Consider the following 144,179-nt stretch of genomic DNA (forward strand, 5'->3'; position numbering starts at 1 on the left):
TGTGTGGAAGGAATTTGTCTGTTATGTTTAGTATGCTGTTTGCCGTGTTTAATAAGCATTATACGATCAGCTGTAAATGCCGCTTTGCATCGTACCCTTGTACGAGTTGTAGAATATGTTGCTCTAAAAACTATGTGTGTATCCATGAGAACCCGACCTTCACAGAAGAAGATAACAAGAAGGGATTACAACAATGTAGTCACGTATCAGACAGCTGCTGTTAGCAAAGCTGGATCATGAGTTTGGTGAGGATCGCTGCATACGCTGGCCACGTGTGCAGCAACTCTAGCCTGTACTTTTCTACTCGATCCAGTGCAGGAGAGTCTGGTGGGACTCACTGCGTGCACTGGCCATGCATGCAGTGACTCTAGCCTGTACTTCTCCACTCAATCCAGTGCAGGATATAAGGAGGCTGTCTCGGGGGTCAGAGAGGGGGAGAGAGACATGAGCACACTTTGAAGGTACAGAGGCTTTAATTAAAGAAGTATTGCGCTGGCTTGGCATTTTGATAGCGATAATTATTGTAGTGAAAATTGCATATCATTGTATTTTACGCAACCTACTACATGTTAACAATACTGTGTTGATTGTACAATCAGTACAAAAAGAAAAAGGGGGAATTGTTGAGGAATGGCTATATGAGAACGGGCACGGCGCCATGCAGGACTGTCAGAAGTAAGCTATGCCTGCCTGCATGGGAAATTCCGAGTTACGCTGATAAGGAAGATGCTGAAGGCTGTGCTGACCTTGCTTAAGTCAGATAAACAACTTTGAGAAAGTAGACTGTGAGAGAACAGGAACAAACCTGGACCCAAGAAACTGCATGTAGGAGGAGTATGAATAATGTAATCTTTAGCGCACAGCCAATAGTTGAAAGACAAATAGGCATATTTAAGTATAAGAGTATAAAAGTCTGATGAAGCTGCAATAAAGCTGAAGCTTGCTTTATCACTCATATTGAGTCGACTGCTTGTTTCCCTCGCTCGTCGCACTGAATCATTCAGAAGAATCACCCTTTAGAGGTGATTACTTTACAGGGAGCTTAGCTAAGTTTTGTGAGTCTACTACCCAGATGGCTGATTTTAGAACAGATTAATTTCACTATTAATTTGTGGAGAAAAATTTCCCCCTAACTCAGCAAACCATAAGGCTGTAAAGATCGAGAAGCTGCAAAGGGTAGATATTCATTCCCTCCTCCTTTCCATTTCTTTATCTCCCACATTTTACCTCTAATATACCTCATTTTGGTGTGCTAGACCACGTCTCCTTCTAAAAAGAAAAAAAAAAAAGAGAAAAAACCCTGCTGTTTTCTTTAAAGTACTGTTCCTTAGATCAAATAGAAAGGACATTGGTGCTGAATTCCCCACATGAAATTCCAGCTTATCTTTGTGATGAAACACACACACTTATCAGAGATCATGTTCCTTTTCTCTTACAATTACATCTGGCTTGTATTACAGCTTCTTCAGTACACATTGTACTTATCCAGTGTCTCTTTCTTGATGCAGAACTTCAAGCTCTTCTTTTCTGCCTAGAGGTGGTTGCTTAATAGTGAAATCACCCTCTCCGAGATGAGATTCAGACTACTACTTTTAAAAAATGAATTAATATTAAAAAATCCTTCTCTATATATTTTCCATTAAAAGTAATTTTAAATACTTGGATAAAAAAAATTCAAGTAGGATATGTTACAGGTTAGCATCTTCCCCTTCCCCACCCCCCAAAATAATATCCACTTTGATGGCTTGTCTTTTTAAAAAAAAAAAATATCTTTGGAGAAATGTAGGAATTTGATTTTGTAATGTACAATGTCAGCTTCTAATTTTACCTTTTATGTCTTCATTATATCTTTAACCTCTTTACATTGTTCAACACTTTCTCTGTCTTCATGGTATATCATACTATAACATGTCTCAATTTAACATGGAAGGTGTTAATTTTATTTTTAAAATCATTAAAGGCAATTACTGCTTACTGTTGGTTGAAGCATCCGATTAGAGCTACCTGGGAATTCTCTGATGAAATAAGATTTGGATGTAGAACCCCAATTCCTCAAAGCTGAAATGTTTCATTTAAATGTCAGTTTCCACTAGCCAACATCAAAACACAAGTTTCTCTTGGATGTTTTCTTAACATTTTTTCCAAAGATTTTTTAACAACCTACTTTCTTTTGTTTTGGCAACCCAAAGTCTGTGTTTCTAAGGAATTTGTGTCATGTACTGACCATTGAGTTAGCAAGGATTTCAGGTTTCCAGGATCCCTATCTTCAGATATATTAGATTACATAAATTGAACAGGCACACAAGATACCCTGGCTTTCAAAGACCACTGATCCAATGCATCCTTGCTATATAGCCTGCCCAGTTGTGGTATAGAAGCTTTCAAGTTTCAAAGTTCATTTCTGCTATTGAATTAGGAGCTGATCCAAAGCTCTTCAAGCTAACACACAGCTGCAGGTGCTAAACACCCTAGGCAGGGCTGGAGGGATCTTGAGGTCCTTGATATACTTGTTTTGAACAGACTTCACAAAGCTTCCAAATTTCATACTGTGAGTCTTGGAAGTTTCAGACACTCAGAAATACACTGAGAAATTTAGACATCAACTTTCATAAATAAATAACAAAAAAGAAACTCATTCTTTATAAGATTTCAAAAAATAATGATTACCATTTCAAATTAGCATATGGTAAACTAAATCAAGTTATTCAGTAACAAGGACAAAAGTATGTATATTGAATTTCCCATAAGGGAAACATCTAGTTGCCACCCATTGATAAAATCTGCCCTGGAAACAACAAAGAGCTTTAAGAAGGAGACTGTATGATATATGTAACACAAAGACCCCATTCCATCACAGAACCTTAGGCTGGACTAATGGGAAATGTACTTTTATTTTATTATACAAATATTTTTTTCATAGCCATATAATGTAAATAAAGAATGAGAATGCTGCAGACAATTAGAAACAACCTACAGTTTTCTCAATTTTATAAATGATGCTACATTCATGCTCCCTAACAGTCATCTTCAGATGGCAGCCAAATTTCTTGGTAATCACTCAGTCAACTTCTGGTTGTATTTTTATGAGATCACATTGTTCTGGTTTTGGCTAGGATAGAGTTAATTTTCTTTATAGTAGCTAGTAACAGTCTATGGTTTGGATTTGTGCTGAAAAAAAGTATTGATAATAGAGAGATGTTTTTGTTATTGCTGAGCAGTGCTTACACAGAGTCAAGGCCTTCTCACACGACCCCACCAGCAAGTAGGCTGGGGGTGCACAAATGTTGGGAGGGAACAGAGCTGGGACAGCTGACCCCAACTCACCAAAGGGATATTCCATACTATATAACAGATGGTATAAAATCAGCATATAAAGCTGGGGGGGGAGGGAGGGAGGAGATGTTCAGAGTTAAGGCATTTTGTCTTCCCAAGTAACTGTTACATATGATGGACCCCTGCTTTCCTGGAGGTAGTTTTAAACACCTGCCTGCCAATGGGAATTAGTGTCACAGTTAAGCCAAGTTGGCCAATGACAAGACAACAGATGCTCTCCCCCACCTCTCGCTCCAAGGAGAGGAAGAAAAGAGATAAAGAGAGTTATGAGTTCAGAAAAAAACTAAACTACTTCAATGAAAATATTAATAATAAAATAAAAAAGGAAATAATGAAATAGATACAATATATACAAAGCCATATCGAGCTCCCAGGGAGATGTCACCAGCAGGCACTGTGGAAGTTCCAGACTAGATTCAGTAACAAATGGGAACTAGATTTCAGAACACAGTGACAGGGATCCAAGGTAGACAAACTGACAGGGTCCCCCTCAGACATCAATCACCAAAGAAAAAGAACCATTGAAGAAGAAACTCACTCTTTCATCCCTCAGCTTTTATATTGAGCATGGCAGATGGGATGGAATACCCTATTGGTCAGTTTTGGGTCACCTGACCTGTCCACTCCTCCCCACAGGTGTGACCCCTCCACAGAGTAAAGAACCAAGTCAGCTGACCCACAGCAACAAGTAAGAGCCAGAGTCTCTCTCACTGAACAGGCAGTTGGTTTTGTTTCACTCTAAACTGGGGTAATTTCTTGCTGCGCTTTTGCTTTGCCTGCACGTGTGGCTTTTGTTTTACCTATTAAACTGTCTTTATTTCAACTCCTGAGTTTTTTCACTTTTACTCTTTCAGTTCTCTTTGCCATCCCACTGGGGGGGGGGAATGAGCAAGCGGCTGTGTGGTGCTTAGTTGCCAGCTGGGGTTACACCATGACACATATATACTTGGATGTTCTGTATTTCAATTCAAAAAGACTTTAACTGGTTCCTTGTGAGATAAAAATATTCAGAGAATCATCTAGTTTATTTGTCTCCAATAATGAAAATTACCTGTCCCCATCACCCAGTAACTCGGTCATTTCTCAGATGTTGTAAAGAGGAATTTAATCATTATTATAGCACTCCTACATGGTGACATCCCATCTTGTTTCAGAAGGAATTAGGTTGAATCTCACAAAGTCCTGTATAAAAACAGTGGTTATATTTAGGCACGTACCATTTTCAGAAACATATATGTTGCAGCGTGGAGCTCCCTTTGCTAATTTACAGTCTAACAGAAATCCAGGATATAGGACCTATCTTTGATATTTGGAAGGGTGAGTCCCCACTGTCTCTTAAATCAAGGCTTATTTTTCCTTCTTCAGTTTTCTCTTTGCCAAGCTATTCAGTGAGAATATCTTGAGACCTCCTGAAGAAGAAATGACTTATCTGGTATGTGTTTTCTCCCTTGAATGCTCCTGCTGATATTCTACTTTGCATAAAATATTGAGTCAGCAAATGGAGACAGGAACCGAATGATTTTATTGGGTGGTGGTATGGATGTGTGTGAAGTGAGAAAGTTTGTTTCAAATAATTACAGTGCTTCTGAAAATAAAAAGAAGAATCAGTTCTTTCAGATAGTAAGACTAATCCCCCAAAGATCCACATTTATCACAACATACCAAGGCACTTCTTTCCATTTTCATTAATTACTACCTCTTTAGGCTAAAATCTTTAGGTTTCTTCTTCCATTGTGTTCACTTGCCAGAGGTGGAAAAAAATCACCTGTGTGTCTCTTGTGATTAAACCCTCACTTAAGGAATGAGGCTTCAGAAACTATTGAGGTTTTCAGGTGTTTTTACATTCTGCAGTCTGTCTCCATGGAGTTCCTTGAAAAGTAGCAGCAGTTAGGAAAGAAAAGAATAAAAAGAAAAAAAAAGAAAAAAAGATGAAGGGGAGAGAGAGAAAAAAGCAATAATAAGATAACTAAGGAAGATTTTATTTTACACAGCTATCTTCTCAGAATACATAATATAGTGTATAATGCTCCTAACTTAGAGAGAAGTTAAAGTATTCTTTTAAAAACACCAAAACACCTCACATCAAAATATGTTCCCTGTGGGCCCCCACCAATTTTTTCCCCACTAACTCAACTTCTTAAGGTCTTTGGTTAGGTCAGCTTTTAAACAATCTGGTTCATTATGTTTTGCAAATGGTCCCTTGTTTAGACAGCTGTCTTTCTTTTGCACTTTCATGAGTATAAATACTTCTTATCCATGTTCTTTTGCTATGAATTATAAAGTAACAGACACTATGAACTTAGACCTAAATTTAGTGAACAATCTCTGATGTAACTTACCAGTTAAGCCCTGATGAGCCTATTGAAATCAATGGGAAGATTCACATTCAGTGAGTCTCTTCAGTGAGAATTGTATCAAGACCTTAGCGACGTTTAAAGCATTCACTGAGTTTAAGTTACAGATGCAATATTGTATCTGCAATATTGATGGCAGTAAACCAGACAGGCAGAGCTGAGTTAGGACCAAAATGATCTATTGGTGCATTCATCTGTTAAGACCATAGAAGTAATAAAAGAATGGAATAAAATAAGCAGCACAGAGAAAGATTCTGTCATTGTATGCAGTTTCTTATATCAGCTAGTCAAACCTGACCACACGGGGTTTTGGTTTGTTTATTTGTTTGCTTATTTTTTGTGGGCTTTTTTTTTGGTTTTGTGGGGGTTTTATCCTTAAAATCAAACAAAACAAAACATTTAAACAGTAGCACAAAGACATATTCTGATAAAGGCTACAATAATAATTTACTTTAAAAAATTAAGTCAATATTTCTACCTCACTTAGGGTAGACTTCATCACACCTAATGCTATTTTCAAAAAGTAATGTGTTCAGTCAAAACTGGTTGTTTCCTGTAGCCCATGGTTAGGGGTAGGCAATTCTAGATATGTCTAACTCATTGTGCCCTGAAGGTATTTTCTCTGCTGTCTGACTAGGGTAGCTAGATGCTAACCTTTCAGATAGCCAGTTATTTACACTGATGGAAAAGCATCTGGTCAATTTGCTTTATTAGGTATTTATTTGTCCAATTTACTGATAAAGTGTATTTCAGTATTTTTCTCACACTTAAATAGCCTAGGTAAATACATCACTACAGGAGATAGACAGCAGCTAAAATGAGATATGTTATTACCTGAATTTTCAAAACAATTGAAATTAGCCAGAGATGCTGTTATAGAAGTAGTGTCTTGAAGGAAGAAACTTCCCTTACTAGTAAGAAAAAAAAAGTGTGAAAGGGCTAAAAGGAAGTCAGTGTAAGAAGAGAAGAAAGTAAAAGAAACAGAAAAAAGACAGTTCTTTCCCCAGTGGGTTTGAATTATAAAGCAGGAAACTTTGAATTAGTGCTATGAAGTAATAACATTGTTTTGTTAAACAATGTGGAGGAGATGCTTGTGTTGGTGAAATGCAAGTGATTCTGAAATACATTCTAGTTTGAGTCCAGAATCATGGTATTTGAAGAAAGTGATTTTTATTGGAGTTGGAAAGAAATTTCTGACAAAACTTTAGGAAAAGAAAACAACAACAGTTTGCTGAGAACATATGAATGAAGATGGATTTGGGGGCAGGGGCCAAAAGGAAACAAGAGTAGCTATTGCTTTTGTAATTATCCTGGAATATAGGGACTCAGAATTATTTTATGTGAGAAATTTTTTGTTATTTGCAATAGAGGTTTGAAAGAAGGTTCTTGAAAATCTTAAAAGCAAAGACTTTTTGCCATTTTCCCCATTCTGTCCCATCCCATCGTCTCTGAATTTTTTGCATGATGAATGGCTTTTACTTTTGATAGAATAATGTTCAAACCAAAGTGACTCTAAAGAAAGGAACTGGTCATACATATTGGTAACTTGGGAGGAAGAAATCCAAATTACTCAGACTATGCAGAGGTACTCCAGCACGTACTCAGAATTTAGTAGAGTGCATGCTGGCATACCTCTGCATAGTCTTCACCACACATTACAGGCTGCTGTTTAATGAGACATGGAAAAATCACAAGAGCAGAAGAAGAACAGCTAAAGGGAAGGATGAAGCTGGGTTTTGGCCATTGCACTGGAAGGAAGCAAACATTGGATCAAAATTACAGACAATATGTATCCAAAAAGTCACATTAATCTCAGTTTCAACTTTCAACAAGGTCCAGCATTGATTTCTTCCCATTCCTACCTGAGTTCCCTAAGAAGTAAGCTTCAGTGTCACAGTCTAGCTTCCATAGATAAAATAAAGAAGTTTTCAGCTTAGGGAGCACCCATTTCAGAAATCAAACTAAAAAGGATATTAAACACAGCTTTTTCACTTCCTGTATAATGATTCATAATAAATAAATAAATCAACAGAGTCTTCTCTTTGTTCTCAAATGATTGACTAAGGTGCCTGATGCTTAAGGATTCATTTGAAACTCCGTTTCAACATGGTGGCCTAACTAAACCTTTGATACAAGTGCCCAAACCTCAAAAAGAAATAAAGCTTCGAATGTATCCCTCTCTCTACTTATTGCCTCACAAAGATTTTTCCATGCTCAATGTATCAGCTGTTGCAGACTCTTTACTTCAGTTGCTTATATTTTTTTTGGTTGGTATGTAGGGAGTATAGGCCCCAACCCATTCAGTTAGTTAACAGTTAAAATGTCTTCCAGGAACTGTCCGGCTCATTCCAAGTTATGAGATACTTAAATACCTTTTTTGGATCTAATCTTCAACATCAAATCAGATAGTAAAGTATAAAGTTTTGGTGCCTTACAAGCACACTTGATTTGGTAATCAAAACAGGATTATAAAACTTACACTGTAAATGAATAACTAAAAAACCCCTGTTCTTGCAGACACTGAAGATTTGAGTAGGCACATGTAACTCAACAGGATCAATTGATAAATACCAGGAGCCTGTGATATCAGACTAGATAATCTAATGATTTTACTGTTCTTAAAATCTTTAAATATATGAAATCCAGGAGATGGCTTCTGATCTATTTAGGTTAGACTCATTATGAGTTAGAAAGGCCAGGGATGTCATGGTTCAGGTAGTCTCACTGCCTCCATTGGAAATATTAATGAGATAAGAGTGATGAAGGAAAAAAATAGGGTTCTAAGTGTAACATCTATCAATACATTTAGGCTTTCAGATTCTGCTTAGGACTCTCCTAACCTCAGATTGATTTCTTGAAATCAATTAAATCAATAGGCAGCTTGAAACCTACATGGGAGTCAGAACTCTAAATCCATCTTTGTGACTGGGCCCGAATTGCTCCATTATGGACATTTGAATATATTCTATGTCGACAAAGCTATAGTGAATTCCAGTCTCTGACTCATAAGCATATTAAGTCCAATTCTGATTTTCTTTATGGCATTTGATTTCTGACTGTGAACATTACCTCCTGTTCAACAAGTTCCAGTGTAATTTTCCATTTTGTTTCATTGAATTAAAGGAAGAAAGGAAACTGTCTTGTATTTCATTTTATAGACAGCTGGTCATTTCATTAACGCTTTTCATATTCTTGTTTGTCATGATGGCTGAATATAGTAAAAAGATTTTCTTCCCATTAACATATGATAGAGCAGCACTTTTTTCCCAGGGATGTATTGATCGGGTGAGGAGTACATTTATTAAAATGTAACCAGCATATACTTGCTGGCTTGTGTGAATGGTGCATACTTTAACCAATTCAATAGTCATGAAGAAGAAAAAAAACAATATTTCTTGGATCTTTACTCCAGACTTTACCAGCAAAGTGGCCTATATATTTAAAAAATGAATAAATAAATGAACATAAATCTTATTATTTTGCTTTTTACTTATGTATTGGGTCAGAAGAGAACCTTCACAATTATCTGGAGCAAGATTAACATTGGTTGGATAAATCTAATTCCATGACTCATAAATTATTACACTAAGGAAGCTTAATTTATAAGAATCAAAACCAATTTATTTCCTTCTGTTTTAACATGATCTTACAGTACTCCTATTTCTTGTTCAAAAGTGAATTTTTATATTAGTTGAAACAATATTTGGAAGGCCAAATTCAGAATGTAATGAGGAAAAGAAGCAGTGGGAAGTAATGAGCAATGATGCGAATGAAGACAGGCCACATTATCATGTTTAAGGGTGGCATCTTAAAAAGTCCTTCTGTTCTCTATTCTTCCTTGTGTTCTTAAATTCTTTCTATCTCACTGCATTTTTTTATAGTACTTGACATGTTATTAAAGCACCAACTCAGAATCACAGAATCACAGAATGGTTCAGGTTGGAAGGGACCTTAAAGATCATCTAGTTCCAACCCCCCTGCCATGGGCAGGGACACCTCCCACTAGACCAGGCTGCTCAAAGCCCCATCCAGCCTGGCCTTGAACACTTCCAGGGATGGGGCATCCACAGCTTCCCTGGGCAACCTGTGCCAGTGCCTCTCCAGCCTCACAGTAAAGAATTTCTTCCTAATTTCCAATCTAAATCTACCCTCTTTCAGTTTGAAGCCTTTACCCCGTGTCCTATCATAACACTCCCTGATAAAGAGTCCCTCCCCATCCTTCCTGTAGGCCCCCTTTAGATACTGGAAGGCTGCTATAAGGTCTCCTTGGAGCCTTCTCTTCTCCAGGCTGAACAGCCCCAACTCTCTCAGCCTGTCCTCATAGGAGAGGTGCTCCAGCCCTCTGATCATCTTTGTGGCCCTCCTCTGGACCTGTTCCAACAGGTCCATGTCCTTCTTGTGGTGAGGACTCCAAAGATGGACGCAGTACTCCAGGTGAGGTCTCACCAGAGCAGAGTAGAGGGGCAGAATCACCTCCTTCGACCTGCTGGCCGTGCTTCTTTTGATGCAGCCCAGGATGCGGTTGGCTTTCTGGGCTGCGAGTGTGCATTGCCAGGTCATGTTGAGCTTCTCATCCACCAGCACCCCCAAGCCCTTCCTTCAGGGCTGCTCTCAATCCATTCTCCACCCAACCTGTATTTGTGCTTGGGATTGCCCTGACCCAGGTGCAGGACCTTGCGCTTGGCCTGGTTGAACTTCATGAGGTTCACACAGGCCCACCTCTCAAGCCTGTCCAGGTCCCTCTGGATGGCATCCCTTCCCTCCAGCGTGTCGACCGTGCCACACAGCTTGGTGTCATTGGCAAACTTGCTGAGGGTGCACTCAGTCAGTGCGTCCATGTCACCGACAAAGATGTCAAACAGCACTGGTCCCGGTACTCACCCCTGAGGAATGCCACTCGTCACCGGTTTCCATGTGGACATTGAGCCATTGACTGCAACCCTCTGAGTGTGGCCATCTAGCCAGTTCCATATTCACCGACTGGTCCATCCATCAAATCCATGCTTTTCCAATTTGGAGACCAGGATGTCATGCAGGACAGTGTCAAACGCTTTGCATAAGTCCAGGTAGATGACATCGGTTGCTCTCCCCTTATCTACCAATGCTGTGGCAACATCATAGAGGGCCACCAGATTTGTCAGGCATGGCTTGCCTTTGGTGAAGCCATGTTGTCTGTCTCCAATCACCTCCTTATTTTCCATGTGCCTTAGCAGAGATTCCAGGAGGATCTGCTCCATGATCTTGCCAGGCACAGAGGTGAGACTGACCGGCCTGTAGTTCCCTGGGTCTTCCTTTTTTCCCTTTTTGAAAATGGGGGTTATGTTTCCCCTTTTCCAGTCAGTGGGACCTTCATCAGACTGCCATAACTTTTCAAATATAACAGAAAGTGGCTTGGCGACTTCATCTGCCAGCTCCCTCGGGACCTGTGGATGGATTTCATCCGGTCCCATGGATTTATGCACCTTCAGGTTCCTCAGATGGTCTTGAACCTGATCTTCTCCTACAGTGGGTAGTTCTTCATTCTCATAGACCCTGCCTTTGCATCCTGCAACTTGGGTGGTGTGGCTGGAGCCCTTGCCAGTGAAGACCCAGGTGAAAAAGTCATTCAGCACCTCAGCCTTCTCCATATCCTGGGTGACCAGGTCTCCTGTCTCCTTCCAGAGAGGGCCCACATCTTCCCTAGTCTTGCCTTTACCCCTGACGTACTTTTAGAAGTTTTTCTTGTTGCCCTTGATGCCCCTAGCCAGACTTAATTCTGTCTGGGCTTTAGCTTGCCTAACCTGGTTCCTGGCCACTCAGACAGTTTCTCTGTAGTCCTCCCAGTTAACCTGTCCTTGCTTCCACCCTCTGTAGGCCTCCTTTTTGCTTTTGAGCTTGTCCAGGAGCTCCTTGTTCATCCACGCAGGCCTCCTGGCATTTTTGCCTGACTACTTCTTTGTTGGGATACACCGCTCCTGAGCTTGGAGGAGGTGATCCTTGAATACTAACCAGCTTCCTTGGGCCCCTCTTCCCTCCAGTGCTTTTTCCCATGTTACCCTGCCAAGCAGGTCCCTCAAGAGGCCAAAGTCTGCTCTCGTGGAGTCCGGGGTAATGAGCTTGCTGCATGCTCTCCTCGCTGCCCTAAGGATCTTGAATTCTTCCATTTCATGATCACTGCAGCCAAGGCTACCCTTGACCTTGACACTCATCACCAGCCCCTCTGTGTTGCTAAGGATGAGGTCCAGCATAGTTCCTCTCCTCATTGGCTCCTCTACCATTTGAAGGAGAAAGTTGTCATCGACACATTCCAAGAACTTCATGGATTCCTTGTGCCCCACTGTGTTGTCCTTCCAACAGATATCGGGGTGTTTCAAGTCCCCCATGAGGACCAGGGTCTGTGAACATGAGGCTGCTCCTATCTGTCTATGGAGGGCCTCATCCGCTCTGTCGTCCTGGTCAGGTGGGCTGTAGCAGACCCCTAGCGTAATGTCCCCTTCCCCTGTGGTCCCTTTAATCTTGACCCATAAGCTCTCCATTGGCTCTTCATCCATCCCCAGGTGGAGCTCCATGCACTCCAGCTGATCATTACATAGAGGGCAACACCCCCTCCTCATCTTCCCAGCCTGTCCTTCCTGAAGAGTCTGTATCCCTCCATTGCAACGCTCCAATCATAAGAGCCATCCCACCGCATCTTTGTGATGCCAATGAGATCATAGCCCTGGAGGCATGTGCACATCTCTAACTAACTCCTCTTGCTTGTTTCCCATGCTGTGTGTGTTTGCGTAAAGGCACTTCAGCTGGGCTCCCAATGAAGCTGACTGACTGGCTGGAGTGGCTGCATTTCCTTCATGCTGCTCTTCAGGTGGTCAAAATATTCCCCACTTGGTTATATCGTAGCCCTGGAGGCGTGCGTACTTCTCCCACTCCTCTTGCTTATTTCCCGTGCTGCATGCATTTGCGTAAAGTTTTTTGTTTTGGTACTGTTGCTACTTATTCTGTTATTAGTATTGTTAAAAACATAAAACTTGAAAAATGGTGACCATAACAATAATAATTTGAGAGTCTGTCTCTGTGAGTCTTAGAATTAATCATCTGGCTTTCCAAGGGATAAACAGTCCCAAAGATCCAGTAACTAAGAAAGATACTGAGAATGAAATCAAAGCTGAAAATAAAGTCATTAAAATGAAAGAAAAAATGAGGCACACAAGGAGTCTTCAGATAAAGAGAAATTACGTACACAATGAGTATCTTATCTGACTTAAACAGATGATAAATAGAAATCTGCTGCTTTCATTGTGTGCAAACACATTTTTCAGTCTTGCATTAGGGACAAATACATAGTGAGAATAAGGGCACAGGAAGAATACCAGGAAGAATTAAGAATGAAGTAGGCTTTTCAGTTGTGTTTTTACACTAAAACTGTTGAAAGATGTTGCTGAGCATAAATCTGTGCATAGCTATATTAATATCTACTGGCTATATTAATATATACTGCACTCTCTTTTGTAACATGAAATTACATTAGGATTAACCCCATTTAAGTCAGTAGAACCACTCTGAGTTTATATGAAAATTAGAAACCAGACATAGAAATTTAAGTGCCGTGTGTAAGAAAGTCAGCCTTAGAAGCAGAAATAGAGATATGCAGAGCTACCAACGAATGGAAGACAGACAGGAGAGAAAGTCTTGTGGCTTCTTTCCTCCCTTAAACAGTGAGACAGGAAGAAAACAGGGCACTTGATCACTGCACAGATCACAGGTGCAAATAATCCCTCTGTGTTTTTTTGTTTATTATTTTTCTACATGCCACTCCAACATTTTAAAGTAAGCAATATTGGTGATTCTTACAAAAAGAGTGCTGAACTAGTCACTAGATTCATGTGCGTGGAAAGAGTCTGATTTTCTAAGGTCTTAATTTGGGAGTGCTCCATATTGACTGTAGAGGATCCTGCAGTGCTGGAAGGAGCTTGCATGAAGTCCCCAGTTTCTTTCAAAGTAGCTGAGTATTAGCCTGAATTTGATTCCAAGATCTGCAAACAGGGGAAACCAAGGTTTCACATCCTGAAAAGTGCCTGGGAATTTCACGCTCCAGGGCAGATTCAAGCAATGTAGCCTGAGACCAGTTCCAGCCAGAGGGAGACACAGTTATCTTAATTTCTCCATGTGTCAAAAAAAAAAAAAGTGGAATACTGTTTTGTAACAATGCAGTTCTGTTGGTTTTGGTTGTATGACCAGGGAGAACCAGGGAGATGGGGGCAGAAACTGGCTTTGCCGTATTTTAGTTTCTCTGTTAAAGAAAAAGATCAGTTGGGCAGACATGGGGAATTTGCTTGTTATCTTATTATAATATGAGTAAGCTATTCAATGTTAGATTGTTAGAGACCTCTTTGAGCCCGAGTCCTTCATTTTCCTCATAGATTTGTAGGAATCCATTTACCTTAAGTCTAAAGCAGCAGATATATTTTCCAGAGCAGAAGCAATTTTCTGTGCTCTGCGAGGCCTCCAAAACAGCACAGAGAACTTTGTTCTTACTGTCTCTGTTAGACACTGCTTACTCCCTTTCAAAAAATGCCCTGTAATCTGTAAATAAGAAATGCAGCAAACATGCTAAATATGTTAATTAACTGGTTTTGTGTTATGTGTTAATATTACCAAGTATTTATCCTTCCTCGTGATTGGGGTTGGCAAATCCGATCTTCCCTGTTTCTATAAAGTATTAAATCATTAGAGTTATGTCGAGTTTCAGGAAGGAAAAAAAAAGACAGGGATGTGATGAAAATTATAACTTATACCCATTTAAACTTAATGAGTCACTTGCCATCAATATATAAAGTGGCTCTGATATTTTGGAGGTGAGCGGGCTGTTATTAATCTTGCCCATTGCTTTTAATGCATGATAGAGCACTAATCGGTATGCAGTAAACAGAAACAATTAAGTAAATTTGCTGGAAAATGCTTTGGAAGGTAACACCCTCTTCCACTTGACTATAACAGCCTTTCCACCATGATCAATTAAGCACCATTAATAAAACAGGATACTCAGCCAGAAATATATTTTTAACCTTGTTCTCTGAATGAAACAATTCAGGAGTCACCATCTCCCTCTTTCAGATTCAGGCATTATCAGATGTAAAGAGTGTAATTTGTTTAGCCTGAGTAAGCAAGGACCTAGGAATGGGAGAACAAGAAACATAACCAAGGGCATTTGAAAGGTGGAGCAAAAAGAGACAGAACAGGGTGGTTCAAGGGAGTACAATTAAAAATAATGGGATGAAATTAAACAAGGGAAGAAGTGAAAGCCCTGGTGCTTGAGTAATTTAAAATAAGATTTGACAAAGTTTTTTTGTGTTTTTTTTTGGTGTGTGTATGGTTGGACTCGATGATCTCAAAGGTCCTTTCCAACCATGAAGATTCTATGATTCTATGATTAGTGATTGATCAGTAGACACGAAACCAATCCTGTATGTCCTGGTTTGGGGTAAAGCAGAGCCAACTTTCTGTTCAGTGAGAGAGGCTCTTGCTTATACTTGCTGCTGGTGACATCTCCCTGGGAGCTTGATACAGTTTTGTATATATTGTATCTATTTCATTATTTCCTTTTTTATTTTATTATTAATTTTTCATTAGTTTAGTTTTTTTTCTAAATTCATAACTCTCTTTATCTGTCTTCTTCCTCTCCTTGGAGTGAGAGGTGGGGGAGAGCATCTGTTGTCTTGTCATTGGCCAACCTGGCCCAAACCACAACACTCTGGAAGATGTTAAAAAGGTGAAATGAAGTACTTGTTAACTCTCTACTTTTCTTGTCCTTCCTTCTCTAATGTATTTTCTCTACTTTCCCTTCTTTCATTTTTTCACTACTTATTCCTCTTGTTTTATGCACTGTTCTTTTTTTTCTCAACATCCTCTTTTTAAAAATTCAGAAGATGTTGGAAAGGGTCCAGTTGACTTCATTGGATTTGGAACAATGTTCTTAGAATCATAGAATGGTTTAAGTTGGAAGGGACCTTAAAGATCATCTTGTTCCACCCCCCCCGCCATGGTCAGGGACACCTTCCACTAGACCAGGCTGCTCAAAGCCCCATCCAAACTGGCCTTGAATGTTTCCAGGGATGGGGCCTCCACAACTTCCCTGGGCAACCTGTTCCAGTGCCTCACCACCCTCATAGTGAAAAACTTCTTCCTAATATCTAATCTAAATCTACCCTCTTCCAGTTTGAGAACATTATCCCTTGTCCTATCACTACATGCTCCTGTAAAAAGTCCCTTTCCAGCTTTCTTGTACGCCCCCTTCAGGTACTGGAAAGCTGCTATAAGGTCTCCCTGGAGCCTTCTCTTCTCCAGGCTGAACAACCCCAACTCTCTCACCCTGTCCTCATAGGAGAGGTGCTCCAGCCTTCTGATCATCTTTGTGGCCCTCCGCTGGACCCGTTCCAACAGGTCCATGTCCTTCTTGTGCTGAGGGCTCCAGAGCTGGACGCAGTACTCCAGGTGAGGTCTCACCAGAGCAGAGGAGTAGAGGGGAAGAATCACCTCCTTCGACCTGCTGGCCATGCTTCTTTTGATGCAGCCCAGGATGTGGTTGGCTTTCTGGGCTACAAGCGCACATTGCCAGGTCATGTTGATCTTCTCATCCACCAACACCCCCAAGTCCTTCTCCTCAGGGCTGCTCTCAATCCATTCTCCACTTCAGCCTATCTCTGGGTTAAAGGAACAAATTTGAGGGGGGAGGTTTGAAGAAGGAAATCTGAGATAAATGTCCCTGATAGAAGGACATGCCAGACCATGGACCTTTTCAGTTCAAGTAATGAAATAAAATAAAAAGTTTAGCTGAATACCAGAGAAACCTTTCTGGCAGTGATATGTTCTGCCTTGTTTAACAGCCATCTCAAGGGCAAAGATGGAATCTCTATCCGTTTAAAAATGGTTAGAACAATACACTGGTGAATATTCATTGCCAGAAGGAAAGTTTAGTACTGAAGTCCTTCCTTCTGTCCAACTGTCAGTCAATATAGAAATTACCACATCCAGAGTGAGTTTTTCCCCATTTTATTTATTAATGAATGAATGAGAAGGAAAGAAAAACAAAGAGGAAGCAGAAGAGGGAAAGACAGAGAGGGAGAGAAAGCGAGAACAAGAGAAAGAAAGAGAGAAGGGGGAAAGAGAGAGAGAAAGGGAGAAAGAAAGCATTTCAATACACTACCTTTGATAGGAGTGAAGTCATAATTTGTGATACCCATCTGCATAACCTATTGAATACTGCCTGTGGCTATGAGTTCTCGTATGGATCTTAAAATGACAGCACCATTTGGATGCAGAGCCTTCTACTTCTGTCATTTCCCCACCCCCTCTGCTTTTTCATGTTGGACTGAGATTAGGAGAGGAGGAAGCATGGGCTTAATATCTAAGGATCATTAAGTGGAGATGGTCCTCCATTCAAACAAAACCATCTAATAAAACAAGCTTTCTCCTAATGAGAACAACTGGATCGTCAGGGAAGTGGTTGCTCTGGCAACAGCATCACCTGGTAGGCATCTCTGGTCACCTGGAAGAAGACAAATTGGTCAGGTAACTATGGCAAAGGCTACAATAGGGCAGGGGCCTAGCCATTGTCTCCTTGCAAGTCAGGCTGAGAGGGAGGGAGATATGGAAGGGGCTTTGCTTATTACAGAGGAAATCTTGGACTTCTAAATTCATATTAACAACTGAGCTGTCTTGATGGAGGTTGAGGTAGTGCTGGGCAATGTGTGGGGAAAGCTCTGTCTATGGCAAAGAAGGGTTTAGGATCTCTGTGCAAAACCAGCTTTCCTCCCTATTACTCTCAAGAGCCATACCAGCACTAGAAGTTGCTCAGTGTCAGTTGTGTTAAGTGCAAAATGCAGTGAGACTCTGAAAGCACTAAGCTGTGGATGCCTCCCCTCTGTGGGGATGGGAGGTGAGGTCTTTGGAGACCAGAAACTCCAGAAGGCTTTATTAAATATTGCTCCTAAACATAACAAGGGAACATGATATCAGCCCGTTGAGAGACTGTTCAGTTGAATTTAACTTTTCTCCCATATATTTAGTTATGAAGTAAAACATTTTTATTTCTTTATTTATAAGCATATTTACCCTTTGAAAGGATATATGTTTTCCCTAACTTCAGCCATCTGAAATGTGTCTGTCTACTTTAAAACAGTCGTAGGACGGGGTGAATTGGTTTCCAGAGGTGTTTGATTTTCTTTATTATCTGTAGAGACAGCATAGTCAATTGTCTCTTTATTGGGCAGCAAAAGCTGCATGTGACGAACCCCAGTCCTTTGAGATTCACCTCTTGAAAATGCATTCCTAGATATTGTGACTTGAATAATGTTAAAGTAAGTGTTAAGGATATCCTACATCAAGCTTTTGCAATAACCTCTAATTCTATTGATAAAATCATCTTTCCCATGAAGTGCAAATAGTTAAAGCTCTCCTCTGAGCCTTTTATTTTTCTGAACATTTAGATGCTGTTCAATATTTATAGCAAAGTTTCCAGTTGCATTTCTAAACAAGGTGGGAAGGTTTGAAGCCTAAATATAGGTTGCCGAGCCTAGTCAGATGTTATATTTCAGATGCCAATAAGGACATTTGCATATAAACTGTGCTATCAATATTTCATTTCAGTAGGCTAAAAAGCTTGCTGTAGTGGGTTTTTTATTGTTTCTTGCCCATTTTATAGAGTACATTTGCACTTTAAGATCTCAAGCGGGACAGAATGGGAAACTCCCAAATCCTGTGAGAAACAGAATGTTGAACATTAGAACTGCTACTAAAAATCATAGTAATAAAAATGGGTGATGTGTTTTCCCCCCCTCTTCCCATTCCCACAGGAAATCTTCTTGAAAGGATTAAAAACTATTTTCTTTTCTTTTCCTTTTTTTTTTTAACATCCAAATGTTACCTGAAAATGCTTTAAGAAAAGTTGTTGTGGTAACTGTTGTAAATATTCTACTTCTTTCTAGATCAAAATTTTAGGTCAGCTGACAATTTCCAGTACACAAGATAGCATCCCATTCTTTCAGTGTTATTTGTACTATGGCAATTGCTCTTTGTAAAGCCATAGTACAGCTCTAAGTTTTGAACTATAACACAAACTGAGACATGAGCTCCCCAAATGTAATGAGGTGGGATATGTGAAAAAAACTATTTAATCAAAATGTTTCAAGCTTAAGTTGGAATATTTTAAGAGTCAAACTAATGTAAAATAAAGAATCTACAGGAAGTGGTTGCTTTGCACAGTAGGGCAGGGGTGATGGGATGGGACATGGAGGAGCAATTTTCTGCCAAAGAGAAATGTGAGTGACTTTCTTTCATTAGTCTTACAGTAATACCTCTTGATGAAAGTACTGACCACAGGAAAAGGGAGAGGGGAAAGAAGATATTGCCCTCATAAGCTTTTCAATCCCAAGAACCATCATCAAACAAATATCTATCATATTGCATCCTTTCCTTCATGTCATTGGAACAAACACAACTTCTGGAGTGTTTGAAATCACAGTTTGCCTCCATGCTTTGTTGCTCCATCCCAATTCAAATGTTATCAAAATCCTACAGGGCACAGAGATTACTTTAGCCATTATGCAATTAATGAATGCTACAGTACCTTTTCAGTGGTTTCTTTTGTCTAACTTCAACAACACCTGTGATGGTGTTCCTGTCTCTTCCTCTAAGAGAATAGTCCTATGATCTTATTTTCTTCCCCTGATATGTAGACAAACCCTTTTGTGTCCAAATCTAGTCTGATCCAAAATATTTTCAAGTGATAAGTAAAACTTCTTTGAACTTCAGTAAATTTTGAATCAGACTGCAAGAGTTGGGCTGATTCTTGCTACAGCTCCTATACTTATTGAGCAATAACAAAAAGAAATTATTTTGCTTTGAACTGTTCCTTTTTCCACCATATTTCACAATCAAAAAGGATCTCTGCTTCCCTGAGACAGAGGTATTTCAGATAACATTTAGAAAAAAAATATTTTATAAGATGATTAAAAATTCTTTTTTTTTCCCCACCCTGATATCAAGTGTTTTTATGATCCTTTCAGACTGTCCAAAATCAAACTTGCCAGTTTTTGATTGTTCTGTTTGGAGCAGGGAAGGGACAAATCCAGCACAGCTTACAAACTATCTGAGCCCTCCAGCGATTGTCAGCATTATCCAAGATAAACTCACACCGGAACAGACACCTCGATTTACAACTAGGTTTTATATTCCACAAATAATTTATTAAGATACAGAACATTCATCCATCGGGATTTAAAAATAAGCTCATATCCTGTACAGATTGCACATTTCAGCTTCAAATTGGAAACAAAGGAGTCACCAAATATTATTAACACAGCTGCAGTGTTGTAATAGATGCTGAGGGTGGCTTCTAGCTGAGACAGTCTCAGCGTGGTGCTTACTGGCATGACCACAAGAAACGTCCTATTTGGCATGGCTTGAAGAGCCCTTTGAAAAGACGGGGATCTGGGTTGAATGTTTGTCTGTAGCAATGTGCAGAAGCCTGACTATAGATGCATGCATGTATGCCTGTGTTTTGGTTAAAGCTCCTATTGCATTGACATTTACCTGTCCCATTGACTGAATTGGACCAGAAAGCCATCGGACAGAGGATTCTCCTAATTCAGTGGATTTGCTCCAGTGATTACGTGCCAAATTACCAGATGAAACCTAATATGGAATATTAAATTACAACAATCAAAATCCATTATAACGCTAACTTATGTGCAGTGTTTCTACCATGGCATTTGTGCTGCTTCCTTCCTGTGCAGGAATAGAGTTTGTTTTTATGTGACACAGGCCATGCTTAGGGAGAATTGCTCCTTTTGAAAAATTGACACTAGTATTTCTCATAAAACAGCTATAGCAAAGATAGTCTACAAAATCTGCAGGTAAGATCTTATATCCCAATCTTACCTGCAGATTTCTAGCAGGCATTTGTGGAGTACTTACTGGTCAACTGGAGTCTAAGACTGCTGCTGGGCTCCTCTTGGAGGTGAAACATATATATCAGTAAATCTGAGGAATTCAGCTGATGGTTGGCTAAAAAACTTCCAAACTGATAGACTTAGACTCACTTCAAATAACTGCTGCCTCCAGTATGGTTTATAAAAATAAATACCTCTGATCTAGACATGAACTTGTTTGCTTACAAGAAAGTCTGACTAGCACAAAAAACTGCACAGTACTTACTCAGCACTAGGTCCACTAGCTACTATGAAAACATCAGAATTGTCCTTTCTTTCCTACTTTGTCTTCCTTAGGAAACAGGTTTAGGACCTTTAAAGGTCTTCTGTATCTGACTCAATGAGCTCAATATAATCTGAATGAGTAGCCAAAGAGCATAACGATGAAGACTGTGTTGGTTGTCTTGTCTCTTAGGATAATGTGCTTAAAGGTTGGTTGTGTCAGAGACAGATTTTTACGAGTCTGGACTCAGATGATTCAAAAAATAATCAATCAAGCAAAAAAAAAAATAAATTAAGAGCATCAACTTGTTTGGCACCCAAATGCAATACAGTTTCTAGCATAAACCTGGAACAGTTAGCATACTTATGCATATAATTAATAAAACAGACACCCCCAACCCCCAAATCAAAACAGAACCCTCTACCGTAATTAAAAAAAAAATAAAAATGAAGGGGGGGTTTTTGTGCACACTTTTCCACGAACCAGATGAAAGCATGAATCATAAATGAGAGATGTTAATAACATTGCTTGGAATTATGCAAAGTTTTCAGATAATATATTGCTGAGACCAGTGCATGGATGTCTGAACAGGTTAACAGAGAACTTATAGTTCCCTTCTATATTGGCAAGAGTCTGAAGAGCAGGTTTTGAAGTTTGAAAGTAGGTTTTGCTGTTTATTCTTTATTTGTTTTGCAGCAGAAATAACTGTCCAAGGAACACCATAGTCCCAAATTCTTAAGCATCATATAAACATTTATTGAGACAGTCACTGTCGGAAAAAATTTTCCATGTAATGACAGAAAGGAAAAGGAAAGAATACTCTAATTTATTTGCAAGTAGGAAACTAAAGGTCAGACAGTAAAAGGCTTCTGTTGTGAAGTCGCATGGGAGGCTTCTAAGGGCAGGGAATGAGGGAAGTTCTGTTTCTCATTTCATCAACTTCACTGTATGACAGTCCTTCCTCAAAAGTCTGCATTCTTCACACAAATGTTACAGAAACCAATATTTTGTATCTACCAAATATTTCATCCAAACTCTCCACTGAGTTTATGCAGTACAAAGATTTGCAAGCACTTTTGCTTTGTGGACACTTAACTAATACGATACCTTTTGGTAAGCGGGGAGAACAATAAGATTCAAACTGTGACTTCTTTAATAGGACATTTTCTACACATAGTTGAGCAAAGATCTCCAGCATTAAGCATTGCTTACATTGTTCCTTTGTTCCATACTTATTTGCTCATGATTCATTTAAGATTGTGTTAATAAAGAATAAAAAAAGACATGAAATAATTGAATTGTAAATTAAAGTACACAGATGTGCTGCTTTCTCATCTCTTGTCTGAACTTTGAACTACAATGTTCCTCAAATGGAAACAAGTAAATAACAGCACAGAATAATAATTCCCTACAAGGCTCATGCATTTATTAACAATCAAATCCTGTAACAAAACCTGAGCGCTCTATCATCCGAAAAGAAAAAAATAAATCTACATTCAGTCAACTGCTAACAACAACCTTACCTTATGCTTGAATTCAAAGGGCTTGAGACGTTCTGTATCTTATTTTTTCATACCTCGTAACTACCAAGAAGACAGTTCTCCACTATTTTCCAGGAGAGAACAGTGCATTCCATGTACTAAGAGAATCTAAATCTCCATGTTATTAAAGGGGAAGAAAAAAAAAAAAGCGACTCTACACACTTTGAAATTAATAATAAGGCATATTACCTGAACTTTAAAAATGTCTATAAAAAGGATTTTATTTTTTTTAACCCAAGATTTCATTTGATGTGCCAAACTATTTAGAGGCAATTGGAATAAACAGTGACCCATTCTATCCAGTGGTTCATGAATATCAGAGATAGAACAGTACTCAGGCAGGGTCTGTACGTAGGGATAATTGCGGACCAAATACGGCTTTATATTACCTTGTACAAAACATAATTTTAAAAGGTTCCAGATTCCATAGAGACATATGCTGGAGAAGTAGTTAAGAATACCTTTGTGTGGGGAAATATAATTATTTCCAAAATAACGACAATTATAAATGTTTAAGCACATATGTAGTTGTACACTATACTTTTAATAGAGTATAAATAGGTGATATGAATGTCAAATAATGAGATGGTTTCTTTATCATATTACTGAATCTTATCAGTTTGCAGGAATGCAATGCTAAACATAATGTATCAGAAATTCAATTATATACCGAGGCTTTATCTATACATCAGAAAGAGGAAATAATAATTCTCTTCAGCAAAAAATATATAAATTTTCTTGAGATTGCATGGATACTGGATGGGTAGATAATTGGTTTTATAATAATGGGTTGATTTTCCTGTTAGAGAGGGGACATAATTAATATTTATACTTTGATGAAGGCTAGATCCACATTACCACTGCAGTTTTTGCCACTGGAACTGTGCAAGCATTCACACAAGATTTAGGAAGAAAGGAGTTGATATTTTACATCTTTAGCTGTTCAGCTTTTATTACACATTCCATCTGTGCATGAACAAGGAAACATATGGGTCTCCTACCACTACCACCTGTGGGACTTGCACTGTATTTAGCTTAAACTGCAGCAGTTCATAACCTCGGTTTTGAAAGTCCCTCTGCAGATCCCAAAGATCATAGTCCTGCATTTATGAGCATTTCCATAGACTAGATGATATCCAGACCAAGTTCTTGGAAAGGAGAAATTGTCTTCTGAAACAATAAGGTTGTATCCTTCCATTAGTCCAAAACTGGACACTTGTGAAGACTTGTTCTACTTTGCATTTGTTAAGCCTTCTCAGCTGAAGATCCAGACCGTCATGTACAACTGTAATTCCACTGTATAGGATTCTTCCAAAAGTAATCTATTTGCTATTATCAAACCTTTACCAAAAACATTGCTGGAAGACAATTTCTTTTTCTCTATAGGAACATACAGTTCATTAGTTATTCCTCTTAGTTTTCTTCCCCTAATAAATCAGCTGCTCCAATAATGAGAAACTCCACTAAACTATGGAGATGAATATTAAAATACGAGTGACAAGGATTTCCAAATATCTCAAAGGCAAACAAAGTAGGGAAAGACAGTGAAGGGTATGGGGTCGGAAGGAGATTAGGAAGATGCAGTGCTGCAAGTGCCTATTGATGTTATGAGACTTACTAGGCGCTTTGTTTCTCATGAATGTGAAATGATGCCCTCTGTTACAAGCACAGGCATGTCCTTACTAAGTAGATCCATCGGTGAGTTGTAAATTATTAGATATGACCTAGAAAATGTAGAGAGTTCAAAACAAAGAAGAAATACAGTTAATAGCATTATAGGAAATTCAGATTCAGTTCCTTACTTAGACCTCAGGCTATGTTTGGAGGGGCTAACATAGGCACCTGTTTTGGTCTTTGTAATGTCTGAAAAAGCAAGCACTAATGCTGGTAGCACACCCAGACCACACCTTGATGGTTTACTTCAGAAGCCTAATTTAGATTTGTCAGTATCTGAAATGTAGATGCCTGGCACCAACAGAGTACTTCTGGGGGTGCAATTTAGATGCACAGGCTCTTTGTATGATGAATAGAGGAGTGTTTAGTGCCTCTGAAGAGTGATTCATAGTGTACTAGTGAAATGTCTTCCTTTTAATTATCTGGGTAGGAGCCTAAGCACTCCTGTTGGTTGACTGAGTTTTCCAAAGCTGAGCTACCAAAAAAATTGCTAGGTGGAGCATAGGCACAGGGACAGGGAAAAAGATTGTTTGGAGTTCACAGCAATACTTTCAGGATTCAGATCAGATGCAATTGTTCAGGCGAATGGCAGAGTGGTTACGACTTACACTGCAACAGCCTAGTGGTTATGGTTTATGCTAAAATATGAAATACCTCAATCCCTGATGGGGGGCAGGGAAAATCACAGATGATCCGCTCCCATTTTCCAGGAAAATACCTTCACCGTAGGGAAGAAGCACCGCTCTTAACTTCTTAAAGAGCTGGATAGGACTTTGTATGTCTAAAGCACAATGCAGCATAATTACACTTAGTGCTGTAAATGTGTGGAATTAAACAGGAGGGTTTTATGTTTGGCTTGTAACAGGAAGTGTCAGCCATCCCTTCCCTAACATTTTCTTTCACACACATTAAATTCCCTTTCTAGAAGACTCAAAACCAGGAGACAGGAAATGGGTTGGGTGAGAAAATAAACAATGCTTCCAGAAGCAATTCCTCTGCTAAGTAATGGAGAGTCTCCTTTTCCCTCGCTCATACTGTAGGGGCTAAGTTATAAGGGATCTTCTAGGCTATCAATCCAGTGCCAGTTAGCACTGGTTATCTCATTTTGTGTGCATGCTCATTATGTATCTACCATTCCATAAGAATATTAAGTATATTATCACACATATGCAAAACTGAAAATATTTCACTCTAAAGTTTCCTTGGGAAGCTGTCTTTCAGAAAAAGAGTGTTTTCTGCTGGTTTGTGGATCTGACTACATTTTTAATTTGCAGAAAAGTAACATATTCTAATTCAACCTCTGAATATCCAGAGTTCAAAACCAGCCTGCTGATTAAGATGCTCCCTCTTCTACTTATAGAATAAAAAACATGAAAGAAAAAAGTGGTGGTGGTTGTTGGAAGGGGTGTGTATGAAGGGAAAATATCCCAATGCAGAGAGTCTGGTTTTGCAAAGATTTTTTTTTTCTTTTCTCTGTGTTTTTTTGGGGTTTTTTTGTTTTGTTTTTTTTTTTAAGGAAAACTGCTGTCATCTTTGTGGAATGTGATTAGCAGCTCTGTTTAGTTCAAAAGTAATCATTTATTGATTCAAACTGCTTCACCAGTAAATAGAATATCTTAGGACATTAATTATATGGGAGAGAAATCTGTGTGAAGGAGCTGTTACAATTCATTACTGTACAAGAACTATCCAGAGAAGAGAGAAAAATGTAAGGATAGAGATAATTGTTATTGCTTCAGCTTCTTATGGTATTGGGATAGATGGATTGGAAATGGGTTATCTTTCTCCCTTGTAATAAAGTGAGTATATACACACAGCACAAAGAGGAAAGTTAAAGTGTAGCCAAATAGCATTACATCAGCAGAGCTGCAGACAGTCTGCTGGGAACTCAGAAGACCAAGGCAATTGCAGGTGTGATACTGTGCTCAGGGATTAACCTGTTAGCATCTGGTTTTCTCTAAAAGTATGAAAATAAATCTCACAATTTAATAACCGGAGAATAAAATTGAAGGAACTATTCCAAATGTCAAATGACTATTAAACATTTCTGCTGCTTTTTTAATTTATTATGCAATTCTTTACCTCTCTGTTCATTCACATGCCCAAGTGTAAGGAATGGGTTATTACTTCCCCCTTCATAAGTAGGTGTGCATGGTTGAACTAATATGTGCTTGCAACTTCATTTTTTCAGAGTTCCACACTGAAAAAACAGTATTTATCATCCTATGTAAAGCCTTTAAACTAAAGGGTTTCAACTATCAGCAAATCTCTGTTATTTAGACCACTACTTCTAGAGAGGTTGAACAGTAAAATAAAAGTACTGTTCATATAAAATTTACTCATATTATGCTTGTGGTTTGTATCAACGTGTGTGTAAAAGAGTAACTATGAAAGAAAGAGGAGAAGAGAGATCATGTTTGATATAGTTTTTAATAGATTTGTATCAATGTTTTTGGTAGAAAATACTGAGAGTTAAGAGAAAAAATTAAATAACTTCTTCATCCTCCACTCCTCCAATCCCTAGCAAAACTCAGTTGAAAACTGCTAGAGGGGAAGGGAAACTGCAGCTTAAAAGAAGTTTTTCAATTGTAAAATGGAAAATTTCACCTTTTCTCTTTCCTTGAAAAAAGAAGCATACACTAAACCAACATTTTTTTCATCACAGAAAAGATGTTGTTATCTAAAATACTGATAGCTATTCCTGTATATTCTGTAGCTGTGGATGCACATCCACGTATCCTGTCTTAGGTCTCTGGACTCTGTCAGATATTGAGTTCATTCCAGTGTCATTTGTTGTGACTCAGCAGGCACTTTGGGGACTCTTTACAGCCAGCATTCAGGTGTAGAACATTACACCAATGAAGTGAGGACAGTTTTGAGATGATTGCAGCTGCAACAGTGACAGTCATTGACCCTGGTTGTAGAGAGTTATTTGCTTTGCATTAATCAGTAAAGCACTTCAGCTATTTATTTTTCTCCACTTTGCAATCCAAAGACGTTAACACCAGCTTTGGAATGATTGCCAGAATAGGCCATTTCACTTGTCTTTTCCACCTTCTCGCTGGGATATTATTCTAAGTTAAATATATCTTTTGCTACAAGCTGCATGGAAGGGGTGGTGATGGAGGAGTGGGCTAGCAACCAGCTACAATTTGAAAGCTGCCAATGACACAGCCTTCTGCCAGCACAGCTCTGTCGGTGAAGGAGTGTCAGAGAGACCATTTTACTGGGAAAGGGGGAAAGGAAGGGAAATACACTTTTACCAGTATAAAGTGTTTCACCCCAGGGCTTCATCCTCTTACATTGCAGTTTCAATGAGCTGTATTTGAACTTGGCCAGTCAAACATTATGCAAGGAAAACACCCCAGCTGAGGCATAGTTAGAAAGTCACAAATTGAAACAGGGGCTTTTGATTCCTCTCAAAGTTTGCTCCAATCCTGTGATGAAGCTGGTAGTGGTTAATTCCTTGCTAGGAAAGGTCAATATGGTACATAAGTCTCTGGTGCATTCCTGTTACAGGTATCTCTGAGTTGGTCTGCAGGGCCCTGAATGTATTGGACCTTCACCAAACCTTCATTTATTTCTGTTCTTAAGAGCTCCAGTTTAACTTCAGGTGTCTAAGCAAGATTATGGTAAAAACCACTAAAACAAACAAAACAAAAACAAACAAAAACCCCCCAAACAAACACACACCCCCAAACCCCAGCCTCCCCCCAAAACCCCAAACTGTCTAAATTTTCTCTTTTACTAATACAACATTTAAGATACAATTTTTTTTTCAGGAGCTTCAAAATGAAGTTAAACTTGGCTGCTAGTACATTTTCTTTAAGAAAGGAGACAACTAATAAACAGCAGAACTTATATATACATACGCAGAGTTACTTTCCTCATAGAATTCAAGGTATTCTGCATAGTGTGGTAAACATTTTATCAGCATGAAAAATGAAAGAAAAAAACAGAAATGTGAAATAGTTTGAATGAGTTTACACAGCTAGTGTGGAATTCGGATAATGAGGTGAAGTCTCTGTGCTCAAAAAGCAATTAAGACTGGCTTTGCTATCTCTTGTGCAACCCAGGGGAGTGAAGACTTGTCTATGGATAACAGAGCTGTCTTGTGGATCCTGAATAGGCCAGATTCTATGAAATCAAGAGAAATGTTAAAATAGTTTACTTTTAAAACATAGTAAATTCAATAAGCAAAGCAAAAGATTACAACCCACTCTTTATTTAATAATTTTTTAAGCAAGAACTAGAAATACCTCTGGAGTTAGAGAAATATGTACATGAAACAGAACTACTAATTCTCTACCCTGATCCCTGTTTGTTTTCCAGTTATACCTGCCAACTTTACTCATAAAAAAAAAAAAGAAAAAAGAAAAAGCTTTTTTTTAAAAAAAACTTCCTGTTGCAGAATCAGTACAAGTCTGGACAAGAGTGCTGGATTCTTCTCTGCCTCATGCATCATCAACAAAATTGTCAGCAGCTAAGCTCTCTTTGCAAGATCCTCATTCCTGGTGATGGCACAGTGACAGAAGAACACGACTTGATTTTCATATCCCAACTTGCAGCTGTACTACTGGCAGTCAATGGGAAAAAAAAATTGTGTTTTGACATGAATCAGGCACATTTGTTCTGAAAGTCATTGTGAGAGTCTAAAAATGGCATTTTCTAGACACTTTTCAGATACTTTTTTTTTTTACTTTAAAACTACAGTTTAAGAGAATTCATGCTTAAACTTTCTATGATGTCTGATAAAATTACCAGTGATGGGTTATTTATTATTATGTTTTTACTATTAAGGGAACACTGCTCTCTCTTCTCTGACATTAATTTCATTGCTTAATATGATTATTCCAAGAAATCAAATAGGAAGCTTATCTCTTTGAAAGTAGTTAGCTGTATATACATATATAAATACACTGTAAGCACAGAAGTTATTAATTTGCTACAGTAAATAAAAAATTGATATGTTAGGATAAAAGTCAAGAAAAATCCTCTGCCAGCATATTCATAATCTTATTATTAAACATTTGTCATATGTGATGGGGAATTATCTGTTAATCCAAAATATTCATGGAGTGCCTGAAATACCTGCTCTCCCCCAGATCAGATATATCCTTTAAAAGCAGGTCTTTGTTCTGAATGTAATTCATCATACTTATCACATGTCACAAAGTGTTACACTGTGTCCTTTTACATTGCAATGTGACATGACATGGTGTAATTAAGGGAACACAATGCAATAGCTTCTATTACCAAAACAAAAAGAAAGAGGGGGGGGAAGGGAACTTATTTTCTGTATCAGTTAATGAGTTTCAGTTCCAAAAGTCTTTGTGGAGAAGAAAATCACGCTGATCGATTAAAACCTAATAAGGGCCTGAGCCAATTCCCACTGAAAACAATAGGTATCTGCACATCAGGGAAGCATTCATGATTATATTTTTATTAAAGCACAACTGTAAGATCAAAATTTTAAATCTGGATTCACAGGGCTAAAGAGAGGAATTACCAGCAGGGTCTCTTGATTCTAATGTCAAAAACTGATGTACCACTGGTATTTATTATTAATATGGTTCTACAAGGACACAGCACTATACGGTGCATTGGTTTGGTCCAGAAGAGAAGGATAAAATAAACAAGCTTCATCGGTCCCCACAGTAAAAAAGCTTATAGGCTAAAGATACAACTATGAATTGCAATTCATAGGAATTACAGTTCCTTTGTCTTTAACGTTTATTAATCTTTGAAGGGGTGGATTTCCACACGGTGTCTAATGTATTTCCAGCTTAACAGATATTTTAACAGTTCAATATACATCAGGGAGAGAGAATAGCTTTTTAAACTAAAGGACAATATTGGCACAAGAACAAACGTGTATAAATGAATAAATTTAGCCTTGAAATTAGAAGGAGGTTTTTACCATCTGGAACAGTCCTTCAATGGGAGTAGCAAGATAAAACGATATAACTATTTTAAAAATGGAGCTTGATAAATTTATAAATGAGATTATACACCATGGTTGCCTACAGGAGGTGGCGGCTTGATTTTAATGGTCCAGGAAGAACCTTCCAGTCTTACAAACACATGTAGGAGAAGGAGTGGCTAAATTTGAAATGGAGAACTCCCATTCATAAAGAGTTCAGTTCATAAAGAGTCATGCAGAGATGCAAATTTTCTGGATTTCAAATTTAGAGATGTTGCTCCAATTACCTTCAGTGACATGTCAGTTTAAGGAGCACTTTTTTTATCCTAACAAGGATATATGAATTTGCACCTTCATTTGGAGTACCCTAATACATGTAGGGTTGAGAATAACAAATTTTAGCAGATGCTAGGGTTGGGTTTTGGGATTTTGTTTGGTTTCATTTCTTTTTTTTGTAAAAAATAACATATTTTTCGTTTGACATAACAGGGATTATTTAAATCCATTGCAGGGATATCAGGGTTTAAATATAATAATTTAGGTAAGATATCTTGAAGCCTTTGAAGTTTTTACAGAAAAGGCATAGTGTTAACTTCAAGCTAACGTAACATTTATGATTTCTTTGCTTCTCTCATCCTTTCACTTCAGATCTTTGGTCTCAGAAATGACTTTTTTTTCAGATGGAAAACCTGAATAGAAATTATTTTTGTAGGAAATATCCTGTGGGAATGATATTGATCGGGGAGTTGGAGGATCTGGATTTTGTTTCCAACTCTGTTGCACAGTTGTTCTATTTTGAATAATAACTTCATCCCAGTTTTCATACCCAAGAGTTGAGCTGTTTTGATAAAGATTTCTTTTCACTATCTATTTCATAGGTACCTTGTATTGTACCTGTTACAGTTGGAAGTAGGAGAAAGCAATGTCTGAGTATCTGACAATGTGATAGAAGTCATGAAATCAAATATTATAAAAAAGTTACAATCTTTCAGCAGAGACACAACAATTGCACGTGTGTGAAGCTAGTACACTACAACTGCAAAACAGAAGAAATTTACTCCATTTTTTCTTATGAAGACTTAACTAGATCCTTAAACTAATCCACTTTTAATATATATTTCTAATGGACACTAATCAATTCTTGCATCTCATGTGATAAGAAGTAACTCCTAAGTGACATTTAATCTGTCCCTTGGGATCATTAGAAATGCAATGGATCTCAAATAACCAACACAAGAAAAACGTGAAATTTGTAGTTAGCTCAAGCCGAACGGAGTTGAATTGTTACAAATTTTGAGCTATAACATGGGATTATTTTTTATTCGGATCTTGGCTCATCTTCCATTTTTATTGTTCACATTTTCATTGCATGCCAGCTCCTAAGACCTTAAAAATTAGTATAATTAATCTAAAATATTATTCATAGTATAATTAATCTAAAATATTATTCAATAGAAACAAAATCAGAACATCTGTGGGGTATTTACGGCACTCTCTTCTCATAATGTTTGAACTTGACTAGAGTTTTTTCAAGTCTTTTATTTTCTCCACCACTTTCTTCATCATGACCTCAGTCAACAACCACCCAGTGGCACTAATTTCATCTGACTGCAAAAGATCACTCTGCAACTGAGAGGCACTCTAAGAGATGAAAGTATCCCAACACTGGTTTGATAGCACAGTTTTTTCACTGCTCCTATGTATAACAAGAAGGAAGGATGATCTGATGGCTAACCAGGAGATTGGTAAAACTGGATCCCTTATGTTCATCAGTTATGTCTAAGTTCAAAAGAAAGGTAAGTGATGCAGAATTAGACTTAACCATCAGGTTAATCAGATTTAACCGTTCCTTGTAATAATGGCTAAGCCCTCAAATTAAAAAGAATTTAAAAAACACAGAATCATATACTTTTGTAGGGAGGTCCTCTAGTCCAAACTCCTGCTCAAATCTGAACCAGTCAGAGCATGTTTTTCAGGCATGATCCAGCTGAATTCTGAAAGTCTCTCAAGGATGGAGTTCTCGCATGTTCTTTGAGCCCTCCTGCTCCACTATTTGACCACCTTCAGGTAAGGGGAAAAAAAAAATATTAAAAAAGCCCTTGTACCTAATTGGTATTTCCTGTATTGTAACTTATGTTGCTTTTTTCCTTGTGTTGTGCACCTTCTAGAAGAGGCTTGCTCTGATCTCTGTCTTTCCCTCCTGTTAGGTCTCCCCAGAGCCATTCTCTACTGAATAGCGAATAAACCCAGCTCTCTCTCTCTCATCCTTTCATTGTCCAGTGTGCTCCAGACCCCTGCCCACCTTGATGGTCTCCCCTGGACTTGCTCCAGTCTCTCAGTGTCTTTCTCGTCTGGAGACCCCAAAGCTGGACATAGTAAGGCTCTTGATGCAGTCTCAGGTGGGTCAAATAGAGGGGACTGAACATTTCCCAGGAGCTGCTGGCTATGTTGTCGCTCGTGTAGCTCAGGATGTGTCTGACCCCTTCGCTGGAAGGACACATTACTGACTCACGTTCAACTTGTTATCCACCAAGAACCAATAATCTTTGCTGCCAATTGCCTCAACCTGTGCTGTTACATGGTGCCTATCAGTCTGAAGTAAACCTGGTGAAATCTAATGTAAAAGCTTTCAGCAATGGCTGATACAGTATTTCTTATCTTATTTTCTCTGGCATTTACAATTTGAGAAATTAAAACAGGTACATCAATTGCCCTATCACAGTAGCTTATCTTTTCAGATATTTTTTTCCCAGCTTCACTATAAAAAGTCCAAACCTATTCATTGTTGTGTGAGCCAATGCAGGCAGGACACAGGAACAACCACAAAACCACGGATGAAAGGCAAAGAACAAATGTAATCTCAATACCTTGCGGATTGGGGAATCTCTGAAGCAACACCTGGGCAGAGGCATGCAAGCAGGGGATGCAGGCACTGCGGAGCGAGAGAGTCTCTTTATTAGCAAGAGAGTCCTTGTTAGCAAGAGAGTGAGAGAGCGAGAGCTCAGACTTGCTGTTCTCGCCTGTATTTCAAGGATTCAGGCAGGCATAGTTTTTCACTGTGCTTTGATCTTCTTCAACAGCAGGGCAGGAATCTCGAGCATGTTTGATAAGGTGCCCCTGAGTCCATCACAGGCCTACTTTATCTAAGTGCAGATGTTCTACTTGTTGAGCACATAAGACTAAACAACAACTAGTGTGATATATGTGTTTCCCAGCACCCCATGTGTGAGTCTCTTGAGCGTGTTTACAGTCCTCCTCACTGATCTTCCGTTACTTTCCCACAATTGTTTATTCTTCTTGAAATCATAACATCTGCATTCCAAAAAAATAAAAAGAAATGATGGAGTTTTGCCTACGAAATAAAAAAGACCCCGAAAAAAACAAGAAGCATCCTTTTCTAGGGGCAAAAGAATTTCACACTGCTCACAGACATAGAGTTTATTTTTCTCTCCTTCACAAAGAAGTATAGATTGGTTTATTTAAGTGTGAAAGATCACTTGCTATGTTTTTTTTTCTACATTTTAAGAGGGAAAAAAATACCATCTGGGGAAAAGAACCCTGAAGAAATAAATAAAATTAATATTGCCTCATATTCCATGAACTTTTTCTGTCTAGTAAAAAATACACGAGAGAGTTTCAAGGTTAAAAAAATATCAACCAGACAGCACCAGTGCCAGAGCTACTGTACTGTAGGGTTAGGGTTAGTTAGCTGCTCAGTATCTAAAGCCAACTGAAAGGTATCATAGAATCATAGAATCATAGAATTGATGAGGTTGGAAGGGACCTTTAAGATCATCGAGTCCAATCTTTAACCTACCCTGACAAAAGCCACTTCTAAACCACGTCCCTAAGTGCCCCATCTACCCTTTTTTTAAACACCTCCAGGGATGGTGAATCCACCACCTCCCTGGGCAGCCTATTCCAATGTTTAATAACCCTTTCAGTGAAAAAATGTTTCCTAATATCCAATCTAAACCTCCCCTGACGCAACTTGAACCCGTTTCCTCTCGTCCTATCACTTGTCACCAGGGAGAAGAGGTCAGCCCCCATCTCTCTACAACCTCCTTTCAGGTAGTTGTAGAGGGTGATGAGGTCTCCCCTCAGCCTCCTCTTCTCCAGGCTAAACAACCCCAGCTCCCTCAGTCGTTCTTCATAAGGTTTGTCCTCCAGACCCCTCACCAGCTTTGTAGCCCTTCTCTGGACACGCTCCAAACACCTCAATGTCCCTCTTGTAGCGAGGGGCCCAAAACTGAACGCAGTACTCGAGGTGGGGCCTCACCACTGCCGAGTACAGGGGGATGATCACTTCCCTAGTCCGGCTCACCACACTATTCCTGATACAGGCTAGGATGCTGTTGGCCTTCTTGGCCACCTGGGCACACTGCTGGCTCATATTCAGCCGGCTGTCCACCAACACCCCCAGGTCCTTTTCTGCCGGGCTGCTTTCGAGCCACTCTGCCCCAATCCTGTAGCGCTGCATGGGGTTGTTGTGACCCAAGTGCAGGACCAGGCACTTGGCCTTGTTGAACCTCATACCCTTGGCCTCAGCCCATCGGTCCAGCCTGTCCAGATCCCTCTGCAGAGCCAACCTACCCTCAAGCAGATCAACACGCCCGCCCAGCTTAGTGTCATCTGCGAACTTACTGAGGGTGCATTCGATCCCTTCATCCAGATTATTGATAAAGATATTAAAGAGAACCGGCCCCAGCACCGAGCCCTGGGGGACACCACTTGTGACTAGACACCAACTGGATTTAACTCTATTTACCACCACTCTCTGGGCACGGCCATCCAGCCAGTTTTTTACCCAGCGAAGAGTACACCTGTCCAGGCCATGAGCAGCCAGTTTCTCGGTATCTGAGCTGTGAAGGTAATTGAAGGTCATTACTGCAAGTACACAAAAGGAACTTAGCAAATGTGGAAGAATTGCACTATATAAATAATAGTAAGTCCTGTTAGCTGCATTTCTGAAACTTTATTTTGGTCCTTACTAGATTCAAAATGAAGACTATAATCTTACAAATAAAAAAAAAAAAGTCACTTCTATGTTTTCTGGGCACCTTTCAGAGCATGTTGGCCCACTGCCTGTCATTCCTTGCCACAATATTATTATCCTATCATATGATTTTGCCATTGAGCAAAAATATGGGCTGGTATTATTCAGCCATTCAAGTTCTCCAAACTTAAGCGTTTTTCCTTCAGCACATTTATTAATTGCATCAGTAGTTAATATTGGTAATTACACTTTGTTTGTCTGTTTGTTTTAGACAAACAGCAGTTTTGGCAGTCTGATTAGTGTGTAATATTTCTCTAAACTGCTACAGGGTTAATGGAAAGTTGTTGTCCTATGTATGTTTTTAAAAATATGGGGAGATTCTGGAGATATTGTAGTTTTGAGACATACTTTAGGGTAATTTCAGTACTTGGTCCTTTAAGAAACATTAAAGAGTTGAATAATGCAAGAGAGATTATGGTTATTAAATACGCAGAGGATACCAAGCAGGGAGGATCTGCAAGTACTTTAGAGGACAGGATTAGAATGTGAAATGATCTTGACAAATTGGAGAAAAGGTATGGAAAACTATGATGCAGTTTAAAAAGGACATCTGCATTTAAAAATAACTAACTGCACAAATACAAGGTGAGGAACCAGTGATCAGGCAAAATTTCCAAATAAAGTATATCTGATGCTTTTCATGAGTCACATTCCTAACATGACTCAACAGTTTCAGACTTGAATAAAAAACAAGCAAAAAACCCCACCAAAATACTGGCATGTATATGAAAAAGTATCACATGCAAGATACACACGTAATCTTTTTGGTTTTCTTGCTATTGGCCATTTTTCAACTAAAGTACTACAGCTGGTTTGAGTTCTCACATTTGAAGGAATACATGGATCAGCTTGTAAAAGCCCAGAGGAGGGTAAGTTGAAGTGTCAGATGTCTAGAAAACATGAGTTAAGAAAAAAAATTGTTGTTTATTATAGCAAGAAAATGAAGAAACACACTTTGGATATGTAAAGGAAAGGTCAATGCAAAGGTAAGGGAAAATCAGCTTTCCATGTTTGGCACAAGAAACATATTACAGAATCACAGAATGATAGGGGTTGGAAGGGACCTTTGGAGATCATCTAGTACAACCCCCCTGCAGGTTCACCTAGAGCAGGTTGCACAGGAACGCATCCAGGTGGGTTTTGAATGTCTCCAGAGATGGAGACTCCACCACCTCTCTGGGCAACCTGTTACAGTACTCTGTAACCTTCAAAGTAAAGAAGTGCCTCCTCATGTTGAGATGGAACTTCCTATGTTCGAGTTTGTGCCTGTTACCTCTTGTCCTGTCACTGGGCACCACTGAAAAAAGACTGGCCCCATCCTCCTGACACCCACCCTTTAAGTATTTATAAGCGTTGATAAGATCCCCACTCCGTCGTCTTTTATCCAGACTGAAGAGACCCAAATCCTTCAGCCTTTCCTCATAAGAGAGATATTCTAGTCCCCTAATCATCTTCATAGCCCTATTTGTATGGAGAGATTTTACTCAGATGCTAGAAAAAGCTTCATGCAAGTTAGTAAGTGCAAAGCTAAACATACATCTGTCAGGAACATTGCAGTTGTTGATCTTATTTTAGGTAGAGGGGAGAACTAAATGCCCTCTGAGGATCCTTTTAAGCCCTATCATCAACGATCCTATGAATTAGGTCATTATCTAGTAAAAGAATATAAAAGATCAGAAAATGGTACCAAAATTATTTTCTCAGAGTGGAAAGTATAGGCTTTTCAACTGCTGTTAGAATTTACTACAATTTATGAGCAGCAACAAGAAAATCAGAGCTTATCTTCTGAAAGTTTGCTAGTAAGAAAGTGCTCTGTTCCCTTTGGCTGGAGACAATTAAAGGAGCTCTCGATTTTCTTTTCATGCTCCATTTCTACAAAACGTCTTTCAGGTGCAAAGAAGGACAATCTCAGAACCAAACAGACTTTCTTTCCTTTCCTGAAGCAGCATCACCGCAGAAAATACATAGCCATTTTTGCAAATCAATCTAATGAAGACCTGTGTAAGAATTTTATTGTGGTTCTTGGTTTTGTCTATTTATTTATTTGGTTTTGCCAAGAGATGGGAGGGATGTGAAACAAGTAAATGGGTTTGTGATGTACATTAAGGGAGCAAGGACACAAACTGATCTTCTCCATGCTCCACTTTATACTGCACTTAGGTTGCATCCTTACCATGTTTTTATCACACACTTGATTTTGGTTGGCATGTCTCACTCAAACTGATCGAGAATTATTGACTTTTGGTGTGTGATTAAACAGATTATCAATACTCTATCAAATTTTCCTCACTTGATCAGTAGTCCAGTTTCTCTAGCAATTCACTAGGTTGATGATCTCATTTTTCAGGTCTTACATTGTTTGATTTAGAATGTGAATTGATGCCTCCATTGTCATAATTCACTATTTTAATCTCTAGAATACTTGTTATTCTGGAATTAAGTTCTGAGTCTTTTCAGCTGTATCTACTTTTCTTCCTACAAATATTCAGGAAGTCTCAGAGGAATAAAGAGGACAATTCTTTGTGCTGATAGTCAAAGAATAGCATTTACCTGCTATGTTAAAATGTAACCGAAGTTCTTATTCCAGATCTGGTAGGTGATTTTGAATGTTTGCCTCATGACTGGCATAAAAGAAGCAGTGTTACTAAGCCATTGGAGGGACTTTTGAGTTTTTAGCGTAAAGTTTGAAAAATCTCAGTCACTGACGCTCAGAACTAAGACCATGTATATGTTGGCATTTTTCACAAAACAAAATCTTATCTTTCAGCCACCCTAATTTTAACTCCTTGGACTTGAAAACAATGGTTATTTTTCTGACTAGCCATGCAAACCATTGTAGCAGATTGATCACTTTTATCTCATGCAGAAGTCAGTAACCAGAATTCCATCATATTCCTTTCTCATCATATCTGGCCAAAATAACAGAAATGCTGTCCGATCAGAGCTGAGCCTTCAGAGGAAGCAACAGAGAAAATCCATATGGAAATCACAGCGGCCAGTTACATGTCCCACATTCTGCTTTCTAAAACTAAAGACAAAAATAAAACCCTAACCTTTTTCCTCAGGGTGTTGGAAAAAAAGTTTAAATTTCACTATTATCATAGCTGATGTGATATTTTTTGATACCCTAGCTGAATATAAAAATGAGATGAGAAGGAACAGAAACCAATTGAAATATCAAAAATAACATCGGAAACTAGAGGCAGAGGTGGAAAATCCAATCTCCAAATTTCTGGCTGAAATTGCACCTTGCATAATATGCTGGTTTTAGCTGGGGTAGAGTTAATTTTCTTCATAGTAGTTAGTATAGGGCTACAATTTGCATTTGTGCTGGAAACAATGTTGATAATACAGGGAAGTTTTAGTTATTGCTGAGCAGTGCTTACACAGCATCAAGGCCTTTTCTGCTCCTCACACATCCCCACCAGTGAGTAGGCTGAGGGTGCACAAAAAGCTGGGAGGAGACACAGCTGAGACAGCTGACTCCAAATGACCAAAGGGATATTTCATACCATATGAGGTCATGCTCAGCATATAAAGCTATGTGAAGAAGAAGGAAGGGGGGGACGTTTGGAGTTAAGGCGTTTTTGTCTTCCCAAGTAACTATTATGTGTGATGGAGCCCTGCTTTCCTGGGGATGGCTGACCACCTGCCTGCTGATGGGAATTAGTGAATGAATTAATTGTTTTGCTTTGCTTGCGTGCGCAGCTCTTGCTTTACCTATTAAACTGTCTTTATCTCAACCTATGAGTTTTCTCATTTTTACTCTTCTGATTCTCTCCCCCATCCCACCAGGGGGAAGTGAGCAAGTGGCTGTGTGGTGCTTAGTTGACAGCTGGGGTTAAACCACAACACATAGTTACAGAACAATCTAAGAAGTGCTGTACAAAAGAATTACTTAACTGATACTGGACTTGATAGTCACCAATGCGAGTGAGCTCATCAGGGATGTCAAGATTGGAGGCAGCCTGGGCTGCAGTGACCACGCACTTGGCGGAGTTCACCATCCTGAGGGAAATGTGTCAGACGAGGAGCGTAGTCAGGACCCTGAATTTTAGGAAAGCAAACCTCCAGCTCTTCAAGGATTTAGTCAATAGGACTCCCTGGGAAACGGTCCTCAGGGACAAGGGGGCAGAACAGAGCTGGCAGATCTTCAAGGATGCTTTCCATAGAGCACAAGAGCTCTCGATCCCCAGGTGTAAGAAATCAAGCAAGAAAGGGAAGAGACCAGCATGGCTGAGCTGGCACCTGCTGGTCAAAATAAAAGGCAAGAAGGAACTGCACAGGCAGTTCAAGCAGCATCAGGTATCCTGGGAAGAGTATAGGGACGCTGCCCGGTTATGTAGGGATGAGGTCAGGAAGGCCAAGGCGCGGCTGGAGCTGAACTTGGCAAGGGATGCTAAGAATAACAAGAAGGGCTTCTACAGGCATGTCAACCAGAAAAGGAAGGTCAAAGAAAGCATGCCCTCCCTGATGACCAAGAATGGCACACTGGTAACAACAGACGAGGAGAAGGCTGAGGTTCTCAACAACTTTTTTGCCTCGGTCTTCACTGCCAGCCTCTCTCCTCACACCTCCCGCGGCGAAGGACTGCAAGATGGGGACCTGTGGGACAAAGTCCCTCCCACTGTAAGTGAAGACAAGGTTCGTGACCACCTGAGGAACCTGAACATACACAAGTCCATGGGACCTGATGAGATGCACCCCAGAGTCCTGAGGGAATTGGCTGATGTAGTTGCCAAGCCACTCTCCATGATATTTGAAAAGTCATGGCAGTCAGGTGAAGTCCCTGGCGACTGGAAAAAGGGGCACATCACACCCATTTTTAAAAAGTGTTGGAAGGAGGACCCCGGGAACTACCACCCTATCGGCCTCACCTCTGTGCCTTGGGAAGATCATGGAACAGATCCTCCTGGAAGCTATGCTAAGGCACATGGAGGACAGGGAGGGGATTCAAGACAGCCAGCATGGCTTCACTACCTAGTGGCTTTCTACAATGGAGTGACTGCATCAGTGGTCAAGGGAAGAGCAATGGATATCATCTATCTGGACTTCTGCAAGGCCTTTGACACAGTCCCCCACAACATCCTTCTCTCTAAGTTGGAGAGATATGGATTTGATGGGTGGACTGTTCGGTGGATAAGGAACTGGCTGGATGGTCGCATCCAGAGGGTAGTGGTCAATGGCTCGATGTCCAGATGGAGAGGGGTGACAAGTGGTGTCCCTCGGGGATTCATACTGGGACCGGTGCTGTTCAATATCTTCATCAATGATATAGACAGTGGGATCAAGTGCACCCTCAGCAAGTTTGCCGATGACACCAAGCTGAGTGGCGTGGTTGACAGGCCAGAGGGACGGGATGTCATTCAGAGGGACCTGGATGAGCTAGAGAGGTGGGCCCGAGCAAACCTTATGAAGTTCAACCAGGCCAAGTGCAAGTGCTCATTATCAATACAGGCTGGGGGATGAAGGGAAAGAGAGCAGCCCTGCAGAAAAGGACTTGGGGGTACTGGTGGATGAAAAGCTGGACATGAGCCAACAATGTGCACTCACGGCCCAGAAAGCCAATCGCATCCTTGGCTGCATCAAAAGAACCGTGGCATTCTACTCTGCTCACGTGAGACCCCACCTGGAGTACTGTGTCCAGCTCTGGAGCCCTCAGCACAAGAAGGACATGGATCTGTTGGAGGGGGTCCAGAGGAAGATAACGAAGAGAATCCGAGGGCTGGAGCACCTATCCTACAAAGACAGACTGAGAGAGCTGGGGCTGTTCAGCCTGAAGAAGAGAAGGCTATGGGGAGACCTTATAGCAGCCTTCCAGTACCTGAAGGGGGCCTACAAGAAAGCTGGGGAGGGGCTGTTTGCAAGGGCATGTAGTGATAGGATGAGGGGCAATGGTTTTAAACTAGAGCAAGGTAGGTTTAGATGAGACATTAGGAAGAAGTTCTCTACAATGAGGGTGGTGAGGCACTGGAAAAGGTTGCCCAGAGAGGTGGTGGAGGCCCCATCCCTGGAGACATTCAAGGCCAGGCTTGATGAGGCTCTGAGCAATCTGATCTAGTGAAAGATGTCCCTGCTTACTGCAGGGGGGTTGGACTAGATGACCTTTAAAGGTCCCTTCCAACCCAACACATTCTATGATTCTATGATATTCCAGAAATGAGAGATGTATACAAGTGTACTAGGAACACAGTGTCCTCTCCTTTTTAAAAGTTAATACACTGAGATATAGATAAAAAAGAGTCACCATCTAAATGGACACCAATTAGAAGTCTTATTGTCAGTCTTACCAGAGAGGCCAAGAACTAAATTTAGAACTGTCCTGAAAATAGAGTGCCTGTCTACTAAAAACCTTTTCTATATATGTTTTTGTTCTGAAGCACAAAGAAAAGTGAAACTAATGAACATTTTACAGAAGAAAAAGTTCTGAAATTTATCTGTTTGGAAAGGTCACAATGCAAAATTCACTATTTTCAATCCAAATGCAACACCTCATTGATCATTTTGACTTCATAATATTGTCAGTTCAAGCAGTATGTTGCATTATCTTTCACCATCTTCCTTTCCTCCTCCACCAAATCGAGAGGTCAAAAGGAGAAGGAAGAGGGAATGACACTGATGACATCTCTGTTAAAAAGAAAAAAAATAAAAGCATTGTAAAAGAAGGTGTTGTGGTTTTTTGTTTTTTTTTTTTTTTAAGGAGTTAAAGGAAAATCAGACAGCTCTACTAGCAATGTTATATTTGTTGCAGAAATGTACACAAGAATTCTGTTTACAGAAGCTTCAGTCTGTCCCTTTACTATTTGTACCCGAGATTACATCTAATATGTTTAAAAAACTTCCCTTTTTTCACATGAAGACAAAACCAGACCATAATTTCCTTAAACATTATACGATGTATGCTCAACTGGTGTTGCTGCAAAAGTGTAGTGAAGTGGAGCTACACTGATTTACACCTGCTGAAGGATTAGATTCAGTAAAAAGTCAAATGAGTTAAGCATTTGTCACGATCCTCCATTGTCTCATCTCTTTGAAACAGAAAATGTATCACACTGTAGTTTGCTATTGCAAGGGAAGTTGGGAAAGAGTGAGTGAAGGTAGATAAAACTTGTTAGCTAATACATTCATGTCTTTATAGAAATGGAACACAGAAGGGGAAGAAACAAAAGGACCTGTCCATGCTGAAATCTGCCATACAGTACAAGAAATATTAGAGATCCCAATGTACCATATGGAAAGCTCTCTGCAAGACAATGTCTCTGTTCTACTAGAGATCACTGTAGAGAAGAGATGGATTTTACATTTTTCGTTAGTGTACAGCTTAGACAGTTGAACTCTATTATAATGTCTTCAGGAAGTATCTGATCCATTCTATTATCACTATGACAAAGAGAAAGAATTGCTTATGATTTCAGAAAGGTCACACTAAACCGATGTTCTGCCTGTATGTGCTCTAGCTATTATGATGATAATAATAATAAAAAAAAGTTTAAAGATGAAGTTTACAGTCAGACATACTGGGGGCAGGGGGGGAATAAAAATTAACATTTAAAAAGAAAGTCTTATCTGCAAGACATTTTCTAACCCTCTTATTTTTCTTCATCCCACCTGCTGGCAGTTAGTATATTTATACACGTACATATAAACGGGACAAGATTCTGATATCAGTTAAATATATCAGGTAAATATAATGTTGTAATAAAAGCACTGAAAAAGGTGATTATTATTAAGTAAGTTATGTATGTGTTAGTATCGATCTTACTGTCTGATTTGGGGCAGATTTGAGATAGTTCTGACCATGATGTGAGACGCAAGCCACCTCCATTTTAAAAGCTGTGTGGTGAAGTTACTGTGTTGTTCAGGCCAAGATAATTCAGTCTCCCTCCCACCAGAGCTTATTATTTTTGGCTTGGAGCTCAACAGCAACTGCATGGCTTGGAGCAAGGGCAAGCCAAATTCTTGCACGTATTGTGGATAGATAATATCACTTTCAATATACCCCCTGTAGTTCCTGGAAGACTCTAGACAAAGGTGGGATCTTCTTGAGTTAGGTGCTTTGCACACACGTTGCAGATGACGGTTTCACCCCACAAAGCTTGGCAATAAGCATCTAATCATTATTAATTCCTTTGGTCATCTTTGTAATAGCATTAATCATGATGAAACTCCTAGGCTGCTAAGGTGTTTGTGTTAAAGCAAGAGGAAAAGAACAATTCCACTTAAGCAGGTAGCTCCGCAAACCCCAGCACCAGTGAAACCAAGGAGGCAAACAGCTCAAGTTTAAAATGCATAGAGACACAGTTGCTTTGAAATGTATTCCCATGGAGTATAAAGGAATGGACTAACATCATTGAGCTGGGGAAAAATATGGATAAATGCATTGGATGAGGCTGTTCCTACAGGGCCTGAGACATTTCTCGGTTTCCTGGTTAAGTGCTGAACATCTATCTGGAAATGGGAGTGGGAAAGGAACCACAACATGAATGAAAGGGACACAGAAGACAATGGAAAAGTTTTCTTTGTTATTTAGAGGAATTAACAAAACAAAAAAATGGAAAATGTAACTTTGACAAGTGACATTTCAGAAGTTTTGGAGCTTGACAATTTTGCAAAGTGACTTCTTTCACAGAAAAAACCACCTAGACAGTCATTGACCTGTAATAACCATCACTATAAAGCCAAAAACAGAAAAAATGAATCACATATAAAGTAGAAAGCACTGATTCAGAACTCAGAAGATTCTTTAGCATAGTTCTTACATTTCATTTTGCTGCTTTATTTTCTTGTTGCAAATATAGCTCTATAAACCATAGAAATAATCTGCCTGTGATTAAAATGGCATAACAGCTGAAAGGAAAACATTGATAATTATGTTAAAATCTATAACATTAGAAGAGTCTAACACTGCTCAGAGTCCGCGCTTTGTCTTCTGTCGGTATTTGCAGCTCTATTTTAACCTAGATCTAAAGCTTTTTCTTCATGAGCTAACTTCTCTTACAACTTGTGGGTTAGTGGTGATTTTTTTTTTCTTTCACTCAGTTCAGTATAGTCCTCAAATCTTTTAACAGTTTTGGGGTTTTGAAAACAGACAAAATGAAATAACATTCAGCTTTAATGAAATATTTTGTGACACATTTTTGTGAGCTTAGAAAGGCCATAGATCTGCCACGATCCATCCTGTACTCTTTTCTGCAGTAAAACAGTTGGGAAAGTAACTTTCATCTGTACACACATCAGAGAGTTTGTGAAAATATTGTCCCCATTCACTATTTTAATTACTGCAATAAAAGAGAATCATAGAAACATAGAATCATAGAATAGTTTGGGTTGGAAGAGACTTTTAAAGGTCATCTATTCCAACTCCCCTGCAATGAGCAGGGATATCTTCAACTAGATCAGGTTGCTCAGAGCCCTGCCAACCTGACCTTGAATGTTTCCAAGGATGGGGCATCTACCACCTCTCTGGGCAACCTGTGCCAGTGTCTCACCACCCTCAGTGTAAAAATTTCTTCCTTATATCTAGTCTAAATCTACCCTCTTTTAGTTTAAAACCATTACCCCTTGTCCTATCAAAGGGGTAGGGTATTCATCTTTGCGACTCCTCAATCCTCACGTAGCATGCAGCTACTTTTTTAAGTGCTTTGTGACTTACTTGCCCATCTATAAGATAGCTCTCAGGGTAATAGTACTGAAGGGTATGATGTCATTTCTTTTTTGTGAAGAAAAATGAAAGTGCATAGCTATATGAAAGTAAACAGTTCTCTTAAAAAGCAGCAATAAAACATGGATGCAGAAAGAAAAGAGCATGCAAAGGTCTTCATTGTGCTGCTGTGAAACCTGAGGTTTAGTATGTACTTTCATTTCCCAAAAGCTAAGTTTTGCTGTCTTTCCTCCTTCTGTGAAGCCAATGTGCATACATGTCACTACGAAGCCTTCCCCCTTCTCTGAATTTCTGTGCAACCTTGGACAACTGCCATAATTTTTTCTGCCTCAATATTCATGTTCACAAAAGGAAAAAGTGGTGTCACTGGTATCTTTATAAAAGAGTTTGAGCTCTTTAGTCAAATGTTCCTTTAGTATGGAAGCATTAACTATTATTAGTGAATAACAATTGTTTTCAATAATTTAAAAAACAAAACCCAACAGCAACAAAAAAACCCACCACATTCTATTGGAAGACCTTACTGCACTATGACAACTTTTCTTGATGTTGAAATTGGAGGGCTAATTTAATCACATCTTTGCCATCTTCCATAAACCACAGGCATTGCATCTCCCTGTGGACATAGACTTAAAGAAACACAACAAAGCAGCAAAGTTTAAAAAGAATTTAGTATAGATTTTTTCTTTTCTAAACATAAAAGTTCCTCTGTAACCAGCTCCTTAAAAAAGAAAATAAAAAGGAAAAGCTGTTGCTATTATTTTTGGCAGTCTGCCAGCACACAGCACCATGCTGGCAGCACTGTCTTTCAGTCACATGCGCTTCTCTCCCCTTTCCAAACTCTGCCTGGGGAACTTATTTTTATCTGGGAACAAGATCCTGTTTTGCCTGGATTACCTGCTGAAAGCTGAATAACAAAAGTCTGGGACAACAGAGCTATTATTTACTTCATATGGTAAAGAGAGACACATCTAACAAATAGTTCTCATAATTATTCTGAAATTCATTAAGATACAATGAAAAGAAATATTGCACTTTCAGTTCAGCTTAAATTTAGCTTAGAACAGGAGCTAGTACTTGCCAAAAAGACCACAAACGATGTTGACCACTTAAAAATCAATTTAATAAAGATTAAAGTTAAATATCTAAAATAAGCATTATTTTATACTACCTGTAACACATAAAACTTGCTATTTGATTTTTCTCTTAGTACTTCTCAGCTGAATATTACACCAATATTGATGACAGAAAATTCTCCTTCATAATTCTGGATATTTGTAACAGATGTCCTACCTCTCTCTGCTGAAATCAAACCTTTATTCTTTTTTTATAGGTGACATTAACCTGAAATCAAAGTTTTGGGAGTTTACCTTTGAGGATTACAGCAGTGGGGATAATTTCCCCTAATTTACACTGTCTAAAAGCTGAACTCTGGGCAAGGATCGTTTTCTAGCTTGTCTCTGTAGTTAATGGAAAGAGGTAGAAATGGGTCACCTCTCTTAGGCACCATTTTAGGATAAATCACTCTCTGGAGGTATCTAATTCCCTTCATTGATTCCAGAAAGTCTTGACATCTAGCTTAGACAGGAGGCTACAATTTTAGGCAACCAGTGTTAGGCGAGATGACTCCTACATTTAGCTCTAAGTGAATCAGGTTTTAATGCCTAGATTTTTAAAGATATTTCAGCCTAAGCATCATAAGATCCAATTCATTTTAATAGCCAAGATCCATTTTCAGAAGTAGCTTAAACACTTATATAGCTATTAACATGCATAAAGAGGCAAATAGACATCAAATGAGTATTCCATCTGTTCACATATGCCTAATTCCCATCAAAATCAATGCATAGATGCTTTTGAAAAGCTCACTAGGCACATATATATCGAGATACCCGAATACTCTGAAGGATCTAATCCTTGATCCTTCACCAGGTAAAGAGGAACTAAAGTGAGGCTTACTAAGACCTTTTCACCTGGGCAGAAATATATCTCTTACTTGCACAGATCAAAACCTTTTATCTTTACAGTGCAACAGAAAGGTAATTTGTGACATCCTTGTCCCTGAAATAATATCTCTGTGTATGCAAACAGAAGCATATCTATTATTTTTCTGTCTGCTTTAAGTATTATATCACATTGCAAAGTAGCATCCATTTTGCTGAACAATGTTATTTCTATTATTTTTTTTTCCTTTTGCAGCACTACTTTCCAAGTGTTTCTTTCTCCTCCAGTACATAGCCATTCTGCAAAATCCAGCTGTAGGATGCCACAGAACCAACAGAATCAGTTGTGATTCACAAGCACTGTATTGTATGATGCCGGTAAGCATCCTCCAGCCTACGGATATGGAGATTTACAGCCAGAAGCAGTGAGTTTTTATCCATGCTAATATATATGATTCAATATGCAGGACCCTGCCAAGTCTATGAAGACCAAGTTCTACATATGACATGAGACATCAGTTAATGCTTTATGCACAATTCCTCTGTTGATGTTAGACTGGCTACTCCCTCCCACTTTCTATTCATAAAGGCTTCATTTTTCTGGTTCTTATTGCCTTTCTCTGATAAAAGAACAGAAAGAAATACTGAGATGCTGATCAGTAATGTCAAATTTTTCACCCAAAACTGCAATATTTTTTATATTATCACATGTTATTGCCAGTGTAGCCTTTTGGTGCTGCTTCCTCTATATGTTTCAGAGTGCAAACAAAATGCTGTATGCTCTTTTATTGCTCATCACCCCAGGAAAGTCCTTTCTCCTTTGTACCAAATTTCCTTATGAGAAAAATTATGGGTATTAAAATGTTCCCCCAATAAAGGCATCTAATAATCATGAAAAAATAAGAGTGGATTGAAAGCTAGCCCCTCTTTGTCACATGCGAACCTGGGAAAGACACATCTGTTTCATGGATTCAGTTGAGATCATGAAAGCATACCATAAGTCTGATGAAAATCTTTTTTTTCCTTTATACTCGTCTTCCTTATCTTATCCTTTTGTCTGAATTCCATTACCAGAGAATCTGAACTTATAAAAAAAAAGGAAAACAGAATACTTACTTATACTTCCAGCATTATTTTGAGATATGAGTAAGATTATCCCCATTTTACAGTTGGAATACTGAAGAACTGAGATGAAATAACTCGGAAAATGTTGAAGAAGTTAGTGGTATCAGTTAAACAAGGAAACTGGATTTTTTGAGTTTTAACTTAGTTTCTCAACAGCTGGTTCAGTTTTCCTTTTATAGTCGATGGGTGATTATTAAAGCTGTTGAATATGTTTGGCTTTGAAACTTAATTCCCTTAAGCTTCTGGTGAGAACTGAGTTTTCATATCTCAATAGACAACCTCGGTAATCCCTCCCTCTGTATTCTTGGGTGTAACTTGAGACTTGTTTCAGTATTACCTGTAGCATAGTACCAGATAAATTACTCTTTCACTTTATACTGTAGTCAGGTGATAGAGTTTTCTTTTGATACTGTGAAAACCATAACAGTCACATTTATCTTTCCTTCTTTCTGAAATAAGAGCGGAAAAATGGTAGTAAAACTCATCCATCACTCAGTAGATGAGAGTAGATGAGTATAGTATTCTGCTAAATCATTTGCTTACTAGACTCCTGCTTCCTAAAGGCATTAGTGCAAGATATCTCAACTGAATTAGCATTAAGTTCCTACCTACTTCCCACACAGTATTACAACACCAAGCAGAGGGGAAGAAGTGAGAATAAATTATGCAGGCATGGCTTGAGTGTTTTCAAACTGAAAAGCAAGACAGTTCACACAAAGGAAACCAGCTGCTGGCAACATGTGCCACAGAAGAGATTAATCTGTTAAACTCTATTAACCTGATTGCTTAGTTCTTTAGAAAAACTTATAGTGTTTTATTTTGTTTTGTTTTTTCCATATGGAAGACCAGAACACTGACAAATCTAACAATGCCCCTGTTCTTTCCAGCAACAAGAAGGATTCTCCTTTAAAACAGACCTTTTTTTCCTTTGCACAACATTCTTTATGGATAGTAATAATAAAGTAATAAATAAATAAGTGGAAAAATAATGCAAAAATAATTGGTCTGTGGCTAAATTCTGTACCAGTATTTTGATTTATACATCTTAAAATACAGGTTAAATATGCTTGTTCAGATGGTAACGCAACACCTCAGAGATATTTTAGCTGGTGACTCATATTGCCATTCCTCATCAGAACTGTGGCTCCATGAACGGATTACAGCTCCCACAATGTAAAAAGTAATATACCCATTTAACTGACGAAGTGAAGAGACACAAAAAGCTGTATGTTGTTTCAGTCCCATTCATGATGAAAAGGGAAGATGACCCCCTAAGCCTCCAGGATCGTTCCCATGATGGCAACTGATAAGAAGGACTCCTACCACTTCCTGTCACTCTTGAAATTCAGCTCACAACAAAGTTTGCCCCTCTTCCTGCTGAAGAACTACTTCATCCTGACAGATGCCAACCACGTGGGAGGTTTCAACTAAAATTCAGGTATCGGTGTCAATGAATGACAAATGAGGGAATCCAACCCTCAGTCAAACAATATATACACTTATAAACCTCACCCTCCTTCATAAAGATTACATATTGAGTGGTGAAATGGTTAGACCTATAGACCCTATTTTACTTGGCAAACCTTAATTATTCTGTTCTTTTACAAAGGTACTGATATTTAAGGCATATTATTTTAGAATAAAGGTTTCACTTTCCCTAAGTGTTATGACTCTTGTAAAAAAAAAAAAAGCAAAGAAAAGAAGAAAAACATTTAACTTTGACATTTCATTTATAGGCATTTTAATTATTTGGATGGTTTCCTTTAAATACTAGATATTGGCAGTGAAAATTTGTACTTAGAGAAGGAGAAACTGCTTCCAGGAGTTCCTAATTTTCATGTGTTATGAATTTTAATACCTTATATGGGTCAGGTTTTCACAGGTTTAGAAAAGGAATACATTGACCTTAAACTATTGTACAGTTGTAATAGCATTTTTAGTCTCTATTGCTTGGAGCTCTAGTTTGTTTATGCTTCTTTTTCCCTCTACTTCCTTTCCACAGTAGCAGAAAAGCCCCAAGGCTTCAGAGAACAGGCTATTCCTTCCTTCTCTTTTTCTTTTCCCCCACCTCCTAACTTTTTAAAAGACAAAGAGCTATGAAATCCACTAGTCTGTGGGGACAGGAAGTTTTCACCTACTCCTGTCAGATTGAACTGCTATCTTTGACATAATGAATCCCTGAATTCCCCTCTTGCAATATCTCCCATTAATGAAGTTGAATTTTTATAGAGCCTTCTTTTTTCCCATCTTGCATCCCTTCCCCCCCCAATTTCTTTCTGCTTCTTATGTTGTTAGGGATGTAGAATACTACTGACCCTGAGGGGAGGATTTGGAAATAATTTTATTTACTCTTAATTTGGTGTTCTTTTTATTTCTTTCTCACCCTTGCCACCATTTTCTACCTTTACGTTTGGTTGACAAGCATAAACAGCAGGAGCAGCTCTAGGAAATATAACCAGAACACTGCAGTATCTGAAGTCTCATCACCCCAAAACGTGACCATTCTGTAAGTTATAACAATGTCCTTCCTTGAGGCTCAGACAGAAAAAAAAGTGTTCTGAGCCTAATCCTGGTTTGGGTTACATCAGTGTCAATATGTCAATATTTCTCTTGAAGAAGGAGCTATAATCACTCTGGCAAACTGTTGTACCTAAAATTATAGAATCATAGAATTGCCCAGGTTGGAAGGGACCTTTCAGATCATCTAGTCCAACCATCAACCTAACTCTTGACAAAAACCATCACTAAACCATATCTCTAAGCACTATGTCTACCTGTCTTTTAAATACCTCCAGGGATGGTGCCTCAACTACTTCCCTGGGCAGCCTGTTCCAATGCTTAATAACCCTTTCAGTGTAAAAAATTTTTCCTAATATACAATCAAGTAGGCTTTATTCTTATCTTTTTACACCATTAAGTCAAAAGGGAATGGGACCCAATGCATTTACTTTTGGAAAAGGCTGGGCAGAAAAGGTTAGTTTTGTAACAAAAGCATGAGAATAAGATTTAGGATTTGGTGAGTGGTTGCTCTGTCTGAAATTCTGCATGCAAGTTTCCATCCCAGAACTCTGAAATGGAGGCTCCAAACGGGAGCCTGCTGAGATAGGGAAAATCATCCTTCCTATGATTTGCCTACCTGACTTTTTTAATTTCAGCCCTTCAGAGCAGTAAGCCCTTTAACAAATCTGGCATGGTGGGACATTGATTTCATCTGCTACTTGGAAACTCATTAAATATAAATAATAATACATTACAGTCTATCTGACTGGTGAAGATCCACAAGCACAATTTAGCTTTCCAGGCCACAAGTTGCCACAAGTTTATGACATTTTTGGTGCTTGTGATCCTAGTTCAACAAATTAAGTTAGCATTTTTTGGACAGCTTGTGATTTTCCTTTCAATTTTAGTTTTTATGCAGCATACTCTGCTTCCCTTTTGGCACATGAGTAATACTTCTGACTGCAGTGACTATACTCACGTTTTTAACGTTATAAGCAAGAGATGAAGTTCTTTTACAAATGAGAAGCACGCATCCCTGAACTGAATAAACATCAGTCCTTTACACACTAGCCATTTTGCAGTTTTAAAGATTACAGGAAAATATGGTTTCAAGTTTGATGAAGAAAAACACAAAGATTAAATTTTGAAACAAATCTGTTCTGCCTTATTATTTTTTCCAAGTACGCTAAAGGTTGACGACTGCTTTATTTGCTTGCTTTTATTTTATTGTTCTCGTGATATAAATTCTATACAATACAGATGCAAAAAAAAATTGGGGGCAAGGGCAAGTTTTATAGTTAAACCTCAATGAGTTTCACTGAAATGAACTGCTTTATACTGACTCTGAGTCAGATATGGTGCACGGAGCAAATAATAAGTGAGAGTTGAACAGAAAGATGAGCAACAAACTAAATGAAGCTAAGTACTTAATGAGCAGAGAGCTAATGAGATTGTGAGTTAGCAATCTAATGAACTGAGGTTCTCTGCTGCAAGCAGGTAATATGTAGTTTCCAGGTTGTGGCTTATCTTTAGCTACCTATTTTTAACTTTAGCTCTACTTTTCCCAAACCATGCTACTTCAAAATAATTTCTTGTCACCCATGTGAAAACTAGCATAAGAATCCTTCCCATATCCATTCACCATAACTGAGAACATGGAGAACTACTTGGGTAGAGAACAGTTTAGCCAAAAAAATAAGTAAAATTTGTTTAACCTGGACTATTTTTCTTATCCTGCAATTCTCATTACATAGTATCAGTACAATAAGTAGTGCTAGAACTTAAACAGCATCCTTATCCAAATTGCAACGAGCCCTCAAAAAATCAGTAGACCCACTTGTGAAGTAAATTATTTGTCATGCTGTGCAGAGTTTCATAACAACCTTTTACTTTCCTCATCCTCATAAAACCTCATGCTATGAAACGGAAGATGACCACACAGTTGAAAAGGTTTTAAAGCAATTTGTCCATTTGGTTACTTTTATGACAGTGTTTAACATGTTTGCAATTAGGTCTGACCAAAAAAAAAAATTAATGGACAAATAGGTTCCTAAATTTTCTAAACTCTCTTTTGCAGTGTCAGGTCATATGCCTTTCAAATGTTCTTTATCCTCATATTCATGAAATTGTCCTTTCAGGTAAGCTAGGATCCTTCATATTTTATTTTATTTTGTTTTATTTTATTATTTTATTATTTATTTATGCTTTGAGAGAGGTTTTCAACATTACAGAAGTGCATCATAAGAATGGGTGCAAAATACCGTATGAACATATGTTTGTTCCTGTGTTTCTCCAGTTCAGCTGATATCCCTTCCCTTAATATCTCCTGGGCTATTACTGTTCTGGTGGGGCAGAGAGCTAGGAGATCTCCAAGGCTCTGTGAAAAGTATGTATATAAAATAAACCCAACATATTAACGATAATCATTGTATGAGCTCTATTTTTATCACAAGGGTAATGAATGCCTTAGCAGAGGGGAATAAAAAATGTGGACTTCTCGTCTTACGAGAAATAAAAAAATTAAATGTGACATGCAGAGCTGTAAGAAAAAAATACATTATTGATTTCCTCTGATAATAGAGGAATTGATCTTGATAGTCCTGTTGGGCCTCTGGTCATAGCTTGTCCCCACTGTAGTCCACAAAGAAAGTCTGTTATCTCAAAAGGCATCTCAAACCTTCTGAAGATAAATCTCTAAATTAGGTGAGATGATTAGCATTCTGGAGCTATCCATCTCTACCATTTGAAGGATGTCTAGGCTCCTAGAAAGAACCAAAGTGATAAGTTTAAAGTGAAGGCTTAACTTTCAGATGGCTGAAGCTGGATGAAATGTTAAAAGACAATAGGGCTCCAACTCAGGAAGCTGAGAGGCCTCCCTAACATGAGAGGTGCATCTGGGGTACAAGCATGTCTGTATGTCATTTAACAGTCAACAAAGTGAACCGAGCATGAAAGCAGCATTGGAGATGAGCAGAGCTCTAGAAAACATGACTTATGAGGAAAGAGTAAAAGAAGTGGAGATGTTTGTGGTCAAGAAGTGAGGGATGTGTGAGACACTGCTGCATGCAGGATAATCAACTCGTTTCTGTGTTCAGAGTGGAAACTGCAAGTTGTGGAGGACTTGAGATAACAGGAAAAACCTTTGAAGAGAGGATTTTAAAACACTAAAGAGGTGGTCTGGGGATGCTACAAAGATGACTGAAGCCTGACAATTCTGGAGATGTAACTAATACTACTTTGTGGCAGGGAAATTTGCTAGATGCTTTCTCAGGATCATTTATTGCCTTGTTTTCCGTGATTCTGAGAGGACAACATCAGCACACATACTTTAAGTGTGAACAGTGTCAAACTGCTGTTGATTTTTAAGGCAGAATCAGACCTTTTGTTTCCTAGTTTCTTAAACATGACACAAGGGAACCCAAATACTTTTTAAACTGCCATGTTTTTTATCATAATTTTAAAAAGTGGAACAACACTGGTCTTGTTAGCAAAAAAAAAAAAAGAAAAGAAAAAAGAGAAAAAAATTATATGATATCCAGGATATGAGAGATTCACTGAGATGTCCCTGTCCTTAATGAGAAATCACAAGGAAGATTACTGCAACCTCTTGCCTATATGCTCTGACTTATCGGTTGGTCTGGGAATTTAAGCTTCTGCGATATTGAATGAAGATTATAAGCCAGATGGGCCACTAATTCTGTCAAGCCTTCTTGACTTCTTGTGAAGCAAATTGGGCTTATAGACCCTTATAATGCAATTGCACGCAGAGATGGGGACCTGAGCAAGCAGGCAGAAATATGGCTACTGAAAACAGGGAATAAGAAGTTATTAAGCCAAGTCAGAGATACATATCGATAGCTAATATAGCCTTTATTGGTTTACAGGCTCCAGGAAAGAGGGTTCAGAGTTTTGACCCTTTGCTTCGCTTTTCATTTCACTGGAGATGCAGGTTTATGAATAAAACATATCTTCACTCATGATTTTGATATTAGTCACTACTTCTTGTGTCCCTCATTCTCTAAGAGCAAGCAACATGCACTAACTACATAAACTTTGAAAGCTCTGTTTTACAGAGATGGGAATGGATGCACACTGACAAAGAGGGAGTGGTTTGAGAGGAAAGAAAGAAGAGGAAAGATAAGAGAAAAAGCAAGAAAATGAATGATAGACTAGAAATGAGAAATAGGATGAAAAAGAGAGGAATACAAAGGAAGTTCTGGGAGACACAACAAGATAAGAATGGATGAAAGAAAATGGCTGGAAAAATTCACATTGCCTTCCTCTTCTGACAAGGTGTGATGGCAGAGTTGTTCTGCTCCTACTTTCGATCTGGTATTCTCCATCTGGATGTACAGAAAACACAAGATTCCCTGCAAGAAGTATGGGGGATTCCTAAAGCCATGTCATGCATAACTTGACTCTACATCCTATTTACCTCGGTGTATCTGTAAGCATCTATACAATTATGAATAATAATGGTTAAAGGGGTTTTGACCCTTTCATAGGTCCTTCCACTGTCCTGAAAAATATGCAAAATGTCCCTAGAGTGAAGAATGTTTCAGAATGCTAGCAAGGATTGGGAGAGAAGATATGTGCAAGAGAGCTAATAAAAATAATTTATTACAACCTTTTCAAATCATTAACAGCCCAGGTCAGTGGGTATGTCTCAACTGGCCTGGGGCATGCAGCAGAACACATCCCAAGATCCTGCACTCCACAGTAGACTAGCACAAGATTTAATTGCAACATACTGTCAGTGATGCTAGATTTGTTCATACAGTTTTTTGTTGTTTTTTTTTCTTTGGAAACAAATACACAGGATAAGAGCTTAATTTCTGCTGATGAAGCTTTAGACCATGACTGGATTTATACCTTGGACTCAAAAATTCAAAATGCTCCAAGGTCCCCCAATTTAGATACAGACAGAGTGTGGCAATTAGGCACGGACTCCATTTCGGTGCACAAACGAAATCACTTTATTTTAGGCAACAGCTTCCTTAAATACCTTCTGCTACAGAGCTAGCAATTTCCCACTGCTACATCCTTATCATGTGATTACACAGCACATACCACACATACCACATACCATACATGGTGTAAACCAAAACAAGCTATTCATCTTTAGCAACCCGGCTGGCCGTCAGCACTCTCTCCTTTTCTTCCTCTTATCATGGCCCAGGTGCTGTGCAGCTAGGGCTTGTTTACTTATCCCGCGGTTTGCCGCCAGTGAGAGTGATGAGATCTCCAGGGCTCGTTCTGCGTGCCGCATCCGCAGGTTCTTCGGCATCCACAATTCCCCCTTCTTTATTTACTACAAAAACAGTGGCTAAGGTTTTATCTATAAGACACTGCGCACACTGTAGCATACAGGGAATACAAAGCATAATGCACAAGAATATGCTTATACAAAAAAGCAAGAATATTAGAGCTGATTGCAACCATCCAGTTAAGCTCCAACTGTTAAAAAGGTTATCCATCCATCCCCAACTTCCCCCCATTTGTAATTTCTGCACATTTTGCTCTAACTGTTGTATACTTTTATGGATTGATTCAGAGTGGTCTGATAAATTCATACAGTACATGCCATCAAAATCTTCACATCCATGGCCATAAGCTAATAACAGGAAATCGATGGCTGCCCTATTTTGCAAAGTTGCATGGGGTACTGAATCTACATCTAATAAAAGGCCAGAAAGAGCTAATGAAGTAGCATTACTTTGTTTCGCAAGCCAACAACCTAGCTTTTTTAAGAGCATTAGCGCTTTCGCAGAAGCCACACCGGGAGCAAAGAAAGAAGAAATGGCAACCACGGGCGGTTGCCAAAAGTGTACCTGGTTGTCACATTTTGACTTGAAAGCATGAGTTACCGATCTTTTATTTCTATGGTAGTCGTTCACATGAGTGTGATTTAATATCATTGTGGTATTAGGTGTCAGCGTGGTTAATTTTTCTATAGTACAAGGCCCTCCCATAATCCAAGAGGGAATCCCTGACCATGCACAATCTCCACAAAAAAACCCCACACCCTAGGGCAGTTTCCGGGGCACCGGATCCACAGGGGCAACGTGAGCGGATGTCCAATTGCACCATTTTGATTGATTCCGATATGTATAATCAAGAGGGGTGACCTTTTGGAGATATGTTGTGTTTCAAGGATATTTGGTAAAGTTAAAATACTTACAAGCATCCATCTGAATTGAGTCTAGAATATCAATCTCCTGTGGCTCTAAAGGCAGGGGAAATAATAATTTATTTGCCCAATATAATGTACTAAGGCAATTTGTAGGTTAAGACTTTGTGATAACCAAGGGTCAAGGTCATCCTTTTTGATGGGGACATGTATGTGGCTTGGATCCATTCCAGAAAGCTGCTGACAGCACAAACGACCCTGGGAAAACAATCGTGGTAACATTTCAATCATCATAGTCACTGGTTTTGAAAAGGTATGTGTCAAAAATACCCACTCTAATGCAGTCAGGCTCTTTGCGAGTGCATCATCCCACTGTCCTATCAGGGCATAAAGTTGAAATTCTTGTAGGAAGGTGTTCAATGCATCTTGCAGCAGTAGTAGACTATATCTTATCTTGCAACATGCTGTAATGCCTTCTGAGCTGTTGGGGTTAACGAATGTGGAACTTACGGGGGGGTGGGCGGGGGCAGACACAGTGCTTCAGAGCGTCCCCTGTACCTTCAAAGTGTGCTCGTGTCTCTCTCCCCCTCTCTGACCCGAGACAGCCTCCTTATATCCTGCACCGGATTGAGTGGAGAAGTACAGGCTAGAGTTGCTGCATGCGTGGCCAGCGCATGCAGCGAGCCTCACCAGACTCATGATCCAGCTTTGCTAACAGCGGCTGTCTGATACGTGACTATATTGTTGTAATCCCTTCTTGTTATCTTCTTTGAAGGTCAGGTTCTCATGGCTATGCACATAGTTTTTGCAGCAACAGTACTGAGTCCCTTTTTCCCAAGATGTATACTGGGTTTGGTTCAACTAGTAATTTTCCATCGTGTCTCACTCGGACCATCCTCTATTATCCCTTATACATGCCACCCCATGGTCTGTAGTTTGGACACGATGATAATCTACAACTCGTACAAGAGTATGATGCAAAGCAGCATCTACAACTGATCGTATAATGCTTATTAGACACAGCAAACAGCATACTAAACATAACAGACAAATTCCTTCCACACAGGCAATGAGTATAATTTGCTTCAACCAACCCCACCCCCAAGTCCATCCAGCAAAGACATTTCACCCAGTGGTCTCCACAAGTTGCTGGTTCGGTTGGTGCAGTTCCCGAAACTGGGCATGGATGGATTTGGAGTGGTCACTTAGATTCATACAATACAGTCCTTTAAAATCTTGACAACCATGTCTGTGAGCTGAAAGCAAAAAATCAGTAGCAGCTCTGTTTTGCAACATCGCATATCGAATACTATCTACATCTAGCAATAACTCAGAAATAGCGGTACTAGTAGCATTGTTAAACTTATCCTTGGCAGCAAGAGAGTCCTTGTTAGCAAGAGCGCATGCGGACTCCCTGTTCTTGCTGGTGCTGTGCTTTGATCTTCTTCCACAACAGGCCAAGATTCTCAAGCAGCTAGATAAGGTGTTCGTGAGTCCATTACAGGCTTATGTCATCCAAATGTTTTTCTTGCCAGCACCCAAGGCTGAATAACAATTGGTGTGATATATATGTGTTTTCCAGCACCCAGGTGCGAGTCCCTTGAGTGTATTTACAATCCTCCTCGCCGATCTTCCGTTGCTTTCCCATATTCCATGCCCCCAATGTGTTGATTCACATTGGATCGTCTGGAGTCCAGTTATTTCTCCTCAGATGGTGACCCCGACGTGATACCGATCGGCGCTTGGCTTGAGCAACGGAATGCGAGGGGCGGAAGACCCAGAAGGAGATCCACCAGCTGGAGGACGGCTCAGCTGGGCTGAGACCAGGCGGATTGGGCGGCAATCCGGAATAGAGGAAACAGACGATGTGGCCATGGACACCCAGAGAGAAGTGAGCAGCCGGGGCAGGAGATGGGGCAACAAGTAACAAAAGAAGAAGGGGCTATGTTAAAACTTCTCCTGCATATCCTCTCTAAGAGAGGGGTGAAATACGATGAGCGTATGCTCCGAAGGTTGTTAACCTGGTGCAGAGAGAACGGATTCGCACCAGAGCCCCAGACAGCTTTTAAACCAGAAATATGGGAGGCTGTTGGGGAAAAACTGTGGGAAGTGATAAGTAAAGGAGACAAAGAGGCATCACCGTTAGCGACGACATGGTGGTTGGTGTTATCGACCTTACAAGATATGAAGGCGGAGCGAGCCATGGCAGCCGGGGCTTTTGCAGCATTACAACCCACGGGAGGGGGATCGAAGAGACCAGGTCCGAAGGTCTGGGACGATCCCCTGCTGATCCCCTCTGCTCCACCTGAGGCCGATGGAGGAGGCAGAATGTCAGCAGAGAAGGACAGAGCCGGAGCTGTTTGCTCCTGCCATTGCCCGCCTCGCCCCCTCCCCTCCCCAGTCGTCTCCCTGAGGTAGAAGTGCTGGTTTTGTATGTCTGCTGTGTAAGTGTGTGTGGGCGCCAGCTTATACCTGCTGATCAGCATGTGTGCTACTGTTTGTTTTTTGTTGTGTGCAGTGTCGTTAGGTGACTCCACTTGAGCAGGTGTTCTGCCCGGTGTGGTACTGTTCTCGTATGCAACTAGGGCTGACACTCCGTCAAGTGAAGAAGTTTGTGTATACACAATGTTTAGACGTAAGGCGAGCGCCCCCCAGGTAGATAGACCAGGATGGGCCGTAGAACTGATGGAAGTCCTGAAATATTGGGGGAGTTTTCACCAGCCGACACGTTTACGCTCTCGGGAACGGCTCGCCCGTGCAGGGCGTATGGCTGGTTGTTTGTTGTTTGTCTATAAGATCATGGTTGATTGGGAAAAGGAGTTGAGCCAAAATCCATAGGATGCTCTGTAGGAAAATGAGAAACTTAAGGAAAAATGAGAAACTGAGCTCTTGTTGCAAAGGCAGACTTTTATGTCAGTCATAAGTGATGGGGGGGGGGGGGGGGAAGAGAGAGAAAAAAAAAGAAAGAAAAAAAGAGAGAAAAAAAGAGAGAAAAAAAAAAAAGAAAAGAAACCAAACAGGAACAATTAGATGGGAAATGTGCCACGTTAGCACAAAAGTATGCCATACGCATTACGAGAAAGCATCAGAAAAAGAGAAACAGGACACCTGATTCAAAGCAGTACCATAGAGATATGTTTTTGGTTTTTTCCTATATGTGTCTATGTTATTGCATGCCTTAGTAGATTGCTCTGTGTTATACCCTGCGAGACTAAAATGAACCCCAGCAGAAGCGGTCTCTTGAGCAAGGGGGTGGAATATGGGAAAGCAACGGAAGATTGGCGAGGAGGACTGTAAATACACTCAAGGGACTCGCACCTGGGTGCTGGAAAACACATATATATCACACCAATTGTTATTCAGTCTTGGGTGCTGGCAAGGAAAACATTTGGGTGACATAAGCCTGTAATGGACTCACAGACACCTTATCTAGCTGCTTGAGAATCTTGGCCTGTTGTGGAAGAAGATTAAAGCACAGCACCAGCAAGAACAGGGAGTCCGCATGCGCTCTTGCTAACAAGGACTCTCTTGCTGCCAAGGATAAGTTTAACAATGCTACTAGTACCGCTATTTCTGAGTTATTGCTAGATGTAGATAGTATTCGATATGCGATGTTGCAAAACAGAGCTGCTACTGATTTTTTGCTTTCAGCTCACAGACATGGTTGTCAAGATTTTAAAGGACTGTATTGTATGAATCTAAGTGACCACTCCAAATCCATCCATGCCCAGCTGCAGGAACTGCACCGACCGAACCGGCAACTTGTGGAGACCACTGGGTGAAATGTCTTTGCTGGATGGACTTGGGGGTGGGGTTGGTTGAAGCAAATTATACTCATCGCCTGTGTGGAAGGAATTTGTCTGTTATGTTTAGTATGCTGTTTGCCGTGTCTAATAAGCATTATACGATCAGTTGTAGATGCCGCTTTGCATCGTACCCTTGTACGAGTTGTAGAATATGTTGCTCTAAAAACTATGTGTGTATCCATGAGAATCCGACCTTCACAGAAGAAGATAACAAGAAGGGATTACAACAATGTAGTCACGTATCAGACAGCTGCTGTTAGCAAAGCTGGATCATGAGTTTGGTGAGACGCGCTGCATACGCTGGCCATGCGTGCAGCGACTCTAGCCTGTACTTTTCTACTCAATCCAGTGCAGGATATAAGGGGACTGTCTCGGGTCAGAGAGGGGGAGAGAGACATGAGCGCACTTTGAAGGTACAGGGGATGCCCTGAAGCACTGTGTCTGCCTCCGCCCACCCCATAAGTTCTATGTTCATTAACCCCAACAGCTCAGAAGGCATTACAGCATGTTGCAAGATAAGATATAGTCTACTACTGCTGCAAGACACATTGAACACCTTCCTACAAGAATTTCAACTTTATGCCCTGATAGGACAGTGGGATGATGCACTCGCAAAGAGCCTGACTGCATTAGAGTGGGTATTTTTGACACATACCTTTTCAAAACCAGTAACTATGATGATTGAAATGTTACCGCGATTGTTTTTCCAGGGTCGTTTGTGCTGTCAGCAGCTTTCTGGAATGGATCCAAGCCACATACATGTCCCCATCAAAAAGGATGACCTTGACCCTTGGTTATCACAAAGTCTTAATCTACTAATTGCCTTAGTACATTATATTGGGCAAATAAATTATCCTTTCCCCTGGCACAGACTATTACAGTCACTTTCACAAATTCCTTTACAGACGCACATCCTGCTAGCGCCAGAGCCTCTTGCTGGCACCCGTACGGTGTTTGTAGATGGTTCAGGGACACAGTAAAGGCTTTTGACTTATTTCAACAGGAACTGTTAAATGTAGGCAGAATCTCAATATGTTACTGGTATTGTTCAAAACTTGAAGGAGCATTTATAAAACAACTAGAGAACCAATTGTTATTTAGTCTCTTACTGCAATTAATGTTGCTTTTATGAAAAAGACAGTTTCCTTATTTTATTGTCCACATACGCTCTCATGTTTTAAATTTTCTAAACATGTCTTCTTTGTCATCCACAGCAGTAGATGGACATTTTGTAAGAACTGTTGAATGGCCTGAACAACCGAAGGTGTATTAGAAGCACCTTAAATCGGGGTGCATGCTAACCACAGATAATACTGCAACAAATAGAAGTTGTGAGCAAGAAAATTCTGTAATGATTTGTACTTCTCATCCGTATGTTTGCTTCGGCTCAAAATGCAAGTATACAAGAATGTAATCAATCTTATTGTGTAAATTTAACGCGAGTAGGGTATAAAACAGCAGTAATATGGATAGGGGATTGGCAAAATGCATTAAAAACACGTCTTTCTCTGTATTGGGATTGGGAGTATAACCCTCAAAGACTTTGTGTTACATCTCTCCCCTGGAATACGTTGCTACATGGATGAGAAATGGTTAAACACCATCTCCAAGGTGCTTTTGACATGTCGTTGCAACAAAATATTCGTCCTTTACATGATCAGCTAAAAGCTCAAATACTAAAGATTCAAGACTTAATGAACCACAATGTATTTGAAATATTACAAAAGGATTTCTCGTGGGTAAATCCAAAGAAATTGGCTTTCTGGGCTAAATTTAGGAATCTGGGTATTTATTGCCTTAGCAGGGTTCTTTTTGATTCTGTTTTTAATTGTGTTTAGTATATAACCTGCTAAGAGCGTCACAACGAGTAGAAGCACAAGTCATGGCGACCTTGTAACAAATGGTCTGGTGTTAAACAAAAAAGGGGGAGATGGGGCAGATCTACAAGCAGAGGCCTGCGTACGGCCAAAGACACAGTGAGCAGAGCACACAGTAAATACAGAGCCAAGAGAACAGTTCATACCTTCACTCCATCCTGTGACGACCACATAACATTTTCGAATCTCGGACAAAGAATAGGGCTAAGTATTCTTCCTTCGCTAGGAACAGCAACGACATTAAATATGTTGAATAAGATAGGGTGTTGGGCAAGTAAACAGATAAACCTTACAACTGAAATCATATCTAGCTTGCTTACTGATGCTGATAGCATTCGGCATGCTACGTTGCAAAATCGAGCGGCTATTGATTTTTTGCTGTTAGCTCAGGGTCATGGATGTGAAGATTTTGAAGGCATGTGTTGTATGAACCTTTCCGACCACTCATCATCCATTCATAAGCAGTTACGGGATCTGAAGGATAACATGTCCAAATTAAAAGTGGTCAAAAATGGTTTCGATGATTGGTTAAACTCATGGGGTATAACGGGATGGTTATCAGACTTCCTTAAACAAGGGCTCATGCTATTCTTGGTTATATTATTATTGATTATGGTAGCCTCGTGTGTTCTCCGCAAAGCGACTGACATGATAGAAAATGCCATGCATAAGGTCTGGCTGGCTCAAGAAGAAAAAGGGGGTATTGTAGGAATGTATCTGAGAGAAAATGGCCATGTGAGCCAGCCTCCCTACTATGAGAGATTAGATTAAGAGCAAAACAGGTGGTAGAAGATGGAATTAGTACATGGGGAAAACGGGAACTGAGAAGGTAGAAAACATGTTGTGCTAATGACTAAGCAATTTACTATGCGAATTCTTGTAACCAATCTGATGTGTGAATGAACTGCATGGACAGCGCGTGGACAGTGTAACTAGCTAATCAGAAATAAGCGAGTCGCGTGTACAGCTATAACACAGGGTATAAAGGATGATGATCTGTGCTTAATAAATGGCTTCTGTTGATTCACATTGGATCATCTGGAGTCCAGTTATTTCTCCTCAGAAAGGCATAGAGGGGTCGTAGTGGGGAAGAGCGGACAGGACAGGTGACCCAAAACTGACCAGCAGGGGTATTCCATCCCATCTGCCCCATGCTCAGTATAAAAGCTGAGGGATCAAAGGGTCAGCCCTCTTTCTTCTATGGCTGATATCCGAGGAGGACCCTGTCTATTCATCTGCCTCTGATCCCGATCCGTGGGTTCCTGACTCCAGCTCTGGAATCCAGTTGCCATATGTCACTGAGTCTAGTCTGGTACTTCCCCAGTGCCTGCTGGTGATGTCATCCTGGGAGCTTGATATGGTTTTGTATATACTGTATCTATTTCATTATTTTCCTTTTTATTTTATTGTTAATATTTCATTAAAGTAGTTTAGTTCCTTCTAAACTCATAAATCTCTTTATCCCTCCTCGTACTCTCCTTGAAGCAATAGGTGGGGGAGAGCATCTGTCATCTGTTGATCTCAGCCAAACCATGACAACTGTGTATAACACACCCTCTGTGTGCTGGCTGTTATGAAATAATTGTTTAAAGATGTTAAAAGACTACTTGTACGTACTCCCATGGAAAATGCAGTCTTTTTTTTGATAGTCTATAATAGAGACTTTCTACATGTTATTGATGACCTGTGGCCATTCATCACACATTTCTAAGTGTTTATTATTACAAACAGCCTACGTGGAAAATTACTGATTTGACCACTACAATATACAGAGCAGAATTTGCTTGAAAAAGGAAGATTGGTCCTATGAGTCATATGAGTGAACCATATCACTGCAAAATCTAACACTAACTCTGAACATAAGGTGATCCAGATATGAGGCTTTACAGTACTATTGCAAAGTAACCCAGTAGCACCACTGGTAAGACAAGAATTTAGCCTAAGAACAAGTTGTGGCATCTGCCCTTTAGTATAACCAAGCAATAAAGGCAGCTGGCAAGACTTGTCCAATAGCATGACCTGGGTTGTGTTTTGTGCTTGTATTCAATTATTTTAAATGAAATGCAAATGCATTAGAAAAAAAAAAAAGCAAAAAAGATTAAGAAATGAGGACCTTCCAGTCCCACAGAAACCCATCTGCTGCAAAGCTTCCCAACATGTGTCACTGTATGCCCTCAATGCCAATAGCTCTCCTTTTTCCAGCAGCAGTGACTAAACGTTTCACTAACACAGCTGCTTTTTGGCTCAGCTGCCGCTTGCTGGTTGTACTTCAATTTCTCTTTTCATTTTAGATTTCAGTGGTCCCTTTTCCCATTATACTGAGTATTATAAGAGTCTGAATGGTGTGTATAATGGGAAACTGATGTTATGTGTGTACTTTATTGACACAACTGACAAGAAAAGCCTTAGCCTACATCTTTAAGTAGTGTAATTTATTGTTCACTATCCCCTTCTCACACACATATAATTGTAAATGAGAGAAAAGGAAGAATTGTATTACTCTTTCCCCAAACGCTTACAAACAAACAAACAAAAACAATTAAACCTGAAAAAAGTTTTTCCTGCCTCTTACACTGCATGACTAGAGAGTAATGCCTAAAATTTTGCCCCCAGAGAGGGAGGTGGATGAAGCCTCACTTTTTTTCATTACTTGATCTAAGTCTTTAAATGATTATCTGTTCAGGGATGAATATCAGCTGTTTCACTGGAGTTTTGTTTCTCTGCTCCACAAAAACCATACTTGTCCGTAGAATATAGTTTTAAAATGGAAAAAAATTCCATTAAATACAATAATTGAAATGCAGTGATAGAGAGACTGACAGCATTGGCAGATGATCATTAACATGGCTGTAATAATCAAAAATATGCTTCACCCTAGTTCTTTATATCTTCCCAAGACACCTTTCTATATAAGATCATCAGTGATAAATGTATTATAGCTTTTCCAAAACAGCTCTTCTATAGGCAAAATGATTGATGACATAAAGAAAACCTAGTGACACAGCCTGGACTCCCTGCATTCTAGACTCCCCATAATGAGTAACTGTAATGGTTCAATTAAACCATTTTACTTTTCATTTGCAACAGGCTAGAAATATGTATAGGTTCCATTACTGTAGATCAGCTACTGAGTGATTGTCCTGGTCTGGGATGAAGCAGAGCCAACTTTCTGTTCAGTGAGAGAAGCTCTTGCTTATACTTGTTACTGTGGCAACCAGGGTCAGCTGACTTGGTTGTTTACGCCATGGAGGGGTTGCACCTGGGTGGAGAAGTGGACAGGTCAGGTGACCCAAACTGACCAGTAGGGTATTCCATCCCATCTGCCATACTCAGTATAAAAGATGAGGGATCAAAGGTGCCAAGTGGGTTTTTCTGTGTTAGCTCTTTTTAGCTCCTCTCCAATGGCTTTCTTTTTGTCAATGTCTGAGGAGGACCCTGTCAGCTCATCTCCCTTTTGATCCCAGTCACTATGTTCCAGTTCCCATTTGTCACTGGGTCCGGTCTGGAACTTTCCCAGTGCCTGCCAATGACATCTCCCTGGGAACTTGATCTGGTTTTGTGTATATATTTTGTATATATATTGTATCTATTTCATTTTTGTATTTGTTTTATTATTAATATTTCATTAAAGCAGATTAGTTTTTTTCCTAAACTCATCAATCTATTTCTCTTCTTCCTCTCCTTAGAGTAAAGGTGGTGGAGAGCATCTGTTGTCTTGTCATTGGCCAACCTGGCCCAAACCACAACAGTGGTGACTTTTGAGATATGGTAAATTGTTCATTATTGTTTGTCCCTATATAACACACTGGGATGAGAAATCTCACTTTAACAAACATAAGCAACATAAGGCTGTGTATTTCTATCTTGTGAGTTCTATATCTCTACCTTGCGATGCTTTGTTAATTGCTTCCCAATTGCAGTGTACAGGATGGCAGTAATCGCTGTTGGCATGCGGTTACACTGCCTCTTCAATGATTTTGCATAGTGAAACAAGTTTTTGCTAGTGTTAAATCAGATCATCAATTGCTGTAGCAGGTAAGATATATAAACTGCATTAATGCAGCAACTTTTTACAAAAATAATCTACACAGCTCTTAGCTTCTAAATTAAGATCATCTCCAAGATGCAATATGTGTGTATGCATATGTCCTGGTTTGAGATAAAACAGAACCAACTTTCTGATCAGTAACTTTGCTTCTTAGCTAGACCTCTTCTACCTCTCTGAAATTAACAGCATGTTGTGTCTGAAATGGTTCATTCAGAGTGATAAGACAGTTTGTGCCAAGGAATGGTATGCAAAGAGGCTCTTGCTTATACTTCTTGCTATAACAACCAGGGTCAGCTAACTTTGTTATTTGCCCCATTGGAGGGTCAGAAATGGAAAAGAGTAGAGGGGTCCCACCTGCAGGGAAGAGTGGACAGGACAGGTGACACAAAACTGACTAACAGGGGTATTCCATCCCATCTGCCCCATGCTCAGTATAAAAGCTGAGGGATCAAAGGGTCAACTCTCTTCCTTCAATGGCTGACATCCAAGGAGGACCCTGTCTGTTCATCTGCCTTTGATCCCGATCCGTGGGTTCCTGACTCCATCTGTGGAATCCAGTTCCCATTTGTCACTGAGTCTAGTCTGGGACTTCCCCGGTGCCTGCTGGTGACGTCATCCTGGGAGCTTGATATGGTTTTGTATATACTGTATCTATTTCATTATTTTCCTTTTTATTTTATTATTAATATTTCATTGAAGTAGTTTAGTTCCTTCTAAACTCATAAATCTCTTTCTCTCTCTTCCTCCTCTCTGTGTGTGAGAGGTGGGGGGAGAGCATCCGTCGCCGGCCATTGGCCAATTTGGCCAAAACCATGGCAGCATATATATAAGAAAATCAGAATATTTTTTGTGGTTTTCCCTTCCAAGCCATTGTTATTATTTTATATTTCCTTTGGGAATTTAGAAAACTGTTGGATTACACCTCTTCTGCTTTGCCTCCCTTCTCACCTATGTGCTTTTCCACCTTTATATATGATTATTAGATCCATTGGGTTTACAACCACAAAAGACCTTGTGGATAAGTAATCTGACCTGCACGAGTCACAGCATAGGCTTGCACTGTTCCTATACCTAATCCTAAAACCTGTCATTGAACTAGAACACACATTGGTGAAAGGCACTTAGTTTTGATAAAGATTCCAAGATTTCAGCAGTGAAGAATCCATTCATTATAAGGGGTGAGTAGAGACGCTATGCAAAGATGTCTGGGGATTTGCATTTAAAATAGGAATGAAATCTCTTTTTTACAGCTGAATTTAATTTGCTCTCCTGATTTGGCATAATAACATTCAAACTGAATTTTCTATATTCTTTGATTAGTAAAAGAGTCCATAGCTTCTGCACAGAAAACAGAAAGAATGCTTCCTTTGTGAAATTATTCTGCTTTCCTCAAGTTTCTTTGGGCTTTTTTTTAAATGCAGCTAGTAAGAACACCAGAATATTTCCCACATTTCCCCATTTCAAGATGCGCTTTTGAATTATTCTATGTTTCCAGAATGAAACTAGGAAAAGGTGGTAGTATTCCTTCCTCCTCCAGTTCCTTCACACTCACACTTTCTCACATTGCTGGAAAGCCATTAGAAAAGATAGGAACAAATGTTAAGTGTTGAAAATATTACTTCATGAAGTTTTTATCCTCCAAATGCTTTAATACTGAGTATTTAAGAGCATAAAAACACTTAAATAAATTTTAATGAAAATAAATGAGTTGCCAAGTTTGGATTAAAAAAAAGAAATATATAATTTTTATTACTTACGATATATGTTGCTCAGGATTCATCTGGTCAATCCTTCCAACAGAAACTAAATTTGGGGAATTGAGATATTGGAGTTCCTTAGTTTATATAAAAAAATATGAAATGTCACCAGAGAAATCTAGTTGTTAATGTCCCCAGTGATGCTTCCTTTCTAATGAAAGGGAGGTGTAGTCTGCAGAGTTCTCTCCTTGATCATTCTTTACTGTCCTGTTTTCCCAGGACCCCACAGTATTAGCATGCAGCCTTATGACACAAAAAGCTCATTGCAATGACACAGGAAACAGGCTCTCATGAATCTCATGGATTCAAAATCCTGCCACTTAATAATTTCAAGCCAAAAAAAGGATAAACTTTCCTTATCATAGAGGACTTGCATTGTCATGAAGTATCATGGGCATTTGCTCTGTCCTGGCAATAAAAAAAGGCATTATAAAGTTCCTTGGGGTTATCACACTCAAATCTAGTCAAAGAAAGACACAAGTCTGCCATTCTGATGTCTAAGATATTAACACCTTTATTTAAAAATCATATACTCTAGCTCATTTGTTGAGGATAACGATAAGTTTTCTGAGTTTAGCAAAACAATTGTACAAACTCTTAGGTGCTTTCCACTGGTGCTTTACCTGTGCACTCCTGCAGCATGACACAAACCACCTTATCAGGAGGAACAATCTGAAGGGGAGGGAGGATCTGAGGCAGGGATCTGGAGAGGACAGAAGATAGGTAATGTTTTGCTGTAGGAGTTTTGCCCCACAGCTACAGAGACATCAATGCACCACATATGTTGCAGGCAGATTAAGGTCAGGGCTCAGGAAAAGAACGTGAAAGAACTCTACCTACAACTGCTGAGACTATGGTGACTTACACAACTTTAATTATTGTGGAAATCAAACAGCTTGTGATCATGTATATCTGTGTGTGGACATGAGGCATGTGAAATCGTGTTGCTTAGATAACCTTGATTCTGACATTTCTTCTTTTTAAACAAATTTTGCATTTCAAAATTATTTTTTTTCATATAGGTAGAGATGTATAGACATATACTTTTGGGATAAAGAATCATTCATAGGATATAAGGAGTTAAAGATATGTAGAAAGATACTGAGCATACAGTGGTTTCCATATCAATAGTTTTAAGGGAATATATGGTTATGATGAAGTTAAAGTAGATATAGGTGAAACAAAATACACCACAATGACACTCTAGCAACCACAAATCAGTTCCACTAGAGACTAAATAAGGTTAAAAGGATGGGGTTTTTCTTATAATTTTCATTTCATTCTTAACAGTCATGGTTTTCCAAATTCAGCTTCTCTCACTCTAATTTTCCACCCTGCCTACTTCTAAGCATTCTTTTCAAGATATTGTTGTTCTTACTATTAAGAGAGAAGCACTTCTTAATATTGAATTATTTGATGCTATTTCATTTTATTTCTCTCAGGTGCCACAAAGAATAAAATATACAGGTGTATAATGAGGTTGAAAACATTGGGTATGGTACAGAGAAGAATTTAACTTTGTGACAATGTAACATGACACGTCTCACTTACATGTAAATGCTTCTTAAAAAACTTGCTCACTGTGTTCATTTAGAAATTCAAAATTACCGAACATATAGTTTTCAGATGTAGTTCAGATGCAAATTGAGAAAGCATCTCTCTGCCTGAAAACTCAATAGTCCATTGCAGTCGGATCCATGTAACACAAAATTTTTCTAGACAGGAAATTAGTGGTTTGAGGGGTTTTTTTTCCTCTTAACAAGGAAATACCTTAAATTGCATTAGTTAAATACTTTCCTATGAAATTTGAACCAAAATAACAAAATAAAACAGCCTAACACGTGCACACACAATTTATCATTCTCATGAAATAAAATATTGAATGTTTTGGGTTCAACTAAAACATCTTATTAAAATCAAAATGTATCATTCTGACTTCATTTTTAATTAGATTTCTGACATTTTTATATGGAAAGTAATAATGACTTTTAAAGTCAGCCTGAGATGGAAATTCAAATTCAAAAATTCTAACAATTATAAAAATTCTGGAAATGTTAGTTTTATTTATCTTTTTTGTTTCCTTTTCTAATGATTTGTCTGGAAAAAAAATAGACCTTTTCTTTCACTTTGTTTTAATACTTCACAAATCCATTCTGCCAAGTTTAGCACTCCAGAAGATATTGGAGCAGCTCACAGTTGTTATGAACATGGATGTCTCCTGAGAAGCAGAACAAGGAGGTCATGTGGGACTAAGAGCTACAGCTCCTAGAGAGTGCAACAGTAGATCATGAAAAAGGAAGAATCAAGTGGTCCCAGATCAAAATGAAACATGTCTGCTCATAGCTTGGATGGGTATACCCTTTGCTGGGTAAAAAATTGGCTGGGTGGCTGGACCCAAAGAGTTGTGGCGAATGGATTTAAATCCAGTTGGTGACAGGTCACAAGTGGTATTCCCCAGGGCTCAGTACTGGGGCCGGTTCTGTTCACTCTATCAATAATTTGGACGAGGGGATCGAGTGTACCCTCAGTAAATTTGCAGACAACACCAAGTTGGGTGGGAGCGTCGATTTGCTTTAGGGTAGGAAGGTTCTACAGAGGGATCTGGACAGGCTGGATCGATGGGCTGAGGCCAATGGTATGAGGTTTAACAAGGCCAAGTGCTGGGTCCTGCACTTGGGTCTCAACAAGGTGACCAAGCCCTTCTCTGACATTGCAGTAGTGCAGTGAGACCTCTGTGTCAAGTCTCTTTGACACTAGTGGCTACATCTGTCCTCATAAATGAAAAGCACCTATGATTCTTCTATAGGCACTTAAAGCAGCGGAATGACCCCGACCTGTATTGGCTTAACTTGTTTATCCTCTGAAACAAAGTAATTGCATGTGAACTACTCATTAGATATCATCTCTGGATTAAGCTAACTCCTTATCCATGTCTGAGAATTGATTCAAAGAGTTCTAGATGGCTTAGGTCAAAAATATGTCACTGACAGATCTAAGTATATAATGCTGTAGCTGATCAGGTTCCTGTGCCCAGATATATTCCCTGGCACTAAACAAGTTCAGTTTATTTGTATAGATATTGCTACAGGATCCATGATAAAAATATAGATTGACTATTACAGTATGATACAGAAATGCCTCATGGTGCCATTAGTCTTTCACCTTAGATGCTTCTGAAGACATCCCTCAGGGATCTGTACTGGGACCAGTGCTATTCAATATCTTCATCAATGATATAGACAGTGGGATCAAGTGCACCCTCAGCAAGTTTGCCAATGACACCAAGGTGAGTGGTGTGGTTGACAGGCCAGAGGGACGGGATTTCATTCAGAGGGACCTGGATGAGCTGGAGAAGTGGGTCTGAGGAAACCTTATGAAGTTCAACAAGGCCAAGTGCAAGGCCCTGCACTTGGGTCAGGACAATCCTCATTATCAGTACAGGCTGGGGGATGAGGTGATAGAGAGCAGCCCTGCGGAAAAGGACTTGGGGGCACTGGTGGATGAAAAGCTGGACATGAGCCAACAATGTGCACTTTCAGCCCAGAAGGCCAATCGCATCCTGGGCTGCATCAAAAGAAATATAGCCAGCAGGTCCAGAGAGGTGATTCTCCCCCTCTACTCTGCTCTGGTGAGACCCCACCTGGAGTACTGTATCCAGCTCTGGAACCCTCAGCACAGGAAGGACATGGACCTGTTGGAGGGGGTCCAGAGGAGGGCCACGAAGATGATCAGAGGGCTGGAGCACCTCTGCTATGAGGACAGGCTGAGAGAGTTGGGGCTGTTCAGCCTGGAGAGAAGGCTATGGGGAGACCTTATAGCAGCCTTCCAGTACCTGAAGGGGGCCTACAAGAAAGCTGGGGAGGGGCTGTTTGCAAGGGCATGTAGTGATAGGACGAGGGGCAATGGTTTTAAACTAGAGCAGGGTAGGTTTAGATTAGACATTAGGAAGAAGTTCTTTACAACGAGGGTGGTGAGGCACTGGAACAGGTTGCCCAGAGAGGTGGTGGAGGCCCCATCCCTGGAAGTGTTCAAGGCCAGGCTGGACGGGGCTCTGAGCAATCTGATCTAGTGAAAGATGTCCCTGCTTACTGCAGGGGGGTTGGACTAGATGATCTTTAAAGGTCCCTTCCAACCCAACACATTCTATGATTCTATGATTTCCCGAGCAAGAATAAAACACTGTTCCTAGAGTAGAATTCCCTTTAAGTCCCTACAAATTCTGTAGATACGTTTGAGAACAGAATTTAATCTACTGGAGCTGAGGATAAACACGTTGCTTCAGTGCAGTCACCTCTGATGTAGATCATGGGCAGCTCCTGAAAGAAAAAGAGAAAAGGAATCTGTAGTCAGCATTCAGGCCAAACTCTTTTTCCATGGCCTGACTCTGTTTCTGTCCCATTTTATTAATGTCATCTGAGCTCCACATAGCATCAGTGTCAGTTACATTCCCTTCAGTGAGCCACAAAAAGCACCTACAGCATTTTGTGCACTCAACTTGGAGGCAATCTGCTAACACTCAAGTGCTTATTGAATGGAAAATGATGCAATAGTTGGCTAGCTGGAAACATTATACTGTGCAATAAACAACATGCTTTTCTGCTGTCTCCTCTCTGATCCATCACAGACAGGCATCCCTCAGTGCATCTCATTTGTGGGAGGCTAGAGGGTTAAAAGTCAGGTAAGAGAATAAAAACTGCTGAGGATGAACATAACCAGCTGAATAGGTTTTAGGTTTTAATGCACTTGATGTCCCAGAGATTGTGAGTCTGCTCAGAGAGAGAACACGACTATCTCTCTTTTATCATCTTCCTTCTCAAATTGTCAGCATATTTGGGATATTTCTTTTAACATCTTGAGGAGTTTTATCAATGGATTGAAAAGTATGTTGCTTTGGATTTTTTAGAAATGAAAATAAAGAAAAAAACAAAATTTGCTTATTTTTTCTCCAGATTATTCTTTTATTCTTTTTTATGTGCTTGTACAAACCTTCTCCCCCATAAAAATCTTCCCTGTCACATTTTGTGGTGTTCCAATTAAAAAACAAAACAACAACAAAGCCAACCATTTTTTAATGAAAACATGGTATTTTGCATCAATTATTTTTTAATAGAATATACTCTTTCAATATCAAGAGAATTTCTGTTACTCAGTGAGAATCATGTCAGTCATTGGTCTTGCCATTTCCCTATGGTGCCATGTTCAGCATGAAAAAGACTGAGCTTTGCCACTGTTTTGTAAGTATGTTTACGCCAACAATGCTATCTTCTGGCATGTTCTATTTTTGTAGATATTAATAACTGTCTTCACGTAGCAAGTTCAGCTTTCAAGTACAGTTATGAGCCCTACCATTGTGACAAAAAAAAAAAAGGTCACAGCTATTGCAGCAAGTGTCTGAAAAATGAGAGCGCACCAAAGGGCTATCTAGGAGACCTAAGATGACAAAAGGTGGGTTTTGCTTGTAACTCTGTATTTCCTTATCCTAGACACATTCCTTTCAAAGGTGCAGCTATGAGTTGCCCTTGCTCAGATGTCATGCAACAGTTCAGCCCTACATTCTGAGCTTTGGCATCTTTTCTCTCTGTTTCCGCTCTCTTTTGCATTAAACAGAAATATGGTTCAAGCCTTTAAGACTATGCTAGGGCTTGCTCAGGTGAGAAGTACAGTGAATTATACAATGTAGTAAACACCGCTGCTGTTGAGCTTTGCAAATAGCAATCGGATGTTTCTGCCCCATATGGTTTGAAAGCACCTGCTCCAGAACAGATGGCTTAATCAGCATCTGATGTGCAGTTTCACCCTGACTCTGTCATAAAAAAGTGACAGTGTGGATTTCTCACGTGGAGACAGGCTTTGAAGCTGAAGGCCAGCCTACAATGCAGAGGAGTCCATGGCATATCAGTGGCAGAGCTGAAGGCAAGTTTTGTCTCATGAAAGTCAAGTTAGGGTTGCTATCTGTCTGAAATATGCTGGACGTATGTCTTGAAAAAGATGCCTGGTCGAATATTTGAAAAGTGACCTTGCAACCCCACAGAGTGGAGAGAAATTTCAACCTTGGAAAGTAAACTTCAAGTTTGCATACACAAAGTTTTGTGACTTCACTATGGAATTGTCTATGCTATATCCACAGTGGAAGTGTGGGATTCCTACAATTGGGAGTTGGTGAGATAAGTGGTATTGGAAAAAAGACATGTTCCATGAAGCAAAAATGCTGATAAAGTCCTTTGTCTCTATTAAAGCGCTGACAAACTGCTGGCCACTAAGGCATTTCAGGACACACACGGTTGAAGCTTCAGACTTTAAGCCTATCAGAATCATAGAGGGTGACACTGTGACAGCTGCAGCGTTCCAGTCCAGGCTCTGTCTAAACAGAAAGACTAAAATGAAGGTCCCTTCCAACTAGAATATTCTATTCCATTCCACTCCCACTCCATGACTTTGAAAAGTCATGACAATCATCTGGTGAAGTTCCCACTGACTGGAAAAGGCGAAACATAATCCCCATTTTCAGAAAGGGAAAAAAGGAAGACCCAGGAAACTACAGGATGGTCAGTATCACCTCTGTACCTGTTGCAGTTTGGGCTGGGTTGGACAATGACAAGATGACAGATGCTCTGCCTCACCTCTCGCTCCAAGTAGGGGAAGAAGTGAGTTATGAGTTTAGAAAAAAATAAACTACTTTAATGAAATATTAACAATAAAATAAAAATCGACTGCCCTAGGGGTGGAAACACAGCCCTACTATCTGCCATGGACTGATCCAGACTGCACTGGAGAAGGGTGGAGCTCCAGAACACCTGCAGTACATTGATGACATCATTGTGTGGGGTAATACAGCAGCAGAAGTTTTCAAGAAAGCTAAGAAGATAATCAAGATTCTTCTGAAAGCAGGTTTTGCTGTCAAAAGAGGTAAGGTCAAGGGATGTGCACGAGACATACAGTTCTTGGGATATGGCAAGATGGTCGTTGCCAGATCCCAATGGATGTGATTAACAAAATAACATCTATGTCCCTACCTACTAACAAAAAGGAAACACAAGCCTTCTTAGGCATTTTGGGTTTCTGGAGACTGCATATTCCAGGTTACAGTCAGATTGTGAAACCTCTCTATGAAGTGACTTGAAAGAAAAATGTGTTTCACCATCACCTCTTTCTCTAGATTTATAATTGTGTGTGTGTGTGTATATATATATATAAAAATGTTAGAATACATTTAAGAAATTCAGGATAGAATCAATGATCTAGAAGAACGCAGTAGGGTAATTGTTCCCAGAAGTGATTATGTCATAAAAAGATGGTTTTGATGGAACTGGATATTGGTCCAGAAGTTGTTTCCCTTCTTTTTAGTGATCTGAAAATGTAAGATCAGACGTAAGATCAGACGATCTCCATAATGCTCCAATCTGTCCTGGTTGGGGAGAGATTCTGTCATTTGTTTCAGTGGCCAGTCCAGCCCAAACCATGACAGTCTCTCTGATTTAATTAGCACCAGTTCCTCCGTAAATAATGGCTGCATTTTGATGACTTAGGGGAAGTTGTTCTTAAACACTGAAACTATTCTAAACATTAAATACTGATGTTTAGAATAAAACATTAAATACTATTTTCTATTCACCATCTCAGAACTGCTTATAATAATCTCTTGTTATTCATAAAACTCACACAGTTATTGTGTTTCTGATCCCTCATTTCTGAGTTTGGTCTCATCAATTAACCTTGTGGAAACAATGCTTGTATGACCAAAAAGAATAAGATGGAAGTAGAAGCTATAAAGCACAATTACTGCTCTGTGAACAACTTGTTAGATGTGGCCTAAAATATAAGCTGATCTGAGTATAAACACAGAGGCTATGTGATTAGAGCAAAAAGTTAATTCATGTTTTGAAGGGGAATGAATAAAAAAATCAGCATAACCATCTGTGCTGTGTATATCAGAGAGATCATAGAATGGTTTAGGTTGTAAGGGACCTTAAAGATCATCTTGTTCCAACCCCCCTGCCATGGGCAGGGACACCTCCCACTAGACCAGGCTGCTCAAAGCCTCATCCAGACTGGTCTTGAACACCTCCAGGGATGGGGCATCCACAGCCTCCCTGGGCAACCTGTTCCAGTGCCTCACCACCCTCACAGTAAAGAATTTCTTCCTAATATCCAATCTAAATCTACCCTCTTCCAGTTTACAACCATTACCCCTCATCCTATCCTTACACTCCCTCATAAAGAGTCCCTCCCCATCTCTCCTGTAGGCCCCCTTTAGGTACTGGAACGCTGCTATAAGGTCTCCTCGGAGCCTTCTCTTCTCCAGGCTGAACAGCCCCAACTCCCTCAGCCTGTCCTCATAGCAGAGGTGCTCAAGCCCTCTGATCCTCTTCGTGGCCCTCCTCTGGACCCAATCCAACAGGTCCATGTCCTTCTTGTGGTGAGGACTCCAAAGATGGACGCAGTACTCCAGGTGAGGTCTCACCAGAGCAGAGTAGAGGGGCAGAATCACCTCCCTCAACCTGCTGGCCATGTTTCTTTTAATGCAGCCCAGGATGCGGTTGGCTTTCTGGGCTGCAAGTACACATTGCCAGATCATGTTGAGCTTCTCATCCACCAGCACCCCCAAGTCCTTCTCCTCAGGGCTGCTCTCAAGCCATTCTCCGCCCAAACTGTATTTGTGCTTGGGATTGCCCTGACCCAGGTGCAGGACCTTGCACTTGGCCTGGTTGAACTTCATGAGGTTCACACAGGCCCACCTCTCAAGCCTGTCCAGGTCCCTCTGGATGGCATCCCTTCCCTCCAGTGTGTCGACTGTGCCATACAGCTTGGTGTCATGGGCAAACTTGCTGAAGGTGCACTCAATCCCATTCTCCATGTCACTGACAAAGATATTAAACAGCACTGGTCCCAGTACTGACCCCTGAGGAACGCCACTCGTCACTGGTTTCCACTTGGACATGGAGACGTTGACTGTAACACTTTGACTGCGGCCATCTAGCCAGTTCCTTATCCATCGATAAGGTCCATCCATCAAATCCATGCCTTTCCAGTTTAGAGACCAGGATGTCATGCAGGACAGTGTCAAATGCTTTGCATAAGTCCAGGTAGATGACGTCGGTTGCTCTCCCCTTATCTACCAATGATGTAACTCCATCGTAGAAGGCCACCAAATTTGCCAGGCATGATTTGCCCTTGGTGAAGGGCCATGTTGGCTGTCACCAATCACCTCCTTATTTTCCATGTGCCTTAGCAGAGATTCCAAGAGGATCTGCTCCATGATCTTGCCAGGCACAGAGGTGAGACCGACCGACTTGTAGTTTCCCAGGTCTTCCTTTTTTCCCTTTTTGAAAGTGGGGGGTTATGTTTCCCCTTTTCCAGTCTGCGGGAACTTCACCAGACTGCCACGACTTTTCAAATATAATGGAAAGCGGCTTGGCGACTTCATCTGCCAGCTCCCTCAGGACCCGTAGATGGATTTCATCAGATCCCATGGACTTATGTACCTTCAGGTTCCTTAGATGATCTCGAACTTGATCTTCTCCTACAGTGGGTGGTTCTTCATTCTCATAGACCCTGCCTTTGCCTTCTGTGACTTGGGCATTGTGGTTAGAGCCCTTGCTGGTGAAGACCCAGGCGAAAAAGTCTGAAGACCTGAGGAGATACTACTTCAAAGCTCTTCAGGATCATTCAGCTGCCAGACATGTAACACTCAGTCTGACATGAACAAGAAAGTCATAGAGAAATTCATAATAATTGGTAAAGAGAAGGGGCGTTGTGTTAGCATGAAATAGTTCTGAGGCTGGAGGTACACACTGTTAAATAAGTTTCAAGACCTATTGCCAGTGAGGAGAAATCTGCCCACAAGACCTACATACTCTGTGAGTAATATCTCCCTGGGGTGTCAGTTTTTGTCTTTTCATTTGCAAGACATCTCCTCCATTCAGTTTACTGTAAAATGTTGCACGTAGAGAAATCCTGCAAGGTAATAATTATTGGTGTAATGCGGTGATTTCCATGCTAAGGGTTTCCTAAGGATTGCAAGGTCTGTATATCCCCACTAGACATTGATTATGCACTAAGAGATAAGCAGCACAGAATAAGCATGAGAACAGCAGCTCCTGGACCCCAGTGTGAAATCTATCACTGACACAGGGTGCAGCCTCTGCTTGCTGTGGGAAACTATAGAAACTATGCCTACCTAAGGATGTCTGATGTATAGTCTCATGCAATTTGCAGTCTCATGCAATAGAAGTTACTTTGTTGAGGAACATGTAGCTACTTCTGCATGAAGTGAATGAACAATAACCTTGGAGGGGAGAACATGTATTTTTTCTCTAAGACATCACAAGATGTTAACTAGTTAGGATGTAGCCAAGAAGTTATTTCATTTGAACTTTTAAATGTACATACCATGTCCTGTAACTGATGGCATGGGACTTAACAAGTAGCAACAAGAAATAAACTCTTCTCAGAAAAGGGAATCATTCAAATTATAGATTATATTTATCACTATTCCGTAACACTAGCTTAGTACTGATTTAAAAAAAAAAAAAAACAACCAAAAAAAAGTCTACTGAATAGAGAATCACTACCTGAAACATCTGGTTATCCTCAGAAGATTTTCATCTCAGTACTAATCTTAGCATTGCTCACTAACTGTGTTTAAGAAGCCTTTGGTACAAGAGTTTGGATTACACGGCTTTCTGCTTCTGTTTCCTTACTCATGTGCTTACTTTTCAAAGTCAAAACTTTTCTTTGTCAAGGGTACTGACTGATTAATTTTACCAGTTTTACTGTAGCTGTAGTAAGAGCAGTATATTTTCAGGGGCATTTTTGAGATTTTGACTTTTTTAATTTTGTCAAGTATCTTGAACAGGGAAAAATCATGAAACCTTGAAAATACCTGTGTTAAGAAAAAACTGATTTCCTGTAAGCTTATTACTGTATTGAATGCATCATGAAAAAGAATCCTTCAGTAACAGGTACATAGATGATATAAGCTAGGCAAAATTTCCTAATTTTTATTATTATGATTAAGAGATTGTGATCATTTTACATTGCGCATATGACGTACAAAAGGTCTTTGTCAGTTTTAGAGCACTATTCACTTGACTCACTGAGGGGATTCGCAGCTCAGTGTTAGCCTAAGCTGCATACTTATGACCTGAGTGTACTAAAGATGCAAGGACATTCTGCTGTGAGGAATGTATTAATGCAATTAACTCAAAACCACAATTAATTTCCTCTTATAATTTGTATGAATATTTCTTAATTGCATCACCTTGTTTAAACATTCCCCAGTGGTGACAATAGAAAGGTCTGTTAGTCATACAAACTTTCTGCAGCATTGCTCTGAACGCTCTGAAGATCAAGAGGAAACAGCCTCAAGTTGCGCCAGGGGAGGTTCAGACTGGATATTAGGAAAAAATTTTACACTGAAAGGGTTATTAAGCATTGGAACAGGCTGCCCAGGGAAGTGGTTGAGGCACCATCCCTAGAGATATTTAAAAGATGAGTAAACATAGTGCTTAGAGATATAGTTTAGATTAGCGATGTTTTTTGTCAAGAGTTAGGTTGATGGTTGGACTAGATGATCTGAAAGGTTCCTTCCAACCTAGGCGATTCTATGATTCTATGATTAATGTGCTAATCACAAAAGGAAGGAGAGAAATTTGCAGAACTTTATAACCCATGCTGTCATTTTTAAATAGGAGCAAAAAATGCCTAATATGCATAAATTCTCATATCATACAGGGAAAATAGTATGACTTACTAGACTGGCTACCAGCCAGTAGCGCAAAAGTATCACTCTTGGCAGGTGCATTCACTCATACTGCATATGTGACACATCTTACTGATGGATTGTAGAAAACTACTGTTATGATGTCGGAGGTCACTTGTTTCATCTCCGCTAAGGTCAAGATTGGTTCAAGCTCCATATGGCTCAGGACCTGGACCAAAGCCCAGTGAAGTTAAAATGACCATTTCCATTGATTTTGATAGGTCTTGAATCAGGCAGTGTAGATAGGAGTAGTTGCTGGAATTCAAGCAGGGAAGAAAATGGGAGTAGAAAAACAAAGTAATGTGTGAAAATCTGAAGAACCCTCACAGGTTCCAGCTGCAGTCAAGTTTCCCCCTTTGTCAAATTAAATTCCCTAAGTTTGGATTAGCAGCAAATGGTTAAAACATTCTGTAAACTCAGATTATTATCAACAATCTATTTTTATCAGAATTTTTGTCTTTTCTATTGATTTCACAAAAGAAAATTACTATCATATTGTGAGAAATAAAACCAAATGGTGACAACACATGATGAGACATCCTTCACCAAGCCCAGAAATGCCCACACGTTCCCAGGCTTACTCAAGGTTGAACTCCCTTTAATTGTTCATTTCAAAGCAGCAGGAAAGAGAAAGCTTGTTCACAGCAGGTATTTAGAGAAGAGTGAGAGGTTGAATGTGGACTTCTCTTTTAAAATTTCCTGGAGTTTAAGTGCCATTTCTTCAGAGACAAAGATGCCATACTTGTGTGTGGGTAACAGCATATTCCATCTATAATGAGAAATGCCATGTAAACAAGACATCCAGATAAGTGAGGCAAGAAAACAAACGGACTATTAGTTGGCTTCGTTCTCTCACAAGGTATTTAAGTGGTTGATAAATAGGGAATATAAAGAGGGGAAAGAAGTGTTCCAAGGTAGGGACTGGAGGGGAAGAAAATAGAATTTAAAGGCAATGATTTTCATGTTGCACCATGTTATTGGTATTATCTGGAAAGGTTTGCCAAAAACAAACAAGCAAAACCCTATAATGTGTTTATTAAGAACAAACAGATATGGAGGTAAAAGAGAATGGGTCCCTCACAGCAGTGATACATGTCCTGAGAGGATATGGGATGCATCGATGGCATTATTATGAGGACAGGAGCACATCTCTGAAGTAGACTTGTTCTGTTATTTCACCCAAGCACATACATATACATAAGTAAGGAATAGTACAGGAGTATTCATATGGATGTGACCTGGAAAAACACATCAGATATCTAGAGGTACATTACAGAGGTACATCACTTCAGGTGTGTGCGGGAAGAACTACTTATATGATTGCATTTCTCCTGGTTGAAATTCAGTAGAGAAATCAGAAGTCACAGTAAATAAAACTGAAAGTTCCCTCCCTTCCCCTAATGCCTTCTCAGGTCATGTGTTACAATAAATAACACAGTCATGGAAGTGCTTGTACAGTATACCCTTAAAAGTCTTCAGAGAGAGAAATTCCTGCTGTGTTTCCAGACAAACCCAGCTCAAAATCCACCTGAGATGTTATCAACATGGAGTATTCCTGAAGATTTTCATGTGTCCCCTTGAAAATATTCCTGTTTCTACATTATTTTGTCCCTTCAGCATGAACTACAGCCTAAACAGTCATTCCCATGCCTGTGGTTGTACAGCTGGTTGATTGCCAAGCATGAAACTTTGCACTGGAAAATTCTCTGTTTTCATTCAGGTTTTTAATGGAAATATGAAATAGTTCTTGATCCAGGTTGTTTCATACTATCATATGAAACAACATCAAAAGCCTTACTTAAATCAAGAATCTTAGCTCTATCATTCCATCATTCCAGAATAGTTTAGGCAGTGAAAGACTGTGAAATGTCTCTAAACTTTCTCCTGGTCCTTTGTGTAAGAACGCACTCATCCAGAGCATTAGATACTGTGATAGAGGAGGAATATAGTAATTATATTTTCCTGAAGGTGCAAGAAACTTGACAGGTCTTGTGATATACTCTTGGTATTCCACAAAACCAATCAACCAACCAAAACCAAACCAAACCCAACAACAAAAAGGCAACCTAAAAAATGAAGACTCATAAAGATGCCCCAGAGACAATAGGCTTTTCCTTAGAGGGTGTGGTAGCTCTTAAATTTTCTGTATTTGCTCAAAACTATTTATAAATTAGCTTATGAATTAGTGTTTTCATTTATGACTACCTGTGAATGACCACCCATTTTCAGCTTTGTGGTTGCCATTAAGGAAAAAAAAAAAACAAAAAAGAAGAAAAAAATTTTGGAGAAAGTTAAGATAATTACTTCTAGCTTCTGATAGGTGAGCTTTCCAAAATGGAAGCACTCTCTGTAGCTGCAATAACTACCCTGTTTCCTTCCTGCTTGGAGGAATAGGGAAGTAATTTAATTCTCATCAATAGCAGAAGCGAGTAATAACTCTTCTCATTCAATATGTAGAGCAGGTGGAGAAAATAAAAAATTCTACCCAGATTCAATCCAACTGCTAACATGCCTGTGACAAAATCTAAATTCAAGGAGCTCATAGGGGACCACAGTTTGTCCCTATAGTGAAAATAATACTGCCCAAATTAGAGTCTGGCCCTTCTTAGTTAAGGCACCCTCTGGTATTGAAAAGAGATAATATTTGAGTATCAATGTGTATCAGAAACATAATATCCAAAGGAAGTGTTAATGTAGTACTAAGTATTTTTATGCTATTAAAGTGCTAGTCAAGTGGTAAAAGTAAACTGTGGTGAACCAAATGATCAAGGAAACTTTTCTGGAGAACATTATGCACTCCTGACATCCCCAATGTGATAAGTATATCAAGATTTAGTGCCCATTTATTAGTTTCGCAGCACAAGAGAATCCTGGGGCTGCCAAACCTGAATCATTACCCTCATTTTTCATGATATAATCAGTATGAAAATGGTGAGTACCTGGATATCTTCCTGGACATGAGGTGTTCTAACTAAGTACAGCTAGATCACCATTATTGCATCATTGACTGATTGTCATTCTGATTAATCTCTTCTGTATTTTCATTCCCTGTACTGAAACAATGCATATGTCACTGAGTAATTAGTCTAGTGCCTGCTTCTGAATTATGCCCTTGACAAGCTTGTACCTTTGTCACTGCTACCCTAGCTTTACCCTGTTCCTTGAACCCTTTCCCTCAAAAGCAAATAAATTAACACCGAGCTCGAGGTCAAAAATTGAGAATATTCCCCTTATTCTCTGCTACGTGCAAATCCCTTGCCACTAGTATTTTCCTTGACCATTACATTCGTCCCTCAAAGAATGTGTCTGAGAGGCATGCCTATTGGGTTGCATTTGGATATATTAAAAATCTGCTTCTTTCAGCTTGAATGATGGGAGTGTTGATGTAAAAGTTTTACACATACTTTGAAGATGACTAAACAGGCAATTCATATGAAGAACCTCTCTACTCGTGGATTTGCCACCGTTTTGAAGGTCTGAGGTGAGCTTTTCCCATAGCAGCATTCCCATTTGCTACATCTAAATGAATAAATATATAGAATCATAGAATCATCTAGGTTGGCAGGGACCTTTCAGATCATCGAGTCCAACCCTTAACCTAACACTAACAAAAAACATCACTAAACCATATCTCTAAGCACCATGTCTACCCATATTTTCAATACCTCCAGGGATGGTGACTCAACCACTTCCCTGGACAGCTTGTTCCAATGCTTCACAACCCTTTCGGTGAAGAAATTTTCCCCAATATGCAATCTAAACCTCCCCTGGAACAACTTGAATCATAGAATCATAGAATCGGAAGGTTGGAAAGGACCTTTGAGATCTTCGAGTCCAACCATACACACACACAAAAAGCCAAACCCCTACAATCTCTGCCACTAGAGCACGCCCTGAAGTGAGGCCATTTCCTCTTATCCTATCGCTTGTTACTTGGGAGAAGAGACCGACCCCCACCTCGCTACAACCTCCTTTCAGGTAGTTATAGAGAGCGATAAGGCCTCCCCTCAGCCTCCTTTTCTCCAGACTAAACAACCCAAGTTCCCTCAGCCGCTCCTCATAAGGCTTGTTCTCCAGACCCCTCACCAGCTTTGTTGCCCTGCTCCAGACTCTCTCCAGCACCTTAATGTCCCTCCTGTCGTGAGGGGCCCAAAACTGGACACAGTACTCAAGGTGGGGCCTCACCAGTGCCAAGTACAGGGGGACTATCTCTTCCCTAGTCCTGCTCACCACACTGTTCCTGATACAGGCCAGGATGCTGTTGGCCTTCTTGGCCACCTGGGCACACTGCTGGCTCATATTCAGCTGGCTCTCTGGGCCTGACCCTCCAGCCAGTATTTTACCCATCAAAGAGCACTCCCGTCCAAACCATGGGCAGCCAGTTTCTCCAGGAGAATGCTGTAGGAAATGCTGTCAAAGGCTTTACTAAAGTCCAGGTAAACAACATCCACAGCCTTTCCCTCATCCACCAAGCGGGTCATCTTGTCATAGGAGGAGATCAGGTTTGTCAAGCAGGACCTGCCTTTCATAAACTCATGCTGACTGGGCCTGATCACCTGGTTGTCCTTCATGTAACGCATAATGGCACTCAGAATGATCTGTTCCATGACCTTCCCAGGCACCAAGGTCAGATTGACAGACCCGTAGTTCCCTGGATCCTCCTTCTGGCCCTTCTTGTGGATGGGTATCACATTTGCTAGCCTCCAGTCGACTGAGACTTCCATGGTTTGCCAGGACTGCTGGTAAATGATGGAAAGTGGCTCGATGAGCACTTCTGCCAGCTCCCTCAGTACCCTTGGGTGGATCCCATCCAGCCCCATAGACTTGTGTATGTCTAAGAGCTGTAGTATGTCACTCACCATTTCCCCTTGGATTACTGGGGCTTCATTTTGCTCCCCGCCCCTGTCTGCTAGCTCAGGGGTCTGAGTACTCAGGGAACAACTGGTCTTACTCTTAAAGAATGAGACAAAGAAGGCATTAAGTACCCTCGGCCTTCTCCTCATCCTTTGTCACCATGTTACCGCCCCCATCTAATAAAGGATGCAGATTATCCTTAGTCCTCCTTTCATTACTGATGTATTTAAAGAAATGTTTTTTGTTGTCCTTAACATACAAAGCCAGGTTAAATTCTAGTTGGGCTTTGGCCCTTCTAATTTTCTCCCTACGTAGCCTCACAACATCTTTGTAGCCTTCCTGAGTGGCCTGCCCCTTCTTCCAAAGGCCATAAACCGTCCTTTTTTCCCTGAGTTGCCACCATATCTCTCTGTTTGGCCAGGCTGGTCTTTTCCCCGATGGCTCATTTTTCAGCACATGGGGATGGCCTGCTCCTGTGCTTTTAAGACTTCCTTCTTGAAAAACGTCCAGCCTTCCTGGACACCTTTGCCCTTCGGGAATGCCTCCCAAGGGACTCTGTCAATCAGACTCCTGAAAAGACCAAAGTCTGCCCTCCGTAAGTCCATGGTGGCAGTTCTGCTGACCCCCCTCCTTGCTTCTCCAAGAATCGAAAACTATCATTTTATGATCACTGTGCCCAAGATGGCCTCCAACCATCATATCTCCCACAAGTCCTTCTCTATTTACAAACAGCAGATCCAGCAGGGCTCCTTCCCTAGTAGGTTCCCTCACCAGCTGTGTCAGGAAGTTATCCCCAGTACATTCCAGGAACCTCCTGGACTGTTCCCTCTCAGCTGTATTGTATTTCCAGCAGATATCTGGTAGGTTGAAGTCCCCCATGAGGACAAGGGCCAGTGATTTTGAGACTTCTCCCAGCTGCTTGTAGGATATTTCATCTGCCTCTACATCCTGGTTGGGCGGTCTATAACAGACTCCCACCACAATATCTGCCTTGTTGGCCCTCCCCCTGATTCTTACCCATAAACACTCAAACCTATTGTCACCATCATTAAGTTCTTGACATTCATAACACTCTCTAACATACAGAGCCAACCCACCTCCTTTCCTTCCTTGCCTGTCCCTTCTGAAGAGTTTATAGCCATCTAATGCAGCACTCCAGTCATGTGAGTCATCCCACCATGTTTCCGTGATGGTGACTACATCACAGTTTTCCTGCTGCACAATGGCTTCCAGCTCCTCCTGTTTGTTGCCCATGCTGTGTGCATTAGTGTAGAAGCACTTCAGTTGGGCTATCAGTCCTGACACCTTTTTGCTAAGAGAAGTCTTAGCTCCTACCTGTCCATTCCCAGTCGTGGCCATAGTTTCTAACCCATCAATGACCCTCATGTATCTGCTGCTGCATGAATCTCCATCCTCTGCCTTCACCGAGTCAGCAGACTGAGGGACCTCACGAGCATCCCGTCCCACAGACATTGGCATGCCACCCCCAGGCTTACCTCTAAAGAGCCTGGTTTCATCTGAAGTAGGGTTTGATATATTAAAGCTTTAAACTAATTGAAGTAGGTGCTTAATATATTAGAACTGTAAATTAGACTAGGAGCTTAATTTAGGAGACTGGGTGCCTTAAGGCTGTACAAAGAGCAGATGCAACAGTTGTAGTACTGAATGTCAGAACTTATCTCCTATTTTTTAAGAAAGAATGCTTTAGGTCAATATAACCTTGTGGTAGAAGCTTATCTCTCAAAACAAGGGGCCCAGGGTTACTGAGGAATGCAGAGACTAGTCAAAGCTAACACTTTTGATGCGCCAGCAAGAATAAAGGAGTAGAGGCCTGCAGTTCACCCAGAAGTCACAACGATGAAGAAGAGTGGAGGAAGTAAACGACCACCAGATGTCTCTGAAGACCACCGAGAGACTCCAGTGCGCATGCGGGAGTGGGCAGTAACCTGTAATAATGAGTTAATGAATAGGTAATCATTTCTTGGAAAGCTAGTGAATATGCATACATAGTATGTATTTAAACTGTACCTCTAAATCAGTTGGCATGCACATTGAGTGGACCAATCCCCTGTGTGCCTGGCGCTGCAATAAAGAATACCTGCTTAGTAGTCACCAAGACTATTGAGTCTTAACTTCGACATTTCATGGCATCACATCCCCTTCCCCCTTCTAATCTAGTTTAAAGCCTGTTTAAACTAGATTTAAACAGGCTTTAAAAAAAAAAGCTAGTTTAAATTTATATCTGATAAAGCAAGATATTGCTCTCGTTTTAGAGACAGCTAAATATAGATACAATTGATGTTCATGCCATAGGTGTGGATGCTTGAAAGATTAATGTTTTCATTGGAGGAATTAGCCCTCAGCATTTATAACTAATGGAGATCTAGTTATTACAGTCTAGGATGAGATTCCTCTCATCCTCAAGTGCATGTATAAAATATGGTAAATATATACGCTATGCCCTCCACAAATTACTGGTTTAATCCACTAAGAACAAGGACAACAAGGAATGGCTGTCTGCAATGGTGACATCTAGCTTGTATCTATCTAAAAAAGGTAAAAAATAATCCCAGCCCTAGCATCAAAAGGAAGACAGCAACAAGCCAAAGAGTCACAGTGAGCATTAAGGCATTTTTTGGAATCGATACCATCGTCATGATTGCACAATGAGCTTCCGAGGGGTCTCAGCCTCTTGAAAGCATCTATTCTACTTTCTACAGTGATTTGAGATTATAAAATGATCATAACCATTATTTCAATTCAAACAGGTAAGATTACTGTGTTATCTGGAAACAGAAATATTGTACATAGTTTGGGGCCACAATTTAAGTTGCTATGATCTTTTCCAGCAAGGTAAATGACCTGTGTTTGATGGAACCTAGGTAAATCAGTGTCCAGCACCACATTAAATTCTGTCTGTCTTATTTGTGTATGGGATTCTTTAAAGCCATTGCAGACTATGAAGTAAGGAGGATGCACTGAGTGACTGAACAGCTTTTTCCATCATTGGGTTTTTGGTATTCTAGCGATCAAGGTACATGCATAGTTCTCTCTACAATATGGAGGTTTCTCAAATTTATTAACAAATTTTATTCACAAAATTCATTTATGAACTAAGGAAGTATCTACTTCATAGATGAAAAACTATGGCTCAGAATAACTGTGGATATTTATTCAAGGTCATCCAGGAGATCTGGATGTGCTCCTGGCATCAAATTCTGCTGTCCTGAACCCCTTTTCAGACCCCTACTCATTGTGACTGTTTTCATATTTAAAGTGTTCCCTGAGAATCACAGAGCTACATGAAATTCAATTTTTTTATAAGTGATCCCTGCATTTTCTTGGGAAATATACCATTCTGTTTGGGCTCAGTCCAGAACAACTTGTGTAGGTAAAATGGAAACACGGCTATACCATTTCCAGGAGAATTTTTTATCTGCACTACTCTATAAAGCTTTTGCCTAACTTCAAAGTTCAGATGTTACTTTGTAAAGGCAGAATTAATTTTCTTGATTGCTAATCCATCACCACTAAGTATGATGCATATGGTATAAAACATAGGTATTTCTGCTATCATTAATAGTGGCACATTGTCACAACCGATAAGGAAATGCAATATGAGAACAAGAAAACAGTCATTGGATTTGGCAGCTTACCCTTGTTTTTCTAGTCACCATGGCAGGTACCAACCGAAACCCTTAACTCAGGAGGATGACTGTGTGAATAAATGAGGAAAAGAAACTCAGGACTTGGAGAGCGTCAATCATTCAGATGTGTTGAATCACAGTTTGCAGTGGTGCTATTCAGTGAAAGATAAAGATGGATAGGTCTGAAGGGGGGAGGAGGCGAAAGTTCTGTAAAATATCCTAATGCTCAGGAGCAAAGGCATAACTTTTGGCCCGTAGGATTTTGCTAGAGAAAAGGAGAGGCAGTGACACAGAGGATGAGAGAAGGAAATTAACATGTGCTTGATAAAAGAGAAATCAAATAAGGAACTGTGGTTTAAATGGCAGATAAAGTATAGCTGAAGCGATAAGTACCATATGAGAGACAGGAAAGGAAATTAACAAAACATAAATTAACAGGGTAGAAAATATCTGGGTCCAAGCGCAACAGCAGGTAGAAATACTCAGGTCAGGAGGAAGAGAATGAGTTGTTTTCTTTTTTGAGAAAGAAAATCCTAACTTAAAGTGCTAGGGAGGGCTTCAGAAAAAAATTTGCTTTTTTGTTTCAGTTTGCTTTATGGGGAAAGAATAGAATCACTGAAATATCTGTGAATTACCGATTAAATAATTTTATTATTAAATAAAAATGGAGAGAGATCTTTTTGAGATTGTATAGATGTTCCCCAGAGTATCCCCATAATATGTCAAGCTCATATAAGCAGAGAGATGAGCAGGTGAATCCTGTATTTTAAAACTAGTAGAAGCTATTATGATTATCTTTGCTGACCTCCCATGTAATGCAGACCTATAACAGCACAGTCATTTCTGCATTAGATGAAGAACTAGTGTTTAAAAGTTTCTGGACAGTGCTGCAGCACATATTGCACTAAAAGGAGGGTCCCTTTAATTCATCCAGGCATCTCAAAACTATGTTTAAATCTTCTCCAGCCCCTAGTTTAATCCAGTGGTTGGGAGAAAAAAAATGGTAATTGGAAACTGCCTTAACCCTGCTCATTTATTGCTAAACTGTGAGTTGAATGTTGCATCACTCAGTAGCACATCGTAGATTTTTAACGGTATTGCATTGCTATTGCCTTTACTATGAAGGGAAACATAATCTGAAGAAATGGGCTCTGGATTAGATTAATTTCTTCTCTTTTGAGTTTGCTAGATGATAGGCCTCCAAAGGATATACAGGGTTATAGATCTGAGACAAGGGATTGGCCTGACTCTCCTAGTTTACTGTTGATTTAGGTATTTTTCTCTATTTAGGTTTTATTTATTTTTTCTTTCTAAATGTGGACTTCTTATTGAATCAGTCCCTGACTTTTCAGTAAAAACCAGAAATAGATTTCAGCAAAATACCTGTTCCCATTCCATATTGAACTCTGTTCTGCAGTCCTGCTTTTCTCAGCTCTATTTATCGAAGGGGCAAATTGCAGGTCTCTGCATTGGTGACTTCCAGAGTGTATTTCCCACTCGCCTCATAGGACCTCTGTTTCTTATTTCTCTGTTGGTTAATGCTAAACTATTTTGCTATCGCAAATCATTCATGCTCATCCTTCTGTAACTTTATGAATCTTAGCTGTTTCATATATCTTCATTTAAGTGAGCTAAAAATAGATGTTCTGGAATCAGGAAGTAAAATAGATGCTATAACAGTGCTGTAATAATAATAATAATAGAACAATCATCACAATAACAATAAACATTGGTAATATTGATAAGCAATCACTATTCACTATTTAAACTACACTAAATATATACGATATGATATTATAAACATATGATACATTATATGATGCGTTACATACTTTTCCTGACATATTTTTAATTCAAATTTTTTTAAATATACACATATATTTAAATGTATGCGTGTATGTGTATGTGTGTGTATATATATACACACACACAAATACACACACCTTAACTCAGCTAGATCTACTCTGCAGAAACAAAACCACACATTTAAATATCGCTAAATTTATTTGAGTCACCTTTTAAAATCCATCCCTGTTTTCTGGATCTCTCACACACATTCATGAGCAGATGAATATCTTTTGGTACAGAAAGGTACCCAACAACACATGCAAGTTCTGTCTCCTGGTGACGCATTCTGCTCCATGGAGGAGTTTATCACTGAAGGTACCAGTGCACTACATGCTTCAACTGTTTTGAAACAGGAATGGTTTGCAAAGTCCAGAATTAAGAGCAATACTGAAGGTAACTCAGGAAATCCCATTTTCTTTAGCACAATAATTTGCCTAAAGTTAGGGCTAAGAGATGACCACAAAGAAAGAGGAGGATCCAGAAAAGTTTCTGTGCTGCCTTGCACAGCCAAATTAATGTTGCTATATGAAGCATGATGTAAGGGTACTTTCATGTACTTTCATTTTACATGTAAATGGAGAGAGCAGAGGGGCTGCAGTGTCTTTAATTTGAATAAATTACCAAGTATGTGAAGGACTTGGCAAAGTAATAAACTCAGAACAAGACAGGGAAGCCATTTCTGGGGTGAAATCGCCAACAGTAAATTGAGGGCCTGGTCCTTTTTGAAATAGATGCGAGTCTTTCATTGACTTCTGCAGGTTTGGATCAAGCTAACAGCAGGGAAGCATAATTTAGCCAGCTGAACATGCAGAAGAATTTGAGAGGGAAGGAATGCACTAAGCCTCACTGGCATATGGCCATGGGCTCTGGAGGTGCCCCCCCCCAGCTCCCACAAAAAGATCATAGAATCATAGAATGGTTTGGGTTGGAAGGGACCTTAAAGATCATCTAGTTCCAACCCCCCTGCCATGGGCAGGGACACCTCCCACTAGATCAGGTTGCTCAGAGCCCCGTCCAGCCTGGCCTTAAAAACTTCCAGGGATGGGGCTTCCACCACCTCTCTGGGCAACCTGTTCCAGTGTCTCACCACCCTCATGGTGAAGAACTTCCTAACGTCCAGTCTGAATCAACCCATCTCTAGTTTTAATCCATTCCCTCTAGTCCTACCATTACCCAACATCCTAAAAAGTCCCTCACCAGCTTTCTTGTAGGCCCCCTTAAGATACTGGTAGGCCACTATAAGGTCTCCTCGGAGCCTTCTTTTCCCCAGACTGAACAACCCCAACTCTCTCAGTCTGTCCTCAGAGGAGAGGTGCTCCAGCCCTCTGATCATCCTCGTGGCCCTTCTCTGGACACGTTCCAGCATGTCCATATCTTTCTTGTAGTAGGGGCTCCAGAATTGGATGCAGTACTCCAGGTGGGGTCTCACGAGAGTGGAGTAGAGGGGGAGAATCACCTCCCTCGACCTGCTGGCCACGCTTCTCCTGATGCAGCCCAGGATACGATTGGGTTTCTGGGCTGCTAGTGCACACTGATGGCTCATGTTGAGCCTCTCGTCCACCAGCACCCCCAAGTCCTTTTCTTCAGGGCTGCTCTCAAGCCAGTCACTGCCCAGCCTATATCGGTGCTTGGGATTGCCCCGACCCAGGTGCAGGACCTTGCACTTGGCCTTGTTGAACTTCATGAGGTTGGCATGGGCCCACCTCTCCAGCCTGTCCAGGTCCCTCTGGATGGCATCCCTTCCCTCCAGCGTGTCAGCCACCCCACACAGCTTGGTGTCATCGGCAAACTTGCTGAGGGTGCACTCTATGCCACTGTCCATGTCGCTGATGAAGATGTTAAACAAGACCCGTCCCAGTACTGACCCTTGAGGGACTCCACTCGTCACTGGCCTCCACTTGGACATGGACCCATTGACAGCCACTCTTTGGGTGCGGCCGTCAAGCCAGTTCTTTATCCACTGAATTGTCAGTCCATCAAAGCCATATTTTATCAGCTTGGAGACCAGGATGTCATGCGGGACAGTGTCAAAGGCTTTGCTCAGGTCCAGGTAAATGACGTCAGTTGCTCTCCCCTTGTCTATTGATGCTGTGACCTTCTCATAGAAGGCCACCAGGTTTGTCAGGCACGATTTGCCCTTGGTGAAGCCGTGTTGATTGTACCCAAACACCTCTTCATTATTCTTCTGCCTAGGGTAGGAACAAACACAGGAGGCCAAGATGGGTAGGAACAAACACAGGAGGCCAAGGCTACAATTTTCAAATGACCCTGTAAATCAACCCTTCCAACAGCCTCATATTTTGTGTACACACAGCAGTTAAAACAATGCAAATACACACGAAAACAGGCTTTTGTGTAAATTCAGTATTATTACAGTACACAAAAAAAGGTAATATGGAGCAAAGTAACATTTTAATGCATACTAATTAAAGTGGGAAATTACCAAACAGGAATTCACTTACCACTTCATTTACCATGTTACATTAGAGAGCTGGTAACCTTTATATTCAATAATAAAATCCATGACTAATTCCTAAAATAAACTCTATAAACAAAGCAGTTCTTTGCTGAAATCTAGCATGTGCCAGAGAAGCAAGTTAATTGTCCTGGTTTGAGGTAAAACAGAACCAACTTTCTGTTCAGTAATTTTAATTCTTAGCTAGGCCAATTTGGCCAAAACCACAACATTAATAGAAATAGTTTCAAAATTATTTTGGAACATAATAAATCCTGTGGGCCTGATCCACAGATGGTGTAAATTGGCATATTTCTTGTGACTTCAAATGAATTAATACCACTATGGATTTGGCTTTATGTGCTTTTCCCCCTTAATTCTATACTCTTTTTTTTTTTCTTGTTTGGGTTGTTTCTTTGGTTTTTTATTGGTTTCTTTTTTCTTTTTTTTTCAGGCAGAAAAGTACTTCAAAACAAACAAAAAACTTCTGAGCTGTGCTCAGAAGAAATCTCTTCCTTTCCCTTTGGGGTACCCATCAAAAACTGTCCCACTTCACCAGCAATACATTTCTTGAATTGCAAATAAATTCCAAGTATGTTTGGCATAGAGCAAAAGGCACAGAAAAAATGACAAAATAAGACAAATTGTAAACAAATGTGACAAGCTGAATAGAAAATGAGAAAACCAGGTGCAAAGCTAGCATGGCCTTGATGAATATTACTCACAGCAGAGCTGAGAAAATGTCTGATCAACCCTTTTGGGTTTTGTTTAACCTTCTTTTTTCTTTCTTTTTCCCACTAGACCTGAAAGCTGTCTAGCTCACACACCTAAGGAACACCACTAGTCACTGGTTTCCACTTGGACATGGAGACATTGACCGCAACCCTTTGAGTGCGGCCATCCAGCCAGTTCCTTATCCACTGAGTGGTCCATCCATCAAATCTATGTCTCTCCAATTTAGAGACTGGGATGTCATGCAGGACAGTGTCAAACGCTTTGCATAAGTCCAGGTAGATGACATCGGTTGGTCTCCCCTTATCTACCAACACTGTAACCCTGTCATAGAAGGTCACCAAATTTGTCAGGCATGACTTGCCCTTGGTGAAGCCATGTTGGCTGTCTCCAATCACCTCCTTATTTTCCATGTGCCTTAGCAGAGATTCCAGGAGGATCTGCTCCATGATCTTGCCAGGCACAGAGGTGAGACTGACCGGCCTGTAGTTCCCTGGGTCTTCCTTTTTTCCCTTTTTGAAAATGGGGGTTATGTTTCCCCTTTTCCAGTCAGTGGGACCTTCACCAGACTGCCATGACTTTTCGAATATAATGGAAAGCGGCTTGATGACTTCATCCTCCAGTTCCCTCAGGACCAGTGTATGGATTTCATCAGGTCCCATGCACTTATTTACCTTCAGGTTCCTTAGATGGTCTCAAACCTGATCTCCTACAGTGGGTAGTTCTTCATTCTCATAGACCCTGCCTTTGCCTTCTGTGACTTGGGCATTGTGGTTAGAGCCCTTGCCGGTGAAGACCCAGGTGAAAAAGTCATTCAGCACCTCAGCCTTCTTCATATCCTGGGTGACCAGGTCGCCTGTCTCCTTCCAGAGAGGGCTCACTTCTTCCCTAGTCTTCCTTTTATCAGTGATATACCTATAGAAGCTTTTCTTGTTGGCCTTGATGTCCCTGGCCAGATTTAATTGTGTCTCGGCTTTAGCTTGCCTAACCTGGTTCCTGGCCACTCGGACAGTTTCTCTCTATTCCTCCCAGGCTACCTGTCCTTTCTTCCACCCTCTGTAGGCTTCCTTTTTGCTTTTGAGCTTGTCCAGGAGCATCTTGTTCATCCATGCAGGCCTCCTGGCTTTTTTGCCTGACTTCCTCTTTCTTGGGATACGCTGCTCCTGAGCTTGGAGGAGGTGATCCTTGAATACTAACCAGCTTCCTTGGGCCCCTCTCCCCTCCAGTGCTTTTTCCCATGTTACCCTGCCAAGCAGGTCCCTCAAGAGGCCAAAGCCTGCTCTCCTGAAGTCCAGAGTAGTGAGCTTGCTGCGCACCCTTCTTACTGCCCTAAGGATCTTGAATGCTACCATTTCATGATCACTGCAGCCAAGGCTGCCCTTGAATTTGACATTCCCCACTAGCTCCTCCTTGTTGGTAAGGACAAGGTCCAGCAATATAATATAATAATAATTTCAGAAGTTTAGTACAATTAAAAAGGGAAGATGGAAAAGTAAAAGCTGAAGTAAGTTTTCGGCTGATTTACTCATTATCTGAGGGTTGTCTTCGATCATTACTGATTTGCACATAGGTGGAAAAGGGCAAAGAATGAGATTTGGACCTAAACAGTTCTATAGTAATGAAATAAAACCATTTTGTAGATCAATTGCTACTCAAACTTTCTCCCTGCAGATTCTCCAAGTATTTACTTTGGAATTTTGTCGCCTTTTGAACGTGTCCTTTATGTACACTGCTACAGTCCCAAGAGAGAAAGACTTCCACTCCTGTAAAGAATCCACCTGGCAGCAGTATCCTGCATGGAAACAAAAATCATTGACTAAAAATATCCATATCTCAAAGACTATTTTGAATATATGTATCATTCCATGCTATGCTTGTACAGTACCTTGCACAATGACCAAGGCTCGTAATGGCATCATTGCTATTATTAAATCGTATTATTTTTTCTAACAACTTTCACATATTTATGTTCTGTTACCAGTATTTCTTGTACTGAATGCTTCTAATTGCATCAGCTTTTTTTGTGCATACTAATCCTAGGAGTTAATATATCTCATCCAAACAAACACTGTAAAAAAACTTATGTGAATTTCTATGTGAATTAATTTCTCTCATACCCAGTTTTCTATGAACATTCGACACTGAGATTTCTTGCCAGGAATGTGTTTATCAAACACTTATTACTATTAGCAGTAATAGTTTTAAAGATGCAAATATTTTCAGTGAGATATGCTTGCTCTTTTACCCAGGCAAGAAGACTATATTAAGATTATGAAATTTCTCTCACCAGTTGCAAATAAGCACCAAGTTTAAACACCAGAAAAAAAATCACAGTATCTCTACAGACTTAATAATAAAAAAAATAAGGCAGAAAAGTCTGTCAAATCATTTCAGATAGATAGCAAATAAATCTGAGAAGGCTGTGATCTGCTGGGAAGTAGAAGGAAGCTAATTTGTCAGATAAATGATTTGTTGTGAATTGTTCTGTTATCTCTCTTCAAGGGGAATGAGCCTTGATTCTGGAAGGTGCCAAGCCAGTCCTGATGGTTTCTAAACAGTCTCAAGTCCCATTGTGGGAGAAAATCCATTTCTTTCAAATACAGAGTGATTTTGATGAGATGTGGCACAATGTCCAGGCCAGAGGAAAAGAAATCTGCATTCTGTTCCCACCTTCACCATGGGTCTGCTGCATGACCTTGGGCAAATCACTTATCCTATCTGGATAGCAGTTCCTCCATCTGAAAATTGGGCATGATACTATATTTTTAAAGCTCTTTTGGACCTGGGATGAAAAATAGTTAGACGTTGTTGTTGTTGTTGTTGTTATTATTGTTATTATTATATTTCATTATTGACTTCTATTACTGAGCATGTATTTCACAATGACAACTATCACAGTATGTATATTTCTATAATGACAACTACTACAGCACATATATTTCTGGGATGACAACTACTGTATTAGAGTGTGTATATTTTTGGAATTAAAGCTATAACAGCATACATTGTTCTAAAACTATAGCACTAATTGCCATATACTTTTCACAAATACAGTGTTGTTGTATGTCATCAAATTGTACTTCATGTTTCATTTTATATATATAATATATGTATACATAAAGTGTAATATATATTCCCTGTTGTTTGAAATCCATCAAATTCCCCTATCCTAATAAAGCACTATTGTACAAAGCAATCTCTAGTAACAATGTGTAGAAATGCATGTAATATGAAAGACTTTTAATGGCTAACAATTGAGCATGGCAGTATCAAAGAAATCCTTCACAGAATATATTTCACAGTTAAACATTGCAATCTGCTCTTCACACTGATATCCAATAAATAAAGGAAATGCCAGTCAAACGCTAAGAAGGCTTTTTTCTTACTTGTTTTCTTGACAAAATTTATATATATTTTTAAAGTGTATTTGTTATATAGTCAGAGGAAGAAATCACATCCCTGTAAAATAAAAAGAATTGTTCTTTCCTAGCAGTGCAGTTCATGTTAGGATTATATCCAATTGACTGCTTGGTAGCAGAATGCTTGCCTATTTTTCAAATTAAAAATTACTTATAACTTTTAATGTACTTGGAATTATTTTTAAATAAATGAAAATGGAATGTTTACCTATTTAAAATTCTTAAAATTATAAGATACTGTCACGTCCCACTCTCAGGAAAGAGGGGGGGTAAGTGACTTCAGATTTGTAAATTCCCAATGGCACCGACTAAGGTGAGGTAAATCTCAAGGTCCATTTATTAGCTTCCCAAAATGATTAGTATAGGTCTTAACAAGTCCACGATAATTGTTTAGGTATATAACAAAATATGGCAAATGGTGAGGTATGCATTGTGTTACTTAACAACAGGTATAGGACAACTTATGGCAAGCAGTACTTAAGGTCATTACTTAACAACTCTAACCATTACTTAACAATTCTAAGAAAAAAGAGAAACTGAGAGAAAGGAAAAGACAGAGAAAAAGACAGAGATAAAGAGATCACTGGTCCTGGTTCCAGCATCTTTTTCAGGGAATCTTCCCAGGCATGATCTTCTTCTTTTGTTTCTTACAGCCTCATCTCAGGTTTCTCCCTTCTCCCAGGTGACGTGTAGCGTGATTTGGGTGGAGAGATGAGTGCCATAGTCATACATGTTTAGCATGATCTCTATAATCTTCATTAGCATATGCAGGGATGTGCACTTTCATATGCATTTCGCAGATAATGAAGCAAAGGTCACTCATCGGACACAATGGCCTCCAGAACTGAGAACTAGCAAGCTCACCACATGAGTGGCAGAACTATCTTGTCTTCACAAGACAGTCCTCCCACACTTTCAGGCGCCTGTAGTGTTAGCCTTATCAGTTCTTTGAAGGACAGGCCTGCATTATTTATTTCCTTGCGAGTGTTTGAGGCATTCCATTGAAGGCTTGGAGGCCCTTCTGCCCCTCCTCAGGGAATTTACAGTCCGTCTCTTACAGATACATATTTCAGCATCGGTTAGTAAGTTAGTTCACTTGATAAAAAAGCAAGTTTCATGTTTAAGAAAGACTAAGCTGTCCCACAGGAGAATATCCTTATATCATGGAAAAGCTCAGAGTTGGAGCTCATTTCAGACCCTTGTTTGCAGCTTGAACAAACAATGTCCAAAATCCAGGTGGGAAAAGCTTCTAGTTTAACTAGAAATATTTAGTAAAGTGAGACTGAAGTTCCAGGTTTCCTGGGTCCCTAAAATGAGATGAGGCAGGCAAAATAAAAAATACAGTTAAATACAGAGCTTGTTCTTTTTTACTTTGAAGATCTTTAGTTGCCTAAAACCATGAAAAAATATGTATTTTTTAAAGCCTAATTACATTCACTCAGGTTTAAAACATTGATTCTTTGGCCTTTTAGTTCTGCAGAACGAACTAGTTTAATGTCAAGGACTTTCAAAAGGGAAATTCTTCCAGCCATTCAAGCTACTAATTCCAGTTTCCTTAGCCTTAATAGGTCCAAAATCTCCTTGCAAACTATGATATTAATTCCTAGGCTCTCACTAGCTATTTTTCCCAATGACCTCCTGGGCCAGTTTTGGCTGGGATAGAGTTAATTTTCTTCAGAGTAGAAGCTACGATTTGGATTTTATGTATGGGCTACTGTTTGGATTTGTGCTGGAAACAATGTTGATAATGCAGGGATGTTTTAGTTATTGCTGAGCAGAGCTTACACAGCATCAAGGCCTTTTCTGCCCCTCATACCTCCCTGCCAGCAAGTAGGCTGGGGATGCACAAGAAGTTGGGAGGAGACACAGCTGGGACAGCTGACCCCAGCTGTTATGGTTTGAGAAACTCATAACAATTTATTGTCATTTAGACAATTATTCTATCACCTCCCCACCCAGGAAGGGGAATCGGGGAAAACAAGGAAACACAAGGGCTGAAATATAAATAGATTTAATAGGATAAGACTAAATAATTAACAATAATAATAAAGAACCAGTATTAATCCCAATTCCAATATAAAATATACAAGGATTATACTCAGCCAATTATATCAGTAGGGAGCTGTGCACTCCCAGTGGTGGACAGCAAATGTCGGACACTGTGAGCGCAACGGCTTCGGGAGGAAGGGAAGGCCTCAGGGGTCCAGCACTGGGTCAAGGAGTTCTCTGGACCACCGTCATCAAGGGAGAGAGAGAAATACACAGCAAACTTTCTGATTTATATCGAATGTGACGTTCATGGTATGAAATAATCCTGTTGGCCAGCTTGGGACAAGTGCCCAGGTCTCACTACTCCTCATCCCTACACATGGCAAGGCTCAAAAACACTGAGACCTTGAATCCAACATAGTCTAGCTGTCTATAAAGTAAATATTTTCATGAATTCATACACTAGAGTCTTCTAAAAGTGCAGTTTCACAAGGAATAGAAGATAAAATTAGTCCTGTGTTGCTCAACCCAGGACACCAGCTGACCAAAGGGATATTCCATACCATATGACATCATGCTCAGCAATAAAACTAGGGAGAAGGTTGGCGGGGAGGCCGCTGCTCGGGGACTGGCTGGGTATTGGTCAGTTGGTGGTGAGCAATTGTTTTCATTTGCATCACTTGTCTTTATTGGGTTTTATTTCTCTCTCTTTGTTATTTTCCTTTTCATTACAATTTATTATTATTACTATTATTACCATTTTATTTTATTTCAATTACTATACCGTCCTTTTCTCAACCCACAAGTTTTCTCACTTTTACTCTTCTGATTCTCTTCCCCATCCCACTGGGGGGGAATAAGCGAGTGGCTGTGTTGTGCTTAGTTGCTGGCTGGGGTTAAACCATGACACCTCCACTGTCTGAGATACTGATACTCCAATGCAATTTGAGCTCATGTCCAAGCAAGTGCTGTGGCATGATGGAAGCTTGACAGTCTGCCTCCTGGAAAAGTCTGCACACGGCTATGGTTACCTCTTTTTGAGCCTACAAAGCAGCTTGTTACCTCTATTAAGCATCTTGGCTCATATCTTTGACAATAGTGTGTGACTTTTCTATCTGTTCACACTTCTGTCTGCTGATACGCTGCTGGTTATATGGCAGCAACACCACTTGGTGTTGCGTGTATATGGATGCTGCACCAGCATTCCCAATGATATGCTCTCAATGCTGACTCTTAAATATTGAAACCAATATAATTAACCAAATGACTGCCTTCTGCTCACAGATGTGAAAAAAACCTGGCTGAATTGTGAGGAAAAGTATTACCCTCTGTTGTACCTATAAGAAAAAAACATGTTTGACCCAAGGCACAGACTTGTACTTATTAGTATTAGTTCCTGAACCACTGCTAAGTCTAGTATTTTGAGATGCTAGTCCATGAATAATAATGCCAGAGAAGTACAATAATTAATAGAACATGAGGATATTCCCTAAAGAGCATGCCTCTCCTTTGAAATTTGTCTGCTTCAGCCTCTTGAACTTTGATTTTGAAAGGTGGGGAAGAGGTAAAATGAATTACACTTCATTAGCAATGTCGAGGAAGATGGAGCCCTCTCTTCTCTGGAGAAACAGCCTTTAATTGTTAAATTCCCAAAATTCCCCAGTGCACATCAAGCTGGATTCACTCTCGTGCTCTGTCTGGGCGCAGGTGATGGTTTTCATTATCCATTCTTTCTCTTGACCCTGATGTCATAATTGTTATTTATTAATTTAAAGTGCCTCATTCTCCCCTGGATTGCAGGCATTTCACACAAAACTCATATCCACTTAGCAAATATTAGCATAATGGCAGCAAAACAAGCTTTTCAACAATGTTTTCTATCAATTTATCATTGATGGACCGACATCCCTAGAGACTCAGGTCTGCTTAGTCTGCTAGCAATTACAACAGAAACAAGCTCCCATCACACACACCTCTTACCATTCTGACTCTAACCTTGACCTGGAAAGGGCATTTTCTAGGGGTGAGAGGATGTCTTAACCTATTCATTACTTTTCTTGCCTTTTTAGACAGATGGAGGAAAATCATTCCTCCATTAGTGATGATCTTAGCAACCAACAGTATATTAGCCAAAATGAAGAGTAATTCAGGGTAGCAGGAGAAAGCAGCACAGACACCCAAGTCATGAATTTCATTTCTTTTCTTCACTCACCGGGGTACGCAATTTAGAGGTGCTCAATCACTTATCAGATTTGAGGGGGGGGTGGATTTTTTTTCCTGGGCTTTTATACTGTCTTAAGGGGACAAGGGAGAAACGGGACTTCCTAAGCATATTTTTTTGATTTTTTGGTTGGTTTGTTTTTTTCCAAAAAGAACGTAACAGTTTTCTATAGGCCCCTTGTTGAGACAATTACCACATTGGGTGGTGCATTGATGGAGGATGCACTCCCTGGCCCCTTTTGTTTTCTGTTTATTGTGCTTCTTTGAAGCAGCCCTTAGAAAGCCTCCCTGAAAAGTTGACATAAATATAAGGACAGCTCCAATAAGGATCCACACAAGCTCTTGGAAGAAGGAAGAAGTGTGATGTCTCTTGCATTTCCTTCTTTGGTCTATGTTTTGTGAGTTGTATGTTCTAAGATGTGCATGTCCTAATTCTCAGTGTGCAAAGCCTTCTTCCTACAGCTCTGTCAAAGAGAAGTTTTGTGAATATGAGAATAATGCAACAGGAAACAGGACTGCTGCTGCCATTTGTTCTCAAACTCTTCTATTCACAATCTACTCTGAAGTCTTTACATGCTGCAATGGTATGAGAAGCTCTGAAGGACTCCCTTTCAAATAGCTCAATGGAAAATTCACTCTGACTTACCTCTGGTTTTAAAAACTATGCCTGATCTCTTCCAAGAGAATGGCTTTTCTCCAGTGTCATTGCTGCTGTGTCTGAGGCTGTGTGATCAGGGCAAGTTCACTAACACATCCGAGATGCTGTGTAGATACCTGGGTACTTAGTTCTTTCTGACCTCTGCTGTACATTCAGTCCACCTCAAGGTTAGCTCTGGTACATTTACATAATATATCAAACGTAGAGAAATTCTCATCCACAAATCTTGGAATACCATTCATGACACAGGGATTCCTACTGAAATATTTGCAAAGTCAACAAAAGGTAAATGCATAAAAATCTTGGTGCCTAGCCATCTCCAGCTCTCCAGTTGTCTGGTTGTCCATATCTAGCTAAATCCAGGACAATGCTCAGACTAATGCTTCTGGGGCTTTTGCAAGCTGTTTTAATTGCTCTGAAGTGAGCAATTAAAAACCCTTCAGTTCCAAGGAAGTAGTTAAGAAACAATTGCTACTTTTTGGTGTCAATGTTTTACAACACAAATTGATTAAAATCAAACAAAACAAAACCACCCATATCTTTCTCTTTTTCATAAGTTTCCTCAGTGCTACAGCTTGGTATAGTACTGAGAAGCATTGAACAACAAACTGTATGCTTAAAAGAAGCAAAATTCACATTTTACCCATGTAGGAAGGAGAAAACTAACATTTGGATTTGAATGTCCCCAGGCTGCTCCAGCAGCTTGGCAACCAGAAACATTATGCTGCCTAGAGAATCAGAGATCATGGAAAATAATTGTAAAGATAACTACTTGATGCAAAGAAGGGTTATGCAGAAGCAAGAGTGAAGAAATATACATTAGGAGACCAGCTGTGCATTAGGTGTATAATACAATACAGAATGACATAAATTACCACAGCAAACAAATGGACACTTAAGCAGCTGCACATAGGGGAATATGCATAAAAAGAAAGGCCGGGCTTCCAGGCACTGTTTACTTTGTCACTTCTTGTTTGTGGAAGGTTTTGTTTGTTTGTTTTGGTTTTATTTTTTCAAAAAAAAGCCCCAGAAAACAAAACAATCCCTCCGCAGATATATTTACATATATTAATTTTTTTAAATCCACATTTCAGGCACTTTTTTTCCATCCTATATGCTTTACCTCAGATTTTCCTATTATGTAGTAGATTTTTTTCTCTTTTTCTCAGTGCTGGAAGTAGTGTGATATTGTCGAAGTTAATACGTGTTAGTCCAAACGGCTCTAGATTTCTACATTTCTGGGGAAAATATCCCAATACTTTAAGATGGAGACATTTCACAGCCTGGAGGGACATTTAAATTATATCAAATCCTAAGACACAAAATGGATAAGGTTATAACAAATATTTCCAGGCCAGATTATGAGAACAATTTAGGAATTGGTAGAATCAAAAACTGGTAGGCATCTTGTGATATTTACAGGATTATTTAAACAAAGCATAAATATCTTTGATATCCATAAAAATTTGAGCTAAGCCTAAACACATTTTTTTTTAAAATCAGAATAGGAATATCTTTACATATTTCGTTAATTAAGAGTTAGCTTTTATCTAGCTTTCAATATGTACAATTATGTCTGCACCAGAGGTAATCTTTCTTTACAGCCAGTGAACAGAATTACGTGCTTCACAGCTTGTTTTACATCCCTGCTTCAAAGTGAGAGGAATCATGCCTTGGACATGATTGTTTCTCTCCATTTACTATAGAGACTACGCAGCAACTAGCTCAGATGAAAATTTCTGCTCTGTACATGACTATTTAAAGTCCAATGAATCACATCTGAAACTTTGAATTCACAGGACTCTAAGTCCTTTGAATTCTTTATATTAAAAAAATACAAACCACTGCCTTACTTTCGTTTTAACTGCATATGTTGTGTAAAACAGATTGGTCTCCTCTTTATTCAGCAGTCTCATGCCCTCCCTTTACAAAGAAAAGAATGAAAAAGGTGAAAAGGACATCGTACTTTCAGTGCAGGACACCCTGTGATAGCCCAGATTAATATGCCCTGTGAATTAACATTATAAGATGTTAAACATTATCATTTGTTTGAAAGTTAGATTAAGACTTCTGTGAATATTTGTTTGAGTGGGATTCTGGAAAAGCAGTAGTAAAATAGGTAGTGATAAAATCTGTTTACAGAACTTAGCAAATTCTGGTGATCTCTTTCATCATACTCAAATTATCTAATGGAGAAGAAAATATGACATGTTGGATGAGATTTAATTTTAAGAAGGAAGATTATTTGAAAACTAGAAAAAGCCCTAATGAATCATAGAATGTGTTGGGTTGGAAGGGACCTTTAAAGGCCATCTAGTCCAACCCCCCCTGCAGTAAGCAGGGACATCTTTCACTAGATCAGATTGCTCAGAGCCTCCTCAAGCCTGGCCTTGAATGTCTCCAGGGATGGGGCCTCCACCACCTCTCTGGGAAACCTGTGCCAGTGCCTACTGGAACCTACCTTGCTCTAGTTTAAAACCATTGCCCCTCATCCTATCACTACATGCCCTTGCAAACAGCCCCTCCCCAGCTTTCTTGTAGGCCCCCTTCAGGTACTGGAAGGCTGCTATAAGGTCTCCCCATAGCCTTCTCTTCTTCAGGCTGAACAGCCCCAGCTCTCTCAGTCTGTCTTTGTAGGATAGGTGCTCCAGCCCTCGGATTCTCTTCGTTATCTTCCTCTGGACCCCCTCCAACAGATCCATGTCCTTCTTGTGCTGAGGGCTCCAGAGCTGGACACAGTACTCCAGGTGGGGTCTCACGTGAGCAGAGTAGAATGCCACGGTTCTTTTGATGCAGCCAAGGATGCGATTGGCTTTCTGGGCCGTGAGTGCACATTGTTGGCTCATGTCCAGCTTTTCATCCACCAGTACCCCCAAGTCCTTTTCTGCAGGGCTGCTCTCTTTCCCTTCATCCCCCAGCCTGTATTGATAATGAGCACTTGCACTTGGCCTGGTTGAACTTCATAAGGTTTGCTCGGGCCCACCTCTCTAGCTCATCCAGGTCCCTCTGAATGACATCCCGTCCCTCTGGCCTGTCAACCACACCACTCAGCTTGGTGTCATCGGCAAACTTGCTGAGGGTGCACTTGATCCCACTGTCTATATCATTGATGAAGATATTGAACAGCACCGGTCCCAGTATGAATCCCCGAGGGACACCACTTGTCACCCCTCTCCATCTGGACATCGAGCCATTGACCACTACCCTCTGGATGCGACCATCCAGCCAGTTCCTTATCCACCGAACAGTCCACCCATCAAATCCATATCTCTCCAACTTAGAGAGAAGGATGTTGTGGGGGACTGTGTCAAAGGCCTTGCAGAAGTCCAGATAGATGATATCCATTGCTCTTCCCTTGACCACTGATGCAGTCACTCCATTGTAGAAAGCCACTAGGTAGTGAAGCCATGCTGGCTGTCTTGAATCCCCTCCCTGTCCTCCATGTGCCTTAGCATAGCTTCCAGGAGGATCTGTTCCATGATCTTCCCAAGGCACAGAGGTGAGGCCGATAGGGTGGTAGTTCCCGGGGTCCTCCTTCCAACACTTTTTAAAAATGGGTGTGATGTGCCCCTTTTTCCAGTCGCCAGGGACTTCACCTGACTGCCATGACTTTTCAAATATCATGGAGAGTGGCTTGGCAACTACATCAGCCAATTCCCTCAGGACTCTGGGGTGCATCTCATCAGGTCCCATGGACTTGTGTATGTTCAGGTTCCTCAGGTGGTCACGAACCTTGTCTTCACTTACAGTGGGAGGGACTTTGTCCCACAGGTCCCCATCTTGCAGTCCTTCGCCGCGGGAGGTGTGAGGAGAGAGGCTGGCAGTGAAGACCGAGGCAAAAAAGTTGTTGAGAACCTCAGCCTTCTCCTCGTCTGTTGTTACCAGTGTGCCATTCTTGGTCATCAGGGAGGGCATGCTTTCTTTGACCTTCCTTTTCTGGTTGACATGCCTGTAGAAGCCCTTCTTGTTATTCTTAGCATCCCTTGCCAAGTTCAGCTCCAGCCGCGCCTTGGCCTTCCTGACCTCATCCCTACATAACCAGGGAGCATCTCTATACTCTTCCCAGGATACCTGATCCTGCTTGAACTGCCTGTGCAGTTCCTTCTTGCCTTTTATTTTGACCAGCAGGTGCCAGCTCAGCCATGCTGGTCTCTTCCCTTTCTTGCTTGATTTCTTACACCTGGGGATCGAGAGCTCTTGTGCTCTATGGAAAGCATCCTTGAAGATCTGCCAGCTCTGTTCTGCCCCCTTGTCCCTGAGGACCGTTTCCCAGGGAGTCCTATTGACTAAATCCTTGAAGAGCTGGAGGTTTGCTTTCCTAAAATTCAGGGTCCTGACTACGCTCCTCGTCTGACACATTTCCCTCAGGATGGTGAACTCCGCCAAGTGCGTGGTCACTGCAGCCCAGGCTGCCTCCAATCTTGACATCCCTGATGAGCTCACTCGCATTGGTGACTATGAGGTCCAGTATGGCATCCCCTCGGGTAGGGCTTTATTTCCTGTCTTAGGAAGTTATCATCCAGGAACCTCCTGGATTGTCTACAGCTCACTGTGTTACTTTTCCAGCAGATGTCGGGGAGGCTGAAATCCCCCAGCAGGACAAGAGCCTTCAAGCATGATGCCTCCTGTAGCTGGAGGAAGAAGGCTTCATCAGTAGGCTCCCCTTGATCAGGCAGCCTGTAGTAGACACCAGCCACAAGGTTCCCCTTGTTGCCTCGGTCTGTTAATTCCTGCCTATAAGCTTTTGACTTCCTCTTGGCTATTCTTTAGGGACATCTCTTCACACTCTATCCATTCCTTAACATAGAAGGCAACACCTGCGCCCCTCCTTCCTTGCCTGTCCCTTCTGAACAGCCTGTAGCCATCAATAGCCACACTCCAGTCATAGGATTCATCCCACCAGGTTTCAGTAATGGCCGCTATGTCGTAGCTTTCCAGCAGCATGGTAGCTTCCAACTCCTCCTGTTTGCTGCCCATGCTGCATGCATTGGTGTAGAGGCACTTCAGCTGGTCTGTTGGCTGTGACAGCTTCTTAGAGGAGCACCCCTTGGGTTTTTTCACAGGTGTTTCCCTGTTGACTCAGACTACCTCAGGAGCCCCTGGCTCATCTCTGTAAGGCTTTGGCTGTGATGCAACATCCCCAGCATGCCTCGGGGCAACAGATCTAAGGCCCTTAACTAGCGCCCCGTCCCTCTAACCCTGATGTGTTATCCCACAGCTTGTCACAGACAAGCCTGATATTATCATCCCCCTCCCCCTTCATATCTAGTTTAAAGCCCTGTCGATCAGCCCTGCAATCTCTTGGGCAAAGACCCTCTTCCCCCTTTGAGAAAGGTGTTTCCCATTTGATGCCAATAAGCCCGGTGCTGTGTAGGCCATCCCATTATCAAAAAAACCAAAACTGTGGCAGCGACACCAGCCACGGAGCCATGTATTAATGGACTGGATCCGTCTGTTCCTTCCAATGTCACTGCCTGCAACTGGAAGGAGTGAGGAGAAAATAACCTGTGCCCCAGACTCCCTCACCAACCTTCCCAAGGCCCTGAAGTCCCCTTTGATTGCTCTTGGTCTACAATTTGCAGCTTCCTCTCCACCTACATGGAAGATCAGTAACGGGTAATAGTCCGAGGACTGTATCAAACTAGGGAGTTTCCTGGTGCTGTCCTTAACCCGGGCTCCAGGAAGACAGCAGACTTCCCTATGAGGAGGGTCTACCCGGCATATTGGACCCTCTGTTCCCCTCAGGAGGGAGTCACCAAAGACTATAACCCTTCTTTTCTTCCTTGTGGATGTGGTCGTGATACAGGCAGTACGCCTTTCTGACTGTGGAGATGTCTCTGGCGTAGATTGCCCATCATCCACATCCTCATTTGACCGGCCTTCCTCAACCAGAACCTCATACCTGTTGTTCAGAGGTACCAGGAGGGGGAAGCGAGGTAGGCAAGGAGGAAGTTCGCCTGCTGCCCTGACCATGAACTTGCCTCCATTCACTCTTTTCATTTAGGCTTCTGCCTGACAGGGGCAAGGTACAGGGGCCCCTTGATCCCAGTTACTTTCTGATAGGTGCTCCTGTTTCTGTTTCAAGGAGGGCAGAGCCTGGCTCCACCAGTCTATTTCTTGTTCAGTCTCCCTGATGCTCCTTAACCTTTTGACTTCCTCTCTCAGCTCTGTCACCAGGCTGAGCAGATCGTTCACCTGTTCACAACACACTCAGCAGTTCTCATAGCTGCCCCCCCTTTATCAGTGAAAGGCTCTGGCACTCCCTGCAGCCTGTGACCTGGACAACTGTATGTTCCCGTGGGAGCTCTGTCTGGGTTCCCACAGCCATTCTGGCTAAGCTTGAAGGCATGACCTTCTGCCAGGTGGAGACCATAGCTAAGCTCCTTCCAAGAGGGCAATGACCACCAACAGGACTCACCTGTCAAGCTGGCAGAGCTTCGGTTTCTTCCGGCGTGCCCTTCCCTGCACCCTGCTACACCCCACACAGTAACTGATACCCACACACTATTCACCCACCCTGTGAGCTCCCTGAGGCTTCTTGTAAGGGTGCAGTCACCGTTGCCCTGGCAATGCCCACACCTCGTCAGCATCTCTCTCGAGAGCTGCCAGCTCCAGACAGGTCTCTCTGCTCCCCTAGCATCTCCCTGCCTCAGGAAAACCTTGGGAAACCCCCCTGTACACCGAGATCTGCTGCTCCAGTTCTGTCCAGGTAGGTTTCCTGGCCGAGTTGGCAGTCTTTCAGTGCTCTCCTGTGCAAACTGCTGCGCCCTGAGTGTCGTGTTGCACCCTGTTTGCCTGGTCTGTTCGCCCACCCAGGGAGCCCGCCCTTGTCGTGGCGCTCACAGGTGGCGCTCTAGGTGATGCCCACCCGCTGCTTGCTTTCTCAGTGCTCATCAACCAGGTCGCTGTGCCCCCGAAAGACAACATAGCATGTAGCACACAACAGGAAAACCAAACCAAACCTCCTGGTGTATCAAAGGTAATTTTCATAGATCGTGGTCTTACTGTTGGTTTTTTATAATATATATAAATCTGTGAAAAAGGGAATTTTTCTGTAACTGGAAAATGGGCAAAACCTTGTCCACATGTACAATGTCTCATACATGAATTTCATTAAGCAAACAGGCTGAAACTTCTCAAATTTGACTTTTTTCTCTCTGTAGCAGTTTAGCTAATAGTTTATTCTAATTCCTTAAAAAAAAAAATATTATAAAGTACCTGCTTGAAAAGGGCAATATAAATGCAAATAGACTAACACTGAGAATCCCTTGATTAAATACTACAGAATAGTAGAAATAAAACATAGAACAGTAGAAACAGAAAAATAGAACATTGTCTACCTTGACTTCAGCAAGGCTTTTGACATGGTCTCCCACAGCATCCTCATAGGGAAGCTTAGGAAGAGTGGGTTAGATGAATGGACAGTGGGGTGGATAGATAACTGGTTGAAAGACAGAGCTCAGAGGGTCATGATTAGGGGCACAGAGTCTAGTTGGAGGTCAGTGATGAGTGGTGTTCCCCAGGGGTCAGTACTGGGTCCAGTCCTGTTCAACATATTCATCAGTGACCTGGATGAGGGGATGGAGTGCACCCTCAGCAAGTTTGCCAATGACACAAAGCTGGGAGGGGTGGCTGACACACCAGAAGGCTGTGCCACCATACAGAGAGACCTGGACAGGCTGGACAGTTGGGTGGAGAGAAACCTTATGAAATTCAACAAGGGCAAGTGTAGGGTGCTGCACCTGGGGAGGAATAACCCCATGCACCAGTACAGGTTGGGGGCTGACCTGCTGGAGAGCAGCTCTGTGGAAAGACACCTGGGAGTCCTGGTGGACAACAGGATGACCATGAGGCAGCAATGTGCCCTTGTGTCCAAGAAGGCCAATGGCATCCTGGGGTGCATCAAGAAGAGTGTGGCCAGCAGGTCGAGGGAGGTCATCCTCCCCCTCTACTCTGCCCTGGTGAGGCCGCATCTGGAGTACTGTGTCCAGTTCTGGGCTCCCCGGTTCAAGAAGGACAGGGAACTGCTGGAGAGGGTACAGCAAAGGGTTACAAAGATGATTAGGGGATTGGAACACCTCTCTTATGAAGAAAGGCTGAGGGATTTGGGTCTTTTCAGTCTGGAAAAAAGACGGCTGAGGGGGGACCTTATCAATGCTTATAAATACTTAAAGGGTGGGTGTCAGGAGGATGGGGCCAGGCTCTTTTCAGTGGTGCCCAGTGACAGGACAAGAGGTAATGGGAACAATCTTGAGCATAGGAAGTTCCATCTCAACATGAGGAGGCACTTCTTTACTTTGAGGGTGCCAGAGCACTGGAACAGGCTTCCCAGGGAGGTGGTGGAGTCTCTGTCTCTGGAGACGTTCCAAACCTGCCTCTACGCGTTCCTGTGCCACCTGCTCTAGGTGACCCTGCTCTGGCAGGGGGGTTGGAATAGATGATTGTTGCATGAAAGGGACAAAGCGGTTTTGGCGGAAAATAAACCCCCTTGCGTTCTAACACTCCTCAATGAGGTGGGAGGCTAGGTGTGGCTAGGTTTAAATTCTGAGTGATGCCCTATCAGCACTATCAGTCCAATCGCGTTTAATATGTATTAAACTATTACGATTTGGATACACTAATAGTGGACTGCACCTTCAGTCTAGTCGTGCTCATGAACTAGCACGGCCACCTTCGAGTCTTTGGTCACGTTCAGTGAGAAACCAAAACGACTAGCTACTTAAAAAAGTGCAGTTTATTTAAACAACAAGTATATAGGTTCTTAGGTTTGCCGGTGATAAATACACTGTCTGCAAAGCATGTGCAAATAAAAGTATTGCTAAATATACAAAACGCGCGACAAAGTTATAAACGATACAGCCTGGCTATAAATGTAGGAGAGAGATTCTCTAGAGAAATGTCTAAGTTCCCCGAGGAAACACTCGGTATAATCTTACCCAAGTCTTACCCAAAGGCGTCCCTATGAGGGGGAAGAAAGGCTCAGCCCGTCGACTGATCCTGGAAATCAGTGATAGAATTTTCCTTGACTGGTTCGCGATGGTGTCTTCCCTGGGTATCCCCCCTCTCTCGGGCTATTTTCATACTATTTGTTATCTTCAAGGCGGACTTTGAGTGACTGTAGTCATACATACTTTTATCATGATTGGTGTAAAATTCTCTCGCTTCACAATTAAAGGTATAGTTTACGAAAAATTCAGGGCGCAGACTCAAGAAGGAGTGGTCGCACCTTGGAGGCAGGTAGCCTTTGGGATGGAGGTGTGTTTTGGTATTATAATGACATTATAATGAGCAAAGTTCACATATAGGACAGCATTTCATCAAAATTTGACAAAATGTTGGCTCAGGGTAGCGAGTAGGCAGCTTATCTATTCCACAGTAAGCTCGTTAGGCAGCTTATCTGTTTCATGGTACCATCTCGTTCCTGTATCTGCATAAGACAAGGCCACTGAATAATTACCTTCCGTCCCGTATCTCATGTAGCTTCGCAAGCATCCTCGTACAGGGAATCACAGATGTTGCATTCTTCGCGTGCCAGCCGCAGCTGTTTTCTACCTCAGAAGCCTCTTGATTTTATGACTTTCCTTAATGTGTGAACAATGCTGTACTTTTGTATTCTTGGCCAATTTAGTAATTATTCCACATAATCCACCCTGTGACTACAGTCACTCAAGCTCCACGATATTTAAAACTGATTGGGAATATCACATGTGTTCTTGTGGTGAGGGATATCAACTGCAAATACATCTTGTGGAGCGATCAAGCAAGTTAAGCTTTTCATCATAATCCAAAGTCTAACATACAAAACAATTGTCAAAGCGAAGCACAAAACAATGAGTACTAGTAAAACAACAACAGGATGGAGCATCTTGTTAAAAAGTCCTGTAGCTGTCGGCGACCATCCAAAAAGAGTATCTCCCCATTCATGTCCCCCGTCTTTCTTGACTCTTTCCAGCACTTGGTGTATTTCCTCAACATCATGATGGATGGTAATCAAAGTTCTCTGTCCATTTTCTTGGGCCTCTTTCAACAGTCGCTTCAATTCATCGTGTTGTAGCAGCTTCTTCACCAGTGAGAGATTCATTCCGATAGGGGTAGGCAACAAATCTCGAATCGATGTGTAATTAGATTGTAGCAATTGAAAAGATGTAACAGGAGCTGAATAATTGAAGTCACATCCGATAATGTTAGTAAAGTTACAAACACAAAGATTTGAGTGATTACTTATATCCACCACTATGTCATCTATGAATACAAGAGTATAGGGAGACCTCATGCAAACGCACCCTTTCCCAATATATACAAGCACAGTTTCTGGGGTTTCATCGGGATGTATCTCAAAGTGACAAACATTCTGGTTGGTGTCAAGACAAATGTCTTGTGCTTTGAGGGTATTACTCTCACAAATGAATCCTTGTTGGTCTCGTGAAATGCATGCGTCAACATCAACAGTTTGCCATTTATTCTCATTTTGTTGTGACCACACTCTGTGTTCTATTGGATAGAGTATAGCTCCTTGGTGATTCAACCCCAGTGCAATGATTGGGTATATGGTGTATACCGAAGCATTGCGTATTGTTAAAACAAAAGCTGTGGCCTTGCTCTCAATGGGATCATAGGTGAAATTAACCAGATACCACCAGGACTGAAATTTTTTCTCAAATTCAATTGCGTTATCCCATATTACTTTTCGAATTTCGGTGGGCAAGGTGCCTTCCTCACCTTCCCTTATGATTGCGGCTGTCATAGATTGCATCCACAATTGGGCTTGGATACAACTAAGAGCCAAGGAAACATTGTTTTGGGTTGTACCAAGTGCATCTGTGATCAGCTGATGGTCTTTTTCAGCCGTTTCTTCCCACTGAGGCAATATATTCGATAAAAGCCATTGGTGGTTTCCCAATGCTGATAGAGAGGACTGCAGGGGATGTCTTAATTTGTCCAGATCACTAGTAGTTGTGACTAGTTTGTTGGCAAGTATCTCAGCATCTATACTATTTAAGACTCCCAGTCCCGTTCCTAAGATACCAGTCACATCCCTCTTCAGTCGTTGTAAGGTGGCAAAAGTAAAGTTCGTCTGTGTAACCATGCTGACCATCCTGCATAAGATGTACTCGGGAATGGTAAGCAGGTGGGTTTGATCGCAGAGATTTTAATCTGCATTGACAATTCTATTCATTTGAGGGAATATGTTGGGTTAAACAGTATTTGTTGTTGACCTGTGTGTTTAATAACATAAGGGCCAATGTTGAAGGTGTAAGGAGTTAGACTAATGGAGGGCTGAGTAGGTACACCCTTGAAAGTTTGTGGGGGTGTAGGTTTTGGATTCATTTCAGCAGGTTCAGGTGTATTTGAGTCAATCATAAATTCAAATAACAATTCTGTGCCTTTGTAGCCCCAAAGACAATACACTACTATAGGTTTGATAAAGGTGAAATTGTGCCAGCAATCTGAATTTGGCTCCATAATTTTGTAACTTTCAGTTACAATTCAATTTAGTAATTTTTCCACAATGATCTCCAGAGGTCCTTTCCAACCCTGCCATTCTGTGATAAAGTCATATTTTTTAAAACAATAGTTTTTACTCCAGTAATACTATCTTAACTAAAAGACACGAAACAAATCCAAATTGTAATTCCAATAACTGTGATAACCCAACTCACAGTGAAAAAAAAAAAACTAAACCAAAAAAACCCCATGTGGAATAAATTTCCTTTAAGCTCCCTAGGACCAAAAAGAAAATTATCTAGTGTGGATAAACAGAGGATGGCTGTTTCTCAAGCAGTAGAAACTAGTAGACAATACTGTACGCTGACCAGGCAAAATAGTAAAGGTAGCATTCAGTAGTGGCTTTTATTAAATTTTAAAGGGTACAAGGTCACAGCTAAGACCTATGGTTTTAAGATAAAGGATTTAAATTTTTACAGAAAATGTTTCTGCTAAAATATTAAAAAGGTAGGAGATAATGTTATCAAGAGAGATTCTGAAGTCTTTGTTGGACCTGAAAGACGAAGTCCCTAAATGTCTATTGTGTATCGTACTAGTGAGGATTTATGACTTCGGATGAACAGATCTATAGTCTATCAGAAGAAAAGGAAGAAATGTAACCAAAGCCAAGTTTGTGCAAGAACAGGGAGTGAATGAGAGGCATTATTAAAGCAGCCAATAATGGAAATCTATGAGAAATCTGGACAGTATTACAGGTGCAATGATTAAGTCCCCTTCCAAACTGAAACTTCATTCTCTTCCTTTCTCTTTCAAACTGAAATGTCCAGCAGGTGGGACAAAGGTATTAGAGTTTTATCTTTCTTTCTGAGCCCAAAGAAGCTGAAGGCTTCAGAGAGCGTCTAAAAACCAACAGTCCTGTAACAGTTTGATAACAGGGCAATTTGGGATGCTCTTTGGGGAAGCTGTCCCCTCAGTGATAATGGCAATGAGGAGTTCCAGCTTCCAGTATGTGCAAGACTTGAAAATTACTGGTTTTCATCTCTATCAAAATTATTGATCACCTCTTTGCTCAATGCTAGCTTTATTCAACCAATCATCCATCAACATGTGGCTATCCATGTGTCTTTCTGCCCAACTAATCCTATACATACACCTATATTTGAGATGGAAGAGTAGACGGGCATCTGTGCGAGAGCAAGGGTCAGCAACTGGACCACTTTCAGATGTTTATGCAGATGTTCCCTTGTTCTTCCATCCCTACAAGCATGTGAATGTCTCTGACTATCTGATCGACCTTTATGGTCACTGAATATTAATTTGCCTAGAACTCTGTTGACATTTTAGGCAGCTAGGAAATCCAGAATACAACACACACCATACAGAAGACTTGTTATATTTTGAAGATGCAGCTGAAGCCCTGAATAGCATTGGTAATAGCAAGAGGTAAAAGAAGGTGAAAAGTTCTTTTTTTAGTATTTTTTTCTCTGTAACTTTCAAATTTTTTCTCACTGAGGAAATACATACATAGACTACTTGTTTTTGAGAGAGATCATGATTTCCATGGCCTACAGATCCATAGCTGGGAAAGCCATTTACTTGTAAGAATGGAAATGGCAAGTTAATCCCATCTGTATCTTTGGAAACCGGTGTTTAGTTTACCTATTGCATTGATTTTGACTGGGATAGGGTCAATTTTCTTCACAGTAGCTTGTATGGAGCTAGGTTTTGTATTTGTGATGAAAACAATGTTGATAACACAGCAATGTTTTAGTTATTGCTGAACAGTGCTTACACAGAGTCAAGGCCTTTTGTGCCCCTGCGAGTAGGCTGGGAGTGCACAGGAAGTTGGAGAGGACACATCTAGGACAGCTGACCAAAGGGATATTCGATACCATATGACATCATGCTCAGCAATGAAAGCTGGGGGAACAAGGAGGAAGCTGGAGACATTCAGAGTTACGGTGTTTGTCTTCCCAAGCAACCATTAGGCATGGTGAAGCCCTGCTTTCCTAGAGATGGCTTAACACCTGCCCACTGATGGCAAGTAGTGAATGAATTCCTTAGTTTGCTTTGCTACACACGTGGCTTTTGCTTTTAAAGTGTCTTTATCGCAACCCACTAGTTTTTGCACTTTTACCCTTCCAATTCTCTTCCTCATCCCATGCGGGGGGAGTGAGCAAGTGGCTGTGTGGTGCTTAGCTGTCTACCAGAGTTAAAGCACAGCACCTATTTAAAACCTGCGGAAGAGGGAAGAGCAAGGCTAGAGATGCCAGATTTCTTACCTCGATGTCTGCCACAAACCACTTCCCCAAACCTTTCTTAAGTACTAGACGGTCTACCTGGAATCAAACAAGATTATTGGATGGACAAAACAGATGAGGAAAAGTTCATACTGATGAAATGATTTTCATAAAATCACAGAATGGTTCAGGTTGGAAGGGACCTTAAAGATCATCTAGTTCCAACCCCCCTGCCATGGGCAGGGACACCTCCCACTAGACCAGGCTGCTCAAAGCCCCATCTAGCCTGGTCTTGAACACTTCCAGGGATGGGGCATCCACAACTTCCCTGGGCAACCTGTTCCAGTGCCTCACCACCCTCACAGTAAAGAATTTCTTCCTAATATCCAATCTAAATCTACCCTCTTTCAGTTTGAAACCATTATCCCTCGTCCTATCCTTACACTCCCTCATAAAGAGTCCCTCCCCATCTCTCCTGTAGGCCCCCTTTAGGTACTGGAACGCTGCTATAAGGTCTCCCCAGAGCCTTCTCTTCTCCAGGCTGAACAGCCCCAACTCTCTCAGCCTGTCCTCATAGGAGAGGTGCTCCAGTCCTCTGATCATCTTCGAGGCCCTCCTCTGGACTCGTTCCAACAGATCCATGTCCTTCTTGTGCTGAGGACTCCAGAGCTGGATGCAATACTCCAGGTGAGGTCTCACCAGAGCAGAGTAGAGGGGTAGAATCACCTCACTTGACCTGCTAGACATACTTCTTTTGATGGGCTTTCTGGGCTGCAAGCGCACGTTGCCGGCTCATGTTGAGCTTCTCGTCCACCAACACTCCCAAGTCCTTCTCCTCAGGACTTCCCTCAAGCCATTCTCTGTTCAGCCTGTATTTGTGCCTGGGATTGCCATGACCCAGGTGCAGGACCTTGCACTTGGCCTGGTTGAACTTCATGAGGTTTGCACAGGCCCACCTCTCAAGCCTGTCCAGGTCCCTCTGGATGGCATCCCTTCCCTCCAGCGTGTCGACCACGCCACACAGCTTGTTGTCATTGGCAAACTTCCTGAGGGCACACTCAATCCCACTGTCCATGTCACCGACAAAGATGGTGTCACGGGCAGAGTGATTAACTTTACTCGTAAGAAAGAAGTAGTGAAATATTTATTAATATAAAACAGTGATTTAACAAAGTTAGTAGTGAATGCGACAGTGTTTTACGAGATTCGATGCCAGGGTATGCTTGATTATTTACCGCATAGAGGACAGGGTCAGACAAGCTGTCAGGGAGACCCTCCCGTTGAGTCACGAGGTTCGGAAAGAACCCCCTTGCTTTCTAAACTCCTTCTCAGAGAGGAGTCTAGGTGCTGCTGGATCCAATCCTAGTCCCAGACTTGGTCAACGGTTTATGTCTAAAGGATTATATATGCGCAATCAATCCTTTATATCACTTAGCTAAGATTTCAAAGTTTAGCATGCTCTTAGTCACTTACCGAGAACCTGTTGCGGCAAGGAATCTCTCAACCTCCAGGAGAAGAACCTTAAGCGAACGCCCCCACTCAAGGGGAGATCCTGTCGTGCAGCCCGCTGCCGTGCAGGAGAGCTCAAAGGGCTCTTGGGCTGTCCGCTATTTATGGAGTAAGATAATTGACCTATAGTCATATTCGCATGGGAACAAGGTATCTAGGTTCCCACTCCAGACCGTGTTTTGACTCTGTTGCCAGCCATCCCCCATAGTTCAAGTGCAACTCATAACAACTCCCGCTGATGGCCATGGCTTGAGCAGGAGCCGGGGGGGGAAAGGGGGAAAAGGGGAGAGCACACCACTACAAATGGGAATACAAAAGCTGTAGGCATGTATATTCCTTCGACAGCAAAAGCACAACAAGGCAAAAGGTCAGCCTAAGATCTGCTCTCAGTTGCTTTGGAAGCTCTGTTTAATCGTTAGTCTTGATGCACTGTGGGCAGAACAATTAGTTGTATCTATATTAGATCTAAGCTGTAATTATTTGTTACATTAATCATGACTACAGTGAGAATTTATTTAGTCACGAACATTACATGATTTTTTTTTCTTCTTTTTTTTTGGAAGAGGGGTGAAATGTCCAGTTGTCTTATTAAATACATTTTATTAAAGTGAGTCCTGGATATCTGCAAGCTGGTGTCATGCCCAAGGTCTTTCCACCTGCTGAACATGCAGGATTTCCATCCCAACATCAGAGCCTAGCACTGACTTGCATTTATAAGCCATGTATCAAAGTCAGGGCTGAATTCAGACACTGTGGTTGGGAGGGGTGGGGGAATGAATTGCAGGGTGATTGCAACAACGTCTCATTACTTAGAGTCCATTAAATTGCATTAAGCGGGGGGGGTGAGGTGGCTCCTTCAACCATGCTTGCTCCACTCCAGGTAAATTGGTTCCCAAACAGAACAATTTATGTCCCCCTTTGTATCCTGTGTGGGAGAGGCACATGGTATTTTGTTCCCATTTCCATGCACTAGCAACATTTATCACAGGGCACTACTGCTGCGAGACGTTCCCCAATGCAAGGGCTCCCCTGTTGCCACACATGTCAGCATTTTGGCTCCCTTGGTCCTCTGAGCAGCTGCCAATTTAGGGGGAAGCAACAAATGTCGAGGGTGTGGAATAATTACTAAATTGGCCAAGAATACAAAAGTACAGCATTGTTCACACATTAAGGAAAGTCATAAAATCAAGAGGCTTCTGAGGTAGAATACAGCCGCAGCTGGCACACGAAGAATGCAACATCTGTGATTCCCTGTACAAGGTTGTTTGCGAAACTACACGAGGGATGGAATGGAACGCGCTTGTTCCGTGGCCTTCCCTTGTGATGAATAGCAGATATGGGGACGAGATGGTACTACGGAACAGTTAAGCGGCCTAGACGCTACCCGACCCAACATTTCATCAAATGTTGATGAAATGCTGTCCTTTGTGCGAACTTTGCTCACTACAATGTACCAAAACATTGTAATGAAATCATTCCTGAGTACATCTTATGCAGGATGGTCAGCATGGTTACGCAGACGAACTCTTGCCACTTCACAACGACTGAAGAGGGATGTGACTGGTATCTTAGGAACAGGCCTGGGAGTCTTAAATAGTATAGATGCTGAGATACTTGCCAACAAACTAGTCACAACTACTAGTGATCTAGACAAATTAAGACATCCTCTACAGTCCTCTCTATCAGCATTGGGAAATCACCAATGGCTTTTATCGAATATATTGCCTCAGTGGGAAGAAACGGGTGAAAAAGACCATCAGCTGATCACAGATGCACTTGGTACACCCCAAAACAATGTTTCCTTGGCTCTTAGCTGTATCCAAGCCCAATTGTGGATGCAATCTATGACAGCCGCAATCATAAGGGAAGGTGAGGAAGGCACCTTGCCCACCGAAATTCGAAAAGTAATATGGGATAACGCAATTGAATTTGAGAAAAAATTTCAGTCCTGGTGGTATCTGGTTAATTTCACCTATGATCCCATTGAGAGCAAGGCCACAGCTTTTGTCTTACTCTCAAAGAAGGGTACTCCCAAATACTCAATACTCTCAAAGAACAAGACATTTGTCTTGACACCAACCAGAATGTTTGTCACTTTGAGATACATCCCGATGAAACCCCAGAAACTGTGCTTTTATATATTGGGAAAGGGTGCGTTTGCATGAGGTCCCCCTGTACTCTTGTATCTGTAGATGACATAGTGGTGGATATAAGTAATCACTCAAATCTTTGTGTTTGTAACTTTACTAACATTATCGGATGTGACTTCAATTATTCAGCTCCTGTTACATCTTTTCAATTGCTACAATCTAATTACACATCGATTCGAGATTTGTTGCCTACCCCTATCGGAATGAATCTCTCACTGGTGAAGAAGTTGCTACAACACGATGAATTGAAGCGACTGTTGAAAGAGGCCCAAGAAAATGGACAGAGAACTTTGATTACCGTCCATCATGATGTTGAAGAAATACACCAAGTGCTGGAAAGAGTCAAGAAAGACGGGGGACATGGATGGGGAGATACTCTTTTTGGATGTTCGCCGACAGCTATCACAAGAGGACATGTGATATTCCCCATCAGTCATGGGGTGGGTTATGTGGAATAATTACTAAATTGGCCAAGAATACAAAAGTACAGCATTGTTCACACATTAAGGAAAGTCATAAAATCAAGAGGCTTCTGAGGTAGAATACAGCTGCAGCTGGCACGCGAAGAATGCAACATCTGTGATTCCCTGTACAAGGTTGTTTGCGAAACTACACGAGGGATGGAATGGAACGCGCTCGTTCCGTGGCCTTCCCTTGTGATGAATAGCAGATATGGGGACGAGATGGTACTACGGAACTGATAAGCGGCCTACACGCTACCCGAGCCAACATTTCGTCAAATGTTGATGAAATGCTGTCCTTTGTGCGAACTTTGCTCACTACAATGTACCAAAACACACCTCCATCCCGGAGGCTATCCGCCCCCGAGGTGCGAACACTCCTCCTTGAGTACATTAATCATAATAAAAGTACGTATGACTAAAGTCACTCAAACTCCACTTTGAAGATAAAATATAGTATAAAAATAGCCCAAGAGAGAGGGGATGCCAGGGAAGACACCATCGCGAAGAACTCCATCGCTGATTTCCAGGATCAGTCGACGGGCTGAGCCTCTCTTCCCCCTCATAGGGACGCCTTTGGGTAAGACTTCGATTATACCGAGCGCTTTCTCGGGGACTTAGAAATTTCTCTAGAGAATCCCTACCCTACATTTATAGCCAGGCTGTATCGTTTATAATTTTGTCGCGCGTTTTGTATATGTAACAATATCTTTATTTGCACGTCCTTTGCAGACAGTGTATTTATCACCGGCAATCCTAAAGAACCTGTATATCTGTTGTTTAAAAAAACTGCACTGTTTAAGTAGCTAGTCGTTTTGGTTTCTCACTGAACGTGATCAAAGACTCGAAACTGGCCGTGCTAGTTCATGAGCACAACTGGACTGAAGGTGCAGTCCACTATTAGTGTATCCAAATCATAATAGTTTAATACATATTAAACGCGATTGGACTGATAGTGCTGATAGGGCATCACTCAGAATTTAAACCTAGCCGCACCTAGCCTCCCACCTCGGTGAGGAGTGTTAGAACGCAAGGGGGTTTATTTTCTGCCAAAACCGCTTTGCCCCTTTTCATGCAACAGAGGGAACAGCTGGGACTGCTGCCTCGATCACTGGAGCACAGGGGCAGTCAGGACTGAATGGTGGTTTCTTGAGCCACTCTTCGATCCCTGCTTTCACTATCGCTGTTACCATAGTACCTTGATTCCTAATTGCTTGCCAGCCCTCTGCAGTGTGAGCTGCTGTCTGAACAAAGAGGCAAACTGCTGTAGCCTCTGTCCCGAAGAGCTAAGGAGAACGTAAATGATGGTCCCTGGATCCAAGCAGGGAGGAGGGAGTGTGAGAAAAGAGGATGTTACCATCTCCAAATAGGAGACAACATACATGTCCCTGCTTCCTGAACATTACTGGGTGTTTTGCAGGGTTAGCAGCAGAAGGGAGAACTGATGAAGCTTTGGGAAAAGGAAAGCAAAGTATTTTTTCAGGTATTTTTAGGGAGTTTCTTCCCTAGTGCAAGGGACAGTGTAGGCAAAAGCGTGAAGGAGTTATTTTGGAAAGGTTACAGGAGAGAGGGAAAGCAAGGCTGGAATAATGTGCTGGTTGAAGGAGGAGTCATTTTGACAGCAAAAATGAGACGACAGACAGTTTCTGTTCCTGGGACAGCTTGTGTGACTTGTCCTGCAGTTCACTTGCCTGCATGTGCATGCCCACGTCTGTGCTGTGTGTGTGCATCCCTGCACCAATGTCAACAGGGCTTTGAGCTGCTGTCTGAGTCAGATTCCTCTTTGCAGGAATGGGACCTACATTACAAACCCCATTGATTTTGATTCACAGAAACAGTCCCCACTGCAGGGGTTGAGACTATTGCTGTAAGTGCTCTCTCTGACATGACAGAGTTTGCCTGAAGCTGCAGGATAATTTTCAGACATCTGCTCCTTGCAGAAGAGGCTGCTTCTCCCACAGACCATATTTCAGAATTTGGGAGTTCCTTCATCATGCTTCCCAAGATGAGTTCATGTATTATAATCCAGGCAGCAATTTTCCAAACACATTTCAGTGTCTGATGGCAATCCAGAAAAATAATAACGTTCAGTTGATTCCTCTTTATGTGCCTAAGGATTTGTTCTTTCTTTGTGTTGCTAATTAGGAGTGCAAATAAAAGCTGGGACAATTCTACACCTAAAGATTTAGGCATTAAAACATGTCTTGTTACTGAGCTGCTTTTATGACCTATCATCACTCTACGTAACACTGACCAAATCTGTCAACTTCAGCATTATATCCCTTTGTGAATTGTTTGTTGTTTTTGTTTTTGTGGGTTTTGTAGTTGTTGTAGTTGTTTTCCCCTAGTCTGTACTGTAAGAAAAATGCGTTAGACTAGTTTGGAGTTACTTTGTTATTATTGTCATTTGTATGTGGATGGCTGGAATACTACTGAAGGAAAGCTAAATTGTCAGGACAAGATTTACTCCTCAATGTATCTCTCAAAGTGTTACAAGCAAAGTAACATCTTTGTCATCTCAGCAACTCTTCCCCCCACATGAGAAACACTGAGAGATGATGTTTTGAAAATCTAGTCCATATGGTTGCTTCTTACAACCATAGACGACTCTGTGAACTCATCTTGGCATTGCTGTATGCACATGAGAAACACAAATTTATGGGAAAAATGCCTCTCAGTTTTTTCTCTCAATGCTATTTGAGGACCAAGTAACCCATCATGTCTGCATGAAGTGATGTTTGCAATGAAGGAGCAGGCATATCTATCTATTTCCAATGACAATCGTGTCTTGATGCACTGACAGCTGGTTGAATATTTTATTTCTATTTATTTACTTAATTACAGATCTGCTCTAATGGAAAATAAAAGTAAAAAATGACAGAGGTAAAGTCATGAGTTCTTTTTTACATTTCAATCAACCCTAAATAAATTCCAGTAACTCAAAGCAAGCTGTTAGTTGACAAATTTCCAATTTAGATATTTGATTCCAAAAGGCTGTAAATGCCTCATTAGCACACCCTTTCTGTGCATTTATTAAAACATTTTGCAGTATTTTCAAACAGTAACAAGCAAAGCTTTAGCCATTGAGAGATGAAGTACTAGCTCCAAGTCTAAAGTAATGGACAAATCTCTAAGAACTACCACCCAATTTGAACAGCACCATCCTTTGGCTTCTTACACCTTCATTTGCTTCACCTTGTAGGTGTGAGGCACGTTGTTCCCTTTTGCTGAGAGGTCAGTGTTCAAATGATTCTGTGCTCAAGATGAAGGAAGTGGATGTTAGTCTACATAATAGCACCATACCATGAATCAAACCTATGACCTTTTGGTCTGAAAGTTCAAACCTTGAAAATCTTTGCTAAAGGATTAACACATTTTCGCAATCGGTAACCTTACCAGCAGAGAGAGATATGGCTTCAGGCAGTAAATCACTAATACATAATTTGTCTATTAGAAAACCTAGTTCTGAGTATCCTATACTATGTAGAGGTTAGGCTTGTGTCACATCCCACTCACAGGAAAGAGGGGGGAGTAAGTGACTCAGATTCCTAAATCCCCAACAGCACAGACTAAGGTGAGAGAAATCTCAAGGTCCATATAGAAACATTTATTAGTTTCCCAAAATGATTACTATAGGTCTTAACAAGTCCACAATAATTGGTTAGGTATAAGACAGATTATGGGAAAAGGTGAGGTATGCATTGTGTTACTTAACAACAGGTATACAACAACTTATGGCAAGCGGTACTTAAGGTCGTTACTTAACAACTCTAAGAGAAAAGAGAAACTGAGGGATAGAGAAAGGAAAAGACAGAGAAAAAGACAGAGTTAAAGAGATCACTGGTCCTGGTTCCAGCATCTTTTTCAGGGAATCTTCCCAGGCATAATCTTCTTTCTTGGGAAGAATCTTCCCAGGCATGATCTTCTTCTTTTGTTTCTTCTTTGTTCCCCTCTCAGGGGCACTTATTTTCCCCTTTTATGTTTGCTGAATTAGCATGGTCCACCCCCCCTTGCCGAGGACAGCCTTGTCTCAGGTTTCTCCCTTCTCCCAGGTGACGTGTAGCATGATTTGGGTGGAGAGACAAGTGCCATACACATGCCATAAATGACGAGTGCCATAAACATGTCATACATGTTTAGCATGATCTCTATAATCTTCATTAGCATATGCAGGGATGTGCGCTTTCATATGCATTTTGTGGATAATGAAGCAAAGGTCACTCATCGGACACAATGGCCTTGAGAACTGAGAACTAGCAAGCTCACCACATGAGTGGCAGAACTATCTTGTCTTCACAAGACAGTCCTCCCACTGCTTTTCAGGTGCCTGTGAGCCTTATCAGTTCTTTGAACATCAGGCCTGCATTATTTATTTCCTTGAGAGTGTTTGAGGCATTCCATTGAAGGCTTGGAGGGCCTTCTCCTCCTCGTCAGAGAATTTACAGTCCGTCTCTTACAGCTTGCACTAGGGTAATATATACCTGGGTCTGTCCCTGAGCAGGTATGTGGACACTTCAGCACAGGGAACAGTGTTTGATATAACACCCAACCCAATTATAAGTAGAAATATATTAAAGCAACATGAACAATGTAGTGGATTACGTAATTAACTATTGTTAAATACATATTGTTATGTATAAAGTTTGAATCTAGGTGCATGAGATCAATAAAAAAAAACCTTCAGGGGCTATCACAACAGCTAAAGAGACTTCCCATTGCAGCAAGTAAATACATGACTCTCAAAATCCCTGTACTTCAGTAACCCCGGCATCATACTGGCTGGCTGCATTCACAGCTCTCATATGGCTGTGGATGGGTATGCCTTGCCTTTGTGCATAACCCATGTTAAGTCTTATAACTGCTTAGTTGTCATTTCCACCTCCCATTGCACCTGTTCAAAACATGAGGCATTTCCCTTCCAGGTTTCAAGGGGCTCTGTCCTAATGCAATTCAATTTCCCTAAAATTCTGTAGACATACATCTGCGAGTAGAGCTGGGAATTCGTTTTCTTTGGTCTTCCTGGTATTATAATGTATATTTATTGCATCACTACCCTTTAGATTGTCATGTTTATATTATAGCTCCTTATTTATAGTGGATTGCCAGCATATGTCCCTGAATGCAATTTTATTTGGTTGCATTTAGTATATTTCTGAAATATGTCAGATATTAGGGATAACATTATTGCTGTTTTAGACGCTACAAGGAAATGATCAGACAATTGCTCAGTAAGCAACCTCTTAACAACAACAAAAAAAGTTCCGCTCTTTTAAGTTAGTTTTTCAAGAACAATCTTCATGAAAATGACTCCTAATTTAAAGGAAACAGGTATTGCTCACCCCACCAACAGGGTAAATGGCTCTTTTTGGCCAAATCATAGAAATGAGCTTCCTTAAGTACATTGCACCTTAAAGCTGACATTATTGCAGAAAAGCATATACAGCACCTTGTCAGCATGGAATAACTGGGCTTGGCCAAGTTGTCATTTCTGACAGGTCTGTGTAATGAGCAAGAGAGCGCTGAGATGGTAGAAAAGGGTTTTTACTTGTTGTTGATGTGGTTTTATTTTACCCGAATCAGCATGGTAGAGCTGTTTGGGGTGATAAGACCGTATATATGTGTGTCTCATTATGAGCTCTACATTATCAAGTTGTTGTCACCCATGCTATCACACTTTTAGCCACATTTATGTTTGGAATTAATTTTGTGCAATTTCTTTACATTCCTAACTTGGGAACAGTAGAAAATCTGATTCTCTGGAGCATCAGACATTAGCTAGCAGGACTGTTCATTCATGTTAAACTTACATGCACTTGCAAAACCACTAATAATGAGAAGCACTCATTGGATCAGAATTTTTATTTTGCACTCATACTTTCTCAAAAGTTCTTAAAACACGTATTTACATTGAAAAGTATGGAAAAGAGGAAAAAGAGGGGGCAAAAAAAGGATTTGGAGCCAATAAATAAGTGTCGTGGTTTAGCCTCAGACGGCAACAAAGGACCACGTGCCGCTCGCTCGCGCCTTCCTAATACAGAAAGAATCGTAAGAAAAGGCAAGACTCTTGGGTTGAGACAAAGGCAGTTTAACAGAACAGCAAAGGGAACAAGCAAACAACAACAACAACACGGATAGGGGAATATACAAACACGATTACGGAACCGCCGCTCCCCGCTGCTCGCCGGCCGGACCCGGGACGCCCCAGCCCGCTCCCAGCGGCGACTTCCTGCCCCCTCCCCCGGCAGCTCAGGGTGGGCATGGCTCACATGGCATGGAATACCAGGAAAAATTAACCCTATCCCCACCGGAACCAGGACATTATCCACCCCTTATTCCATACCATCTATGCCATGCCCAGCAGGTTCCAATGGATTGCCACCACTTTCCCCTGTTATATATATATATATATACACACACATATAATGCCCTTAGTTTATGGGCCATCCCTCCAAAGTGTCCGTTGAGTTCTTTTAATCCACGGCTTTGGGCTCCATCTGTTAGAACAGTCTCTCAGGGAAGGTGAGATGCTGGGTGGTGCTGGTCTGTTGCATGCTGTATTTTTCGGAGCTTGTGACTGGTGCACCTGGTGTGGCTCATGCACGCCGTCCGTGGGCTGAAGATGTAGATCTTGAGGAAACTCCTGGGCGCCAGCTGCTGAGATCAGTTCTTATCCCATCATCCCTGTGCCTTACTCGTAGTACAACTGATAGCAATTATAGCAATGAGGACATACAGTGACAGGGTTACTTAGCAATTAACGTCATACCATTTGATTCATTGGCTATTCTCGCCCAAAATCAGATCCCCATGAGGTACACATCGGACTTCCCCATCCTTCCGCATCACCCACCAAGTGCACCCAGGTCCTTGGGCAAAAGCAATACCACGGATGGGTTTGCCTTTGCCTGAGGCAGGACTAACCCAGACTGTCTTCCCTAGCATATTCTTCATGTGCACTACGGGGACTTTATCCCCTTCTACAGTACGTGGAAGTTTTGATTGGGCAGGGCCAGCCCGACTGGTAGATCCCCTGGTATTAACTAGCCAGGTAGCCTTTGCTAAATGTGTATCCCAGTGTTTTAAAGTCCCACCACCCATTGCTCTCAGTGTAGTTTTTAACAGTCCATTGTATCGTTCTATCTTCCCAGAGGCTGGTGCGTGATAGGGGATGTGATACACCCACTCGATACCATGCTCTTTGGCCCAGGTGTCTATGAGGCTGTTTCAAAAATGAGTCCCGTTGTCCGACTCAATTCTCTCTGGGGTACCATGTCGCCACAGGACTTGCTTTTCAAGGCCCAGGATAGTGTTCCGGGCAGTGGCATGGGGCACAGGGTATGTTTCCAGCCATCCAGTGGTTGCTTCCACCATTGTGAGCACATAGCGCTTGCCTTGATGGGTTTGTGGCAGTGTGATATAATCAATCTGCCAGGCCTCCCCATATTTGTATTTCAGCCATCGCCCTCCATACCAAAGAGGCTTCAAACGCTTGGCTTGTTTGATTGCAGCGCATGTCTCACATTCATGGATGACCTGTGCAATAGTGTCCATGGTCAAGTCCACCCCTCGGTCACGAGCCCATCTATATGTCGCATCTCTAGAATAGCCACAGCATTTTCCCTTCAAATGTTCTACCACTTTTTTCAGGGTCCTGTAATTGTTCTGGGGTGAAGTCCCAGACCATTGGAGGTGAGTAGTTCTCTAGGTACCTGCCCATGCTCTCCCACATGCCATGCCACCCCTGACTATCCAGCCTCGGAGCAGATCTCCGGGTGGTAGTCTTAAATAGTCGCTTAACCCTAAACAAGACCTGGAACGTATTCAGGAGACATAGCACTAGGAACACGCTGGTTTGAGTATCCCAAGGATATTCAAAATTCTCAAAAGCTGTCATACCTGACCCGAAGGAGAAAAGGGAGGCAAAAGGGCTGGGGAAATTATTAACAAATTCTGAGAGACGATGTCCAATGTACGGACAGGACAGCAAAACCACATAAACACCCCAAAATAGCCGTCTGAACAGTGATGTTATCATATCATAAACAGATATCGCACAGGACAGCAGAATGATAATCCTCATCCCTCTTCCAGACATGGTAAACAGCATCGCAGGGAGTACATAAGCCATATAGGAATTTATGTAACACAGCCATGAGAACAAACCAAGCAACATGATGACCAGTGACTATTTACCTAAAAAACCAAAACCGTTTTTTTCCACGTTCTAGTTGGATTCTGTCGTTATCTCAACCCTTCGAGCCCCACGTTGGGCGCCAAAAAGGACTGTCGTGGTTTAGCCTCAGACGGCAACAAAGAACCACGTGCCGCTCGCTCGTGCCTTCCTAATACAGGAAGAATCGTAAGAAAAGGCAAGACTCTTGGGTTGAGACAAAGGCAGTTTAACAGAACAGCAAAGGGAACAGGCAAACAACAACAACACGGATAGGGGAATATACAAACACGATTACGGAACCGCCGCTCCCCGCTGCTCGCCGGCCGGACCCGGGACGCCCCAGCGGCGACTTCCTGCCCCCTCCCCCGGCAGCTCAGGGTGGGCATGGCTCACATGGCATGGAATACCAGGAAAAATTAACCCTATCCCCACCGGAACCAGGACAATAAGAAAAAGAAATTAAGACTTTTCTATTACAATTCTAATGACTATGATATTTTTGTTCAAATCCTGTAAAGGAAAGCAATACAGCAGACTGGATAGGGAAGATTCTCAGGAAAATCTGGAATTTATTTCAACGCTGATTTGCCTGGCTTATTTTTACATATGACCCTTCACTTCTCTGTGCCTTAGCTCCCCAGCATGTCAAGTAAGAATAGTGTTTCCAGTCTCCTTTGTAAAGCCTTTTAAGATGTACAGATGAGCAGCACTTTATAAGACCTAGGGATTAGTAAAAGCACAATAAAAAAGATAAAAGGGATCAGAGGCTAGAATTTAAAACACTAATAACCACACAGGCACAGAATTTAAATGGTCAAAAATAAATCCTTTTGAGCTGCACCTTGAATAACTGGGGATGGAGAAGGGACAAGAACAACAGAGAAACCAAACCTTCTTTTAGTGAGTTGTCAGTATGTATACATACATATTTTGTGATGCCATTTGAATTATGTAAGAAAAATTGGAAAAGGGCAGGAAATAGAAGCTATTCACATGCAGAGAAAGATCAGATAAGTAAATTAAACTATATGTTCAATTCTGCTGTAAGCAGATATCCCTTAGGGCTACCAAAATAATGATTTGATTATCAAAGCCGTAGAATGTGTGGCTCATCTCCCTTTGTGTTACAAGGATTCTTTCCATTAAATTTGTTGTTATGCAAAATGTCTACTGGAGACTCATTTTGGATACTGATTATGCACCTCTTAGGAGAGGAACTCATTGCCTTGCTTCTGCATGCTGGAGTTACATTCCAGCAAGGAGTTGCAAGGTCAAGCCATCCACCCTATGTCTTCGATATACCTGGAATTAGTATATTCTGCCAGCATATTCAATAAAGCAATTACAGTAGCATTAATGCAAATGACCAAGCATCAGACGCAGTGTAGGGGTAGAAGATGAAAGCATTTTAACATATTCTGCCCAAAATTTTAGATGCCGCTTTATTTCACGTGGCTCCACAGGAATGAAGGTCAGCCAAACAGGCAACCCTTGCCAGAGGACTGTATGAGTGACATGAAGGGAAGAGGTGGCTAATCAAGGTTATCTTAATTGCTTTGGCTCAGGACTTGAAGGCAATCTCATTCATTTTCCAGGGCACTAGATCACCGGTGGTGAAGGTGCTTAACACCTGTGTTCTGGTGTGCAGTGATTAAATGGAGACAAGGAGTTGCTCTCTTCTGTGGTGATGAAGAGGCTACCCCCTGATGGGAAAACAATAGTCCCTATTCATATTTGGGTATTGTAGAAGGGATGGAGAAAGCATGGCAAGGCCATAGCATCTGCTGGATGATGGGATATTGTAGGGAATACAGTAGGTCTTCCTAAGAATGCTGTTCTTTAGAAACATTTGGCAGCTGCTGTGTGTCAGACACTCTCTTTGAAGATGAAATGAAGTCTGCTGGATGTGAAGAGCAGCTGCCGTGTAGAGAGGAAAAAAGAATGAAGGATATGCTTATGACCAGTCAGATGCCTCCTGCCACAGCACATCATATGTTACAATGAGATTTGGGCATATGTTACCGTTGATTCAGGAATGTGGGTGGGCTTGGGACAGATGCTGCTAAAGTAACCAGGATGAGAACCTTGCAGGTAGGCTGCTAAGATGGAACATGAAAGCCCAAGAGCTCTCAGCCTGAGATATTTTGCCTTCTGTGTTCTGTGGCTTCATTTCCTTTCTTCATCCTAGTCTCTTCCCCACCTATTCCCATTAGAGGTGGTGAGGTAAAACCAGATCTCCATCATTTCCTTCTTTGGAACTCACATTATATGTTTTATTAGGCACCCACATCAACATTTTACATTGAAAACCTAAATATTACATATTACAGCTCTGATATCTCTTAATTTTTTACAGTAAAGAACATATTTGAAGCAGGAAAACCTTATTCATTCAGCACCAATCAAAAAAGGAGCAACTGTTTAAAATGACTAAACATATGTTCTTAAGTGTGTTAGACTTGAGGAAGCATTTGGTGATGGGTTTGTGGTGACTTGGCAGGAGCTGCAGAGACTGCAGAGCATCCCGCAGCTGTACTAGTAAGACTTAAAAATTACAAGATTCATGCTACACTAAATTTCAAACGTAGTTCAGCTTGATGTCTGATTAATTTCTGGAAGGAATGAACTCCAGAGACAAATCTAACTTGGGTGTTGGGTGTCCTATATATCTTTATTTGCAGGGTTCTGGAGGAGGAAGGAAGTTGGCAGCATAGGCCACGTGGCCAAACTTCCACTGATGCTCTGCCAGGAACTGGACAAATCTGATCATAAATCTGCTAAATTTCCATACCCATTACCAATGCTGGCTCAAATACTGCTGTCAGTCCTATCTACTGATTTCATGGGATTCCATGGACATCTGTAGGATTTAAGGGGCAGAAAGGAGATCAAGACTCCCCTAGGTTTCCTAGCCTGTATCTTTTTCCTTCCTCTTCCTCTTCCTTCCATTCTTTCTTCACTCTATCTCAGTTGATTCCATGTCACAACATTAAAACCATACAAATAGTATTGCAAGAAATGCACAGAAAGAGAGAATTTGATCTGGTATAGGTTTGAGCAGGGAAAAGATCACACAATAAGTAAAAAGTTACATCAGTATGATGCTCTGCAACTTATTAAGGGTCCTGATGCCTCAGGACAAGTAAGCTCAAGCAGCAGTTTGCTTCTTACAGACTTTTCCCCACTGTGGGACCATTTGTCTAAGTGGCTGTCACTAAGTCCTTCTGACTGCCCACTCTGTCCCACCTCCTGCTTGCAAGACATGTCTAACAAGTAACAACGTGAGGTGAAGTGGTAGCAAAGAGCTGCTGCTTCTGACTCTCACTTCTGCAGATAGCTGAGTTCACAACTTACCCCAAAGTGATTAGAGACATAAAAATCCCCCCTCCTTCCCTCTCTCTCTCGACTCAGTGCATTATTGCAATTGCTAATTTAAGTGGGACATGAGGTGAATTCTTTCAAAGAGTGAACCTGACCCTTCACCTCTCCAGTACTACCTGTGGCTGTTGCAAAGCAATTGTGCCCATCAATGAAGAACAGAGACAAGTAAAAGTAATGAGAAAGGCGATAAGAGTTAAAACAAAGGTAGATGGACCTCAAACAAAACCAGGAAGAATTAGGATACCTGGAGAAAGACAAGTCAGCATTATATAGAGATGAATTAATACTTTGGAATTAAACTGTGTGTGAAGGGTAGGGGCATAGCGCACTAAAAATAGGAACAGGGTAATTTAGAAGCTAATCAAGCTCTGTCACAGACAAAATTAATAAGTAAAAAAAGTTTTTACAAGACATTAGCCATCCGAAGAACCTAGAAGGCCTGTGGAGGAAGATACTGTATCAGAAGGTGTTATTAACACTATTATTATTAGATTGGGTATGATTAACAGGACTTGATCAGAAAGAAGTAGGGTGAGGTTTAGAAGTGCAGAGGTGGATCACCCAGAATGTCATTATAGAGGTGAAAATTGTAAAAAGGAACAGGAAATAAAGGAAATAGTTTTGGGAAATGATAGATGGAAAGACAGTGAAGTACCCTGAACTCTTCTATATGGCGTAAAGATACACTGAGTGAGAGCAAGCAGGCAAGGTGGTTGTTTTCTTCTCTGTTTGTGTCTTAATTGCCATAATGCAATGACTAACGTTTGCAAAGATGAGACTTCATAGTCAGAGGACCTTTACAGGCTCATTATAGATATCCTGATTTGGGGGGAAGCAGAGACAACATTGTGTTCAGTGAGAGAAGCTCTTGCTTATACTTGTTGCTGTGGCAACCAGGGTCAGCTGACTTGGTTGTTTACCCTGATGAGGGGTTGCACCTGTGGGGAGGAGTGGACAGGTCAGATAACCCAAACTGACCAATAGGGTATTCCATCCCATCTGCCATGCTCAGTATAAAAGCTGAGGAAGGAGAAGGTTCTGGTTGGTTCTTTTTCAATGGTTTACCTTTGATGACTGATGCCTAAGGAGGGCCCTGTCAGTTTCTCTGACTTTGGCACTGCTCTCTGTATTTTGTGAAGCAAGAGCCAAAATCCAGTTCCCGTTTGTCACTGAGTCCAGTCTGGAACTTCCCCACTGCCTGCCAGTGACATCTCCCTGGGAGCTTGATATGGATTTGTATATATTGTATCTATTTCATTATTTCATTTTTTATTTTGTTATTAATATTTCATTAAAGTAGTTTACTTTTTTCTAAACTCATAACTCTCTTTGTTTCTTTTCTTCCTCTCCTTGGAGCGAGAGGTGGGGGAGAGCATCTGTTGTCTTGTCATTGGCCAACCCGGCCCAAACCATGACAATAGGTTTCCGTGATTGTGTTTTTTTTTCCTGCAATGATTTGCAGTTGAGATTTCCGAAGAACTGAGAGCCAGATATTCAGCTGGTGTAAACTAGTGATACTCTGCTGAAATCAGTGGAATCAAACTGATTTCCCCCACTCTTGTGATTCAACATTCATTTTGAAAACACGGTGAAAAAATCTGAAAGTGTTTCATAAAGGTGAATTTTTGAAGGACAGGTCTGGATGTAATCACCAGGTGAAGAAGTAATTTGCTGAGTGTCAAAAGAGATGTGGGCACACTGGGAAGATCACTGGCTCCAGACACTGATTTCAAAACATCTATTACTGAACACTCCCGGAGGCAAGGTCCTGGTCTAGATGGACAGCTCTTATTTTCTTTTGTTCTAATTAAAAGTAAAAAGCTATTTGCTCAGAAATGCACCCATTTCTTGGAGTTTTTATTGTAGGATTTGCTGGTTTTGCTTATGTTTTGGCTGTCACGTATTTTGGATCAGAGGATACCTTTTTCTGTGATTTCCTTGCTGTTGCTTCTCAGCAGCACATATGTGCATAATCAGCTGTTCCAAATGACCCCTTGTCCTCACCTGGATCCCTCTCAATCTGTTACTAATTCTGCTCACCATTAGTCTGACCCTTGAAAAGCAAAACCTTACTAAGTCAGTAGGTACTTTTTTTGTGTAAGCACCAAAGCTGGTTACATACAATAGAACCTTAATTAATCAGGAGCATCTAGTATCTACTTAATGCAGATTGTTATTATTCACAAAGAACTGCATTTCACCTGGAAAAGAGGTGATATTTCAGCACTCTGGCACTGCCACATTTCATTTCCACCCCTTCAGACAGTTTCTTTAGTCTGTGGTGCCAGTCAGGAGTGATTTCCCTGAACTATATGTCATTACATGGGGGGTAAATCCAGCTACAAGCTCAGACTCTGTTTGCCTGCATCTGCTAGGTTTTAACCACGCACTAATCACCAGGGAATCCAGTCACCATTATTCCTGCAGAGACAATTTGACAGGTGACACTGTGACAGTAATGTCGCTTCTGACCACCAGCTAAGTCCCTGGCTCTGGAGTGGCATGACCACTGTAAAACTCAGCAGATTGCCTCTTCCCTGTCTGTGCGCGCTTGCCGTGTTTCAGCTGAACAAAGGCATCCTCCTCTCCCCGCAAATCACATTACGCGCTCTGTTTTCTGATGGAAAGTGGTAGTGAACCTGTAGAGCCCCGAAACAGATAATATGCACGGCTGCTGTTTTACACTTGTAACATCTCGTATGCACTGAAATGTACAGCTGTTTACACTTGTAGCTCTGTCAAGTAAACAAGTGGTGATTTCTTATGATAGAGGGAAAATTGGCATAGGGCTGCTATTCACTCATCTACAGCCTGGCAACTCCTGGTGGTGGAAATCATTCTTTAGGCACCAAATTGGCTTCAAGCATACTGTAAAACTGGTTTCTCTGAGGTGGAGAGGAGGCAAGAGGAAAGCTGTTGGCTGAATCTGTACCTCTAGAAAAGGCAGCCACTGATCATCTGATGGGCTCTGCCTCCTGCCGCAGCCACCCACATAAGTGCCTCATAAACAGCCTGTGCAGTGGCTGTGCCAGGACATGCTGGCACACAAGTCCAGACCAAGCATTTTCAGGTAGCTCTTCTCCAGGAGCTGTAGAGCTTGTTACCTAAACTGCTTGTGAGTCTGCACTGGAGAGGGGCTTGGAGATATCTTTTTCCCCTAAAGAAGGCTCCATTGTAACTTTTAGGGTTAGAAACGATGATTAGAAATTCTAAAACAGATGATTCTAGATGGTCTTTTCAGGGATGAACTAGAAAGAGCATCCAATGAAGCTAGCGAGTTGCAAGTTCATAGCAAACAAAACAAACCTGTTATTTTACATGGTGTAGAGAGATGACTTTGGTATTGCTTTACAACAGAAAGCTAGTGTGTACTAAAAGTTGGCATGAGTTCTCAGGGAACCTGGACATACTTGTGGAGATGAAATCCTTAAAATATTAAGAAAAAACAAATAAATAGCAGAGAAGAGCAGAGAAGGAGGTTGGAAATGACCCTTAAGATCATCGAGGCCAACTGTTAACCTAACACTACCAAGTCCACCACTAAACCATGTCCCTAAGTAAGTGCCACATTTACATCTCCAGGGATGGTGCCTCAACCACTTCCCTAGGCAGCCTGTTCCAATGCTTAATAATCCTTTCAGTGAAGAAATTTTTCCTAATATCCAATCTAAACCTCCCCTGGAACAACTTGAGGCCATTTCCTCTTGTCCTATCTCCTGTTACTTGTGAGAAGAGACCAACCCCAACCTTGCTAGAATCTCCTTTCAGGTAGTTGTAGAGAGCAATAAGGTCTCCCCTCAGCCTCCTTTTCTCCAGGCTAAACAATCCCAGTTCCCTCAGCCATTCCTCGTAAGACTTGTTCTCCAGATCCCTCACCAGCTTCATTGCCCTTCTCTGGATAGGCTCCAGCACCTCAACATCTTTCCTGTAGTGAGGGGCTCAAAACTGTGTGCAGTACTCAAGGTGGGGCCTCACCAGTGCCGAGTACAGGGGGGCGATCACTTCCCTAGTCCTGCTGGCCACGCTATTTCTGATACAGGCCAGAATGCTGTTGGCCTTCTTGGCTACCTGGGCACACTGCTGGCTCATATTCAGCTGACTGTTGACCAACACCCCCAGGTCCTCTGCCGGGCAGCTTTCTAGCCACTCTTCCTCAAGCCTGTAGCGTTGCTTGGGATTGTTGTGACCCAAGTACAGGACCCAGCAGTTGACCTTGTTGAATCTAAGAGACATTTCTGTCTCAGTAGAGTCGATCAGCAAACTGTTGGAATCTGGGAGAGTCTCCAGGGACATGTGTGCTTCCCCTGTTCTTATATGCTTGCCCTTTCTATATGTCTTTATATGTTTGTCCTATTCCTATCCTCATACATGGACATCTGCTTCTGATCATAGCTGCAGACAGGACATGGGACTAAATGGTCCTTTTCTTGACAATGGTGTTTAAATTCCCTTCATGTCTTCGCTGTACTAAAAATCAAATGTCTCTGTATAACATAGTCTCTTTATTTGTAGCCTGAATTAAGAAACAGTAAAATATTTTCTGCCATCTTTTTCTGGACCACAAAATTACCATCTGACCAAGCAAGCAGAATCATATTTGTTCTTCATGGCAGCCTCTGTTTCAACTAAAAATAATAATAATAAAAAAATTTGAAAAAGAAACCTGAAAACATCCTCCATGCACAATTACACAGTTCTACCATCACGAACTGGGGTCCAGCAGCACAGCATATCACATCTGACATGTAAAGATATAAAATAAAATGGGAATGCCAAAGCTGTAAGAGCGAAGGAAAGGACACCTTCAAGCTCACTCTACCCATCTGAAATCTGGGCAAGGGGAAAGGAAGACATTACCAGAAGTGTCAGGGAGAGCTGAGGTGCTCCGTCCCTTGAGACATGGCTCTCAGGTTTACCTGTGAGGAGTGACATGGTGTGTAAAGTGACACCAGCTGGTGCTCATGATGGGAGGTCTCACATTGCATCCAACACAACAGCAATAGCTGGGGAGTGCTCAGCACTGGGGGTTTAGAGGAAGATACAGGACAGGTTACACTGGACAGCTACAGACTGGAGAATGCAGTCATGTTCCTTTCAAAGGACACATGTTTTGGTAATTATTGAAGATCCTTTTTGTCTGAAACTTACTGAAAAGATTCACTGGATATATTTTTTTCAACATTTCTAGGAAGAAACAGAACAGAACAAAACAAAACAATGAAGCAATCAGCAATACCTGAATTCCAATTTAATATTGGAGGCTGGTGATCCAAGAAAAGAATTGGAGGCTGAACACATTTTTAATTTTCCATAATTAAAGTTTTTGGCTTACATTTTTGGGACTTTTTTTTTTTTTTTGAGGTAGCAGGAGGGGAAAGAGGGTTGAATATAACTCCCTTTGAACTGCAGGGAAAACTCAACCATGCTCACCACCTTTTTTCACAGCTGATTTTTCAGCTTTGTTTTAGTGCGTATAATACATACAAGGACTACTGCTCTAGCATAGAGAATTATAGAGCACCTGAGTCCTGCCAGGGTGCAATGCTCCTCTCCTGATACCAGAGGAATACACCCACAATATTCCACTCACAACCTACACACACACATACGTACCCATACGCATACATGCGCTTTATTTACACCTAAATGTTTCACGGAATCACGGAATCACTCTCATTTCTTGTGGTTCAGAAGAAAGCACTTGAGATTTGCATTTGTATGATTCAAGTAGAATGGAACAAACTGGTTTTAAATAAAACCTATAGAGAAAAAAAAAAAAATCACCATTTACATTTCACCCAATATGCATGTTTTTAAAAGTCCTGAAGTATTGATCACAGTAGTTAGGCATAATCAAAAAGCCTCTAACAGGATCATAAGCACAGCTCTGCCTGTATGTTTTTTTGTTCTCAGCATTAGGTACATCTCCCTTGAGTTTTTCTGGAGCTGTATTAATAGGATGATTAAAGCAAAAGCCAGATCAATCAGAATTTGAAAGATGGTGAGTGTTATAATAAAACAAAAATTAAAACATTGTATCTACATGGTTAAAAAAAATCAATAAAGTTTAGAGGAATAATGCAAAGAAGAAAATAAGAAAAGGCTAATTGCTCCATCTTTCTGCAGAGTTATTTCCTGAGTCACTTTCCAGTCTTTATTCTTTTCTTTATATGTCTCTGCAGAATGACCCTTGCTCTCCTTTTTCACACATATGCAAAACCACAGCTACATTAACAACTCTGCTGCTTGCTCCCTTGATTCCTTTTCTTTCCTGCTTAAAATTGCCCTTTCTAGCCTTATTGCACACAGTGGCTAATGCACTCAGCTGGGATAGAGGAGATCTGAGTTCAACCCATAGTTCTACCCCTAAATAAGTGTATAAACTAGGGCACAATGTTTAGTGAGTTCCCCACTTGTCTATTCTGACTATTTAAATTGTCAGCCCATCTGGTAGGATCATTTCCTTTTCAGAGTCAGAGTTCAGATCCCATTCTTAGTTTGGATCTATTGGCACTACAGTAGTTGGTGAAAAAAAGTAATAATACAAGTAAATTCAGTTCTACAGGGGGAAGTGACAACATTTGCAGTTATATTAAGGATCTGTTTAAACACTCACTTGTCTCAGCAGTGCACAACTCTGAGAAAAAACAGGGAGCAGCACGGTGATACTTCTGCTGCTAAAAGTGCACCTCCATTAATTGGCAGGATGAAGGACAGGCTGTTAACTTTCCTGCTGGTGCTCTGTGTACTAAAAAGATGAATCTTCTAAATAAGACATTGTATCCTGTGGTTCAGTACATCAGCCTGGACTCTGTTTCTTTTTGAAACTTGGGCAATGACTTGTTCCACTCTGATGGCCTGGAGGTAGTCTTTTCAACCCAGATTTGAATACCTAAATAAATGCATTGCCTTGGAAAGATCCTTCCTACCCAGCATATCATTGCTGAAGATTAGGCTGCTTATTTAGCTGCTTAAACGTAGACTTCAGCTTCAAACATTTAAGCATCTGACTTGAAAGATCTTGGTGCATACTTCCCCTGTCTCCAGCTATAGCATTGGATGCACTCCCAGAAGTCCAGGGCTATCAGAAGGTAAACATTGTTCCCCCTACTGAAAATAATAATTTTCATCATTCCCAGCCAGGGACTTCTCTATACTATTTAAATGCTTTCCAAATAACTTGTAAGGAAGACAAGTGATGTCAAAATAACACAAAACAGTTTCGCTGACCCTGCCACTGCTGAGAAGTCAACTAAAGTATGTACAGATCACTTCTACACCTGGGGTTATCTGGTGAGTTGGACACAAAATAAATTATGGACTAAAATAAACCATCACCTGTACTAAGAAAATGGCTGCATGCCCTGGACCTCTCCTGCACAACATGAAAAGGTATGCCCAGCAATCTCCTCGTGTTTTTGCCTCTTCTGGTTTCTCTTAGGCTCTTTGCTGTTGATTGCTGTCAGTGTATGCCTTCAGACATCTCATAATTTAACTCCTGAAGCCCTAATTCATCCTAATGGTCTGTCTCCTGTCCCCTACCTCCCCACCCCAATTCCCTCCTCTTTCCCAGCAATGTCCTTCCCTCCAGCAAAATTGTAAGACCAAAGAACAGGCTTCTCCATCTGGAAAATGCTATATTTGTCTCTCCTGAGGACCATGCCACCAGTGTTGGAGTGAAGAATGAGCTGGTGTGTTGTGAAGTGCTTCCTCATTATCCAGAGTGCTCCCACTCAGAAGGACTTAACTGCCCCAGTGAAAAGTTGCGGGAAAGTGTCCTGATTCATATAGCAAGCAGTGTGAATATAGAAGCATATGGAGGCAGAGTGAATCAGAAGAGCACTACTGATTTCAAGTCAGGGGGGTGACACTGATTTACAATAGCAGAGGAGCTTACATTTTAAGACAAGTGGTGAAACCTTGATTCCTTTGAAGCCAATTTTGCCATTGACTTCATCAAGGCAGTATTTAATTTTAGGAGGACTGACCTGTTATCTTTTAAGGTAAAAATTAAGCAGCCCTGGGGAAAATTTTTAAAGAATTCTTAACCCCTTGTTCCTCCTCCTGGTGAGTGTCACATTTCAAGGCTTACACTAAAATAATAGTAATAATAATTTTTAAAATCCCTATTTTTGTTATATCTAGTGTCTTACATTTACTAGGTATATCCCAGGCAAACAAGTGAATTCCATTCACCTTGCCCTGAAGAATGAAAACTCCAAGGGCAAGCCTATAGATAGAGATTAGAAGGAAAGAAAAAAAGAAAGATATATTGCTTTTAATTAAAGTACATATTCATTAGGCAAGCATGGGCCTTTAGGAAAGTGACTTTAGCACAGAAAAAGTGAGAGATCTGTGAACTGTCCCAATAACCTTATCGGGAGGGGAGAGTGAGGAGGGGAAGAAGGCAGGAGTTTCTGAATGTGGAAATGAACATTAATAAGGGATGAGGATAAGACACATAAACCATTAAGCAAATTTCAGGCTGCAGCTGAACTGAGCTGTGCTATGCTTTAAAATAAACCTTGACTGAATGTTTACCTTCACATACTGTTCCTTTGGTTTATATGATGTGTCTAGTGTGGGGGTGTCCGTGGGACCCTTCCACAGAATTGTATTTTTCTTCCTTAAAGAGATTAAATTAATTGTGCTTCATGGTTGAGTTTTGGGTTTAGGTTTCAGTTTGGTTTGGTTTTTTTTATGATTAGTTTCCCATCCCATTAAGGCACCATTCTGTTTTGTGCAAGTTTTGAAAAAAAAAAGAAAAAATTAGAAAAGGAAGCATTGCTAATTAAAATTCCTGCCTCTCTCTACCTCTGTGTCTTAAAGGCTACCTTTTCCCCTCCCTTTTATTTTCCCCCACCCTTTTGACTGATTTATTGTATACTGTTATTTTGCACTTTGCAGTTCTTCAGCTGGTACTTAAGCCCATGGCCTTAATTATATCTAGGTAGCCATTCTATTGTAGAAATAGCAATGGGAGAAATATATGTGTGGGTATGTATTTATATAAATATATATATAACTATTTAGTTCATAGTATACAAATTTAATATCCCTGCTACCCCTTATTCCAGAGGAAGGCTGGAGGTTTCCTTTACAATTTTTATTTTGGGTGAGTGAGCAAATGAACTTCTGTTTCCCTGAAAAGATGGAACTTTTACGTGATGTTTAGATCAGGGATCTATCTTGAGTTTATGAGATTTGTAAGGCTTTAGTAGCAGCTGAGGGGAAAATGCCACATCTCCCTTATTTACGACTGACTTTGAACTTACGGAGAAGCTCATTTGTATACATCAGGATAATCTATTTCTACAGTTAAAGTCACTCCAGAAAAATCTAACCTTGAAAAGCAAAAATAATAAAAATAATACAAAACCACACATATAGAAAAATGTGTAAATATTAGTTGAACACAATGAGACATTTGCTAGGGGCCAAGGAACCAGAAAATTTCAAGCATTTAAGAGAAATGCTTCTTACTTTAAATTCACTTGCACATCCCATAGTAATATGTCTCACTATGCAGACTGCTAGGCAGAGAGAAAAAAAGCCTTGAGAGTTCAATGGCTGCCCACTGATTGTAAACATGAGAAGGAACTGTGAACACAGTGCTGAAATATAGGGTAATTTCCTCTTTATTAGAGTCCATGAACTCTGCTACGTTAATGGTTAGGCTCTGTATACAGTGCATATAACAGAATTATACAGTTATTTTCTGTAGCACTTTACTGGCCCTTTTAAGTTCCTTTAGGAGAAAAAAAAGGCAAAATATTCTTACTTTTTCCTTTCCTCCTCTCATGATACTTTCCACCTCTCCTGTTAATATGTAGTACAAGATATTCAGTGACTGATGTCTCTGTGATGCCCTACAATGCCCTACACTGATTTTGAGGGGCATTTAACTCATATCATGTACTCCAACTCAGCTTTGTTCATCAGGAGAAGAAAGAGAAAGAATATTAGCGTTTGAGTTAGAAAAATAAATTAATCAATGTATGATGTATTCAGTTTATGGGCTGGGAACTCTAACATGTGAAATCTTCATCTCAGTTTGGCCATGAAGTCCCTAAGGCAACAGCGGTGCTGAGAGGCTGAGCACATACCCCATATCCTGATTTCCAAGAGAAGGAAACTTAGATCTGGAAATGAGAAAGGAGCCATGGCCACTCCCATGGATTGTCCCAGGCAGAGTGTGGAAAACATGTGATGGCACTGCCACTGCCACCTGGCTGCAGCCCAAGTGACTTTTGGGAAACAGCTTGGTTCCCTGCTGCACAAATATAAGATTACTCCTACAGGGGGAGTGTCAGGGCCCTGAGGGCACCAATGGTCCTGAATGACCCTGACCAACCTCACCCAAGACGCCTACCTACCCACTGCCATGGCACAGGAGTCCCGTTTCAGCTCAGTCCTGGACACAAGTCCCTGCCCCAATGGCACCATAGGATGCTGGTCTCCAGCCTTGCCTCCTGAGTGGACCTTGGACCTGCACTGTGGGTTGCTCATCTCCTGGATAGACCCCTCAGACATATGCCATGGCTTGTCTCCAGCCTTGTCTCCAGCTCCATCTCTTTTTCATCCTAATGGGACACATGGATAGACCCTGGATCCGATTGGTCCCTTCACAGTGTTACTAGTCCTCATCTCTGCTTGCCATGTCAGGATCCCACAAAACTGCCCTGTCAGCGAGGACCCTGCCTGTGCTGGGTCACCCTTGGCTTGTTCCCCCTCATGGGGCAGCCCCACTCTCAGTACACCCTGACAGAGAATGAGAGGAGGAGAAAGGTGGCTGTGCCTACCAAGTGTATTTTAGTGTAGACAAAGTTCCATTTGTATTATGAACAGGCCATGTCCTCTGCATACAAAACGTAATGGGGTGTTTTTTTCCTCTAAAGAAAAAATAAGCAAAGTTCCATTCTGCACATAATCCTCTAACATTGTGGCATAGTAAAGCCCTTTATACTTCTTTTTTTCTCACCTTACTTAAATTGTCTGAAAAAATGAACTATCTAATCCAAGTTCATCTACTAGATACTTCATTGGAGAAAAAGAAAAAAAATAATTTTCCCAAGATGGGAAGGAAAGAGGAAAGGGTTAGCTTACCACAGTATCGCCCTGTTTCAGGCTTCCAGAGTCCACAGGTGACATCAGAGGGTCTCACAGGCAAAATATTGTCTTTGTCACAGATGGGGCACCACTCAGCTAGAAGATCAGTATTGGTCATGTTTCTGTTTGATCTTTTTCTATAACAGTTGCTTCAATTTTAGATGTTAATGATGAGACTGATGTTGATTTAAAATTGTGAAATCTGGGGAAGAGGTTGTCCATGGTGTGTTTGTAAAGGAAGGTGAACAATCCTTACATGTTGACGTTACCAAATCCCTCATGCTTTACTGTGATAATTGGTTAAAAAAAAAAGAAAGGCTTAAGTGAAATGAAACAACCTATTTGTCCTAGTGTAACGTAAAAGAGAATTAGGGTTGAGTTAAGCATCTTTAAATAAGTTGATTGCCGTTATTGTTAATATAACAATAATATTGTTAATATTACAATAATTTCTGATAGCGCTATTTGCAATCTTGGCCATTGTACTAGGTTGACACAGAGAATGTATTTTAGGCCTGGATTTTTATAATTATGATCAATATTATTAGCAGCAATAGAAATAGAAAAAGACCTGAAACAACATGATTCTTTATTCCTTTAATGCCAGTCAGGGGTGATGTCAAATACTGATTATTTTTTTTTTCAATGATGAATTTAAGTGAAGGCTTATCAGAAGTGTTTCTTCTGTTATCTATCATCTGAGCTGTTTTGCCTAATGTTCCTCATTTCTTTTTGCCAAGCCTGTGTTTGCAAAACAGAAAACCCAAATCCAAGTCCCTTCATCTGGTGTCAATTGAAATAAAACAAAGACAGGCTCATTTTAGCCACATAATATAGGAAAGAAGACAGTATGATAACATTTAGAACAAGCCTCGTACACACCAGCCAGCCATTATCCTTCAGAAGCAGGTGGCAGATGGCATGAAATCATCTTCGTCAGACCTCCAAAGCTTTGCCGCCACATTTGGGAGGATGGTTCCTGTAATGACTGCTTGCATATTCATACTGTGTGATGGGCATTTCTCAATTTCTGTGCACCTCATTTTGGAAAGAAGCTAATATGGCTACACATGTACTTTATTGCACCATTCACATTTGTCATCATTAAGAGGAAGGAGATTTATTTTTTTTGCTGCATGCATCCTTCTCTGCTTGCAGCAGAATGGCACAGGGAATCAAAATGCATAGCAAAATCTGGAGCACCAAGGCTTGCCTGAAGCTGTGATGAAATCAGCCTGTGTGTAACGCCTCCTGTGAGGTAATATCAGAACTATTCCTCCCCAGGTCGTACAGCCACATCTGTCAAAAAATAGATTCTCCTTCAGGTCTAGAGCTCAAGGATCGCTCTCCAGATTTTCTAACATAGTTCTCAAAGTCCTTTTCAAAACTGGGTATGCAAAGATACCTGCAGTTTACAAATCAGCAAGGTGCTTTTCCAAGACTGCCAGGAGAATCAATGGCAAATCTAGGCAATTTACTTTGGGTCACGAAGGAGTAATTTTCTCATACCTTACTTGCACGACTGAGTCCCTTTTGTTGTTGGGAGTTCAGACAAGTACATGACAAGGCTTCCCTTGACTTCAGCAGGATATCACAGTATTGACAAATTTCAGGATTGTGCCATAAGCCTTATAGTACCTTATGCTTCAGTTAAAGACCTTTGTAAGCTAGTGATGGTACAGAAGTCAGTTACATTACTGTATAGTGTTAAAGATAAAGCTTCTGGTTCCTGCAAGTAATGAGAAATGTATAAAACCTGAATCTTAAAGGCTCAAAAATACAGCAAAAGAAAAACAGATTTGTTACTTCAGTCTGCTTCAACATTAACCTCATCAGCTTCTAATCCTGAAGCCAGTATTATAGAAAGGGAACAAAGAGGAACATGACTGATTTTGATCTTTTGGCTGAGTTGTGCCTTATCTGTGGTCAAAAGCAACATGGTGCCTTGGATATCCTCTAATAAATTATTTAAAAGATATGCAGTGTATTTGTAGCTACTGCAGCTTTTTTAGGTCTGTAAGGTCACTCATCTAATGGAAGTCATAAGACAGGCATATTTTGCACACACATGTATATATACACAAAAATATTAATATATTGATTTTTGCTCCTCACTACCAAATAACAATGTTTTTATTTTCTAATTTGAGCTAGAAAAAATAAGACAAAAAATTTCTCAAACTATTTCCTTATCTAAGAAAACCATCACAATTCT

The sequence above is a fragment of the Rissa tridactyla genome, chromosome W, assembly GCF_028500815.1.
Source record: "Rissa tridactyla isolate bRisTri1 chromosome W, bRisTri1.patW.cur.20221130, whole genome shotgun sequence".
In the NCBI taxonomy this organism is placed as follows: Eukaryota; Metazoa; Chordata; class Aves; order Charadriiformes; family Laridae; genus Rissa; species Rissa tridactyla.